This window comes from Coregonus lavaretus (genome assembly GCF_964263955.1).
Source record: "Coregonus lavaretus genome assembly, chromosome: 33".
NCBI classification, from domain to species: Eukaryota; Metazoa; Chordata; class Actinopteri; order Salmoniformes; family Salmonidae; genus Coregonus; species Coregonus lavaretus.
Window position 1 is genome coordinate 8922644 of NC_140020.1, and position 117500 is coordinate 9040143.

A 117500-nucleotide genomic window follows, 5' to 3' on the forward strand; every position below is an offset into this window, starting at 1 on the left:
GAGGAGAGAGAAGTGAGGAGAGGAGAAGAAAGGAGAGGAGAGAGAAGAGAGGAGAGGAGAGGAGAGAGAAGAGAGGAGAGGAGAGGGAATAGATGAGAGAGGAGAGGAGAGGAGAGAGAGGAGAGGAGAGGAGAGGAGAGGAGAGGAGAGGAGAGGAGAGGAGAGGAGAGGAGAGGATGAGAGGAGAGGAGAGAAGGAGAGGAGAGGAGAGGAGAGGAGAGGAGAGGAGAGGAGAGGAGAGGAGAGGAGAGGAGAGGAGAGGAGAGGAGAGGGAATAGAGGAGAGAGGAGAGATGAGAGAGGAGAGAGGAGCGGAGAGGGAATAGAGGAGAGATGAGAGGAGAGAGGTAGAGAAGAGAGGAGAGGAGAAGAGAGGAGAGGAGAGGAGAGATGAGAGGAGAGATGAGAGGAGAGAGGAGAGAGGAGAGGAGTGAAGAGAAGAGAAGAGAAGAGAAGAGAAGAGAAGAGAAGAGAAGAGAAGAGGAAGAGAAGAGAAGAGAAGAGAAGAGAAGAGAGATGAGAGGAGAGAGGAGAGAGGAGAGAGGAGAGAGAAGATAAGAGAGGAGAGACAAGAGAGGAGAGGGAATAGAGGAGAGAGATGAGAGGAGAGAGGTAGAGAAGAGAGGAGAGGAGAGATGAGAGGAGAGAGAAGAGAGGAGATGAGAGGGAATAGAGGAGAGAGGAGAGGAGAAGAGAGGAGATGAGAGGGAATAGAGGAGAGAGGAGAGGAGAAGAGAGGAGAGAGAGAAGAGAAGAGAGAGGAGAGAGGAGAGGAGAGGGAATAGATGATAGAGGAGAGGAGAAGAGAGGAGAGGAGAGAGAAGAGAGGGGAGAGGGGAGAGGGGAGAGGGGAGAGGGAGAGGAGAGGGAATAGAGGAGAGAGGGGGAGAGGAGAGGGAATAGAGAAGAGAGAAGAGAAGAGAAGTGAAGAGGAAGAGAAGAGAAGAGAAGAGAAGAGAAGAGAAGAGAAGAGAAGAGAAGAGAAGAGAAGAGAAGAGAAGAGAAGAGACGAGAAGATGAGAACAGTAGAGGAGGGACAAGGAGGAAAGGGGAATGCGGGATGCTCACACTTTAATCTTCTTTATTCACTCATGTGAGGTGGTGGAGATGGTCTCAGATCCCATGTAAAACCAACATGCTAATGCTAAAAGGCTGAGGAGGTTCTTTACAACAGAGTGAACAGACAAAGATCTGCATCCCTGCCTGGGTTTTCTGCGTCCCAAATGGCATCCTATTCCCCATATAGTGGACTACTTTAGACTCAGAGCCCTATCGGCCCTTGTCAAAAGTAGTGAACTAAATAGAGAATAGGGTGTCATTTGGGACGCAGCCAAACCCAGGCAGGGATGCAGATTCAGATCCACAGCCTTTGAACAGTGTGAAGTGGCATAATGCACTAACTCATCAATTATTAATTATTACTTCCAGGTGCAAAATAAACAGAGCAGATGGATGACATAATCAGTAGAGACATTTTAACATGGAGAATTGTTGTTGTAACTGATGGAGGGGAAATATGGTCTCCGTCCCAAATGACACCCTATTCCCTATGTAGTGCACAACTTTTGACCAGGGCTCTGTTACCATAGGTTAGCCTGTGAGATTTTATGGAGTCACTGAGGTTAAAGACTGTACACTTCTAGAGATCTGACATTTTGCTGACGTTCTCTATGGGCTAGAGTAATACTGAAGCCATACTGCAACACTCAATGGAAGATGAGGATTTATTGACGGAGAGCCTAATGGTCTTGTCCTGTTGACACGCTCCATGAACTGTGACATTATTCCCCTAATAATCACTGTTGTTCTTTTCATCATAGATGATTGATGGGTTGTTCCCTATAGAGGTTACAGGATTGTGTCAATGAGCTCAATAATGTTGACCATTATTACTGTGGGGAAAATAGGATGTTTTCACAGAGGCAACACACATCTAAAACAGTTAGGAAACATAAAGCAATTCATTTTCAAGTTGCCTTTATTACAGCATTGTTGCTTCCCTTGCTCTCTGCTTCCCTGCCTGTCTTCATGAGTTCCTCTACCTGCTTTTCCTCAGGAATCTTTGTGGTCAGAAAAGCTCCCTGGGGTATACACTAGGTGTACAAAACATTAAGAACACCTGCTCTTTCCATGACATAGACTGAAAGCTATGATCCCTTATTGATGTCACCTGTTAAATCTATTTCAATCAGTGTAGATGAAGGGGAGGAGACAGGTTAAAGAATGCTCTTTAAGCCTTGAGACAATTGAGACATGGATTGTATGTGTGCCATTCAGAGGGTGAATGGGCAAGACAAAATATTTAAGTGCCTTTGAATGGTGTATGGTAGCAGGTGCCAGGCGCGCCGGTTTGAGTGTGTCAAGAACTGCAACACTGCTGGGTTTTTCACTCTCAACAATTTCCAGTGTATATCAAGAATGGTCCACCACCCAAAGGAAATCCAGCCAACTTGACACAACTGTGGGAAGCATTGTTGTCAACGTGGGCCAGCATCCCCGTGGAACGCTTTTGACACCTTGTAGAATCCATGCTCCGACGAACTGAGGCTGTTCTGAGGTCAAAAGGGGGTGCAACTCAATATTAGGAAGGTATTCTTAATGTTTTGTACACTCAGTGTATATCCGTATAGATAGATCCCTTTGTTTAGGACACTGGATTCGTGATGCTCTAAGTCTGAGTGATTCAGAATTAAGGAGGGGCCGTTATGGAACTCTGAGGCAGTTTGCATGAGGAGGTTCCGATTCTAAACCACATGCCATCCCATGGCTAGAAGACTGGAGCCCCCACTGCCGTGGCTGATAGGTATGGACACACACACAGCAAAACGCACACACACACACACAGACACACACACAGACACACACACACAGACACACACACAGACACACACTGAGGAGGCCCAGGCTATGGGGTTTTGAAGTTACGGTGTCTCTCCACACCAGACCAGACTCAGGAGCAGCTGGTCAGTTAGCAGGCCACATCAGCGTCAGGCCGCTTGACTGGTAATGGGATTAGTTTAAGCCATGCAGTGGGGAAAGCAGAATCAGGGGGACAGGGAGGGGACAGGGAGGGGACGGGGGGGACGGGGAGGGGACAGGGAGGAGACGGGGACAGGGAGGGGACGGGGGACAGGGAGGGGACAGGGAGGGGACAGGTCGGGACAGTGGGGGACAGGGAGGGGACGGGGAGGGGACGGGGAGAGGACGGGGAGGGGACGGGGGGACAGGGAGGGAACAGGGAGGAGACAGGGCGGGACAGTGGGGGACAGGGAGGGGACGGGGAGGGGACGGGGAGAGGACGGGGAGGGGACGGGGGGGACAGAAGGGGACAGGGAGGGGACACAGGGGGGATGGGGGGGACAGGGAGGGGACAGGGGGGGAACAGGGGGGGACAGGGAGGGGACAGGGAGGGGACAGGGAGGGACAGGGAGAGGACAAGGAGGGGACAGGGAGGGGACAAGGGGGGGACAGGGAGGGGACAGGGAGGGACGGGGGGGACGGGGAGGGGACGGGGAGGGGACGGGACGGGGAGGGGACAGGGGGACGACAGGGAGGGGACAGGGAGGGGACGGGGGGACGGGGGGATGGGGGGGACAGGGAGGGGACAGGGGGGGGACAGGGAGGGGACAAGGAGGGGACAGGGAGGGGACAAGGGGGGGACAGGGAGGGGACAGGGGGGGGATGGGGGGGGACAAGGAGGGGACAGGGAGGGGACAGGTGGGGGACAGGTGGGGGACAGGGAGGGACAAGGAGGGGACAGGGAGGGGACAGGTGGGGGACAGGGAGGGGACAAGGAGGGGACAGGGAGGGGACAGGTGGGGAACGGGTGGGGGGACAGGTGGGGGACAAGGAGGGGTACTACAAGGCCTTCATCTACCCATCCCTTTCCCCTTCTCCCATCCCCTTTGGAAATCCATCCCATAACTATACCACCCTGGATCATCATAGAGGCTGCAGGTATGTCAATCATCACCAAGCCTTTAGAGGGGGTTCTGGGGTTCAGTCATGTAATGGTGTCAGCATTAGAAGGTGAACCAAAAGGAATTGGTCACGCAAGATCAGCTTAATGGCATTTTCACTCATCTCAGATTTTCTGGCTGAGAGCGGTGAATAGCCTCTCTTTCTTTCAGCCCCAGGCGCCATTTGAACTGCTTTTCTGCTTGTATTGTGATTTTAGAACTTTTTATGGATATGAAACCATGAATATCTTGACCATTTCTACTGTCTTGTTTCTGGTGTCTCCCTTGATTATTAACAAAGTCCCTATTTGACCATACGGTGGCCTATTTAGACACAAATTGATTGTTCTTGAGGTCTTAAAGTGCAAGGTTTGTGCTTATATGGTGAAAGGTCAGAGTCATCCCGAACAAAGAGGTCAGCAGACAGACCAGCACCTAACCTAACCGTTCCCCCCGACTGACTTCTGTTCTCCCTCTGATTACTACAGCACCTTCTACAGGTCAATCTGTTGCTTTCATAGTCAGGAAAGGGGTTCTTCTGCAACTCAATGAAGTTTCAACAGTGAGATTAGACTATTAACTTCTACCTCTGTGCACCAAATGGCATCCTATTCCCTATTTAGTGCACTAAAAGTATTGCATTATATAGGGAGTAGGGTGCCATTTGAGACGCAAGCTCAGTTCTACAGCAGGGAGGTGCTTGCTTGTCAGGCCCTCCCTCTTCCTGCTTGCACAGCATGTGGTGTCTCACTGCCGGCCCCACCAGGGAACTAGCCAGCTAACGAGATGCCTGGGCCTTGGCGTGTACAGACAGGGTCAGTGCTGAACAGACCAATCAAGACAAGGTATGCATACTAAATGGCACCCTATTCCCTTTATAGTGCACTACTTTTGACCAGGTTCCATAGGGCTCTGGTTAAAAGTAGTGCACTATTTAGGGAATATGGTGCTATTTGGGTCGCATTCTGGGTTTGGGTGATTTTGGTAGCTTGGGAGGAAAGGCTCATAATGATCTTTATTTTCTGTGGCTGTGGGCCTATTTCTCACCTAATTTTCATCCTTTGTCAATGCAATGCAATTATTTGGGGATATGATTACCAAAAATGGATTGTGTGGTGTATACACACTACAGAGGAATTACACTGATGAGGCAACTAGTACCGAAACTGATTTTCAGCAGTGATCAAGCCTTATCTCGGTTACAGCACCATCTTAATTCCCACATCCCAAAATGCATATGGAAATGTAATCAGCTCACTTACGTATTTTGGTAATGGCGATGAAATTGGATTATGCTTTTTGCTCTTCGCCTGGCTGTCTCCAGTACTCTCCATGGCGGCGAGTTGATGCAGGCTGTGCCTCGCTGCCCAAGTCCCTTTTAGCACCTTGTTAGTAGCCGGGAGCTGATGAGGTTAATTGGATGCTTCCCGCCTCCTTAATGACATTCAGTGGTTTCTCTCAGGAAGGGTTTGTGTGCTCCATGGCCGACTGTGTGCACCCCAAATGGCACCCTATTCTTTACATAGTACACTACTTTTGACCATGGGTCCATAGGGCTCTGGTTAAAAGTAGTGCACTATTTAGGGTATATAGGGTATAGGGTACAATTTGGGGCACACCCTGTGTCGGTGTGCCGTTAGCTAGCTACCGTCTCTGGCCCCTGTCTGCGATTGGCTGCACTTTTACAAGCCAATTATCCCTCTCGGTGAGGGTCGGCGTAGTCGTGTGCCTCTTGAGCACGTTGTGGGGAAGGTCAATGCGATTGACGGGGGTTAATTAACCAACCGTAGCTCAAGAGGCGGTCGAGTGTGAGCAGCCTCTGTCCTCGGCCGCAGTCCCAGCCCCAGCCCCACCGCCATCAGGGGAATTTCTAATTTCTGCCATTCAAGGACAGGACTGCCTCTTACAGAAATAAATGGTTTCCTTGGATCATGTTTGGCATTTTTGGTCAATCTTGGGTTTTTACCTGGTAGGAGTTGATTGAGGACAACCTTGAGATATAATAAGGTAGTGAGGGAATTTCCAGACATTTTCATGAAATAATAAAAAAATGAACAAGGATTAACCTCGAGGGCTTTCAAAACCTGAATACAAAATAAGTCACCTTGAGTGAACTGTGTGAGAACTGAGAATAAATCCCAGTAATTCTGTCTGTCTGTCTATCTGTCCTGATGCAGTCCACCCTCAGTGACTCCATTAGGCAATGAAAAGCTGTCGTCCCACTGTGGGGTTGAAGGGGGTTGAGCCATCAGCGTCTCTTTAAAAAGCATCAGCTGCCACCACCCCGGCCCTTTGACAACCTGTCAGTTTATGGAGATTCCAGACAACCCCCTCCCATGACCTTTATTGATTGTGGTCTGCACCAAACAGCCCCCTGCAGTCACCAAAGAGCCCTGCCCCTCCGGCTACAACACTGGGGTGCCGTAATGTTTCAATTACTGACCCCTCTCATTGTCTGGCTGTGACAGGGGAGGTCCATCTCTAATTGCTGAGTGGAACCTTTTGTGGTCCATCCGAAGTAAGATTTGACAGACAGCTAGGACATGGTGTCCTAGGACCAGAAGGCCAGAGGAGAGGAACCAGTGTTGATACATACAGAGTGATTTGATGTTTTTTTTATATTTCATCATATGTGACTTGAAAGACTGTCTGTCTGGGATCAATATTTGCCCAAGGGAGCATGATTAAAGTCTGATGGAGTCCTTCGTAGTCCAGGTAATGGACAGGCAGGCTGCTTGTCAAAGATAAGATCACAATTCTGTTGAGCTGAATCTTCCCTTTACATGATGAAGACTTACTTATAGCTTATAATATCAAATTGCAAATAATGAGCAACACAGTTCATTTTTAGAATGAAGTCCATTTCATTTCATCAGCAAATATTTAGCAGAATGAAACCTGCTGTTGTGATATGGCCCTGGTTGCCATGGCAGCTAAACCTGTGATGCTCCTCTGGTGTCCTAATTCATCCTGTGAAATCCAGAGTGGCCAGATTATGAGTCCACCTAGGACTGGACCCAACCCTGTACATAACCATCATGATAAAAAGCCTCTGTTGTTCAGTATTGCAACTTTGTGCTTTTTAAATCTCTCCTGTATTTCATATCATGATAGCTCAATACACTGTGCTTTAGGATTTCTCTATTGCTCTATCATCTGGATCAGTTATGTAAACAAAACTGTTTGTTTTTATCTTATTTACAGTACACAATGACAATTACTTCAAATGCAAAGTGTAGACTGTGCCGGGAACGGGTTTATCTCTCGGACGGTAGTATCATGCACCGGAGGGATTCTCTTGAACAGCAGGAGGGTCGTTCTGGAGGTGGACTGTGAAAGGCTTGTTCTCTAGTGGACCAGCTTGATCTGACAGACCACAGTGCCCCCTCTGTGGCCCCCTCTGTGGCCCCCTCTGTGGCGGTCCAGGCTCAGGTGCTCCTCGGCTCAGAGTTACAGCAACCTCTTTCAGCGATTTGTCATGCCTTGGACCAGGCCTGCTGCGCCGGCACGTGCCAGGCTTTAGCCCGGCTGCGCCTGTTTGCCAGACAGCCACTCAGGCCTGACAGCCTGCTGCTGTCACCCAGGGGCTGAGGAGGAATGAGGAGTCACACACAGGGACCACGGCAACCACACAGCCTGGCAGCCCCACCACCACCTCTACCTCCACCCCACCACCACCCAGCCCCAGCCCAAGGCAAGAACACACAGAGCCCCGAAGGGCATGGAGGGTTTAACTGTGGGGATTAACAGCCAGCTCTGTCAGAAAGGTCACAATTACATTCACAGGTCACTCTGCTGAGGTGATTAACACAGTCATCTGAATAGAACACTGAGGTGATTAACACAGCCATCTGAATAGAACACTGAGGTGATTAACACAGCCATCTGAATAGAACACTGAGGTGATTAACACAGCCATCTGAATAGAACACAGGTGATTAACACAGCCATCTGAATAGAACACTGAGGTGATTAACACAGCCATCTGAATAGAACACTGAGGTGATTAACACAGCCATCTGAATAGAACACTGAGGTGATTAACACAGCCATCTGAATAGAACACAGGTGATTAACACAGCCATCTGAATAGAACACTGAGGTGATTAACACAGCCATCTGAATAGAACACAGGTGATTAACACAGCCATCTGAATAGAACACAGGTGATTAACACAGCCATCTGAATAGAACACTGAGGTGATTAACACAGCCATCTGAATAGAACACTGGGGTGATTAACACAGCCATCTGAATAGAACACTGAGGTGATTAACACAGCCATCTGAATAGAACACAGGTGATTAACACATCCATCTGAATAGAACACAGGTGATTAACACAGCCATCTGAATAGAACAAAGGTGATTAACACAGCCATCTGAATAGAACACTGAGGTGATTAACACAGCCATCTGAATAGAACACAGGTGATTAACACAGCCATCTGAATAGAACACTGAGGTGATTAACACAGCCATCTGAATAGAACACTGAGGTGATTAACACAGCCATCTGAATAGAACACTGAGGTGATTAACACAGCCATCTGAATAGAACACAGGTGATTAACACAGCCATCTGAATAGAACACTGAGGTGATTAACACAGCCATCTGAATAGAACACAGGTGATTAACACAGCCATCTGAATAGAACACAGGTGATTAACACAGCCATCTGAATAGAACACTGAGGTGATTAACACAGCCATCTGAATAGAACACTGGGGTGATTAACACAGCCATCTGAATAGAACACTGAGGTGATTAACACAGCCATCTGAATAGAACACAGGTGATTAACACATCCATCTGAATAGAACACAGGTGATTAACACAGCCATCTGAATAGAACAAAGGTGATTAACACAGCCATCTGAATAGAACACTGAGGTGATTAACACAGCCATCTGAATAGAACACTGAGGTGATTAACACAGCCATCTGAATAGAACACTGAGGTGATTAGCATAGCCATCTGAATAGAACACTGAGGTGATTAACACAGCCATCTGAATAGAACACAGGTGATTAACACAGCCATCTGAATAGAACACTGAGGTGATTAACACAGCCATCTGAATAGAACACTGAGGTGATTAGCATAGCCATCTGAATAGAACACAGGTGATTAACACAGCCATTTGAATAGAACACTGAGGTGATTAACACAGCCATCTGAATAGAACACTGAGGTGATTAACACAGCCATCTGAATAGAACACTGAGGTGATTAACACAGCCATCTGAATAGAACACTGAGGTGATTAACACAGCCATCTGAATAGAACACTGAGGTGATTAACACAGCCATCTGAATAGAACACAGGTGATTAACACAGCCATCTGAATAGAACACTGAGGTGATTAACACAGCTATCTGAATAGAACACTGAGGTGATTAACACAGCCATCTGAATAGAACACAGGTGATTAACACAGCCATCTGAATAGAACACTGAGGTGATTAGCATAGCCATCTGAATAGAACACAGGTGATTAACACAGCCATTTGAATAGAACACTGAGGTGATTAACACAGCCATCTGAATAGAACAATGAGGTGATTAACACAGCCATCTGAATAGAACACAGGTGATTAACACAGCCATCTGAATAGAACACCGAGGTGATGTGGTCCTCTGTAGCTCAGCTGGTAAAGCACGGCGCTTGTAACGCTAAGGTAATGGGTTCGATCCCCGGGACCACCAATTCACACAAAAAAAAAATGTATGCACGCATTACTGTAAGTCGCTTTGGATAAAAGCGTCTGCTAAATGGCATATTATTATTATTATTATTAACACAGCCATCTGAATAGAACACTGAGGTGGATCGGATCAGAGTATCAGAGTCCTTCAAATCCTGTCTCTTATCATATCAATTGGATTAGAGCTTGTCTTGTGAAGGAGGAAATATACAGTGCCTTCAGAAAGTATTCATACGCCTTGACTTATTCCACATTTTCTTGTGGTACAGCCTGAATTCAAAATTGATTACATTGATTTTTTTTCTTACCCAGCTACACACAATACCCCATAATGACAAGTGAAAACATGTTTTTAGACATTTTTGCAAATTAATTGAAAATGAAATATAGAAATATCTAATTTACGTAAGTATTCACACCCCTGAGTCAATACATGGTAGAATCACATTTGGCAGCAATTACAGCTGTGAGTATTTCTGGGTAAGTCTCTAAGAGCTTTGAACACCTGGATTGTATAACATGTGCACATTATTTTTAAAATTCTTCAAGCTCTGTCAAGTCGATTTAAGTCAAAACTGTAACTAGACCGCTCAGGAACATTCAATGTCATCTTGGTAAGCAACTCCATTGTATATTTAGCCTTGTGTTTTAGGTTATTGTCCTGCTGAAAGGTGAATTTGTCTCCCAGTATCTGTTGGAAAGCAGACTGAACCAGGTTTTCCTCTACGATTTTGCCTGTGCTTAGCTCTATTCCATTTATTTTTATCCTAAAAAACTCCCTAGTCCTTGCCGATGACAAGCATACCGATAACATGATGCTTGATGCAAAGAAAATATGAAGAGTGGTACTCAGTGAAGTGTTGTGTTGGATTTGCCCCAAATATAACGATTTGTATTCAGGACATAAACTTCATTTCTTTGCCACATTTTTTGCAGTTTTACTTTTGTGCCTTATTGCAAACAGGATGAATGTTTTGGAATATTTTCTTTCTGTACAAGCTTCCTTCTTTTCACTCTGTCATTTAGGTTAGTTTTGTAGAGTAACTACAATGTTGTTGATCCATCCTCAGTTTTCTCCTATCACAGTCATTAAACTCCATAACTGTTTTAAAAGTCACCATTGGCCCCATGGTGAAATCCCTGAGCGGTTTCCTTCCTCTCAGGCAACTGAGTTATGAAGGACACCTGTATCTTTGTAGTGACTGGGTGTATTGATACACCGTCTAAAGTGTAATTAATAACATCACCATGCTCAAAGGGATATTCAATGGCTGCTTTTTTTTTTTTTTACCCATCTACCAATAGGTGACCTTCTTTGTGAGGCATTGGAAAACCTCCCTGGTCTTTGTGGTTGAATCTGTGTTTGAAATTCACTGCTCGACTGAGGGACCTTACAGATAATTGTGTATGGGGTACAGAGACAAGGTATTAAAAAATCATGTTAAACACTATTATTGCACACATATTAAGTCCATTCAGCTTATTATGTGAGTTGTTAAGCACATTTTTACCCCTGAACTTATTTAGACTTGACATAACAAAGGGGTTGAATACTTATTGACTCAAGACATTTCAGCTTTAAATTTTTTATTAATTAGTAAACATTTCTAAGAACATAATTACACTTTGACATTATGGGGTATTGTGTGTAGGCTAGTGACACAAAATCTCAATTTAATCCATTTTAAATGTAAACTTTCTGAACGCACTCTAAGGATTCTACTAGGTCTGTTTGTATTTGTGTATTGCATATTTTTTTCAAAATTGCAAATTCTAAACACAACCAACATCAACAATATAAAAAGGATTAAATGAACTAATGCATTTATTTACAGTTTATAGAGAGTTGTGATTTGACTCTTGGCTGAACTTGGTCTGGTGTCAGCCTGCGGCATGAGCTGGCATGAGGCCCAGCTGGTCTCCTCGTGGTGTACATGCCCGTCCCCCTGTCCGTCTGGCTATGTGCATAACATCATCACACCCTCCATCTCTGCGTCCCAAATGGCACCCTATTCGCTATATAGTGCACTACTTTTGATCAGGGGTTGGTCAAAACTAGTGCACTAAATAGGGAATAGGGTAACATTTGGTACGCATCCATGGTCTTTGTTCTGCTCTGGTCTAGTCCATTCCACACTGATGTCACCACCCTTACATAAAAAACACATGTCAAATGTACAGTTTAACATGTAAAAATCGAATTTTCACATGTTAAATAGCTGTTTTCGCATGTTGAGCTTAAATTTCACGTGAAACCATATTTTCACATGTATTAAATGTATAGTTCACATGTTAACACCACCTTTCCACATGTGAAAAGAAAACATGTTTTCACATCACGTGAATTACAGTTGCACATGTGAAATTTGAGGTTTCACATGTTGAAAACTTTCAATTGGATATGCAGTTTCACATGTGAACAAATTTCTCATGTGAAAAACTCACGTTCACATGTGGAATTGCAAGTTCATGTGAAAATCTATCACGTGAAAATCTAATTTGCAGTTTCACATGAAAGAAAACTCCATGTGAAAATCTCACTTTCACGTATGGAATTGCATTTTCACATGTAAAAAACATTCACATGTAAAAATTACATTTGCAGTCTCACATGTAAGAAATCTGCTGCAGGCGCACGCCTCTCAGTGTCTCATTATTTGTCCTGTTAACATGTTAAAATGAACTGAGTAAATCAGTTAACTCAAGTTAACATTATGTAATTTTAGTGCACTTTTTTTTTTAAACACATTGTCTGAAAGTACATTTTGTTTTGTTCAAAATATACTGAATACATCCAAAATACATAACCTATACAGGTAAAAACAACAATGCAATGTCAAAACAAGCTGACATTGAGGTTAAAGAAAGTGTGTTTATCAATTTACCAGATTTTGCTAACCGTTACTTTGGACAAAATCAAGACGTCAATATTCTTGTAATGCTTTTTGTATAAATCATCTTAGATTACAGCTCAATTTGAGCAAATTCTGAATTTGTGCTTAATTGTGATTAATCACAGCAAATCCTTTGATAAGCTCAATTACATTTTGGAATCGTTTGACAGCCCTAGTTAAAATTGACATTAAAATGTGAAAATGCACATGTGAAAGTGTAGTGGACATGAGTCGGTCATGGTCTATTTTTCACGTAATTTGTTCACATGCGAAAAATTCATGTGAAAAGTCACACGTGTCCAAATATCACGTGTCTGACTCGTAAAAATTTCACATGTGAAAAATAACTTATAATATGTCAATATTCTTGTTTTTCTTTTTACATGGTAAATGTTTCACATGTGATTCTTTCATGTGTTTTTTGTGTAAGGGCAACCTGACATTAGACATTGTCTGTCACCTGTTTACATTCCCCATGTACGCTCACATCACATGACCAAAAAACTGACATCAAAGCCATAAAAGCTATTAGATTTGTTATTGTTATTGAATTTACACAGATTCAATGAACCAATAATAAAATCAGTATTGGTACTGTTGGGTGTGTTGTCATAGTCCTCTGTAGCTCAGCTGGTAGAGCACAGTGCTTGTAACACCAAGGTAGTGGGTTTGATCCCCGGGACCACCCATACACAAAAAAAAAAAAAACATGTATGCACGCATGACTGTAGGTCGCTTTGGATAAAAGCGTCTGCTAAATGGCATATTATTATTATATGACATGTTTGTATTGGTAAGTGTGTGTGCAGGTGCAATGTCTGTGTGTGTGTATGAGTGTGTACTGTATAAGTGTGTTCTCTATGTGTGAGTGTGTACTGTACGTGCGCGTGTGTGTGTGTGCCTGCCAGTGTGTTTGTGTATGAATGTGTGTATGCGTGTCAATGGATCATCTTCACAGGCTCGCAGAGCAGAGGGCCGGCCAGACCAGCACACTGGCTGGAATAGAGGGGAGCCAGGGCTATTTGCATAATTATACTGCTACTTCCTGGAGAGGCATTGAGAAACCCTGTTCTAACCTCTATTGACCTTTCATGAACTGGAATACTAAACAGCACAGGGAGGGAGAGAAAGAGGGGTAACCAAAAACCTGTAGTATTGTGTAAAGTTGTGTGTGCGTGTGTGTGCATAGCTGCAGGAAGTAGGGGTGCTGAGGGTACTGCAGCATCCCCTGATAGATGAAAATAAAATAAGAATGTACATGAAAATATATTATTTTTTTCCCACAAACTGTCTAGGACTTTCTTACTCCTGTATGAATAGCGATATTTGCAGGACATTTTTTTTGCCGATATATCGGTTCCAAACATTTACATTTTAGTCGACGCTCTTATCCAGAGCGACTTACAGTTAGTGAGTGCATACATTTTCATACTGGCCCCCCGTGGGAAACGAACCCACAACCCTGGCGTTGCAAGCGCCATGCTCTACCAACTGAGCTACAGGGGACTGTTGTCTGCAACATAATCAGGTTCTAATGTGAGAGGTCTCTTTTGCCTTGCTTGGAAATTAATTCTGAACAGCTTGTTATTATCTTGGCCTCTGGATGTGTGAATACTTGATTTACAAGCATTCGCCGGTCCGGGGTATTGTGAGGGGCAGTGTCACGGTTTCGGCCGAGGCTGCCTCTCTCCCTTGTTCGGGCAGGCTTCGGCGTTCGTCGTCTCCGGAATTCTAGCTGCCACCGCTAGATGTTTCATGTTCGTTTGCTTTTGTCTGTTTGTTTCCACACCTGTTTCTGTTTTGACGTAATTAGTGTCCTATAAGTTTCTCGTTGTGTTTGTCTAGTGTTGTGTGTGATTGTTTCCGTCAGTGTTGTGTTTTGCTCGGTTGAGCGTATTTCTCCACTGTGCTGGAGCTTATTTTGCACTTGTGTGTGCACCGTTACATTTTGTCGCACCTGTTAGTGCGCATTTACCTTTCGCCTTCGTGCGGGTTTTGCTGTCGGGCTTAGTTGTCCTGTTGCCTGTGTTGGGCCAGTAATACAGCCTTTGGAACATTCAGTCTGCGTCCTGCGTTTGATTCCTACACTACACCTACAACACGCCCTGACAGAATCACACACCGACAATGGAATCAGCAGGAGCCGAAGCAGCCCAGACGAGACTGGAAGCCCAGGTTCGGGACCAGCAAGAGCAGCTCCTGCAGATGGGGACCGCCCTGCAGGAGGTGATTACCACACTCCGAGGCTGGGGTTCGCCTCCACCGCCGCCCGCCCTGCCAGCACCATCGGCCAGCCCGCCCATTCCAGCGCCGGAACCTCGAGGAGTCCGACTATCTCTCCCGAGGGCCTACGACGGGACCGCGGCTGGGTGTCAGGGATTCCTGCTCCAGGTAGAGCTATACCTGGCCACAGTGCACCCGGCACCTTCAGGGCATGAGAGCGTGTCCGCCCTGATCTCCTGCCTGGCCGGAAAAGCGTTGGAGTGGGCCAACGCGGAGTGGAGGAAGATCGACGCCACGACGATTACGTACACCGAGTTCTCCCGCCGCTTCAGGGCGGTGTTTGACCATCCCCCGGAGGGGAAAGCGGCGGGGGAGCGTCTGGTCTTCCTCCGGCAGGGGAGGAGAAGTGCCCAGGAATTCGCGCTCGAATTCCGTACTCTAGCGGCAGATGCAGGGTGGAATGATCGGGCCCTCATCGATCTATACCGATGCAGCCTACGAGAGGACGTCCGTCGGGAGCTGGCTTGTAGGGACACCAGCCTCACTTTCGACCAGCTGGTTGATATGTCCATCAGGCTGGATACCCTGCTGGCTACCCGCGGACGTCCTGCGGAGGGTCCGTCCATTCCACCCTCCAGCGTCTCCGAGCCTTGTCCTATGGAGCTCGGGGGCGCTGGCGCTAGAGAGAGGAGGAGTCGGCAGGCTAGGGGGTCCATCCACTGCACCAACTGTGGTCGGGGAGGACACACCGCGGCTAGGTGCTGGGGATGGCCTCCTAGGGGAGATGACGACAGGTCCCGCACTGGGGATTCCCTCCAGGTGAGTAGGCGCCCCACTCACCCAGAGCTCACTGTTGCCCATTTTTGTATGCCTGTACGTTTTCCACAGGTAGCACCTCATTCCCAGCATAAGGCGCTGGTAGATTCAGGCGCGGCTGGGAATTTTATTGATAAAGAGTTTTGTTTAGCGTTAGGGATTCCCCTCATTCCTGTTGATGTTCCTTTTCCCGTTCACGCCCTAGATAGTCGTCCGTTGGGTACGGGCTTAATCAGGGAGGTCACGGCGCCACTTAGGATGTGTGCGCAGGGGGATCATCAGGAGATGATTCAGCTGTTCCTGATTGACTCTCCTGCGTATCCGGTGGTGCTGGGCATGCCCTGGTTGAGTACCCATAACCCAGCGATTTCGTGGCAGGAGAGGGCTCTGATGGAGTGGTCTGCTCAGTGTGTGGGTAGATGTTTGGGCGTTTCCGTAGGGGCTACCTCGGTGGAGAGTCCAAACCAGGTGCCCGCATTGCACGTTCCACCTGAGTATGGGGATTTGGCTATTGCGTTTAGTAAGGCGAGGGCGACGCGGTTGCCACCCCATAGGCAGGGGGATTGTGCGATAAACCTCCAGGCAGGAGCTGCGCTCCCACGGAGCCATGTGTATCCTCTGTCTCAGGAGGAGAAGAAAGCTATGGAGATTTACATAGACGAATCGCTGAGACAAGGATACATACGGCCGTCCACTTCCCCCGCGTCCTCGAGTTTCTTTTTCGTGAAGAAAAAGGATGGTGGTTTGCGTCCGTGCATCGATTACCGTGGTCTCAATCAGATTACGGTGAAGTATAGTTATCCACTCCCGCTGATTGCGACCATGACTGAGTCGTTGCATGGGGCGCGTTTCTTCACGAAATTAGATCTCAGGAGCGCGTACAACTTGGTGCGCATCAGGGAGGGTGATGAATGGAAAACAGCCTTTAGTACCACCTCGGGCCATTACGAGTATCTGGTCATGCCATACGGGTTGATGAACGCTCCATCAGTTTTCCAATCATTTGTGGATGAGATCTTCAGGGACATGCAGGGGCAGGGGGTGGTGGTGTACATTGATGACATTCTCGTGTACTCACCTACCCGTGTCGAGCATGTGGCCCTGGTGCGCAGGGTGTTGCGGAGGCTGGTGGAGCACGACCTGTATGTGAAGGCAGAGAAGTGTCTGTTTTTCCAGGAGTCGGTCTCCTTTTTGGGTTATCAGTTGTCTGCGTCAGGGGTGAAGATGGAGGTAGACCGGGTGTCGGCCGTGCGTAATTGGCAAACACCAACCACTGTGAAGGAGGTGCAGCAGTTTTTGGGGTTTGCAAATTACTACAGGAGGTTTATCCGGGGTTTTGGACAGGTGGCAGCTCCCATCACGTCTCTGTTGAAGGGGGGTCCGGTGCGTCTGCAGTGGTCGGCCGAGGCGGACAGGGCGTTTGGGAGGCTGAAGGACCTGTTTACCTCGGTCCCGGTGCTGGCGCATCCGGATCCCTCTTTGCCGTTCCAAGTAGAGGTGGACGCGTCGGAGGCCGGTTTAGGAGCCGTGCTTTCACAACGGTCTGGCGCGCCACCTAAACTCCGCCCCTGTGCTTTTTATTCTAAGAAGCTCAGTCCGGCGGAGCGGAACTATGACGTAGGGGACAGGGAGCTGTTAGCCGTGGTACAGGCTCTAAAGGTGTGGAGGCACTGGCTTGAGGGGGCTCAACACCCTTTCCTCATTTTGACGGACCACCGTAACCTGGAGTACATCCGGGCGGCGAGGAGGCTGAACCCTCGCCAGGCAAGATGGAGTATGTTCTTGACCAGGTTTACTTTTAAGATCACGTACATCCCTGGGTCACAGAATGGCAAGGCAGATGCGCTGTCTCGGCGGTATGACGCGGAGGAGAGGTCCGTGGAGCCCACTCCCATACTGCCTGAGTCGTGTCTGGTGGCACCGGTAGTGTGGGAGGTCGATGCTGAACTCGAGCGGGCGTTACGCACCGACCCTAGTCCACCACAGTGCCCGGAGGGTCGGAAGTACGTTCCGCTCGAGGTTCGGGATCGATTGATCTATTGGGCTCACACGTCACCCTCCTCTGGACATCCGGGTATCGGCCGGACAGTGCACTGTCTTAGTGCCAAGTACTGGTGGCCCACGTTGGCAAGGGATGTGAGGGTTTATGTTTCCTCCTGCTCGGTGTGCGCCCAGTGTAAGGCGCCTAGACATCTACCTAGGGGTAAGTTGCTACCCCTGCCCGTTCCACAACGGCCATGGTCCCACCTATCAGTGGACTTTATAACAGACCTTCCCCTCTCCCAAGGGAATACTACCATCCTGGTCGTTGTGGACCGGTTCTCTAAGGCCTGTCGTTTGCTCCCCATGCCGGGTCTTCCTACGGCCCTGCAAACTGCCGAGGCACTGTTTACCCATGTGTTCCGGCACTACGGGGTACCCGAGGACATTGTGGCTGATCGGGGTCCCCAATTCACCTCCAGAGTCTGGAGAGCGTTTATGGAGCGGTTGGGGGTCTCGGTGAGCCTCACCTCGGGTTACCACCCGGAGAGCAATGGGCAGGTGGAACGCGTAAACCAGGATGTGGGTAGGTTTCTCAGAACATACTGCCAGGACCGGCCGGAGGAGTGGTCAAGGTACGTTCCCTGGGCCGAGATGGCCCAGAATTCCCTACGCCATTCCTCCACTAACCTAACTCCATTTCAATGTGTGTTAGGTTACCAGCCGGTTCTGGCACCCTGGCAGCAGAGCCAGATCGAGGCTCCTGCGGCGGATGAGTGGGCGCGGCGCTCGGAGGAGACTTGGAACGCTGCACACGTCCACCTGCAGCGGGCCCTCCGACGTCAGAAGGCGAGCGCTGATCTCCACCGCAGTGAGGCACCGGTGTACGCACCTGGTGATCGAGTCTGGCTCTCTACCAGAAACCTGCCCCTCCGCCTGCCCTGTCGGAAACTGGGTCGGCGGTTTGTAGGGCCATTTAAAGTCCTGAGAAGGTTGAACGAGGTATGTTATAGATTACAGCTACCTGTGGAGTATAAGTGTATTAACCCCTCGTTCCATGTGTCCCTTCTCAGGCCGGTGGTAGCGGGCCCACTCCAAGAAGATGAGATCTTGGAGACTCCTCCGCCCCCGTTGGACATCGAGGGGGCACCGGCGTACTCCGTGAGATCCATCTTGGATTCGAGACGTCGGATGGGGGGTCTCCAGTATCTAGTGGAGTGGGAGGGGTACGGTCCGGAGGAGCGGTGCTGGGTGCCGAGGAGAGACGTGTTGGACCCGTCGCTCCTGACGGAGTTCCATCGGAGGCATCCGACGCGCCCTGCGCCGCGTCCCCCTGGTCGTCCCCGAGGCCGGAGTCGGCGCACGTCTGGAGCCGCGCGTCAAGGGGGGGGTACTGTCACGGTTTCGGCCGAGGCTGCCTCTCTCCCTTGTTCGGGCAGGCTTCGGCGTTCGTCGTCTCCGGAATTCTAGCTGCCACCGCTAGATGTTTCATGTTCGTTTGCTTTTGTCTGTTTGTTTCCACACCTGTTTCTGTTTTGACGTAATTAGTGTCCTATAAGTTTCTCGTTGTGTTTGTCTAGTGTTGTGTGTGATTGTTTCCGTCAGTGTTGTGTTTTGCTCGGTTGAGCGTATTTCTCCACTGTGCTGGAGCTTATTTTGCACTTGTGTGTGCACCGTTACATTTTGTCGCACCTGTTAGTGCACATTTACCTTTCGCCTTCGTGCGGGTTTTGCTGTCGGGCTTAGTTGTCCTGTTGCCTGTGTTGGGCCAGTAATACAGCCTTTGGAACATTCAGTCTGCGTCCTGCGTTTGATTCCTACACTACACCTACAACACGCCCTGACAGGCAGCATTAGGGGCATGTGTGAAGGAGGTCCAGGGCTGTGGTTGGAATCAGCTGTCCCCTCCACAAAAGTCGTCTGGTTGGAAGAACACAACAGAGCAATGTGTTGCAGTGTTTTCAGGAATCACCAAATAGACATGAGCCAGCTTTAGACCATGGCTCTCTCTAAACAGGCAAGCTGTTAACATGTAGCCTACAGACTCACATACAGTATGTCATGTACATGCCGATAACACGCTTGAGATTGGAGGGTTCATATCTGTAGTGAATGGAGGTTGAAGGAGGATGTCATGGTTTCTACATTTATGGAAATATGAAAATATATGAAAAGTATGTACAAATGTTCATAAAACGCTACAGAAATGTGTTGATTAAGACAGTAGATACATTAAAATCACATAATGGCGGAGTGATGTCACTGAAATGTCCTGGAGGCATTTCTTGTCATTAGGTTCCTAACACATAATTGTCTCCTCTGGTCTGTTGATTGAAATAATTAGTCTTTCACTTTCAGAGTGTCAGGTCACCGAGTGATTAGAGCTTAGAGTTTTGAGCCGTGCTAATCACAGAGAGAGATGGATATTAGAGCCACCTGTATCCTGTATGCTGCGTAGGATCAGTAGCCATCTGCAGGACTAGACCCCAACACCCTGGAGATGTGTCAGGGATCTTTAGCTAGGCTGAAGAAGGGGAGAAGGGAGATGGGCATAGATATGGTCCTTGAAGTGGACTGAAATAGGTGTCAGTACTCATTTTGGGTGCTGGTACCGTTTGCATATAGGTGCTGGAACACCACAATATTGTTAAGCCAATATTCTACGATGTGCCGGTGCTCAGTAGGGTCAGAACGTGCTGCAGGCTGTTAGTGACACACTAAATACCAGCTCCAAAACAAACTACACTGTTTTACTCATAACAATGTTTCACTGTGTGGTGGTTTCTTCTTCTGCTTTTTTTCCAGTGTCCATCCTTGTTGACTCTCCGTGGTTGTCTGGCCCTGACACCAACACCTGCCATACTGGAAAATGCCTGGAGGCTTGTTTGTCTTGCCATGAGCAGTCCAGGGGGAGAGAGTCCAGGGGGAGAGAGCCCAGGGGGAGAGAGCCCAGGGGGAGTAGCCCAGGGGGAGAGAGTCCAGGGGGAGAGAGCCCAGGGGGAGAGAGTGCAGGGGGAGAGAGTTCAGGGGGAGAGAGCCCAGGGGGAGAGAGTCCAGGGGGAGAGAGTCCAGGGGGAGAGAGCCCAGGGGGAGAGAGCCCAGGGGGAGAGAGTCCAGGGGGAGAGTTTACTTTTCTTATTTTTTCTTTATCTCTGAGCGGTACAGATAAGAGAAGGCACGCGCTGTGCTGCACACTGCTGTGGACTAAGCTGAAAGACTGCCTGTTCACTTGTCCTTTTTTTTCAGGAGGGATGGATAGATGGATGGATGGCAGTTGATAAGTAGAGGGAGGATGTGAATACAAAAGAGAGGAGAGGAAATTGTGGGTGTGGGTGTGGCTGACAAGCAAAGGGCAGGTGTAATAGACCATCTTTGTGTGTGTGCACACGTGCGCCCTCACACAGAGAACAACACGTCCTACCATGTAACACTACTCCCCAGGTCTGGTTAACTGTATTAGACTCTGCTGGATGTCTGATTACATCAGGCAAATGTAATAACTCTGTGTTGCTTTAATGTGAGATATCAAGTCAGCTCACATGACAAAATGAAGGTGTGTTTGAACCGGACCAGAGAGGGGTAGAACTGCCTTCGGATACTGACTGGGAAGCATCTGTCATGAACACTTACAGACAACACACACACAATGTCATGGCAACCAGACTGAGGTATCAGCTCTTTAGCACTGAACCATTCCTAGTTAATTACAGAGTCAGTAGTGCCAAGTTACACTATATATACGAAAGTATGTGGACATCCCTTCAAAATAGTGGATTCGGCTATTTCAGCCACACCCATTGCAAACAGGTGTATACAATCGAGCACACCGCCATGCAATCTCCTTAGACAAACATTGGAAGTAGAATGGCCTTACTGAAGAGCTCAGTGACCTTCGACGTGGCACCGTCATAGGATGCCGCCTTTCCAACAAGTCAGTTCGTCAAATTTCTGCCCGGTCAACTGTAAGTGTTGTTATTGTGAAGTGGAAACGTCTAAGAACAACAACGGCTCAGCTGCAAAGTGGTGGTGGGCCACACAAGCTCACAGAATGGGACCGCCGAGTGCTGAAGCGTGTAGGGCAGGGTTCTTCAATTCCGGTCCTGGAGGGCCGAAACACCTCTGTTTTTCATCCTCTCCTTCTAATCAGTGGCTAATTCAGACCTGGGACACCAGGTGAATGCAATTAACTACCAGGTAGAAATAAAAAACAGAAGTGTTTCGGCCCTCCAGGACCGGAATTGAAGAACCCTGGTGTAGGGAGTAAAAATTGTCTGTCCTCGGTTGCAACACTCACTACCGAGTTCCAAACTGCCTCTAGAAGCAACGTCAGCACAATAACTGTTTGTCTGGAGCGTCATGAAATGGGTTTCCATGGCCGAGCAGCCGCACACAAGCCTAAGATCACCATGCACAATACCAAGCGTCGGCTGGAGTGGTGTAAAGCTCGCCGCCATTGGACGCCATTGGATTTCCAGTGGAAATGCGTTCTCTGGAGTGATGAATCACGCTTCACCATCTGGCAGTCCGATGGACAAATCTGGGTTTGGCGGATGCCAGGAGAACGCTACCTGCCCTAATGCACAGCGCCAACTGTAAAGTTTGGTGGAGGAGGAATAATGGTCTGGGGCTGTTTTTCATGGTTCGGGCTAGGCCCCTTAGTTCCAGTGAAGGGAAATTAAAACGCTACAGAATACAATGACATTCTAGACGATTCTGTGCTTCCAACTTTGTGGCAACAGTTTGGGGAATGCCCTTTCCTGTTTCAGCATGACAATGGCCCCCGTGCACAAAGCGAGGTCCATACAGAAATGGTTTGTCGAGATCGTTGTGGAAGAACTTGACTGGCCTGCACAGAGCCCTGACCTCAACCACATCGAACACCTTTGGGATTAATTGGAACGTCAACTGCGAGCCAGGCCTAATCGCCCAACATCAGTGCTCGACCTCACTAATGTTCTTGTGGCTGAATGGAAGCAATTCTCCGCAGCAATGTTCCAACATCTAGTGGAAAGCCATCGCAGAAGAGTGGAGGCTGTTATAGCAGCAAAGGGGGGACCAACTCCATTTGAATGCCCATGATTTTGGAATGAGATGTTCTAGGTGCAGTTGTCCACATACTTTTGGCAATGTAGTGTGTATACAGTATACTTCCTGTTATATTAACACAGACTCTCTGCTCTCTCCTTCGATGGAGTTCAGATTGGCTGTCATATTTGAATGGTACACTATTAAAGCTTATATCTATTTGCCAACGCTATGCGTTTTCCCTTTACCCCATTTTTCTTTATTCTTGTGGCGTAGAACTAGACTGCCACAGCTCCATTATACTGCAGCAGCCGGTACTGTTGGTGTGAAAGGCTTTATCTGGAGATCTTATCTTTGGCCCGCTCCCCAGCTGCCTGTCTGCCGTACACCTGTCTGGGATACCCACCGGGAGGAGGAGGTGTGTGTGTGTGTTTCAAGTTTTAATGTCACGTGCACAAGTACAGTGAAATGCCTTCCTTGCAAGCTCCAAACCCAACAATGCAGTAATCAATAACAAATTAATACTAAAAATAACAAGGTAGAACAGAAACACGAGAAATAAAAATAAGAAATAAGAAGAACAGGAGAAAGTAAGAATCTATATACAGGATCAGTTCCAATACTATATAAACAATGTGCAGGTATACTGGAGTGATAGAGGTAGATATGTATAGGGGTAAGGTGACTAGGCATCAGGATATATGATGAACATAGTAGAATCAGTGTATATGATGATTTTATGTGAGTGTGTGTGTGTGAAATGTGTGTGTGTGAGTGTGTGCGTGTGTGTGTGTGTGTCGAGTCAGTATAAATGTGTCTGCATGTTATGTGTGTGTTGGAGTGTCAGTGTGTGTGAGTTTGTAGATTTCTGTGAGTGTGCATAGAGACAGTGCAAATATAGCAGTCGTATGGCTTGGGGATAGAAGCTGTTCAGGAGCCAGTTGGTTTCAAACTTGATGCACCGTACTGCCTGCCGCGCGGAAGCGTGAGTGTGTGTGGTGGTGTGGGCTGGAGGTGCATCGGGACTGTTGGCCAGGCCATCACCGTGTGAGGTTCAGGGGAACTAAAGGAAAGTTTTGAGGTTAGTGAGGACATATTTTGTGGTCACCGCAGAGCGTTTGTGAAGTGCAGTTGAGGACATTTCCTCTTCAGTGTTTAAAAACAAAAGAGAGTCCAAGAGAGCCCAAGAATTTCCAACATGTTTTACCACAAACTTCCTGTCTCTAACCCTCAGAACATCAGTACAATTATTTTTGTAATTAGCAAAAGTAAATTGAAAATTATTAACGGCCCACCAACAAACGAGCTTACATCTACCCGTTCCAGGAGGAACCTTTTCAATTCTCAGTGGTATATCCATTGTCATTTCTTACTGTATCAATTTTTTGGGGGGGTTCTCATTATTTCCAAGCTGATATTGCCATGCCTTCAGTTCCTGACCATGCCTCTCTGAGTGACATTGACCATACTATGTGTGATTGACAGCTTGCAGTCCTCTACCACCAGCAGCAGTTACTGTGTAAGGGTGTGGCTGGCCCGGCTGTCACACCTTTCTACTCCTCCAGAGATCTGGTTGCCATGGAGAACCAGGTGCAGCCCAGGTGACTGTGAGACGTAGTGTGAGCTGTACAGACATGCTCAGCTATTGAGACATACTAAACCATGCAGGGGTATGCTTTCTGAATTGTTCTTACCCTTTAGTTGTAATAAAAATAAAAAAGTTTTTCCCTTTTTAAGCATTATACTCAGCATCATCACTAAGCCAGTTACAGTGTCATTACATCATTAATATTATGTGGATTTTAGTTGCATGGACTGAAGGATTATTACAACAAACGAAACGTCTGATAATATCTTAAACATGTATGTGACTTCTAATGAGCCCTAGAGTGACAGCAGCTAGCATACTATACTCTACCATGCTGCACTATGTGATGGGATGCAGTCAGTGGAGGCTGCTGAGGGGAGGACGGCTCATAATAACAGCTAGAGTGGAGTCTAATGGTTGGAATGGAGTGAATGGAATGCTATCCAAAACATGTGTTTGATACCATTCCATTGACTCCATTTCAGCCATTATTATGAGCCATCCTCCCCTCAGCAGCCTCCACTGGATGCAGTGAGAAAATAAACACCACTCTCTGGTGTACTAGTGCCATCTCTGCTTCCTGTTGGTCTGCTCTGTGCTGCTGGGCTATGGGATATCGCTAATGAAGGCTGCCTCCGGTGTGAGGATGATAGCCTGAGTCACAGAGTCAATGTGGTGAGGGGTAGCCTTTTAGGAAGACAGCCAAAACAAACTTCACCAAAGTGTGTCCACCTGCTGAACACCTGCACTGCCCTGTACTCCCTCACTGACTGACCATGCAGGGCCAAGACCAGGCCATGTCCAGTTACTTTCTGACAATAGTGAAATACACCATGACAATATGGTCTTAACACCACCACCATGGCTGCATGATCCTAAAGCTACAAGTTCAGGTCAGAAAACTGAATTTTTTTGGATCCAAGTTAGTCAAACAATATAGATTTTTTTGCTTTTATTATTTAGACATATAGCAAATACTGCAGAAACATACACACGCGGTAAGAGCTAATAGTTACAAAACAATCAGAGCAAAAAAACATGATTGCATTGAGGAGAATGTTTTAAAAGCTCAGGGTCCATCCTCAGTATCTATGTAAACTTGAAATAAATACGTGGAAAGGATAATTTGGCTATGGCATGAAAATATACATGAATAAGTCACACATAAATCACATAAAACAATAATTTACATAAGATCAATTCAATAAATAAATAAATAGAAAATATTCATGATGGTTTTATGTGTAGTATACTGGCAATACATTGTGTAAAATAACAATAATGATACAATATCTGGCCAATGATAAATAAGATATTAAAAACAATCATTATTCGACATATAAATTAAGGCAGTTTTACAGCAGGAGTGTACAAAAGCTCTAATCCAAAAGGCATTGATGGCTACACTAGGGCAAACCATTCAAACTGTATTATGTTCAGAGACAAAGCTAAAATTGAATGTCCACAGATTCACAAGCTAATAAAGTGATAGATACATTTACAGCCTGTGAATTAAAAGGCAATTTTATGACAACAGTACAGCTAGGATATCCCTTTCTTAGGTCTAGAAGCTAATGCAATAGCACTTGTGCAGAGATCCTAGAAAAATAAGTTAACAGTCTAATGCTTTACGTACTTTAGATAAACTAAGATGAGTCTGAAAAATATAGAATTCAAGCTCCAAACAGGATTTGAAATCCCCTATTATTAAATGCAGTGGTTGAGGTCGGAGTCAAACGTCAAGCATATGACGTCCACCCGTAAAGGCACAGGTATATTCTCAGTTTAACAGGCTGGTCGCACAGGCATCTGAAGGAGTATAACCTGCCTGTTTTCTGAGGGGTGACATTTGTTGATGTGCCGTGTAAGTCCCGGAGAACTGTAGAACATTGCAGGGCAATATTTGCATGGGTAGACCTGCGAGGAGTGGAGGAGACGGATGTGCCTCTCCTGGTTGACTCTGTTGGGAAAGTTCTCTCCACAAACAGGGCACAGGTGGCACCCTGAGGAACTCAGATTCAATGGTGCGTGGCTTGGAGTTTTGTCACTTGGCTTTCCTTCGTTTTGGGATAAGGGATAGGCATCGTGGACCTCACTGCTGGTATTGTGGGAAGCTGTGGCATGTTGAGATAGGATGTGCTTTCTTAGGTATGCCTGGCGTTTAAACTTTTTCCCACAGTGATGACAATCACAGAGACCCTCCTCTGATCCAACTGATCCCGACTCTGACAGCCCGGGGCTGGGTGTGTCTCTATCTCTCCGGCCCTTTATTTCATCAGAGACAGCCTTGTCGAGCGCGGGCATCTTATCACTCTCTGATTTAATATTTTGTGCACCAGATATTGACGCGGTATTCTGGGGTCTTGGTTTGTGCCAGCGCCTGTGGGAGGCTAGGTTTGCCGGGCAGCTGAAAACCTTATCACATTCAGGGCATTTGTACTCAACCCTCACTATCCTGGAACACTTATGCTGGGCCAGCGCGAACGGGTCGCCATATGCTTCTCTGCACAGTTGACAGACGAACTCACCGAGGGGCTTGTCACCTGCTGCCGGTTGTGGTCTGGGTTTTTGGTCGACGGGCGCCTCTTTAATTTTGAGCCCAAGCACGGGTGATGTGGTCATCTCGTCTTCGAAATGTAGTTTCTTGATAGCTTTGTTTTTTTTCGACGGAGGCTTGTTTTTACGCTCGGTGTCGCTTGAAGGCCTTTTGGTGCCATTCCCGGTGACAGCGGGTAGGATTGGGTTCGTGGTTGTCCCGGTCCGGTTGCTGTTACTGGTACCGATTTTTAGGTCCACCGGGGAAAAGAGGGGATCTAAAGTGGTAAGCGCTGCAGGTGTGGGAAAGGATTCAGCAAACACCGGTGAGCCGAGATTGAAATGTCTCTCACAATATCCCTGTTCATGGTCCTTACTGACTGGCCGGGTGGGGGTGTAAAGCGCCTGGTACACTGCCTCCGAGTTCCCAAACTGAACGGGTTTAGCATCTTGTCCGGTGGCTGCTGCTGTGGCTGATGCCTCGCAGAACCGGGATGCTGCAGCTGCGCGCTCAGTGAAGGATGCGAAAGCTTGTATATGTTGTCTCTGCTCCTTTTCATCAGAGCGGACCCTGTAAAACACAGGGTTTGGTTTCTTGTTCCTTTTCACTAAAAATCCTCTTGGCATTTTTGCGATGGACTGAACAGATTAAGGCCCTTTTAACGCACAGATTATGTTGAAATCAAATCCAGGTTCAGGTTATTATTACAGACACATCGGACACTGATTTTTCACCGTTCCCCTGGCTGCTATTGATTCGTTCTCTTCCCGAGATGCTTTCATCACGACATAGCTGCACTCGTTTTAAGGGGAAATTATGACATTGTTCTCGCCCCTTGTTGCCTCATCCCCAACCAATCAGATGGAACTAAGATCCCTATGGATTTGCTGAGTGGGTTTGGGAGGGTGGAGAGAGGGGCTTGGTTTCGGGTGGAAATGTAGGAGGATTTGCAGCTTGCTAAGCAGATGTACCTGAGTTTTTTTGTTATATTACTATGCGCGCATTGTCCCCGCCTCACCTCGTCCCATCGAAGGCACACGCCGGGAACGTCCTCCTTTTACGGTCTGATGAGTTTGCATAGAAATGCACACGTGCCTCGGCTTTGTGTGCCTCCTTCATGAGGAGGGGGGGGGGGGGGGGGGGGGGGGGGGGGGGGGCTGATTTAACGGACAATGACAAAGATGGTTGTGGTTGGTGTTATTTATTAGTTGGCCTACCCAAAATATTATCTTCTGTGCAGACACACACACATTGCTGAGTTGCATGTTTTAGTCTGCTTCAATTGCAGAATACTAAGGCTAAAGCAAATCGGCAAATTGTTAAACCTATACAAAGTTATAAATATAGCCTATTCCATTAAAACACCAAATTAAAAAAAACCAAACAAGCAAATATTTATATATAAAAAAAATAAAAAACATAAAACGACATGTGTTGGATACGACAGTTGAACTCTGGACATATGAATCAGTCATTTTACGCATACATAATTAATGAAACAGGGTTCCCTGCTTTGCATTACAATGGCCGTGCTTTTGCAAGCTGTATCCCGCTTGTGATTGAAAAGGAAATTGCACCGTAAAACGGGCAACAAAGCAATCTGGCCAAGAGATACTGTCGGCGCGTGCTGTGCGTAATCAGTGTGGTTTGGACAAAGCGGACAGTCTCCAAATGGGCCATACCATGATTTTCTCTCCGTTAAAAACAGTCAAACCCAATTCCTTCAGGGTCATATCCCATCTCTAAAATATAGCCTGTAGGCTATCCACCACCATGGCGAGGAATGAGAAGACTTGTCTAGTTTGGCTAATGCGTCAAGATTTCATTCCATAATAATGTGTGCAATAAACCACATGCCAGATGTCTAGCAAGTCTTTTTGTGTCTGTTGACAGAATTTCACCCAATACGATATTTCTTTATGCGATACTTGAATGGCATAGGCCTCTGGTTATTAATAGGCATATACATGTATATCACTATAAAGTTGCTCAAAATAATCTGAAATAGGGCTACGTTAAATTATTGATGATCAATTTGCCCTATTCTGAAAGTTTCCTTTTTTAATTCTCAATATACCTAATTCAAGAAACAGAAAATATGTCGAGGCAAAATCTCCTTTGAGGTTGAATAATAAATATCCCCAACATAATTAAGAATCAAAGCACACATAGTAGGCTACGAATTAAAACAATCACACAAATCTGGAAGATTTAATTTACAGTTAGGGAAAAAATAAATTAGCCAAGGCCCAAACAATGATGCAAATAATAATGTAAGATTGTTTTCAGTAGGTGAACTCTTAAAAAAGTGTTTGAAAATATGTTATTTTAACATGACCTATATGCCTATAATTAGGCGTATATTATAGGCCTATAGGTCATGTTAGAATACCATGTTTTCAAACACTTTTTAAAATGGCCTTCCTCTGGGAAATTGTTTGCATTAAAATGGCTAATTATTCAATAGCCAGGGGATGACACAAATCATTGGGTGTCATTGATCCATGTAATTTCATAGATTCATATATTCTCATTCTACCAATTAACGTTTATCTTACCGAGCTATTTGATAATCGCTTAAACGATCCCATACCTTGAGGCGCGTGTGCGGCTATTTGTTCATTGCTGTGTTCTGCGCATAGAGGCAGTGAAGATTTGAGCCTCATTACCATACAGCTGTAGAATATAGAACCCCTCCTCGCACTCACTAAATCCACTTTCATCTAGGCCTAGGTTGTTTCAGTCATCCCAATAACCTTTGCAGTTACAATTACAAGTAGGACTAGATGTTAACTTCTTATGCGAGAAAGCTGAATTTGACAATTCGTTGTCACTTTATTATAACACTTAATGATAATATTTCTTTGAGGATTGTTTTGTTTTCTCTGTTTTCTCAAGTCAGTCAACTTTACCTTCTCATAAAATTAAGACAACAAAAAGTTTGAGTTTGTGTTCGTGCTAAAAGTGTGTACATAGTCTAATATTATTGTCTATCTAAAATCACAAGTACATTTATTAAAAACATTGGCTATGGTATTTTCTGTTCAAATTAACTCAATTGAATGTAAATGTTTTTACTACAGTTGGATGATTCTACAACATTTTAGTTAAATAAAAAAACAATGGAATATTTCTATGTGATAAATATTGAATTGAAAATGTGGGTTGAGGTAAGATGACATGGAGGAGCAGTTACAGTAGTCCAGGCTGGGCATACATAGTCAGGTGGTACCTGTTGTACCTCAGGTAATTCAGAGTGCTGGTCTTGAGGGAAGCCAATCCCCCACTTGTTTCATACACCTTCTTGAGAAACACGTTTGGTTCCTCAATAATGTTCAGCTTCTCATCCATCATCCTCTGAACGAGCTCTGAAATGGACAGATCATTGTGGTCCTGGAGAAAGAGAGAAGGCCTTCGTTAAAATTGTCCTTTCTATTTGACCTCCCCCCTCGAAAAAGACCCTAACAATGACAAATAGTATTGGTAGACAAACAGTCATGCAAATGAAAAGCTCCACAAACACTAAAGCGTACAACACTTTATCTGTATGAATGTGAATCGAGAAAGATGAGAGAAATCCAACCTGCAATTTAGTTGATTCCATTATCTGGTGCATTTCCTGCTCAAAGTCTGCAAAGCGATCATGATATATCGCCAGGCACCATTTCTCCCTGAAATAACTACCCCCCCCCCCCCACACACACACACACACACACACGCACACACACACACGCACACACATTTAGTGTGTTCATCTAACAACCCCTGACAGAACAGCAACAGCATGGTCAATTCATTATTTTAACAGTTGATGATGTGTTCAGTCAGCTCCAATAATGATATTGAGAGTGGCCTCATTCGGAGCTATGACAAGGGCCAGTGATTAATCCAGATGTAGTCGGTGTTAGAGAGCCTTATGACCACGGCAGGGTAGCTAACCTCCTCCACAGAGCAGAAGAAGCAGATTGGGGACCTGCATAAACAGATTAGACCCAGGGACAATGGCTCCTATATCTGGGGGTCGCTCGTGTTGAAACATCAGAAACGAGGTCACTCAAACACAGATCTCCAAACGCTAACCTACCAGGAAACACTGACAGGGAACAGTGTCTTGAAGACATACTTCTTCTGTGAGCGCTGCCTACTCAGAATGCAGATTTACATTAAGACTTTACATTTTTTCTATACCATACTGGTATTGTCTATAAACATTTGAAATGTAACTGTACACTACATGGCCAGTATGTGGACACTTGCTCGTCAAACATCATTCCAAAATCATGGGCATTAATATAGAGTTGGTCCCCCCTTTGCTGCTATAACAGCCTCCACTCTTCTAGGAAGGCTTTCCACTAGATGTTGGAACATTGCTGCGGGGACTTGCTTCCATTCAGCCACAAGAGCATTAATGAGGTCGGGCACTGATGTTGGGCGATTAGGACTGGCTCGCAGTCGGCGTTCCAATTCCTCCTAAAGGTGTCTGATGGGGTTGAGGTCAAGGCTCTGTGCAGGCCAGTCAAGTTCTTCCACACTGATCTCGACAAACCATTTCTGTATGGACCTCACTTTGTGCATGGGGGCATTGTCATGCTGAAACAGGAAAGGGCCTTCCCCAAACTATTGCCAGAAAGTTGGAAGCACAGAATTGTCTAGAATGTCATTGTATGCTGTAGCGTTAAGATTTCCCTTCAGTGGAACTAAGGGGCCTAGCCCGAACCATGAAAAACAGCCCCAGACCATTATTCCTCCTCCACCAAACTTTACAGTTGGCACTATGCATTAGGACAGGTAGCGTTCTCCTGGCATCCGCCAAACCCACATTTGTCCGTTGGACTGCCAGATGGTGAAGCGTGATTCATCACTCCAGAGAACGTGTTTCCACTGCTCCAGAGTCCAATGGCGGCGAGCTTTGCACCACTCCAGCCGACACTTGGCATTGCGCATGGTGATCTTAGGCTTGTGTGAGGCTGCTCGGCCATGGAAACCCATTTCATGAAGCTCCAAACAAACTATTGTGCTGACGTTGCTTCCAGAGGCAGTTTGGAACTCAGTAGTGAGTGTTGCAATCGAGGACAGACAATTTTTATTCGCTACGTGCTTCAACACTCAGTGGTCCCGTTTTGTGAGCTTGTGTGGCCTACCACTTCGTGGCTGAGCCGTTGTTGCTCCTAGACATTTCCACTTCACAATAACAGCACTTACTGTTGACTGGGCAGCTCTAGCAGGGCAGAAATTTGACGAACTGACTTGTTGGAAAGGTGGCATCCTATGACGGTGCCATGTTGAAAGTCACTGAGCTCTTCAGTAAGGCCATTCTACTGCCAATGTTTGTCTATGGAGATTGCATGGTGGTGTGCTCGATTTTATACACCTGTCAGCAACGGGTGTGGCTGAAATAGCCGAATCCACTAATTTGAAGGAGTGTCCACATACTTTCCAGTGACCTGAATCTCCCCACTCCCTCCCACTCCTCTCTGTAGTGTGCTGTAATGTAAACAACCCCAGCAGCTAGCTACCTGTAGAGGTCATGAACCAGCCCTTCATCATAACGGGAACATAGGTGGTTGAGCAGCAGCTCATGTTTCCCATAGAGACACAGGTAGTTGGAGACCGGGAAGGGCTTCAGTGACAGACAGGTGATGGTCTCCACCATGTCGTACTGGTTCAGGTGCAGGTGGAAGTAGTTGCCAGTCTCAATGCGGCCAGTCAGGATCTCTCTGCCCTGGGGAGAATAGGACAAATCAGACTGAGATTTCAGTATTGTTGTTAACATCACAACTTGTATGAGAACTTGGAAAAATAATCCCCATCTTTTTCAGATCTTGCTTTGCAAAATGAGCAGTTAAATAAAGTCACAAAGACAAATGCATACTTATGTGACAAAATGAGAAGTTAAATAAAGTCACAAAGACAAATGCATACTTATGTGACAAAATAATCAAGCCATGCACCTTCTAGTGAGCATTTAAAATGGCACCTACTTCTACAGGGTGAACTGCAGATGGCCTTTGCTCTGGTTTGGTAGCATGGAGATAACAGTATCCTCCTGGCAGTCTCCCACCTTGGTACAAAACAGTGTGTACAGATGTTAAAAGCAGATAGAACAGCTAAACAGGGTTTTATGGGTTTACTGATGCCAATAAACAATGAAAACCCAGGCATGACTCCAAGTCACAGACATGTCTTGCTTACAGTGAGCTGAAAATAATGTTTCCAACTGTGGGATGCTCTGAAATACCTAATTAGTCTAATATTTATAAAAACACATGGTAACTTGATGAGCAATAAATACTTACAGTACTCTATGTATTTTCAAATGAACATACTTTTATATGTGTGGATAACTACCACAGTTTAAGAGACAATGCTGTAGAAAATGCAGTGAAATACCTGGTCATTGCTTAACTATAACACATGGATGAAGATCATTTCTCTGGTTATTTCTATGCATTTCTACCACTAGGAAAAAAAGTTCAAAGCTATTGAATTAGTTAGAAACGGACAAAGAGAAGTGGTTGTATTGTGAGCACACCTCTTGACATTACCTTGTTTACCCTGTGACTAAACAAATACAGAATCGGCCATTGTTACGGTTCATTGTTGTTTGATTATCAAACACAGTAAAATGAGAAACAATTGAGTAGCTCAGAGATTCCATTACCAGGGAACAATGTAGCATTACATACAAATGTGAGATGGAGTACATTCTCCTGAACAGACATTGCATAATAGGATATACAATGTGCTACCGTTTGGGTTTTGAATAAATCAACAGTGATAGAAAAAAAGACAAGAGAATTATGACTCAATCAGAATTATAAACTGGGTGGTTGGAGCCCTGAATGCTGAGTGGCTGAAAGTATGACAAAAATATAATTTTTACTGTTCTAATTACGTTGGTAACCAGTTTATAATAGCAATAAGGCACCTCTGGGGTTTGTGATATATGGTCAATATACCACGGCTAAGGGCTGTATCCAGGCACTCCGTGTTGCGTCGTGCTTAAGAACAATCCTACTGTCCATATTCCACATTCCCTCGGGCCTTATTGCTTAACTATAACACATGGATGAAGATCATTTCTCTGGCTATTTCTGTGTTGGATGGCAGCAGACCTTGGATCTTGGCCTGTGTGTAGATGGGGATGAGGCGGTCCAGGTCGGCTGGAGGGTTGATGGCCGGCTCCAGCGTGGGGTCGAAGAAGGGCAGCAGTGTAGCAGCCAGCTCCTGGCCCACCTCCCTAGAGTTGAAGCTGGAGTGGGACCACTGGTCTGCATGATAGCGCCGGGAAAATTTGGTGAGGGGCCCGGCGGCGCGGATGGTGGAGTCGTTGGTATGGAATGTGGTGTCTATGACCAGTCGGCCGTCGTACACCAGACAGGCGTCGTTGATGGTCTTAAAGGCATCATAGTCCACCCCTTTGGAGGAGAGGTTCATAAAGACCTACAGGGAGAAATCAAGGACGGTTAGGCAGTTTTACTACATTTCTACAAAAAATTATCCTGATACCAGCTATTATACTCTGCTCATACGAAAATGAAATCCACAATTAAAATGGACAGTAAGAGACCAAAAATGATTGACGCCCACAAGACCACTGATATACAATCCATTTTAGAGATCTGTTACACAATTCACTGAATCAAGTATGAGGTTACTGCACCCTAGTTAGAGCCCCTCTTTTCTCTCAGAGCTGGTGATTTGGACTTACAGAGCACTCCAGCCAGAGACGCTGACTGTCACTGGTGAAGGACAAGGAGGTGATTGGCTCAGAGTTCTGTCCGTCATTCATCTGGGCCAGCAAGCAGTTGTGGTGGACATGGACCCCACTCTTCTCCAAGGCCTTCTTCATGGCCTTCTCCACTGTGGGGTTGCTGAAGCAGGAGCTGGGGCTGGGGCTGCAGCTGGAGCCCTCCGTGGTGGGCAGATGGACCAGGTGGATGCGATAGCCTTGGACATCCAGGCATAACAGAGTCTCCACACAGGTGTACACATCAATGGTGTTGCCGTACACTATGGCATTACCTGTAGTGCCGCAATAAAAACAAGACATTCCAATAAAGAACAGATTGATGCAATTGACAATCACAAGAGGAGGATTGGTTGAAATGTATTACAGCCAGCCTTCTCAAATTACTCAGATGCTATGTGGATGGAGAAGGTCAGGTCACTTGGCAACAAGGGGGCAAGGCAACCACACAAAGACTGACTAATCTTCTCTTTGTCAGTGAAGAGCTGTGGAGGAGGGATGAGATGAGAGCATCTATTTGAGTGACCTCTGAATTCTTACAGCTTAGCCTCTCTATGACATGCTCTGATGACGCAAACTCACTGATGATGGTGATAGGAGGATTTACATTTGTTTAGCCTTCAGTGAATGTGTCCTTTGATGCACAGGTTATGGAAGTGGCCGCTTTCTCCTCGAGCTAGCCATCCCTAACCTTGGGCTTATTATCCTAAATGGGAATAACAACCATGGCTGCAGCATTCCAGTTGATTTGGGAGACAGTAATGTAGATATTGTGCATTTCTAAGGCCTATATATAAAAAAGAACTACTATTTTTTTGGGGAAAAAGGAGAAGAATTGTATAATAGTAAGCATTCAAGTTAGCAGCATTCTGGTTGAAAAAATACAATAGAGATCATCCCAAATTTTGTAATCATGTTTATAAGGACTGCAAGCGTGAAGTTGATGCATTTATGTAGAAGTAAAGCTGTTCATTGAAGCACACCACTGTTAGTCACGGCTTTGTTTTTCTGTCTCTGTCCATGGTGCTGAAGTGGACAGCACTGCCACTACTGAGGACCATGCTGCCAGTATATTTTCACATTTTACATTTTAGTAATTTAGCAGACGCTCTTATCCAGAGCGACTTATAGTTAGTGAGTGCATACATTTTTCATTATTCATATATTTCTATGAAGTATATCATTATTACTCCTGCTTTCCATAATTATCTTGCCAGAACTTAAAAGGAATAAGGAACAAATAAAACACATTTTCAAACAATTTTTCTTGTCTACATTAGATTCATAGTAGGAGTAATTTGCATCTAGTAATGATTTCCTACATAATGAACGGATCCCCTAATTAGTTAATATAATAGGCTTAATCTGAATCACTGCACATCTCATATTTCTTCAGAGGAAAATGATTAATTCTACTTAATGACATCAGTCTTTTCATCAGCCCCCTTGCCTATGTCTGCATTCCAAATGGCACTCTATTCCCTTTATAGTGCACTACTTTTGACCAGGGCCCTATATAGGGAATAGGGTACCATTAGGGATGCAAGCCTCTCAGAAATGAATATCACCCTGTAAATGGAGGGAGATGGAGGAGGCAGACCTGGTTGAGAGAGATGAAAGATTTCCCCCTCTCACTAATTAGACCCTAATAATTCATAGGCTTTTGAATAATGTCACATCCATGGAAATTAATGTAAGGGGGTTATCATGCCTTTAGCACTTCCTACATACAGTACATACACTGAGTATACCAAACATTAAGAACACCTTCCTAATATTGAGTTGCACCCCCTTTTGCCCTCAGAACAGCCTCAATGTTTAGCAGATGTTATTGCGGGTGTAGCGAAATGCTTGTGTTCAACCATGTTTTATCAGTTATTTCAATGTTAAGTGCCATTTCTGTTTAGTATAGTTTGTAGAGTGTTTCTTTTAGGATAGAATACCCAGGTAAAGATTTAAAATAGTTGTTTTGATACTCCCTAAGTTGTATGCGTTAGTAAATACTTAGATACATTTCTGAGGTGCTCCAGGGTCAATCACTTTAATTTATTTTAAAAAGTAGTGTCGAACCTGCAGGCACCTGTAAAAATTTTGTTTATCCAAGCCAAGTCCTGGAAGCTCTCTAGATCCCCATTCCTTCTAATTGTACAAAATGATGTGATGCCTCTCTGCGTCCACTGTTTAAGTTATGTGAAGCCAACTCAGCAGTTTGACCTCTGTCTAAATGAAGTTGCTTAACTATCCTAAACCGTGTCTTGAGAGAGAAATTAATCCACTGATTTTGTCTATTGTATATTTATTTTACCATGTCCTTATTACCGAAAACTGACTGGATGGGTATCTCTGTCAAAGTAGTCTCAATGTCTTTCCATTTAGATTCGTTTTCTGAATTGCACGAACACACCAGAGGTCTCAATTGGGCTGACACAAAATAATATTTTAGGCTTGGTAAGACCATACCCCCGTCTTTCGGTAATTGTAATGTTGTACATCTAATTCTTGGCCTCTTACTGTTCCAGATAAACCTTGATATCCGTTTGTCCCATTCCCTGAACTGGTTAGGTGGGATTTCTATGGGCAGTGATTGGAACGAATACAGTAACCTCGGCAGGATATTCATTTTGATTGTTTCAATTCTACTACTAAGATCCAAGTGAATTCCACCTGTCCAGGTCATCATATATTTTGTTGTTGATGGGAACGTAATTCATGTCATAAAGTTTGGGTGTATCTTTTGGTAGGTTTACTTCAATATATTTAATGGATGAAGAGGTCCACTGGAAGTTATACCAGCTCTTCAGTGCTTGCTGTGGGGTATGATTATATACTAGGGCTTAGGTCGGACATGAATAACGTTTTTTGATGCACTGTATCACTTATTTGTTGAAACCAAATCTATCCATAACTTGGAATAGATAATCCCATCCCACTGAATCAAATGCTTTTTCTGCATCTAGACTGATTAATATAGCACTTGTCTTCTCCTGAGTGATGTGTTCCATCACATGTAGTGTTCCCCTTATGTTGTCTGTCTATTTCATATGAAATCAATTTAATCCCCATCAATCAATTTTGGGATTATGTCCTCCATTCCTTTGGCTGTTATTGATGCATACAGTTCATAATCCATGTTAAGAATTAAGATAGGTCTATAGGAACTGCATTCCTTCTTATCTTTACCCTCTTTTGGAATTACAGATATTATGGCTTCTCTCCACGATGGTGGTAGAGCCCCCTCCTGCAGAGTCCAATTCAAACAGGCCTGAAGTAGAGGTGTTTGTTGTTCTCTGAAGGCTTTGAACCTTTCTGAAGGGAAGCCATCAGTGCCTGGAGATGTGTTTGCTTTTAGATTAGATATTGCATTATTAATTTCTTCAGTGGTTATTTCTGAAGTAAGTCTATCATTTTGCTCTGTCCCAATTGAGGGGAGATCAAGTGAGTTATCTGGTTGCTTGTACAGATTTGTATAGTATGATTAAAATGCATTCTGTATTTCATCAACAAATTCTGTATTTCATCCACAAATTGTATTCTGTGCTTGTTGTTTTCTGAGTCTCCATGCTAGTAATTGTGTTGCCTTTGAGCCTGCTTCATATATCGTTGTTTCAGGAACCTGAGCTTTTTCTCTACTTCTTCACTATATACAGTGAGGGAAAAAAGTATTTGATCCCCTGTTGATTTTGTACGTTTGCCCACTGACAAAGACATGATCAGTCTATAATTTTAATGGTAGGTTTATTTGAACAGTGAGTGACAGAATAACAACAAAAAAATCCAGAAAAACGCATGTCAAAAATGTTATAAATTGATTTGCATTTTAATGAGGGAAATAAGTATTTGACCCCTCTGCAAAACATGACTTAGTACTTGGTGGCAAAACCCTTGTTGGCAATCACAGAGGTCAGACGTTTCTTGTAGTTTGCCAGCAGGTTTGCACACATCTCAGGAAGGATTTTGTCCCACTCCTCTTTGCAGATCTTCTCCAAGTCATTAAGGTTTCGAGGCTGACATTTGGCAACTCAAACCTTCAGCTCCCTCCACAGATGTTCTATGGGATTAAGGTCTGGAGACTGGCTAGGCCACTCCAGGACCTTAATGTGCATCTTCTTGAGCCACTCCTTTGTTGCCTTGGCTGTGTGTTTTGGGTCATTGTCATGCTGGAATACCCATCCACGACCCATTTTCAATGCCCTCGCTGAGGGAAGGAGGTTCTCATCCAAGATTTGATGGTACATGGCCCCGTCCATCGTCCCTTTGATGTGGTGAAGTTGTCCTGTCCCCTTAGCAGAAAAACACCCCCAAAGCATAATGTTTCCACCTCCATGTTTGATGGTGGGGATGGTGTTCTTGGGGTCATAGGCAGCATTCCTCCTCCTCCAAACACGGCGAATTGAGTTGATGCCAAAGAGCTCGATTTTGGTCTCATCTGACCACAACACTTTCACCCAGTTCTCCTCTGAATCAATCAGATGTTCATTGGCAAACTTCAGACGGCCCTGTATATGTGCTTTCTTGAGCAGGGGGACCTTGCAGGCGCTGCAGGATTTCAGTCCTTCACGGCGTAGTGTGTTACCAATTGTTTTCTTGGTGACTATGGTCCCAGCTGCCTTGAGATCATTGACAAGATCCTCCCGTGTAGTTCTGGGCTGATTCCTCACCATTCTCATAATCATTGCAACTCCACGAGGTGAGATCTTGCATGGAGCCCCATGCCGAGGGAGATTGACAGTTATTTTGTGTTTCTTCCATTTGCGAATAATCGCACCAACTGTTGTCACCTTCTCACCATGCTACCTGCCGATGGTCTTGTAGCCCATTCCAGCCTTGTGTAGGTCTACAATCTTGTCCCTGACATCCTTGGAGAGCTCTTTGGTCTTGGCCATGGTGGAGAGTTTGGAATCTGATTGATTGATTGCTTCTGTGGACAGGTGTCTTTTATACAGGTAACAAACTGAGATTAGGAGCACTTCCTTTAAGAGTGTGCTCCTAATCTCAGCTCGTTACCTGTATAAAAGACACCTGGGAGCCAGAAATCTTTCTGATTGAGAGGGGGTCAAATACTTATTTCCCTCATTAAAATGCAAATCAATTTATAACATTTTTGACATGCGTTTTTTTGTTGTTATTCTGTCTCTCACTGTTCAAATCAACCTACCATTAAAATTATAGACTGATCATTTCTTTGTCAGTGGGCAAACGTACAAAATCAGCAGGGGATCAAATACTTTTTTCCCTCACTGTATCTGGTCAATTTCCTATTTTACCTAAAGAATCTCACGTAATATAAGAGGGTCTTTGAGATGACTATGAGATCGTTATAAGCTTCCTAATGTTTCCTGTAATTTCAGAAGTTTCTGTGCTTTAATCTTTTTCTTGAGAGATGATGAGGCTATGATCTTCCTTCTAATAACCGCCTTAGCAGGAGATACTTCCCCGCTATCATTATTCTCCAGATAGACGTTCAATTCTGTCTTTATTGATTCCTTGAATGCTGGCTCATTCAGCTTGCTTGTATTAAGCCTCCATATAGTATTTATTGGTTTGCTATCAAGGTGTAGAGTTAGGTAAACTCCATTATGATCCCTCTGCCCGATGCTTACAATCCTTAGGTCTGTACCTATCTGCACTGTACATGAAAAAGTAGTCTAACCTGGATTATTCAGTGTGGTGGGCTGAGTAAAAAGTAGTCTAACCTGGAGTATTCAGTGTGGTGGGCTGAGTAAAAAGTAGTCTAACCTGGAGTACTCAGTGTGGCGGGCTGAGTAAAAAGTAGTCTAACCTGGAGTACTTAGTGTGGCGGGCTGAGCAAAAAGTATATTCCCTTTCTGACATATGGAAGTCGCGCCATACATCAATCAGTCCTAAATTCCTGTAATATCGTTTTGATCTTTTTAGCAACCAGACTTATTTTCCTATTTTGATCTGTGCTGTCCAATTTTGAGTTTGAAATCATGTTAAAATCCCCTCCACAGATAAGAGTGCCAGAGGTTTCTGAGGCAATTAAATCAAACACCTTCTTAAAGAAGACCATTTCACTCCCCGGGGGCGTGTATACATTCAACAATGTAACTTCATTGTTATCCAGTTTACATTTAACAAGGATAAATCTCCCCTCCTTGTCTTTTATTTCTGATATAAACTCAAAATTAACTGAATTTGGGATAACAATTGCAACGCCCCTTCTACCCGTTTTATAATTAGAGAAAAAGCTATTCCTATAGCCCATTTTCTTAAGTTTCTCATGTTCAGGAGGGGATAAAAGAGTTTCCTGTCAGAATAATATGTCAACTCTCTCCCGTTTCATCTTTGCTATTACCTTACTTCTCTTGATGGCACTCCCCAGTCCTTTTACATTGAGACTGATGACCTTCAATTCCCGATGATGCATCAATATAGACCCAAAAACCTGTGTACCATAACAGCCGGCTTAACATGAACCAAAAATAAATAAATATATAAAAAAAGAAGAAGAATAGAAAAGTAAACCAAAGTGGGAAGAGCCTTTGCTATAAGGACTCCCATGTCAGAGGATTGTCCCTTGCCTCTGGAGTTTGAGGGGATGAGCCTGACCTCTGGAGGGGCCCCTTACTCAAGCATCAAAATGTGTGACAGTCGCAAACAAAACCTGTTGGAACCAAAAATAAAAAGGGCGCCTTTTTTGTCGCCTACTCACATCAGTTATTTACAAGAGAAAAAAAGCAGTATAATGTAACAGGGGATAAATAATGGAACAAAAACAGTCTGGTCTGTATCTTATACCCTAGAATAGCCTATATAAGCCATCAACCATATGCAGTCCATTCATTGAATCCTCCCCATGATACAGTATGTCCTTCTGTCACCACATTGTCAGTGTCATTCATCATTAGCTAATAGATCTGTTAATAACGTGACCATACGTAATGTATTCATGTAGGCCACATACTTTAGGCTTCTCACCTTTACAAAGCAGTAGGGAAAAATAGGGGAGCTGTTTTACCTCTTGCAATGTCAACCATAATGGTCCAATATGTCTAACAGCTCGCCGTGACTATTAAGTCCGTAAAATCCGATTCAGTATCTTCGATCTTCTCGTTGGAAATGCCGGAGTCTCTCTCGAATGTGAACGTCCTCTCCGCGACCTGCCGACCACGGTCCATGGGAGGAGCTGCTCGAGTGTCTCCTGGTGGTATACTCCACTGGGACGCCCCTCGACTTCAGGTCCTCAGCCGCCTCGTCTGCATGCACCTATGAAACCGGGTCGTTATCCAGAAATACCTGCATCTTTGCCAGGAATGGTGTTTGGAAGCGAATCCCTTTCTCTTTTAGTACCTTCTTAATAGGGCTGTATTAATTCCTTCTTTTCAGCATCTCTCCCTTGATCGCAGTGTTCCATGTGTCCATTTCCCCAATGCTCTGTTCTGCTTCCCCCATTCTTGTAAATATGCGGTGAAGTTCTTCTTTGTTTTCTTCAAGTTTCTGGTTAATGTCCTTCTTGAACTAATTTAGTTATTTTCTTCTCAGAGTTCCTCCCGAAAGCAGAATTCCTCCTTTATCACCTCACAGAATTAGGGTTATTTTGCTGCTGCTAGCTCGTTTGTGCTAGTATTAGCCATCTCTGTGTCGTTGATGATTTTAGTTTCTCCTACCTTATTACGGACTATCGTTGTCACTCCACAACCTTTTCCTGCTTTTCCCTTTTCTATTGTAGCGTAAGTTACTATAATACTCAGAGTAAATACTTGAATTTGTGGGGGAAATACCCAACCGATAAATCTTGCAGCCATTTCCTAAATTGCGTCACCGAAAGTCTGTGGTGGACCATTCTTGATACACACGGGAAACTGTTGAGCGTGAAAAACCCAGCAGAGTTGCAGTTCTTGACACAAACCGGTGTGCCTGGCACCTTCTACCATACCCTGTTCAAAGGCACTTAAATATTTTGTCTTGCCCATTCATGCTCTGAATGGTAAACATACACAATCCTTGTCTTAAGTGTCTCAAGGCTTAAAAATCCTTCTTTAACCTGTCAACTCCCCTTCATCTACACTGATTGAAGTGGATTTAACAGGTGACATCAATAAGGGATGATACCTTTCACCTGGATTCACCTGGTCAGTCTATGTCATGGAAAGAGCATAATGTTTTGTACAGTCAGTGTACATACTCACCTGGTTACCAGCCTGTATGTGTCACTCCTCACATTTTTCTTGGCATGACAAGGAGTGGCAAGGAGTGGCATGATGGCAGAAACAGATTGGTATCCAGGCCACATACATACCCTTCAGCTTCACAAAGTTGTTGAGCAGCCACTGGTAAGCGGTCACACAGTCGTGGTGGTCGTTGAGGGTGAAGAGGTTGGATGGGACAGGCCCGGTGTATCTACGACGGGGCTGGGCTGGGAGCTGGCTTTTGGGGGGAAGATGGCTGCTGTCCACACCAGTGGGACAGGGAACCTAGCAGGGACGAACCCAGAAATCCTCACAGAAATCATTCAGGTTTCAGAACATCAATACAGAATTATAATGTGATTATGAAATGATGACGATTGTAACAAAATAAAATCCATAGATGACACTACAGAAAGTGTGCTTTAATTTCCCCCAACACTATGACATAAAACATATTATATGTATATATATACTACTACTAATTATAATATTATATGCAGGATGTCCCTCTAACCTGGTACTGCTGGCCTGTACAGAGGATGAGATGATCATATGGCACCTTCCTGCCCCAAGATACCAGCACATGCTTGGCTGCCCTGTCGATGCCCACCATCTTGCCAGTCACCACGTTGATCCAGGAGCGCAGCGACATCTGGGCATGGTCCCTGTCGCTGGAGCCATGGCTGTGGGTAGTGGAGAGGGGGAGTGAAGTCAGTCTAAAATAGAGGTTAATTCTGTAGTATGCTAGCGCTATTATTGAGCCCATTGAAAGTCATAAGTCATCCTCGAACACCAAAGATGAAATAATGCCCAAGCGTTAATGAGATTTCCATTGACATTGATGACTACAGTCTACCATGTAGGCCTTAAAATGACAACAAGAGAAGCTGCAGGTGTCTCACCTTGTGGACAAGAATCTCATATTTTCATTGGTGTAGTAGCCTGGGAAGCCATGCGTGGAGATCAGAGTCATGTTATTGAACCTCAGGTGTGGGCTGGAGAAGGAAAGGCACATACTGATTACTGGGAAGAGAACCCTGAGTCGTGAGTGCAGCTACTGTGCAGTGCAGAATAGGATCATGTTTATTTTCTCAGAAATGATGACCTCATCCTACCTAAACACAGATGCTCTTGACCTGATGATCAAAATGCTGTATTTCGCCAATAATTATCTCTCAGCGTTCCTGTTCCATTTTGTAGTAGCGGGGAACATCTAATACCAAACATATAGTACATGGGTTCCAGGAAGAATAGAACACATCACAGAGAAATGAGCACAGGCTCTCTCTGTCTGCAGTGTTCTGTTATTCTCTGAGAGCTGAGTGAGTGGGCGCAGATGCAGCTGAATGCTTCCACCTAATTCCCCTATTGCATTTCATCTACATCGGTATGCATTAAAAATCCTTTATTTTCTAAGCCTCATAGTAAAAGCCCTTCCTTTTGTTTGGTCTGGTTTTGTCTCCGGCCTGTAGTGTTCCTCTTATGCGTTTACAATCAGGAGTGTAAAAGGTCTCTTGTGATGTAAATGTCCTCCTTTGTTCTGTGCCAAATGGACATTATCCCCATTGGTGATACAACAGAGAAAGCCTCAATGGTGTTGTGTGAAAAGGAGATGTACACTGGGCTGAGTCATGTCATGTCAAGCTTTAGATCGCCTGCAAGTCTGCTGCCTCTCTCTGGGAGGGAAAGTGATTGATCTTGGCTAATGAATGCACCATATCTAAGTTGCAAATGTATGTAGGAAGTGAACAAATACCTTTTCAGGCAACACAAACTGATGTGTCAACACACAATAGTTATTAAAACCCTTTAATGTTGATAGATTTTAACACTTGGCTTGCTGTATAGAGAAAAAGCTCAACTATAGTCTTTGTTCACAACGGCAGCCTAATCCAGTGTGTTTTCTGGTGAACAGAGTATAATCAGAGCTCATTTCAATCCAACTTTCCGTGTCAATCTGAGCCAGAAGGTGGGTTTAACGCCCAGCAGAGGCATTAAGGCCTGTTATTGGGCTCTGGACGTGACCAAAAAACCAGCTCCTGTCTGTCTGTTATCAGGCGCTGACAGACAACCGCTGTAACCCCGACACCCGACACCCCACTCCCCCCACCCCACTGACCACCAGGCAGAGAGGCCGAGCCACCCCACCACCTCTTTATCTGTCTGCCCTGCTCCCCCTGATCTGACCCTGTCCCACTGAGGAGTGGAGGGTGGGCTGGATGGAGGAGGATGGAAAGCTGGAGGCCAGCCGTTTGGGTTGGCCTGATAAGGGGGCCCAGCATGGCCCAAGCTGACCCATCACTCAGACGGCCCACTGCTAGCACCGCCTCACCATTAGTTTAGTGGACACTAACTGCCTCATTAGTCAAGTCATTAGTGACAGCAAACACAGATCGCTGCAGAAGATCCCTGACATGAGAACAGTGGAGTGGCTAATTAAAGGGCCAGCGCCGGGCCCTCCTGAATGCCAGCCCCAGGCAGCTGTGTGCCCATCGCCCAGCCGCCCTGCCTGCCAACCCCCTCCCTGAGTTATGCACGTTCCCTCCTTCCGCGCTGCTTTCACATCCACACACAATGACCTGGTTGCTTGGCAGTTATCGGCTGGCGGCGAATGACCAGACCTAGACCCCATATTGTCTGGAGGAACAGTTCATCTCAAAGATGGAATGAATGCAAACATGTAGCTCCTCTTTCTAGCCAACAAAAGGTCTGGCGACATTTCCAGAGATAGGATGCCTGGAATAAAAGACGAATTAAGGAGAAAACTCATTCTGAAAGTGAATGCTGTTGACATACACTTTAGACAAGTGTTTTTACTTGTGGTCATGGAGGGTTGTCGTGTGTGCAGGCTTTCATCCAAGCCTAGAACTATAATGCCTCATTCATCAAATCAACTAAACATCAAGACTTTGAGAAGCAAGAATCTGCATGTGTAGATAGTCATAAATAAGCTTTTCTTAACCTCAGCAAAACATACTGTAATAACAAAAGTTGTGGTATTGGTGTTTGTTTGAAGGTAACCATGAATTCAGGCCAATACTAAGCAGGCTGTACAGATTGCCTTGGTGGGAGAAGGGATGGTAGTGCATTAACACGTTGCTCTGGGTGGGTATGCCTTTTAGTCTCCTCCCTACTCATATTTCTACTAATCACTGCTGCTCTAATACCTACCAGTCACTCCCACTAACTACAATCATCTAGAGGAGGATGACATTGAGCTTCCTCTAAAACATACATTTCTAAATGCAATTTATGAATGCCATGTATACAATTTCTCAATACCAGAAAGCGAGCACCTCCAGAAATGCTAAGCCAGTGTCTGATGCCCCCACTACCACGATCCTGGCATTGATGGTAACTTTTGGTTCCATGGTTAGCTTTCGGTTGATGTGGTTGAGAGCATACGGGACCTGAGGAGAAGAGAGAGAGAGCGTGTGTAAAAGTCACAGATTCATCTGTTTGATTACCAGCAATCTAACCAATATAGACGACAAACACAATTATTGCGTTCCTAAAAGCTGTATTAATAATGTGCACACCATTTTCCCATTTGGGTTTCTTTGAATGACAATGGCCTAAAACCCAGAGATGGGCATTTATCACAGCACTTAACTACCTAAAAGAGAGTACCAGCTTTCAGACAAAAAATCATAATATTATTTTAGTAGCGTTTATACCAAAAATATGGACATTTCTTAATGTTTGATGGTTCCACTGGAAACGCTGAGTGAAACGTAATAAGTGGCAGCACTCCTACTTAAATATGAACTATTTTATTATGAGTACTGACCCTATTGAAAACACATTTCCAAATGTCAAAGCATTCAACGCAAGGTCAACATTCACAAGGCCGCAGGGCCAGACGGATTACCAGGACGTGTACTCCGAGCATGCGCTGACCTACTGGCAAGTGTCTTCACTGACATTTTCAACATGTCCCTGACTGAGTCTGTAATACCAACATGTTTCAAGCAGACCACCATAGTCCCTGTGCCCAAGAACACTAAGATAACCTGCCTAAATGACTACCGACCCGTAGCACTCACGTCTGTAGCCATGAAGTGCTTCGAAAGGCTGGTCATGGCTCACATCAACACCATTATCCCAGAAACCCTAGACCCACTCCAATTTGCATACCGCCCCAACAGATCCACAGATGATGCAATCTCTATTGCACTCCACACTGCCCTTTCCCACCTGGACAAGAGGAACACCTACGTGAGAATGCTATTCATTGACTACAGCTCAGCATTCAACACCATAGTGCCCTCAAAGCTCATCACTAAGCTAAGGACCCTGGGACTAAACACCTCCCTCTGCAACTGGATCCTGGACTTCCTGACGGGCCGCCCCCAGGTGGTAAGGGTAGGTAACAACACATCTGCCACGCTGTGCTCAGTCCCCTCCTGTACTCCGTTCACCCATGACTGCATGGCCAGGCACGACTCCAACACCATCATTAAGTTTGCCGACGACACAACAGTGGTAGGCCTGATCACCGACAACGATGAGACAGCCTATAGGGAGGAGGTCAGAGACCTGGCCGTGTGGTGCCAGGATAACAACCTCTCCCTCAACGTGCTCAAGACAAAGGAGATGATTGTGGACTACAGGAAAAAAAAGAGGACTGAGCACGCCCCCATTCTCATCGACGGGGCTGTAGTGGAACAGGTTGAGAGCTTCAAGTTCCTTGGTGTCCACATCACCAACAAACTATCATGGTCCAAACACACCAAGACAGTCGTGAAGAGGGCACGACAAAGCCTATTCCCCCTCAGGAGACTGAAAAGATTTGGCATGGGTCCTCAGATCCTCAAAGAGTTCTACAGCTGCACCATCGAGAGCATCCTGACTGGTTGCATCACGGCCTGGTATGGCAACTGCTCGGCCTCCGACCGCAAGGCACTACAGAGGGTAGTGCGTACGGCCCAGTACATCACTGGGGCCAAGCTTCCTGTCATCCAGGACCTCTATACCAGGCGGTGTCAGAGGAAGGCCCTAAAAATTATCAAAGACTCCAGCCACCCTAGTCATAGACTGTTCTCTCTGCTACCGCACGGCAAGCGGTACCGGAGCGCCAAGTCTAGGTCCAAAAGGCTTCTTAACAGCTTCTACCCCCAAGCCATAAGACTCCTGAATGGCTACCCAGACTATTTGCATTCTTAAACTGCATTGTTGGGCTTGTAAGTAAGCATTTCACTGTAATGTCTACACCCGTTGTATTCGGCGCATGTGGCAAATACAATTTGATTTGATTTGATTTGAAGGAGTCAGAATGAACGCAGAGAACATTGTGTTATCCACAGATAATAATTACACTGTGATCTTAGTGCGCTAATTGGTCCTAGAGCATTCATAATTAGCTACATTGGTTCCCCTACACACCTTGTTGGATGGAAAATGGCAGCACACCACAAAGGAAGGGGAAACCTGGGTGTGGAATTAACCTTCAAGTAATATTTATGTTATTCCCAGTAGTGCCTGCTCTGTTCTTAAAAGAACACATATAATATAAGTTCAAAATCTGACTTCAAGTGAAAATGACCAAATGTAATCAAACCTATGTAATTCAAGTGCAGGAACATTATCTGTTCTGCTTTGTAAAGAACCCCCTAAATAATAGTCACCTGAAATACACCAGCTAACCAAACAACACTGTGCAGGTCTGATTTGTGCTCTGTCATGTGTAGGTATGTTTAGGCTAGTGTGGGGCAGGTAGGTTTAGGCTAGTGTGGGGCAGGTAGGTTTAGGCTAGTGTGGGGCAGGTAGGTTTATGCTAGTGTGGGGCAGGTAGGTTTAGGCTAGTGTGGGGCAGGTAGGTTTAGACTAGTGTAGGGCAGGTAGGTTTAGGCTAGTGTGGGGCAGGTAGGTTTATGCTAGTGTGGGGCAGGTAGGTTTAGGCTAGTGTGGGGCAGGTAGGTTTAGGCTAGTGTGTGGCAGGTAGGCTAGTGTGGGGCAGGTAGGTTTAGGCTAGTGTGGGGCAGGTAGGTTTAGGCTAGTGTGGGGCAGGTAGGTTTAGGCTAGTGTGGGGCAGGTAGGTTTAGGCTAGTGTGGGGCAGGTAGGTTTAGGCTAGTGTGGGGCAGGTAGGTTTAGGCTAGTGTGTGGCAGGTAGGTTTAGGCTAGTGTGGGGCAGGTAGGTTTAGGCTAGTGTAGGGCAGGTAGGTTTAGGCTAGTGTGGGGCAGGTAGGTTTATGCTAGTGTGGGGCAGGTATGTTTAGGCTAGTGTGGGGCAGGTAGGTTTAGGCTAGTGTGGGGCAGGTAGGCTAGTGTGGGGCAGGTAGGTTTAGGCTAGTGTGTGGCAGGTAGGTTTAGGCTAGTGTGGGGCAGGTATGTTTAGGCTAGTGTGGGGCAGGTAGGTTTAGGCTAGTGTGTGGCAGGTATGTTTAGGCTAGTGTGTGGCAGGTAGGCTAGTGTGGGGCAGGTAGGTTTAGGCTAGTGTGGGGCAGGTAGGTTTAGGCTAGTGTGTGGCAGGTAGGCTAGTGTGGGGCAGGTAGGTTTAGGCTAGTGTGGGGCAGGTAGGTTTAGGCTAGTGTGTGGCAGGTAGGTTTAGGCTAGTGTGGGGCAGGTAGGTTTAGGCTAGTGTGGGGCAGGTAGGTTTATGCTAGTGTGGGGCAGGTATGTTTAGGCTAGTGTGGGGCAGGTAGGTTTAGGCTAGTGTGGGGCAGGTAGGCTAGTGTGGGGCAGGTAGGTTTAGGCTAGTGTGTGGCAGGTAGGTTTAGGCTAGTGTGGGGCAGGTATGTTTAGGCTAGTGTGGGGCAGGTAGGTTTAGGCTAGTGTGTGGCAGGTATGTTTAGGCTAGTGTGTGGCAGGTAGGCTAGTGTGGGGCAGGTAGGTTTAGGCTAGTGTGGGGCAGGTAGGTTTAGGCTAGTGTGTGGCAGGTAGGCTAGTGTGGGGCAGGTAGGTTTAGGCTAGTGTGGGGCAGGTAGGTTTAGGCTAGTGTGGGGCAGGTAGGTTTAGGCTAGTGTGGGGCAGGTAGGTTTAGGCTAGTGTGGGGCAGGTAGGTTTAGGCTAGTGTGGGGCAGGTAGGTTTAGGCTAGTGTGGGGCAGGTGCAGCCGTCCCTATTCCTTATCTTAACCTTTTCTCTAACATAATGGCTGGGTGCTGTGACCATGGCACTGTGTAACACGATCCTGTATTGACAGAGAGGGAACAGGTGCTTTAAATCTGATTTGGACACTGTGCTGGACACCAGGCTTAGATTACTTGGCTGAGGCTGTCTCACAAATGGCACCAATAGGGCTTTGGTCAAAAGTAATGCACTATATAAGGAATAGGGTGCTATTTTGGATGTAGACTGAGAGACAAAGCTGCGAGGCAGCGCTCTGCTATCCTCTTATCTACATGGCAGCCTGGATATGATGGTTGCCATGTTACTAAATGGGGGTTTTAAATTGGATGGCCTGGAATGGCGAATGCAGGTGTATCTGCTAATACACTGAGGGAGAAGGGAGTGCCACGCGGTACACGTGACACATATAGGAACTAGTACTGTCAGATTGATTATATGATCTAAGATTAAAAAGCACAGCAACATGTTGAATAACTGTGCTTCTATCTTATGGTTCAGAACATGCTGTGTACTACAGCTCTATGGATATTAGCTGCAATATGTCACTTTTTGGGTGACCCGACCAAATTCACATAGAAATGTGAGTTATAGAGCTGTCATTCTCATTGAAAGCAAGTCTAAGAAGCGGTAGATCTGTTCTATGTACGCAATTTCTTTGCTTCTTACATTTCGTTTTTGCCTCTTTTACTTTCGGCTTTGTACACCAGCTTTATTTTGGTTATGGAAATTATATTTCACATTGGTTTAGAGGGTACAATGAGTTTCTACACTATACTTGCTTGTTTTGTCACATAAACTGAAATTAGGTGAACTATTAGAATTTTAGCAACCAGGAAATGGCGGAGCAGTTTTCTGCATAGTGCATCTTTAAGAATATAGGCTGATATTTAAAAAAAAAAGGAATGTGCTGTGATTAGTGACATTCAAATGGTCAAATTCTAATAAAGTTCTGATTTAGTATAACATTACATTTGTTGCATATCCAACACAAGTGTTTGATTAAGTTTGAAATGCCTTCCTTTCCTTGTCTCCTTTTCTTTCATGACCTTTTAGGTGAACAGACTATTTCACTTCCACCTCTCCCATCACCCAGATCAGTGATCATGGAGGAAGAGGACACAAAGAGACCAAGCTAGTTACAACTATTGAGACACAGACTAGGTGCGGCAGACACTGGCTTATGACTGACTGTGTGGTAAGTGGACTGTGCTCCTTTACCTGTTTAACAGCAGAGGCAAACATTCCTAACCATCTGTCATAGCAACTATCTGCTGCCCTCATCTATATTAATATAAGCCCTTTAAAAATAGCCTGGGGAGGTGTGTGTGGAAAGACTACTAAAGAAAAGTTATATAAAATATATACATATACAATACCACTGAAAAAGCTTGACAACTAATTATAAGCAATGTTCAAGACTGCAATGCTGTTTGTCCATGGAGTGCCTTACCCTTGATGGAATAATCACCATTCACATAAAATAACTTTTGAATTTTATCCATCACAATACCATTCACATAAAATAACTTTAGAATTATATTCATCACAATATTTTACTGTTTGAAACAAATATCTAGGTTTTAAAAACTCCATGCTAAGTGGGGAATCCATCCACTTTAAAACAGCACCCTCTTGTGGGCATGTAAATTACACACTAAAGATACTTCCCTTCTTTCTCCTATCATCTCTCTCCCTCTCATTCTGTTAACCTGGAGACAGTGAGTACTTGCCCATCTGCATTCCCGGGCATGTTAAACCACCAACCAGCCTGTTCATCAGCTGCTGCTGTGCCCACCTGGTCCTTGGTGATCTGCTTGGATGGCGCGTTGATACCCAGCTCCTCCAGAGGGTAGACAATCTGGCGTCGCGGGCGCACCGGGACCATGAAGTTCAGGACAGAGGTCAGGTAATGGGCACACGAGTTCTGAGGGGAGTGGAAAAGGGGCAAGGGTCAGGTGAGGTGATATCTATGAGTTATACCATTGATGGAGGCAAAGGAGGGGGGTGACTAACAGGTGCCAAAATGGCACCCTATTCCCTATATAGTGTACTACTTTTGACCAGGGCCCATAAGAGCTCTGTAGGGGATGCCATTTGGGACGCAGACATAATTAGTTCTGATGAAGAGGTTGTTTTATCCGATTTACCCGACCATCAACGTGCTCCTGAATAGAAACCCCTTCTACTGAATAGAACTTCCACTGCCTCAGTCATGGCTGACCAACCCTATACTCCAGCATCCACTGCCCAAATGATGATTCCCTCTCCCATTAGATTTTCCATAATTCCATAATTCCATTATTCTATTTACACCTCACCATCTGGTGCATGTTTGTAGAAGTTAATTAGCAGAGGGGAAGGAGGAGGATGAGGAGAAGGCCTCTACACAGTGAGGAAATGTCTTCTAACAGTCCAGAGAGGTGGACCTGGCAGTCCTATATCAGCACCTGCTGCTCCAATCCCAGAGAGAGTTGGTGAAGAGTGGCTGGGCAGGCGCTGAGGAACACTGCACTTATGAATATCTGTTAGTGAACACAATGTGCACGCACACATGAACACATGCACACACACACACATGCACACACACACAGAGGTCCTCTGTAGCTCAATTGGAAGAGCATGGCGCTTGTAATGCCAGGGTAGTGGGTTTGATCCCCGGGACCACCCATACGTAAAAATGTATGCACACATGACTGTAAGTCGCTTTGGATAAAAGCGTCTGCTAAATGGCATATTATTATATTATTACAGTGGAATGGGTAAGGTGAGAAGTCAATACGAGCTTTACAGGCTGTTTCTCTCACCTTCTGGCTGTGGTAGGAGGGGTAGATTGGGTAGTAGAGGCAGGATTTGTGGGCCAGCCGCAGTGCCTCCTTTAGGAAGTGTTTGGCGTAGTGCTGGAAGATGGGGTTGAGGGCAAAGTGACACAGCTGGCCGTGCTCCTCATAGCGGTGGTGGCTGAAGTAGATGAAGTTCTCAATGTTGTAGTTGGCTCGGATGTAATCTATATCCTGAGAGAGAGAGAGGGAGGGGGAGAGAGAGAGAGAGAGAGAGAGAAATAGGGGGGGAGAGAGAGAGAGAGAGAGAGAGAGAGAGAGAGAGAGAGAGAGAGAGAGAGAGAGAGAGAGAGAGAGAGAGAGAGAGAGAGAGAGAGAGAGAGAGAGTTTAAGTAGTACTAAATCTATGAAAGCAAAATACCATTGAAGTCTGTCTAGGGAAGATAAACAAGAAAATTACCTCCTCATTTCTGATAATTACAATCCCAACTAGTTGGTTCTGAACTTGGGCTATAAACGCCTGCAAGGGTGTTCCATCCTGGAAGACAGACACAGAGAAAGAGAGATGAGATATTAGACTTAAGGATTACACATAAATATGGTTCCATTTTCATTTCCAAAGTAATTATCTGTGTTGGAGCTCTGTCATAGTCATGTTTGACAGCTGGGGTGTCAATCACCACTGGAAATGTGGTTTACATGGTAATTAGTTACTTCCTTGCAAAAACCATCAATCAATCAGTGATACTCCAAGTCTTCCAACGTAATAATTGTAATCACTCTGGAACAGTTTTTGTGTGATTGATTGATTGATTGATAAACTGAGACTAGCTATATAAGAACAAAGTAAATGGAACTAGTGGTTGTTGTACTATTCCTTGTCCTATTGGCAGTAGTATGCCCTGTGTGTGTCTGACCATGTCTCTATGGGCCTGGTAAAACATGTCCAGGTCCTCCAGCAGGCTATCATGCAGGCTGAGTCTCTTCACCATGTCACAGACAGCAGGCCTGTCCGCAGACACTGCCAGAGTCACGACAAATGTCCTGAGGAGACAACAAGACCATGATTGACATTACACAAGCAATTTCCATTGTATATACACATCCAGGGATTTCTCCCCCCAAAAGCATGTCTCTCTTCAATTCTCCAATAACATCCATCTCAATTTGATCTTTGTAAGATAAATAATGAGATACATGCATGCTAAAACCTTATATGTATGTCAATGGCTAAAACTATTGAAATGTTCTGTTGGGGACTATACTAATACCCACTTGAGCAGGCCAGAGCGGTGGAAGATGTAGAGCTCCTGGGGCAGACTGCTGGTGTGGTGTGGTACCACCCTGAGGAAGCTCTGGAGCAGGGGGAACTCAGGGGCCAACTTGGGCACAGAGATGATGCAGAAATCACGGTCCTGTTGAGGAAACAAGGAGATTGGCTTCATGCTTATCACATGCAGTAACCTCAGATTCAAAGAGCCTCCACAATGAGGAAATCAATGAGTATAGGATGTCCGTCAAAAATGGTTTAGTAATAAGACTTATTAGAGGGGTACTTACAGGGAAAAGTTTAAATATATTGGGCAGGAAGTCCACCGATCTGTAGGAGGAGATGAATGAGGGAAGTTAAATGAAACTGTGTCTCTGCCAAGGCTCTAATCAGAGCCAACATGGAGATCACAGCAGTGGAACAACTGGCCAAGCAATCTGGCCAAGCAATCCGCACATCTCAGTACTTCTCTCCTTCAAGTTGCTGTCACTTTAAGCACCATACTCATTAATTACATGCTCATTCTCGGTGGGGAGTAACTGGCTTCCATATTCCAGAACAGCTGGACAGTAAGGCGATAGAGAGAGAGACCCAGCGGGAGCCAGCTAACAATCACACAGCTAAAGACGGATACACACTGGAGGGCTGCCATGACTAGTGAAAGGTTGTTTCAACAGATTCATGAAGTGGAGAAAGCAAAACTACATTTGATCACCTTCGATTAATGGGAATTTATTTCCTCTTTATTTTTCCAAATACAAACCCTTTTTTCAAATGAGTTAGTTAAACTCTCATCCAAACAATGGCAGTATAATTACTAGGTAATTACTTAATCAATTAATTACTTAGTAATCAAATTATCGTCGCTGTTTGATCAAAACATCTTATCTCCAAAACAGAAACTTTTTAGAAAAGTGATTTCTTTAAAACACATTTTCCCATTAACGAACCAACTATATTGAAACTTCAGAACCTATTTTGAATACATTTTATTGGTCCTAGAGTAATGAAATGTTCCGAGTACATTGAGGGGAGTTCCTGCTTTCAATAAATAAATACAAATATTGAGTTATGACTTTCTCCTGAACTTACCTCATTTCAAATGTCTTGTTGATTACAAATAACTGAATACAGAATGCATTGGGTGTTAGTGAGACTCTTGGTTCCAGAGTCATTTCTGAATCCTGAGGCTCTGCAGCACAAGCCTGGCTGTCCCCTGGCTGCAATGAGAACAATACAATGTTAATATATCAATAGGCGATGAAGGAGCGCCTATAGCTAGGTGGATATAAAGGAAATACCATAAGGAATTCATAATTGGTTTACCTCTGATACTTCACTGGGTATTGCTGTAACGCCACCTTGATCCAAATCTTTTGTCTGGTCCACGTCCTGTGATGATACCTTGCAATTCATGTAATCACACCAATATGTCACATTGTGCCTAACAATGGCATATCTGTTATACCCTTACAGTATCGTTAATCTTGGACACATGGGTCCTTCTGGGTCAGATTCATCTCATACTGTACCTCTCCAGTGGTACCCTGTGGGCTGATGGTGTTGGTGTCCCCTGGAGGCCCCTCTCCCTCTGGCTCAGGGGCAGTCTCAGTCAGGCCCTCTGGACTGGACTTATACAGACCGTTGAAGGGCCCAAGCTCAAAGCACTCGTTGAGCAGCTTCAAGTTGATGTCACCACTCACACTGATGAAACCCACAGCAGTTCCCTCATTCTGTGAAGACAGAACACAGACAGACAGTCACAGTCATTTTACTGTAAAGCCATTTGTAATTAAAATAAAGTGTATCAACACTAGTAATATACATGTGCATACTATCAAACTTGACCAATTACAGTATTTTGTTCTAGGCAATAAGTAAATAATTGACAAAGCTCTTAAGAAGAAGAGAGGCCTGAATAGCACAACCCTCTTGGGAAGTGTTGTGCTGTTTGTTCTCTGAATGGAGAACACATCCAGGCAAAACCCCCAAAATGCTACAGATGTCTGGACACAATATGTTCAGTGAGAGCCTGTTTTGGCAGTGTCAACTCTCATCTACCATATGCTGCCATGAACACGTGTCAGCTTGAGTTGCAGGGAGGGGAGGAAAGATCTGTCATCTTCTAAGTCCCGGGGGAATGACCCCAACGGGATTTCTGTGAACCAGGCAAAAGCATCTGCACCGATGTTATTATATTTTAAATGGCCTTAACTCTCTGATAGTGGATCAGAGACAAAGACAACATCAGAAAGAACAAAATGGCTGACTTGATCCATAGCTTAATAATCATAAGGGCTAACGTTTTTTCCTCTCCTGTGGTTTTGGCTGAAGTTGGAATGTATTAAGGAGAAATAAATATATTCTCATGACAACAAAGAAATAAAACTGTAAACATAGCTGACCTCACAAACAGCTGCATGATTTTCGTCATCCTGAGCCTCGATGAGTTCAACCAGAAAGTAAGGCCCATAGCATTCTGTGAGGGCCTTTGTCTGCTCCGCAAAGATGTGTGTGAGGTCGTCATGATCCTCCACCCTGTAACAGAAGCTTCAATCATTTGATGAAAGCGATGAGCAACCCAAGGATCATCAGAATAGAAATACGTGTGAAGGTTTTGAAATAACAGCCTGGTCTCATAGACTTGACGTAACATAGTAAATGTAAATCCGGGACACTGAAATTAGTATATGTTACGTTTGGTATGGTTACATAACACAGATGGTTACTTAAGGCAAAAATGAAAGTAGGGTGGTTGGTCGGGGTGGATGGGTGGGCGTATAACGCCCCTAAAGGTTGTTCGAATCTGATCATGGACAATTTCAGCATTTTAGCTAATTAGCAACTTTCAACTACTTTCTACTTTTTAACTACTTTGCAACTATTTAGCATGTTAGCTAACCCTTCCCCTAACCCTTTTAGCTAACCCTTCTCCTAACCCAAACCTTAACCATTTAACCTAACTCCTAAACAACCCTAACCTTAACCCAGCTAGCTAACGTTAGCCACCTAGACACCTAGCTAGAATTCATAACATATCATACATTTAGCAAATTCGTAACATATTGTACCTTTTGCTAATTCGTAACATATTATACGTTTTGCAAATTCATAACATAGCATAACATAGCATAACATAACATAACTCAGCAAAAAAAGAAACTGCCCTTTTTCAGGACCCTGTCTTTCAAAGATAATTCGTAAAAATCCAAATCACTTCACAGATCTTTATTGTAAAGGGTTTAAACACTGTTTCCCATGCTTGTTCAATGAACCATAAAAAAATAATGAACATGCACCTGTGGAACGGTCGTTAAGACACTAACAGCTTACAGACAGTACGCAATTAAGGTCACAGTTGAAAACTTAGGACACTAAAAAGAGGCCTTTCTACTGACTCTGAAAAACACCAAAAGAAAGATGCCCAGGGTCCCTGCTCATCTGTGTGAACATGCCTTAGGCATGCTGCAAGGAGGCATGAGGCCTGCAGATGTAGCCAGGGCAATAAATAGCAATGTCCGTACTGTGAGACGCCTAAGACAGCGCTACAGGGAGACAGGACGGACAGCTGATCGTCCTCGCAGTGGCAGACCACATGTAACAACACCTGCACAGGATCAGAACATCCGAACATCACACCTGCAGGACAGGTACAGGATGGCAACAACAACTGCACGAGTTACACCAGGAATGCACAATCCCTCCATCAGTGCTCAGACAGTCCACAATAGCCTGAGAAAGGCTGGACTGAGGGCTTGTAGGCCTGTTGTAAGGCAGGTCCTCACCAGACATCAATTCCAAAAAGTAAGTTATCATACTGTGAACTGCAAAATCAAATTTGAGAGTATAAAGCAAAAGTGCTATGGGTACAGAACGCAGGTGTGTTAAAATGACTATGAGGACCTGGCTCGGCGGACATGCAGCCTTGGGCAATAGTTGTGTCTGTGGCACACAAACGCTGAACACTGGGGCCCTGGATCCTTCAGACTCTTCATGGGCTCAAATATCTTTACCAGGGCACGCTCTGAAAACACACAGTGGGAGTGGGCATACTGTGAATCCTTTAGAATCATATATTTTGTAATACATGACGATGAAGGTTTACTAATACGATTACACATTTTGTATTTAATATTCTATAATAAAAGGACTACACACTTACCTAGACATCGACTAGTTGGGGTGACCAAGCAGATGTATTGCAGCTCTGTGATAGCATTGAACACAGTTCTGTAAGAAGAAGATGTTTACTGTTCTTATTGCACAATCCATCACCCTGTCAAGAACATACAGTGCATGCAATATCACATCATGAGAATCTAATTTCTCATGCTGAAATTTGATGGAATGGCTGTGGAATCAAATTGGAAAAGCATATGTGGTATAGGAATGGCAGACTGCTGTATCACTAGTTGCCACAAACAGGATTCAAACCTGGTCTTATTATATTATGGAAAAGTTGAACATGTAATATTTTTGAGCCTGCGTTATGAAAGGGGTTGTTACATGATTATGAGCAATGCCATGCCATCACTTGTTAGTGCTGCTCACTTTGCCACTCAGTTTTTTGCTGATTGCATACATTGAAAACATTAATAAACTCCTTACCACAGGTGGCTGGTGGCACCTTAATTGGGGAGGACATGCTCATTGTAATGGTTGGAATGGAATAAATGGAATGGTGTCAAACACATCAAACACATGGTTTCCATGTGTTTGATACCATTCCCTTCACTCCATTCCAGCCATTATTGGGAGCCATACTCCCCTCACCAACCTCTTGTGCTCCCTACCTTACAATCTCGTTGGCACTCCCGATGGAGAAGATCGGCTGTGCCACGAAGAGGTGCAGGAAGAGTGTGTTCAGAGGCTGTGGTAACAAGAAAACACAGTTAAACCCACAGAGGAAAGAAAACAAGAACAAGTATAGTCTCTCTTTTAGTTGATACAAACCGTGTATTTTTCAGTGCTGTAATTGTCATGCAGGAATGCTTCCCAACAAGCTTGATCCACAATGTCTCCAATGGGGTGATCAGAGAAGGCAGCATGGGCCAAGACCTCATTCTTTGCATTGCTCAGGGTCACTGCCAGATTGGCCTTCTCTCTGAGGATACCAACATACTGACAGTGAGGCCAGGATAAATGGTTGTGGTCCAGTTCTCATTTACAACCGCGACCTAGCCAATATAAAGCAAAGCAGTGCGATAAAAACAACAACACAGAGTTACATATGGGGTAAAACAAAACATAAAGTCAAAAAATACAACAGAAAATATATATACAGTGTGTGCAAATGTAGCAAGTTATGGAGGTAAGGCAATAAATAGGCTATAGTGCAAAATAATTACAATTAGTATTAACATTGGAATGATAGATGTGCAAGAGATGATGTGCAAATAGAGATACTGGGGTGCAAAAGAGCAAAATAAATAACAATATAGGGATGAGGTAGTTGGGTGGGCTAATTTCAGATGGGCTGTGTACAGGTGCAGTGATCGGTAAGGTGCTCTGACAACTGATGCTTAAAGTTAGTGAGGGAGATAAGAGTCTCCAGCTTCAGAGATTTTTGCAATTCGTTCCAGTCATTGGCAGCAGAGAACTGGAAGGAATGGCGGCCAAAGGAGGTGTTGGCTTTGGGGATGACCAGTGAGATATACCTGCTGGAGCGCAGACCACGGGTGGGTGCTGCTATGGTGACCAATGAGCTAAGATAAGGCGGGGATTTGCCTAGCAGTGATTTATAGATGGCCTGGAGCCAGTGGGTTTGACGACGAACATGTAGTGAGGACCAGCCAACAAGAGCGTACAGGTCACAGTGGTGGGTAGTGTATGGGGCTTTGGAGACTAAACGGATGGCACTGTGATAGACTACATCCAATTTGCTGAGTAGAGTGTTGGAGGCTATTTTGTAAATGACATCGCCGAAGTCAAGGATCGGTAGGATAGTCAGTTTTACGAGGGCATGTTTGGCAGCATGAGTGAAGGAGGCTTTGTTGCGAAATAGGAAGCCGATTCTAGATTTAACTTTGGATTGGAGATTCTTAATGTGAGTCTGGAAGGAGAGTTTACAGTCTAACCAGACACCTAGGTATTTGTAGTTGTCCACATACTCTAGGTCAGACCCGTCGAGAGTAGTGATTCTAGTCGGGTGGGCGGGTGCCAGCAGCGTTCGATTGAAGAGCATGCATTTAGTTTTACTAGTGTTTAAGAGCAGTTGGAGGCTACTGAAGGAGTGTTGTATGGCATTGAAGCTCGTTTGGAGGTTTGTTAACACAGTGTCCAATGAAGGGCCAGATGTATACAAAATGGTGTCGTCTGCGTAGAGGTGGATCTGAGAGTCACCAGCAGCAAGAGCGACATCATTGATATACACGGAGAAAAGAGTCGGCCCAAGAATTGAACCCTGTGGCACCCCCATAGAGACTGCCATAGGTCCAGACAACAGGCCCTCCGATTTGACACATTGAACTCTATCTGAGAAGAAGTTGGTGAACCAGGCGAGGCAGTCATCTGAGAAACCAAGGCTATTTAGTCTGCCAATAAGAATGCGGTGGTTGACAGAGTCGAAAGCCTTGGCCAGGTCGATGAAGACGGCTGCACAGTACTGTCTATTATCGATCGTGGTTATAATATCGTTTAGGACCTTGAGCGTGGCTGAAGTGCACCCATGACCAGCTAGGAAACCGGATTGCATAGCGGAGAAGGTACGGTGGGATTCGAAATGGTCGGTGATCTGTTTGTTAACTTGGCTTTCAAATACTTTCGAAAGGCAGGGCAGGATGGATATGGGTCTGTACAAGTGCATGTTTATGCATTCTGCATTCTGATATGATAAAACTAAACTAATGATGTAACAACAAATATTTTCCACCTTGAGTGTGAATATCTGTTGCATGCATTTGGCAGACATGATTAAGGCTATGCATACTCACAGTAGATGAATGACATTTACTCTTCCAAATACTGCTACTGTGGCAGGACTGATCAGGCTATTGATCTCATGTGCATCTGATGACTCTGTTCTCCTCACAGACACAGTCTCAACTTTGCCACCCGAGGAAGTTATGGTCCTCATCTTTCTCTGATTTTGGGAGAGAAAAGGTAACGAGAAAATAATCTACTTAAATAGCTTGACAATACAAAATTTGCCAAAACACAACAAATGCATTCCTGTAATAATTCAATTACTAGCTATAGGGTATCATATCAAGTATTTACACATTGGAGTCCACTCCTGTAGTATTCTTGTCAAATTATCCTAACATCAACGCTAACTCACCTGGTGGAAGCAATAATTTTTCAAGTTCTCGTATATATTCTTCCAAATTTGCAACAACGATGCAAATCAGGGTTTCTCTTTCATGCTTAGCTAGCTCATTATTGAAACATAAAGTGTCAATAACTGTTTGTTCTCCTGTATTCAACTAAAACTAAGAAATAAAGTAAAACTAACGCTAGCTCCAGCTAATGGGGATGTGTAACCATAGAAACACAACGCTCGGTGACGTGTTGGGGTGAAGGGTTGCAGTTCATAGGTTACGTTTGACCCGCGCATGTTTGAAAGTGTCATGGCGGAGCGCTGTGAAAATATTCAAAACTGATCGAATCGTCGTGTATTAATGATTCAGTTGTAATAGTTATTTCTCATTGACTCTACCATACAACCAAGCAAAATGGCATCCACTGCGGCAGGGAAACAGAGGATACCGAAAGTGGCGAAGGTAGCGAAAATTTCAAAACAGCTAACGAACTTGTATGGCCTAGCCAGGTAGCTAACCATAACAAGACTTGTCCTTTGTTTTGGTACGAATGTAGATTACTTCTAGCTACTTTAAACTAACGAACGGGTAGCATGCTATGTAAGAACTGCAATTTTTTATTTGTTTAACTAATGTAGATGATTCTATCGAGAAATCTGACCCAACTGTAGCTACATACTTAGCTATTTAAAGTTTATACATTTTAGTCATTTAGCAGACGCTCTTATCCAGAGCGACTTACAGTTATTGAGTGCATACATTTTTTATTTTATTTTTCATACTGGCCCCCCGTGGGAATCGAACCCACAACTCTGGCGTTACAAACACCATGCTCTACCAACTGAGCTACATCCCTGCCAGCCATTCCCTCCCCTACCCTGGACGACACTGGGCCAATTGTGCGCCGCTCCATGGGTCTCCAGGTCGGCTATGACAGAGCCTGGATTCGAACCAGGATCTCTAGTGGCACAGCTAGCACTGCGATGCAGTGCCTTAGACGAACTGTTTCCATTTGGAACATGTACTAGCTATGTAGCTAACTAGTATGGTCTTCAATCAACTAGTTTCCTCCATTTCCAAAATAATGTCTTAATTTGTGCTGTAAAGGTGAAAAACAAAGCTCCAGCAGAGGTACAAATCACAGCTGAGCAGTTGCTCAGGGAGGCAAAGGAGAGGGAGCTCGAGCTTCTTCCACCGCCACCCAAGCAGAAGATCACTGATGAAGAGGAGTTGAACGATTACAAGTTGAAGAAGAGGAAGGTAAGACTCCACGTGACACATGCATTACACTTCAGACTTCAGTCTTGCTGTTGATATTCTGTTGGTCTGCCAACCTGCCAGTTTCAACATGCCCAATTGTCTGCAAATCTTGTGAAGTAATGTTACACAGTAGTAAATACATACTGGACTCGACTCCATACTCATAGGGATTTGAAGACAACATCAGAAAGAATCGTACTGTTATCAGCAACTGGATAAAATACGCACAATGGGAGGAGAGCCTGAAAGAAGTCCAGAGGTAAGTTAATGCATGTCAATGTCTCTGTGAAGCTGATGATTGTGATTCATACATATATGGAGTCTAATGTGAATGTAGCTGGATTTTGACAGGGATACTTGTTGTACATGGAATCTGATGGGAATGTTATAGATGGATTTTGACTGGGATACTTGTTGTCTGACCTTTTTCTCACACTTTTCCCCATAGGGCTCGCTCTATTTACGAGCGTGCTCTGGATGTAGACCACCGAAACATAGCTCTGTGGCTGAAGTATGCAGAGATGGAGATGAAGAACCGGCAGGTGAACCACGCCCGTAACATCTGGGACAGAGCCATCACCATCTTGCCCCGTGTCAACCAGTTCTGGTACTGAACAACTTTACCTCTCCTAAACTGAGCATATCTGGCTAAAAAAATCATCAGATTGATGTGCTCACACTTGTTTTGATCATCAATGAATCAGACATTTGCAGAATAATGACTAAAGCAATGCTAAGTCTACCATCAATATGCAAAATGTTGTCGCTTATCTGTTCTTTTGCTGTTTTCCCTCTTTCAGGTACAAGTACAGTTACATGGAGGAGATGCTGGGCAACATCGCTGGCTGCAGACAGGTGTTTGAGCGCTGGACAGAGTGGGAACCAGAGGAACAAGCCTGGCACTCCTACATCAACTTTGAGCTGCGCTACAAGGAGGTCGACAAGGCCCGCTCCATCTATGAGAGATATATCCTTTTGATGGGAAGTGCTTAGAGCAGGGGTGTCAAACGTCCGGCCCGCGGGCCGGATCATGCCCGCAAACTGGTTTAATCCGGCCCGCGAGATGATTTTGTAAAGTATAAAAATGCGCTGCAATTTTTCAATAAAATAAACTGCTGTTCCAATTGTGTCCAATGGATGGCGCAATAGCAATTGTGTTAAGCAAGCAAACTGTTTATACCGGGGCAGAGCAAGTAGGTCAAGCAAGTGCAGCCAGTCCGGATGAGCTACTTTGTTTTGCCTGCGATATTTATTACGGCTTCTACTTTTAACATTATGTGCTTTGGCACCCTCATTGCCCCAATATGTCTCTGTCAAAAAAAAGAAAAGTGGACGCAGAGTGTTCCAAGAAAAATGGTAATCCTCCTATTTATTCACATAATTGAATGGGAAAGCTGTATGTTTGGTGTGTTCACAGCATGTTGCAGTGCTGAAAGAATATAACCTTTGTCGCCACTATGTGAGTCTTCATGCCGACAAATTTGACAACTTTCAAGGACAGCGGAGAAGAGAAAAGGTGAATGAACTGTTGGCGGGTCTGAAGAAACAGCAGTCTGTGTTTACTCACAGCCGAGACATCAGTGATGCTGCAGTGAAAGCTAGCTACCTCATTGCTAATGAAATCGCAGTGGCTTCAAAACCATTTAGTGAGGGTGAATTTGTAAAAACATGCATGATGAAGGCAGCGGAGATTGTGTGCCCTGAAAGCGCCAGGCTTTTGCAAATATCAGCCTGACAAGAAACACAGTTGCAGACAGGATTTCCGATCTTTCAGTGGATTTGGACAGCCAGTTGAAGCAAAAAGTAAAGTAATTTATTGCGTTTTCGGTTGCAATTGATGAAAGCACGGACATTACAGATGTTGCACAACTGGCCATTTTCATCCGCGGAGTTGATGACACATTGACCGTCACCGAGGAGTTCGTGGAGTTGGTGCCGATGACAGATACAACGACAGCAGCTGATATTTTCACCGCACTCGTCGGCGCGTTGGACAGGGTCGGAGTGGACTGGTCCCGCGCTGTCAGCCTGGCTACAGATGGTGCGCCCTCAATGATCGGGAAAAAAGCAGGCGTTGTGACAAAGTTCAGAGAGAAAGTGCAATCTGCAAATGGAGGATTTGATTTTTGGACTTTTCACTGTATTTTGCACCAGGAGGCTTTGTGTTGCAAGTCATTAAAGATGGATAACGTCCTGAAGGTGGTCATCCAAACTGTTAATTTCATCCGATCCAGAAGCCTGAATCACCGTCAGTTTGACAGCCTTCTCAGAGAGAAAGACCACATCTATGGCCTGCCATACCACACTGAGGTAAGATGGTTAAGCCGAGGTGCTGTGCTGAGGCGTTTCTTTGATTTACGAGAAGAAATTGAACAGTTCATGGAAGAAAAGGGCAAACCAGTGTTAGAATTTCATTCTGCAGAATGGATGCAGGACCTTGCATTTATGGTGGATGTTACAAAGCACCTGAATAACTTGAACAAACAGCTGCAAGGGCGCAACAAAGTTGTCACGCAGTATTATGACAGCATACGTTCTTTCAAGTTGAAGCTGTCATTGTGGGAGACGCAACTCGCCGGTGGTGATGCAGCTCACTTCCCCTGTCTGAAAAATGTGTGCGTGACCCAACATGTGGCAGACATGAAGCGGTTCAAAGATAAAATAACGGGACTGTTACGGGAGTTTGAGCAACGCTTTCAGATTTTTGGTGAACTGGAGAAAGACTTCAAAGTTTTTTGCTCGCCATTCACCGTGAATCCCTCTGATCTGCCCGTCAGCATCCAACTTGAAATAATAGACTTGCAGTGTGACTCGGATTTGAAGGGCAAATTTGCCGCAGCTGGCTTGGACACATTTTATCAGAATCTCTTGCCAGGTTACCCCAACTTGACAGCCCTCGCTGCAAAACTGTTGTGCATGTTTGGAACCACATATCTTTGTGAGCAAGATTTCTCTGTAATGAGCATAAATAAAACAAAGCTGCGCTCAAGGCTCACGCACAAGCAATTGAATCACATCCTGAAGTTGGCTGCCACTCAGGATGTGACGCCTGATATTGATGCACTGGTGAAAGCTAAAAGATGCCAGGTATCAGGAGTCAAATAAACTATGCAACCCCACTTAAAGTGCTGCATGAGACACCCTGATATAGTTCTGTGATATACTTCTGTGAATCACTAAGGCTTTGTGTGTTTGTCCTCAGAATTTTCAAATAACTTGGTGTTTTGTGATTAATAGTGATGATGTGCTTTTGGACACACTGTCCTCAGGCTCCAGCTTTATGTTTATATGTTTTTATGTTGATGTGCTATTGTTTTTAATTGTTTTTATTTTATTTGTATATTTAACCTATTCTTGACTCTGTGGTTCTTGCACTTGTTTGGGGAACAGGATTTCATTATTTTTATCTACATTTCTGCCTGAGAAATGACACCCTGATATAGTTCTGTGATCTGTGAAACAGTTCTGTGAATCACTGAGGCATTATGTGTTTGTGTTCTTTTTCTTTAGAATTTTCAAATAAACTTGAGGTGTTTTATGATTAATAGTGATGTTGTGCTTGTACTATTTTGGACACACTGTCCTCAGGCTCCAGCTTTATGTTTTATTTTGATCGTATTAAAACAAAGAAAACAATCTGAAGTTGTTGTTTTAAAGTTATATATACCATGATTTTACCGGTCCGGCCCACTTGGGAATAGATTTTCCTCCATGTGGCCCCTGAGCTAAAATGAGTTTGACACCCCTGGCTTAGAGCAATGGCTTACTACAATGTATTGGCAAATGAGTTGTGGTTGCTGACTGTATATATGCATTATTCATTAACAGGTGTTTTATTCTAACAGATTACATTTGTAATAATGCATTGCAACCTATGGTAGTGATATTACCTTCATATTGTCATCATGCCTGTAGAGTGCATCCCTCTCTTTTAAAGCTCCTTAACTCCAGTGCACTTGTGATTGTCCACCCTGACGTGAAGAATTGGATCAAGTACGCCCGTTTCGAAGAGAAGCACGGCTACATCGCCCATGGGAGGAAGGTGTTTGAAAGATCAGTGGAGTTCTTTGGCGAGGAGCATGTTGATGAGAAGCTCTTTGTGGCCTTCGCCAGATTTGAAGAGAAACAGAAAGAGGTTTGTAAATCTGACACTTTGAACCATGTCAGTTTTATTCCCACACATCTATACTGTTCTCCAACTGTGGTCAACAGAACAACACAACTTTGTCTCTTAGTTTGAGCGGGTTCGAGTCATCTACAAATACGCCCTGGACAGAATCCCCAAGCAGCAGGCTCAGGAGCTCTTCAAGTTCTACACCGTGTTTGAGAAGAAGTTTGGAGACCGGAGGGGAATTGAGGACGTCATCGTCAGCAAGAGGAGATTTCAGTATGAAGAGGAAGTCAAGGTAAATTCAATTAAACCTGTGAAGTTTCGCAAAGATTTCACCCAAAAATAAACCATTAAAACACAATATTCTATCCACTAATAGCTTTCTATTTGATTGTGTTTTGCTTCTTGTATAGGCAAGCCCACACAATTATGACGCATGGTTTGATTACCTACGCCTGGTGGAGAGCGATGCGGATCCTGACACTGCCAGGGAGGTCTATGAGAGAGCCATCGCCAACATCCCTCCTATACAGGAGAAAAGGCACTGGAGAAGATACATTTACCTGTGGATAAACTACGCTCTATATGAAGAACTGGAGGTCCAGGTAGGCCTGCATTGCACCTCTGTGTGTTTATATAATGGCTATTAGGGATGTAACGATTCACCGGTACGCATCGGTCCCCGATTCAAATGTTTAAGATACGACTGCATCGGTACACGGACCCCAAACCGATCCAATTGTAGCATGCATCGGTCAGAAAATCGATTCAAACGTTACGAATCGCTGATTCACTAACATTTTTTTTCTCATATTACTTTCTCTCTACTTTCCGAAAATACACAACATGACCAAAAGTATGTGGACACCTGCTCGTCGAACATCTCATTCCAAAATCATGGGCATTAATATGGAGTGGTCCCCCCTTTGCTGCTATAACAGCCTCCACTCTTCTGGGAAGGCTTCCCACTAGATGTTGGAACATTGCTGCTGGGATTTGCTTCCATTCAGCCACGAGCATTAGTGAGGTCGGACACTGATGTTGGGCGATTAGGACTGGCTCGCAGTCGGCGTTCCAATTCATCCCGAAGGTGTTCGATAAGGTTGAGGTCAGGGCTCTGTGCTGGCCAGTCAAGTTCTTCCACACCGATCTCGACATACCATTTCTGTATGGACCTCGCTTTGTGCACGGGGGCATTGTCATGCTGAAACAGGAAAGGGCCTTCCCCAAACTGTTGCCACAACATTGGAAGCACAGAATCGTCTAGAATGTCATTGTATTCTGTAGCGTTTCAATTTCCCTTCACTGGAACTAAGGGGCCTAGCCCAAACCATGAAAAACAGCCCCAGACCATTATTCCTCCTCCACCAATATTTAGTTGGCACTATGCATTTGGGCAGATAGCGTTCTCCTAGCATCCACCAAACCCAGATTCGTCCGTCGGACTGCCAGATGGTGAAGCGTGATTCATCACTCCAGAGAGCGCATTTCCACTGCTTCAGAGTCCAATGGCGGCGAGATTTACACCCTCCAGCCGACGCTTGGCATTGCTCATGGTGATCTTTGGCTTGTGTACGGCTGCTCGGCCATGGAAACCCCTTTCATGAAGCTCCCGACAAACAGTTCTTGTGCTGACGTTGTTTCCAGAGGCAGTTTGGAACTTGGTAGTGAGTGTTGCAACCGATGACAGACGATTTTTACATGCTACACGCTTCAGCACTCGGCGGTCCCGTTCTGTGAGCTTGTGTGGCCTACCACTTCGCGGCTGAGCCGTTGTTGCTCCTAGACGTTTCCACTTCACAATAACAGCACTTACAGTTGACCGGGGCAGCTCTACCAGGGCAGAAATTTTATGAACTGACTTGTTGGAAAGGTGGCATCCTATGATGGTGCCACGTTGAAAGTCAGTGAGCTCTTCAGTAAGGCCATTCTAATGCCAATGTTTGTCTATGGAGATTGCATGGCTGTGTGCTCGATTTTATACACCTGTCAGCAATGGGTGTGGCTGACATAGCCAAATCCACTATTTTGAAGGGGTGTCCACATACTTTTGTATATATAGTGTACCTCATATTTTGTGACAACTGATGTATCCTCTCCTTCAGTGGCTATGTCATAGCTAATTTGTAAATGGTAATTATTGATACATTACAAGCTCAAACACTTAATCTGCAAAAATTAGTGGGTGATGGTGATTTCAGAACCAAAGTGGGGGGACAAAAAACACAGGCTACGTTGCTGATAGTGGTAGTGGGGTGGTAGATGCTTAGTCTCCCTTATGGCTCAGATCAGGTGCCTACATACTAGTATACACCATAGACATACATCATTTACACACACAGAGACACGCAGACAGAGAAGTCAGCTCAGACAGGCCCAGCTCATGAGCTCCATCAGCAGCAGATATGAATTTAGAATGGAAAATGAATGTGTTTATGCAACAAATGTTAGTGCATCGAACCGAATCACATCAATTCGTTCTCTAATCAAACCAAATAGCACCGAATCGTTTCAAACTAAAACGTATCGTATTGGAGCCCATGTATCTAGATACGTATCGAATCGTCTTGAAAGGGAAAGATGCACATCCCTATTGGCTATGATTCTCACATTGCTAAGTGTGACATTGTGCATATGCCTGTGGATTTCAGTGCTTATTGTGTTGATTGGCAGGACCCAGAGAGAACAAGGCAGGTGTACCAGGCATGTCTGGATCTCATCCCTCACAAAAAGGTATTGGCAGTTTACAGTCAATGGCACCTCTCTTTCTGAAATGGGGCTTAATAATACATTTGATATGCAACAAAAAAAACATTAATCAACAAATCATCATACTTATTACTTTATTTCCTTCCTCATAGTTCACGTTTGCCAAGATGTGGCTACTCTACGGCCAATTTGAAATACGCCAGAAGAACCTCCAAGCTGCCAGACGAGGCTTGGTAAGGTCCCTACTTATGGCTGTTGATAATTTGTTTTTCATTGTGATACTTCAAACTTGACATATTTTCTGTAATGTGGCCTTCTCCCTCTCCCCAGGGCACAGCCATTGGTAAATGTCCAAAGAACAAGCTGTTCAAGGGCTACATTGAACTGGAGCTGCAGCTCAGAGAGTTTGACCGATGCAGGAAGCTCTATGAGAAGTACCTGGAGTTTGCCCCAGAGAACTGCACCACCTGGATCAAGTTCTCTGAGCTGGAGACCATCCTGGGAGACACAGAGAGGGCCCGGGCCATCTTCGAGCTGGCCATCGGACAGCCACGACTGGACATGCCAGAGGTCGGGCTCAAAAACACTCACCCAGGGCATTTATTTACTCACTGTATTGGCTTTCCACTTTTAGCATGTCTGAAGACACTCTTCACGTGAAAAGTATTGTTGTGGAAACGAATGAAAACAACTAAAAGTATTTTACTTTCAAATGTTATATTTTTAAATCTTAGGTGTTGTGGAAGTCCTACATGGACTTTGAAATGGAGCAGGAAGAGTGTGACAACACCAGAGGCCTCTACCAGAGACTGTTGCAGCGCACACAGCACGTCAAGGTGAGAACTGTCCCTTTAACCTTGACCTGACTGTCCCATGCTACATTACTCACCTGCCTAACACTCACTGTAGCTCAACAACTCATCAAACAATACTTGATCATTGTGTAATTTTGCTAAATGTGTTACCTGCAGGTCTGGATCAGCTATGCCCAGTATGAGCTGTCCATCGATACCTCTGACCGGCTGCAGAGGTGTAGGGGGATATTTGAGGAGGCCAACAAGGGCCTGAGGAGTTGTGAGGAGAAGGAGGAGCGTCTGATGCTGCTGGAGTCTTGGAAGGAGTTTGAGCAGGAGTTTGGCTCAGACACGACCAGGGAGAGGGTGAAGAAACTGCTGCCGGAAAAGGTGAAGAAGAGGAGAAAGCTCACGGCAGAGGATGGGGTAAGTAGTGTTTCTCTTGGCCTTATCATACCAATCCAACATCAATTCATTACCCTTGTTTATGTCACGTGGTTCGGTTGATCGCTAATTGGCTTTTCATTTTGATGCATCAGTCGGATGCAGGGTGGGAGGAGTACTACGACTACATCTTCCCTGAGGATGCAGCCAACCAGCCCAACCTCAAGCTGCTCGCCATGGCCAAGATGTGGAAGAGGCAGCAACAAGAAGACGAAGAGGAGGAGGAGCAGGAAGAGGATGAGGAAGAACACAATGGAGGAGTGGATAGAGGTAGAGTGGAGAAAGTTAGGGGCAAAGAAATGGTGGAAGAAGAAGACGGAAGAGGGGAGAGAGGTATAGACAAAGAAATGACAGAAGACTCAGCATCACCATCATCAGAAAAGCCTATGGTCAGTGATCCTGTGCCTGAAAAAGACCCAGAGAGCACATACGATGACAGAGATGATTCTGATGAAAGCAGTAGTGGAAGCAGCAGCAGCAGTAGTGACAGTGACAATGATGGTGGTGAGAAACAGCCCAAGAAGAGCAATAAGGACTCAGCGAAAGATTAGCTTGTCTGGGATTCTTTTTTTTTTACTAATGAAAAATTGGGACAAGTTGGGGACTTCATTGGGTAATTTCTATTGCTTAAAAAAAGTATTTGTTTCATTCATTTACTGTGGTGCAATGACAGTGTAAATAAAAAAACACAGATATCCTTATTTTTATTTATTGGGACATTTTTCAACCATAGAACTGACTGTAACAAAGTGGCAGATACAGTATCATTACCTGGGTGAGTCATGTAAGTAGATATCATTTATTGAATTTGGATGAAAGTCCATATAGCATTTCAAACCAAACAGTGACTGACTCGTCATCAAAAAGGACAATTTATTAGATCTGTCAATATTATGTACAATGATATTCTCTAAGCTTTCACACATCAAACCCTAAAAATAAAACTAGTCCTAATAACACTTCATTTTCTAATGCAGACTGGGGAAATACGGTCGTTACCACAACCACAGTCGTAAACCCTACTGATTTTTACAATTTATTAACCCTCACACTGCCCTTATGCCTAACCATAACCTTAAATTAAGACCAATTTGTTTTCGTTAATTTTTGCCAATTTTGACTTTGTGGCTGTGGTAACTAGTGACAACCGAGAAATAAATGTATTTGTTTTCAAAAGTGTCAGAGCCACCATCTACTGTTATTCTATATCTTCTGGTCTGACAGGATGTGGTATAGGAATGATGGACTTCCTCTCTGCGTCTCTCGACAAGGCTTTCCTCATATCTGCAGAGAAGGACAAAGAGTGAGTACATATCCACATAATGATTGTCTGAGTTACAGTAATGTTTACATTGATTTGAAGGGGTTCATATTACCATAGGCGTCTTCATCCGGTTCTCCATTGCTAGCAGAATAGTACTCTATCACGGTCCTGTAAACGCTGTAGCCTAGCTGTTTGTACATGTTCACCGCCACTTGATTGGAGACTCGCACAAACAGATCAACAAAGAACCCGCCCTTCCTAAACAACAGTGAAACCGACAATAGTGAGGCAAAGAAGTAGATCTAGCAGAGCTGGGATGACAAACAGAAAATTATCGACACCGATCCCTTATCACAAGCATTTTGTTGATATCGTTCATTACGATAAGTAGTCTATACTAGAGAAATGTGAAGTTTGAAATGAACTAAGTTTGCTAATATGGGTGATTGTTAATGGGACAATTGATGGCTACAACCATCAAACTAGTAGTAGTTTAAAGGATCATTTAAAAAAAGCGGTGCACATTAGTGTTATAAACATATCCTTATATTTATCACCAAGGCATCTCAGCTCTACTCTAATGTGGTTATTGTTCAGTAGGGTACAAAAAAACGGAAAACTCCCGAGTTTCTTATTGGACCAGGTAGTCCAGCGTTTCCCAACTCTGTCCTGGGGACCCCAAGGGGTGCACGTTTTGTTTTTTGACCTAGGACGACACAGCTGATTCAAATAACCAACTCATCATCAAGCTTTGATTTGTGGAATCAGCTGTGTAGTGCTAGTGCAAAAACCAAAACGTGCACCCAGGAGGGGCCCCAAGACCGAGTTTGGGAAAAGCTGAGGTAGTCACTCCCTGTTTCAGTAAAAAAAAAAAAAAAATATGTGATGCCAAATTAACACCACCCTGATCTTAGTAACCTGAAGCATTAGAAGTCAGCCCCACCTTTCTGAGATCTCCTCCAGCATCTCCATAAGCTTGGCTGCCAGTCCCAGTCGTCTGAACTCTGGGGCCACAGAGAGAGCTGTGACGTGGCCATGCCACTCTTCTCGCGCCACTGATCCCTCTGCCTTTCCCATGACTGAGGATAGTCAGAAGTGTCATTTTGATGGAGGCTATACAGAATGTATGCCTTTGTTATTGCATTTTCTCTAAAGCAATCATCATATTGCTAGGTGTGTATGACATGCAGGCCTACTTACTGTAACCCATCAATTCACCACCAGGGGCCTCTGCAACAATGAAGTACTCTGGCCAGTGGGCCAGGTACTGTAGGTAAAATGGGATTCCATACTGTGAAAGAAAGTTAAGGACAGCTTGTCTTCTCCTGATAAAAAGACAAAGACTATCTGGGGTTTCTGTGCATGATGGTGGTATGTTATTACAATGCTGGGGAACAATTTGTACTGAACAGCAGCATGTGAAAGGATACAGTCTCTGTCAATGGATCCAAGTTGCTGTGAAGAGACAAACAAATACTGAGATGTTTTGTGCATTCAATGCAATGCACCGATGATGAGGGGCAGCAGACTTCACAGTTTACTCAACTGTCGTTATGCTCAACGTTACCTATCTAACTGTTAGCTAGCTGGCTCTACCTAGCCAGCTAATCTTGGAAAGCTTGCTTAGTTAGCTAGTTAGATAGCTAGTGAGCTATTATTGTCCATACAATATCAAATAATGTATCTTATATCAACATAGTTGACTAGTCTAAGCTTGGTAGCAGATAGTCTAAAGATATGCATCGCACTGTATGATAATTAGCTTCTGGCTAGCTAGCTATACTTGCAACTAGCCAACAAGCAATTGCTATTGTTCATTAAAACATAATGACGATGTAGCTAGATGGGTAACCTATTCAACATTATTAGGAAAAAAAATCGAAATTAACTCACATGTTATTGAATTTGAACAAATCATCGCATGTGAAAGCTCGTAATGTTGTCATTTTGGCTGTACAGGTGCCGCGTTCAATGCTAGTCGGAACTCGGATACTCGGAAATGTTCTACTTGCTGATTCGTTGAACGCGGCACAAATGTATGTGACCCTTCAACTTTAGCATCAACAAAAACGTCGATGCCCTCCTTCGTCAGGGAGGTGTCATTGTCTGTTGATTTACTGCCATCTGCTGTTGGACTGAGAAATAGCAGACAAACTTTAGTAGAACCCAAGATGAGAACATGTAATGATGATGAGCCATGCCTAGAATGATTTTTCGAGGATTTGTACAAATGAGCCATCTAATACATTTTGTCTGGTAAATTTAATTAAATATTAATGAATTACTTTGCGATAATGAAATCACAACCAAATAGATAGCTTAATCAATGCTTGATACTCGTGTCCAATTAAAAATGCATTCATTAGCTAATTGAAAAACCATTAGCTACATTGAAAAACCATACCTGGCTAAGTAGCCTATGACAAAAAAAGTTGCAGAAATTGAACTACAATTTTCCCAACACAAAAATATTGATTGAACAAGAACATGTTTTTGAACAGGAACATATATTTTTTTAAGAGAGGTGTTTTTTTTCTTAGAAATTCCCTTTGGTATGGTTGATGGAGAGCATAACATATATTCCCTGGTGACAGAGTAGGTGGAGTTACTTTAGCACAGGTATGAAGACTGTCCCTGAAACAACTTGGTTCCATTGATCAATGAAGCACTTTGCTGTGTGGTTCAGGCAAATGGAGTGGTTTCAAGCGTTTGGATTTCTTGGATTATTTGTCATTTTCACCCCAAGTTATGGCTAAATATAGTACTTCAAAAGTATTCTAGACAAATGTACTTATAATCCTATACTTTTTCCATTATAGAAGATACTTATTTGTCGTTATAGGCGATTTAAAATGGTTGAATTGCCTCCCCTATTTTCTAACTTCGCCATCCTCTTATCTCTTTCAGCCCCGCCCCCAGGCCTCCAGCCCGGCCCCCGGCCCCCAGCCCGGCCCCCAGCCCCCGGCCCCCAGCCCGGCCCCCGGCCCCCAGTCCGGCCCCCGGCCTCCAGCCCGGCCCCCGGCCCCCAGCCCTTCATACCCGACTTCTGTTCCGAGGGTGCTACGGCCTGGTGCCCCCATCACACTATCAGTCACTATCTTCACCATCGCTGTGGAAGTCCAAGTTGTTACTGAGATTGTTAACGGCAACAATACTGTAGTCTCAGACGCAACCATAATTCAAGGAGGTGTATTATTTTCAACTCAACATTTCATATTTCTATAAATGTTTTTAAATGTTTGCTTGACTTTGTTTCACACACCAAGCAGCAACCTTGCCTTTTCTGCTATAATGATTTTGTATGACTATCAGTGCTGTAACTAAATTGATGATAAACTTCCCTTTGTCTTTATCCAACTTTATAAAGGTTATACTGAGCTGCTAGTTCTTTCACCAGTAAGTATTACTTTTTCTGATATTTATAATGTGCATGCCAATACAATATGAAAAATATTCATTTCATAAAAGTAGCAATTAGATGTCACTGGCATTGTTATTGCATTGATACAACTTAGTCAAAGCTATCATATACACTACTGGTCAAAAGTTTTAGAACACCTACTCATTCAAGGATTTGTCTTTATTGTTTTACTATTTTCTACATTGTAGAATAATAGTGAAGACATCAAAACTAATGAATAACACATGGAATCATGTAGTAACCAAAAAAGGTGTTCAACAAATCCAAATATATTTTATATTTCAGATTCTTCAAATAGCCACCCTTTGCCTTGATGACAGCTTTGCACACTCTTGGCATTCTCTCAACCAGCTTCACCTGGAATGCTTTTCCAACAGTCTTGAAGGAGTTCCCACATATGCTGTGCACTTGTTGGCTGCTTTTCCTTCACTCTGCGGTCCGACTCATCCCAAACCATCTCAATTTGGTTGAGGTCGGGGGATTGTGGAGGCCAAGTCATCTGATGCAGCACTCCATCACTCTCCTTCTTGGTAAAATAGCCCTTACACAGCCTGGAGGTGTGTTGGGTCATTGTCCTGTTGAAAAACAAATTATTGTCCCACTTAGCCCAAACCAGATGGGATGGCGTATCGCTGCAGAATGCTGTGGTAGCCATGCTGGTTAAGTGTGCCTTGAATTCTAAATAAATCACAGACAGTGTCACCAGCAAAGCACCCCTACACCATAACACCTCCTCCTCCATGCTTTACGGTGGGAAATACACATGCAGAGATCATCCGTTCACCCACACCGCGTCTCACAAAGACATGGCGGTTGGAACCAAAAATCTCAAATTTGGACTCCAGACCAAAGGACACATTTCCACCGGTCTAATGTCCATTGCTCGTGTTTCTTGGCCCAAGTAAGTCTCTTCTTATTATTGGTGTCCTTTAGTAGTGGTTTCTTTGCAGCAATTCGACCATGAAAGCCTGATTCACACAGTCTCCTCTGAACAGTTGATGCTGAGATGTGTCTGTTACTTGAACTCTGTGAAGCATTTATTTGGGCTGCAATTTCTGAGGCTGGTAACTCTAATGAACTTCTCCTCTGCAGCAGAGGTAACTGAGAGACAGTTTCATCATAGGGCTTGATGGTTTTTGCAACTGCACTTGAAGACGCTTTCAAAGTTCTTGACATTTTCTGTATTGACTGACCTTCATGTCTTAAAGTAATGATGGACTGTCATTTCTCTTTGCTTATTTGAGCTGTTCTTGACATAATATGGACTTGGTCTTTTACCAAATAGGGCTTTCAACCCCAAAAGCTTGTCCACGTTTATTCAGACAGACAAGGCCAACTACGACAGGTCATGGAAAGTCGGGCAGTGTCCATTCACCCAGCCATATAAGAGCAAGATCGATATTATCATTAAGGTGTGTGTTACTAGGTAACATACCAAGGGGGTATTGTATGAACATTCTGTGTGGAAGTGATAGCAGATAGATGATTGGACCTTAGGATATGGAACTGTGATGGACAGTTGATAATTCTAATTTCCTTTTATAAATGCCGTGAGCCAGGATCCCAAGGCAAACATGATCCGGCAGTGGTTGTCATTGGACAGTGTTTTGGGGGTTGTGTCCAAAGAGTTTCAGCTGTCTGAGAATCCACCCCTTGGCAAGTTGACCATTTTGACTTCCATCAATGTGACTCCTATTAAATTTGAAAGGACCATGCCAACATATTGCTTCTCAAAACCACTTTGAGTTGCTATTAAAACTTCATTAAAGCTTTTCAGGATGACTCCGGCTACATTTCATCTTGACAAGGCTGCATTTCATTCAGGAAACCATTGTTCACAGATAGCCTTGGGGCTTTAATGTGTTTTTTGTCCGCAAATGTTTTCATCATTAGGAAGAATTGACACTAAATACTCACAATGAATTAGTGTTATTTAAAAACGTCTTCTGTGAAATGTGTCTTCTGTGAACTATAACACAAAGACAGCCCACCGTATGTTGTTTTAATCAATATAGAGTAGATAACTGAAACCAAACTCAAAATGTCCAGCAGTTTTAAGTCTTACTGTCGAAGGGGCAGAAAAAAAACAATAACCAGAGTTAATTTGTCAGTGTGCTGAAATGTGGTTATCCCTCGCATTGTCTCCCTGTGTTGCAGGAAATTGTGAGTGAAAATAAATTCAATGTGGATCATCATGGTAAAGGTGCTTTCATCAACGTTAAATTGTAGTTAAGATAAGTTAAGCGCCTTGACCTTTTCCATAAGTTCTGGTTCCTCCCTCTATTGTTCATAAGATAGTTAAATGACCCACCAGAGGAAACTCACTGACTTCCCTGCCATGGACCTGGTTGTTATTTGGCCTCATTTTGAACAGGACTAAAGCTGAACTATTTCCCCTGACATTTTGTTCATTTATTTATTTACATAAACCAAACACAGTCAATATGGTACATTTTAGACTGTAACTAAATATGCTGTGATTGAACTGTATAGCCTATACAGATTGTGTACTTCCATATACCTTGAATGAAAATACACATTTTGAAATCTTTGCTGAGGTAGTGTGTGATTGTAATCCATTGACATTCATGTCCTGTGTGTTTGTTTCAGTGCTGCCCAGGTTTGAAGTGCTGAGGGCTGGTGCTGATAGAGGCCCTCAGTGTCCTCCATCATGACGATAGTCTCCATTATGACAATAGTCTCCATCATGACGATAGTCTCTATCATGACGATAATCTCCATCATGACAATAGTCTCTATCATGACGATAATCTCCATCATGACGATTGTCTCCATCATGACGATAGTCTCTATCATGACGATAATATCCATCATGATGATAGTCTCTATCATGACGATAGTCTATCATGACGATAGTCTCCATCATGACGATAGTCTCCATCATGACGATAATCAAATGCCCCACTGCTGCTACTCACTGTTTATTATCTATGCATAGTCACTTTACCCCTACCTACATGTACAAACTACCTGGACTAACCTGTACCCCCTCACATGGCCTCGGTACGGTACTCCTGTACACAGCCTCATTATTGTTATTTTATTGTCTTACTTGTTTTTTGTTGTTGTTCTTTTTACTTTAGTTTATTTTGTAAATATTTTCTTAACTCTATTTTCTTAACTGCATTGTTGGTTAAGGGCTTGTAAGTAAGCATTTCATGGTAATCTACACCTGTTGTATTTGGCACATGTGACAAATACAAATTTGATTTGATATGGGGCACGGTCACTGCTAAGCATGGACGGCTTGTTCAATAGGGCGATATGGGCGACGCACTGCCAAACGGGAAAAGGAAGGGATTTTTTTTCTAATCAATTATATCACGGCAACAGCAGTTATCAGTGTTGACGTCTGATCTGCCAGCCACTAAATGTCAAATCAGGCTAAAGTCGTGCTTCAAATGGCCCCGCCCGTTTTTTGGGCGATTTCAGTCAGGTTGAAAATCGCCCAGAAGTCTCTCATAGCCTGTCATGTAAAATCTATTTTTTTCACATTTCAAAGCTTTCAATACATTCTCTATGGGTGTCTGTGTGCATGCACTTACGCGCTTTCGTCATACGTGACGTAACTTTGAACGTAACTAAGACAATGGCGGCTACCAGCGTCTATGTTGCGACCTGCAGTGTGGCGTTATTTTATGTTTTTAATTTGTAGACTTAGTTTACAAACATTCTGCAAACATTCTGCTTTGGACTGATCTTCGGTTTTGGACTGATCTTGTTGATCGTGTACATACCCGCTACGAACGGACTAAATAATGAAAACGCTGCTGGCAGCAAAATCCCAATACAGCTGGGAGACTTGACTGGATGACAGAGTCCCGGACAGAGAGGTGGAGCCGGCCAACTTCACCCTGGTCAGAGCGGACCGCGATCCTGGTAAGAGAGCGACTCTGTACCCCGACATTGAACTGCTTTCTGTGTCATTGAACCTTACTATTGTTGATAAAACAAGTTTACTGGAGAATGGAGAAAAAGTAGAGACTTTTGGACAAGGTGGATAATTGTATAATATAAGGCAGTTTATTCAGAGGTAAAGATATCTGGAATCGCGTGCACGGACCCGTTCGTCAAACTCGTAGGGAGTTTATCAGAAGAGCCCCTAAACATTGTGTGCTGACATTTTATACAATAAAATGAAGTAGGTTGAATCTAGTAGTTCTGATCTTCTGATTGGTCCTGATGAGTTGGGCGATGTCACCTCCAGGCTAGTGTCACTGTTGCATTGGCTCTGAGTCGGGTTCTCTGTCTTCAGATGTTCAGCCTAAGAGAAGAGGATTTGTGTGTGTGTGTGTGTGTTTGTTATCAGTGTGTGTGTGTGTGTGTGTGTTTGTTATCAGTGATGATGTGTGTGTGTGTGTGTGTGTGTGTGTTTATCAGTGATGATGTGTGTGTGTGTGTGTGTGTGGGTGTGTGTGTGTGTTATCAGGGCAAGAACTCGTGAGTTGGAAGAACTGAGAGACCTATGGCGTGGGTGTTATCCTTAGCCACCTGCTGACAAGGCTGACAAGATAGGACTCTTGTTCATTGTATTGAATACAAAGGCCCAACACAAAATGGGTCATGCACAAGATTTTAGTCAGACCAAGCTATAACATTATATATTTACTACGACAGTACATTCAACCAAAAGCTAATATAACAAAGGCATCAGAGATTATTTATAATCTGTCACAGAAACTGGAATCCATCTCCCCAGATCAGTCAATAAATGCTTCTGGTATTGATTTATATGCTGCCCCTGTCTTCATGTTGTTGCTGGACATATCTTTTTTTAAATGTGTGTAGGTCACCTAAATCATCAGAAAAATTGCCCCTCCTGAGAATTTTTTCAGGAGCCGCCACTGCTGCTAAGTAAATCTGTTTGATCATGATTTACCTTATGGTTTAAACAAGGCTATGTGTTTTGTACACACATACTTGAAGAAATAGTATGTTATACGCCCATATGGGCTGTGCACCAAATGGTACGATACTGAAATAAAATAAATAAATAGAAACGATTTGGTTCTGATCATTTAAATGGCCCACTGCAGCAAGAGTATTGTAATCTACTCTCTATCACACAGATACATGTATAGGAAGCCTGTGCAAGGTCACATGAACATAACATCCTTGCAAAATGTTCATGGTAGCGATGTGATTTATGATGAACACAAAGAGGTAAGTTTGTCCCCACAAAACACCCAAAGCGATGCTTTTGTACAGATCTCTGACAGATGATTCAATGTTCATCTCATTTAATTAATACGTTTTTGATACAGATTGACGGCTCCACGGATTCCTCTTTTGATGTGGGTCGGCAGGTACGGTTAAGAGCATTGGGCCAGTAACCGAAAGGTCACTGGTTCGAATCCTCAAGCCGACTAGGTGAAAAATCTGTCTATGTGCCCTTGAGCAAGGCACTTAACCCTAATTGCTCATGTAAGTCGCTCTGGATAAGAGTGTCTGCTAAATGACTAAATTGTAAATGTAATGTGCCTGACTACCGGGACATGTATAAACGATCTGCAGACTACATGTAAGAGGATTATGAGTACAATGAGTTTCTCACCATCATGGTCTATGTCCCTGACAGGTAATCATACAGTTATTTGAAATAATTTAAGTTAGATTCTGTACACTCATCTTTCTTATTGAGAATGAAGAGTAAGTCTCTCATTCAGAGTGTACTGTTACTGATTTATTGGGTCTATTGTTTATAGATTTTTAAGGACTGACCTATCACAGCACTATGGAAGTGGCTGTGATTAAATATAGATATAACCTTGCCTTCTGTGGATATCCCAGCTACAGTGCATGCGGAAAGTATTCAGACCCCTTGACTTTTTCCACATTTTGTTAAGTTACAGCCTTATTCTCAAATGGATAAAAAAAAAAATATATATATATATCTCATCAATCTACGTACAATACCCCATAATGAAAAAGCGAAAACAGGTTCTTAGAAACATTCACATAAGTATTCAGACCCTTGGCTATTAGACTAAGAATTGAGCTCAGATGCATCCTGTTTCCATTGATCATCCTTGAGATGTTACAGTGGGGGAAAAAAGTATTTAGTCAGCCACCAATTGTGCAAGTTCTCCCACTTAAAAAGATGAGAGAGGCCTGTAATTTTCATCATAGGTACACATCAACTATGACAGACAAATTGAAAAAAAAAAATCCAGAAAATCACATTGTAGGATTTTTTATGAATTTATTTGCAAATTATGGTGGAAAATAAGTATTTGGTCACCTACAAACAAGCAAGGTTTCTGGCTCTCACAGACCTGTAACTTCTTCTTTAAGAGGCTCCTCTGTCCTCCACTCGTTACCTGTATTAATGGCACCTGTTTGAACTTGTTATCAGTATAAAAGACACCTGTCCACAACCTCAAACAGTCACACTCCAAACTACACTATGGCCAAGACCAAAGAGCTGTCAAAGGTCACCAGAAACAAAATGTAGACCTGCACCAGTCTGGGAAGGCTGAATCTGCAATAGGTAAGCAGCTTGGTTTGAAGAAATCAACTGTGGGAGCAATTATTAGGAAATGGAAGACATACAAGACCACTGATAATCTCCCTCGATCTGGGGCTCCACGCAAGATCTCACCCCGTGGGGTCAAAATGATCACAAGAACGGTGAGCAAAAATCCCAGAACCACACGGGGGGACCTAGTGAATGACCTGCAGAGAGCTGGGACCAAAGTAACAAAGCCTACCATCAGTAACACACTACGCCGCCAGGGACTCAAATCCTGCAGTGCGAGACGTGTCCCCCTGCTTAAGCCAGTACATGTCCAGGCCCGTCTGAAGTTTGCTAGAGTGCATTTGGATGATCCAGAAGAGGATTGGGAGAATGTCAGATGGTCAGATGAAACCAAAATAGAACTTTTTGGTAAAAACTCAACTCGTCGTGTTTGGAGGACAAAGAATGCTGAGTTGCATCCAAAGAACACCATACCTACTGTGAAGCATGGGGATGGAAACATCATGCTTTGGGGCTGTTTTTCTGCAAAGGGACCAGGACGACTGATCCGTGTAAAGGAAAGAATGAATGGGGCCATGTATCATGAGATTTTAAGTGAAAACCTCCTTCCATCAGCAAGGGCATTGAAGATGAAACATGTTTGGGTCTTTCAGCATGACAATGATCCCAAACACACCGCCCGGGCAACGAAGGAGTGGCTTCGTAAGAAGCATTTCAAGGTCCTGGAGTGGCCTAGCCAGTCTCCAGATCTCAACCCCATAGAAAATCTTTGGAGGGAGTTGAAAGTCTGTGTTGCCCAGCGACAGCCCCAAAACATCACTGCTCTAGAGGAGATCTGCATGGAGGAATGGGCCAAAATACCAGCAACAGTGTGTGAAAACCTTGTGAAGACTTACAGAAAACGTTTGACCTGTGTCATTGCCAACAAAGGGTATATAACAAAGTATTGAGAAACTTTTGTTATTGACCAAATACTTATTTTCCACCATAATTTGCAAATAAATTCATTAAAAATCCTACAATGTGATTTTCTGGATTTTTTTTTCTCATTTTGTCTGTCATAGTTGACGTGTACCTATGATGAAAATTACAGGCCTCTCTCATCTTTTTAAGTGGGAGAACTTGCACAATTGGTGGCTGACTAAATACTTTTTTTCCCCACTGTATATACAACTTGATTGGAGTCCACCTGTGTTAAATTCAATTGATTGGACATGATTTGGAAAGGCACACACCTGTCTATATAAGGTCTCACAGTTGACAATGCATGTCAGAGCAAAAACCAAGCCAAGAGGTCGAAGGAATTGTCCGTAGAGCTCCGAGACAGGATTGCGTCGAGGCACAGATCTGGGGAAGGGTACCAAAACATTTCTGCAGCATTGAAGGTCCCCAAGAACACAGTGGCCTCCATCATTCTTAAATGGAAGAAGTTTGGAACCACCAAGACTCTTCCTAGAGCTGGCCGCCCGGGCCAAACTGAGCAATCGGGGGAGAAGGGCCTTAGTCAGAGAGGTGACCAAGAGCCCGATGGTCACTCTGACAGAGCTCCCGAGTTCCTCTGTGGAGATGGGAGAACCTTCCAGAAGGACAAGCATTTCTGCAGCACTCCACCAATCAGGCCTTTATGGTAGAGTGGCCAGAAGGAAGCCACTCCTCAGTAAAAGGCACATGACAGCTCGCTTGGAGTTTGCCAAAGGCACCTAAAGGACTCTCAGACCATGAGAAACAAGATTCTCTGGTCTGATGAAACCAGATTAAACTCTTTGGCCTGAATGCCAAGCGTCACGTCTGGAGGAAACCTGGCACCATCCCTACGGTGAAGCATGGTGGTGGCAGCATCATGCTGTGGGGATGTTTTTCAGTGGCAGGGACTGGGATACTAGTCAGGATCGACGGAAAGATGAATGGAGCAAAGTACAGAGAGATCCTTGATGAAAACCTGCTCCAGAGTGCTAAGGACCTCAGACTGGGGCGAAGGTTCACCTTCAAACAGGACAACGACCCTAAGCACATAGCCAAGACAACGCAGGAGTGGCTTCGGGACAAGTTTCTGAATGTCCTTGAGTGGCCCAGCCAGAGCCCGGACTTGAACCCGATCGAACATCTCTGGAGAGACCTGAAAATAGCTGTGCAGCAACGCTCCCCATCCAACCTGACAGAGCTTGAGAGGATCTGCAGAGAAGAATGGGAGAACCTCCCCAAATACAGGCGTGCAAAGATTATAGCGTCATACCCAAGAATACTCAAGGCTGTAATCACTGTCAAAGGTGCTTCACCAAAGTACTGAGTAAAGGGTCTGAATACTTATGTAAATGTGATATTTCAGTTTTATATTTTTAATAAATTAGCAAAAATGTCTAAAAGCCTGTTTTGCTTTGACATTATGGGGTATTGTGTGTAGATTGATGAGGGAAAAAACCAATTCAATCCATTTTAGAATAAGGCTGTAACGTAACAAAATGTGGAAAAGGTCAAGGGGTCTGAATACTTTCCGAATGCACTGCTGAGGTAAGGGAAACAATGACGAGTCTATATTGTTTAGATATTGTGTGGGAATAATGCAAAACTTTATGCATAATATAATGTATATTATAATGCATAATCTTTACATTTTTTGTATTTGATTCCGGATCCCCATTAGCTGCTGATACAGTAGGTTAAGTCACCTGTTCTATTACGACTCTTGTTTTCATGCAGTGTGATCAGAGATACATGAGTAGGGCATATCACGGTTTCAGACTACCTCATATCAATGCCACGGTAACAAGGGTACAACTATAAGTGTCTGAAAGTGTTGTTGAAGTCTCCCGAGCCATAACCAAGTGTCTTCGAACTCTGTGCCCTACTACTCCAATTTTCAACACAAGAGACAATAGTAGTCATTACTGCATGATTACTGATGTATGGATTTCGTCACGTAGACGTTTAGTTACAAACATCGTGTTTGTGCAGCTGAAAATATCCACGTACAACAAGCGGCCCCTGACTCAAGAGGATCAGGGGAAGACTGTTACAATCTCCAAAACACAAGACAGACAGTCCATGTAGCTGGAAGTTGGATGACTCAGGGTTAATGCTGCCTCGTGTGCAGCTGAACTCTTCTGGTTCTGAACTCCCTCCAATGCCAGACGAGATACCTGTCCAGACAATGGTTTTACATTTGCCTGCAGGCAGGGTCCTCCCCATTCACATACAGCTCTCAGACGAGGTGGCAACACTCATTCTAGATCTAAGAGGCCTTTCAAAATGACTGTTTCAAAATCACTGCCAACGTCAAACAATGTAGCTCTCTTTGTATTGAAATGGAGCTTTGAGTGACACAGCAGTAGGCCTACAGATTCCACCTGTTTGGGATGAAATTTCATTTGTTTTTAGGCATCCTTCGAGGACAGCTATAAGTGGCTTCGGGACAAGTGTCTGAATGTCCTTGGGTGGCCCAGCCAGAGCCCAGACTTGAACCCGATCGAACATCTCTGGAGAGACCTGAAAATAGCAGCGACGCTCCCCATCCAACCTGACTACTCTACTCTACTCTACTCTCTGTACTCTTTTGTGTTTTCAGCTCAAAGTGTTCCAGGACTTCTTCCTGTCCTTGAATCTACCTGCTTTCATAATCCGAGGCGAGCTGCTGCTTGTGGAGGTCACTCTCTTCAAATACCTGGAAGAGGACCTTGAGGTGAGCTGCCTTCACTGTAGTCAATGCAGCTCTCAGATGTCTCTCTGGCATAGCCACTTTGATATTATTTACTGTGTTGAAAATCTTTCACTACAGTACAGTCCCTATTTTACACATTCACTGTAACATATTCACAAATGTTATCCTCCTTTAATGGAGAAGCAGTCAGAACTAGAATGAACCAGTTTGGGTCAGTTTGTATTATCTTTCATTAAAATGATCACCAGCACCAAACACCTCTAGGGTCATGCTAGAGGTATCAAAGCATTGAGCCCATTAATCCAACATGGACAATCACCACTACGTGGAGCAGGACATGAGACAGTCCTTGTATCATAGTTCTAATCTGTAATATTGTTACGACACAATGGCGACCCATCACGTTGTTTTGTCTGTCCAGACATTCCATGTCTTTTGATCTGGGTGACTTCCCGCTCGTCTCGTTGTTTTTCTCTCTGCTTTTTCTTATTATGTTCTGCTTGGTCATGGTGACTGTTGCTCAGAGTCACTCATTTGAGTTTGTCTTCCCGGACAATGAGGAGCTCTCTAAAGCCAGTACACGCACAGTGTCTGTGTGGAGTCAGAACGGAACCTCTGTCCTATTTCCCATCAGGCCACTGGCCCTGGTGGAGATCCCCGTCTCGGCTGTTGCCTCAGACGCCGTCAGCAAGATGGTTCTGGTCAAGTTACAGAACAGATAAAAAGTTTCACTTTACTTCAATAAACTTAGCGGTCAGTGAAAGCAATTTCTCTTTTCTCCTAATTGGAGTATCAAATTAAGTTGTTAGTTATTTCAGCTGATACATCTGTGACTAAACACACAAATCTTGTTCTTGTTAAACTTCTTCAAAGGACCTCTCTCTCCATCTCGCCCAGGTTGTATTACACGTCAATGTTTGTTTGTGTAATAATTTGTTTTGATAGGTTAAAGGACTTGAGCAGTCACTTTCAAAGACGATGTTTCTGGAGCCAGTGAGGTCAGTGAAAAGCCTCACCAGTGAAATGGCATTCAGCTTCCCTGCAGATGTTGTTGAGGGCAGTCAGAGAGCTCAAGTGACTGCAGTCGGTTTGTAAACACATCCAGCTTGACCTCTTCCACTCCACTCACAAGCTGGTGAACCCAAACTACATTCCTATGGTCTTATAACAAGCATATTTGACTTTTTATGAGCATTTTATCAATACTTTCCCTCCCATAGTATGGCTAAAAGTGAACACTCATTGGAAAAACTGACAGAGAATGACAAGCAAAGCCCAATGCCTCAAACAAGTTGAATTATAGATTTCAGTGAAAATAATGACGTTTGGAAATGCTTCTTTGTCTTTTTATGGTCAGCAGCTGTGTGGTTGTTTTCTTACCCTTCTAGAAATGGAACCCTAAAGAGTGGTGCATCTGTCATGCTAGTCAACCTATCAAACTAGCAGGCTACTCTGGTTGCTTGTATTTGCTGTCCTCATCGGTAAACATGATTGTTGTTTAAGTGGCAGCTCTTGTAAATATTAAAAGAAAACCATATCTGTTTGTTACTTGTAAGGCTGTGTTATCTCTCTCTCTCTCTCTCTCTCTCTCTCTCAATTCAATTTCAATTCAATTTAAGGGCTTTATTGGCATGGGAAACGTGTGTTAACATTGCCAAAGCAAGTGAAGTAGATAGTAAACAAAAGTGAAATAAACAATAAATATTAACAGTAAACATTACACTCAGAAGTTTCAAAAGAATAAAGACATTTCAAATGTCATATTATGTATATATACAGTGTTGTAACAATGTGCAAATAGTTAAAGTACAAATGGGAAAATAAATAAACATAAATATGGGTTGTATTTACAAATCTCTCTCTCTCTCTCTCTCTCTCTCTCTTTCTCTCTCTCTCCTTCTCTCTCTCTCTCTCTCCTTCTCTCTCTCTGTCGTTCTTTCTCTATTCTGTCTTAATTTTTTTCTGTATAAAAGGTGACATCCTTGGACCATCCATCACTGGCCTGGAGTCCCTCATCCATATGCCTTATGTAGGTGGGGAGCAGAACTTTTCCCCAACATCTATGTCATTGTATCTGACTGTGTCTGGACAAGTCGACCATGACATCTTGATTACAGTTTTTCTCGATTGCTAAGACACATTTCTTGAAAGCTGCTCTCCTTTTCTCTTAACTGTGAACACAAAACCCAATTTTCAAGCTACATTCACAAAACCTCAGACTCTTCTTGCAAAACCAAACTTTCACCTCAAAACAGTTCAATCTGTGCTCAAAACTGAACAATGTTGTCATATCGTGCCCCGAGTCAATCAAAATAAAAAACACTACTGAACAGTCACTAAACACTACGTAGAAAAATAGAAAACACAATGCTCAGGACATGAAGCTGGAGAAATAAATGTTTATTGTTCACTGTAGGCTAAATGCATGTTGCAAAACAAAACAAAAACTGTGCATTTAGCACTTGTACAAAAAGACAAAACAGAAATCTTGTGCATTCACATGTAGCACTTGTAAAAACAAACAGAAATCTTATGCGTTTGCCACTTGTGTACAGTAAGCCCATGTAAAAATAAAGTACAAAAATATACAAATAAGTGCATTACTCAGCCACAGCATCATGTCTCCGTACTGGGTCAGGCTACAGGACTTCATCCACATCACAGGCCACATTTTGTCTGGCCAGGCACCGGGGGAAAAAACCCCTGGCATGCCGTATCCAGGCTTGGCATGCCTCCACACCTATGTCACCACAGGCAAGTCCCATGGCTTGCAGGAGATTTACCCTGGTGTAAGGTTGGCGTTCATATACCTTCCACCGCCATGAGGAGAAGAATTCCTCAATGGGGTTTAGGAAAGGGGAGTACGGTGGAAGGCAAAGATTGATAAAACCTTGGTTCATATTGTACCACTCTCTAACCTGGAGGGCTCTGTGAAAACTCACATTGTCCCAAACAACAACATAGATGGGATGCTCATCCTGCTGCCCTAACAAAGCATCTCGCATGTGATTGAGGAAAATGAGGAGCTGGTGAGTGTTGTAGGGCCCCAGGTTGGCATGATGGTGGACAACCCCATGATTGCTGATGGCAGCACATAATGTGACATTGCCACCACGCTGCCCAGGAACACCAACAATGGCCCGATGGCCAATCACATTACGGCCTCTCCTTCTCCTTTTGGTGAGATTAAACCCAGCTTCATCCATGTAGATGTATTGATGGGGTCTTTCCATTGCATCCAGTTGAAAAACCCTCTGTAGAAATAGATATAGTTTTGTAAGTGATACGGAAAAAGTGATTTAGGCCACTACAGTAAATCACTACTTAGAGTAATCAACATTGAATGTGTCTGGATATATGCCAACCTGTACATACTGGAATCTTTGCTCTTTGACTCTGTCTGAGTTGCGATCAAAGGGCACTCTGTATAGCTGTTTCATGCGCAGTCTGTTGCGCTTGAGGACACGATCAACAGTAGAGAGGCTGACACTGTTGATACCCTCAAAATTTAAATGGTCCTCAATGATCTTCTGCTGAATTTCGCTCAGTTTAATGGCATTGTTCTCACGGACCATATCAACAATTAGGGTCTCCATGTGGCAGTCTTTCAATTCTACAAAAAGAGAACATGGAGTTACAAAAAATATACATGAAATACTAGGCCTACAAACAGTTAGACCAACCCTCCATTACAATACTACAGTACATTGGTACAGTGATGTACTGAAACATATATTTACTTACAGTATACTGTGGTACAGTATATAGTATGTCATACAGTAATTGCTGTCAACATTGACATACTGTACTATAATGTCAAAAAAAGGTAATTACCTGTTCTCTTCTCTAAATCTTCGGATTATGGTGGACACAGTGAATCTACTGATGTTTGGTTGTACCCTTTGTCCAGCCTCCCTCATGCTCATACCATGGACAAGAACATGGTCAATCACAGTAGCTCTGATTTAATCAGATATTACTGTTCTTTGTCTTCGCTGACCACCTCGACCACCTCGACCTCCTCTCACACAAACTCTTCCTCTCAGATTTCTATCCATTGTAGGGCCTCACAAACCAGTGCTCTCTGAACTGGCTTACTGTATATGTTCCCTCACATCATTAGCCACAAGTGTGATCAATTTTGAGTTGTTGTGTTCAAGTGGTGACACCTGTGCTCTAACTGTGTTTGACTTTTGTCACCTGTGCTCACCATTATGCAGCACGGGTGCATCACAATGAAAATGTGTTGGCAAGTTATGTCTAAACAGGTGAAAAGTGCTTATGGTTTTGCCAAAAGAGTGATTGATTCAATCAGTGGGTTCAGGAAACTGAGCATTTGGTTCAGACAATAGGGTTTAGTGTTTTAGCAATTGAGAAAAACTGTAAAGCCACGTTTTACATGATGAAAGGTGTGTTGCTAATATTCATACATTTACATTACATTTTAGTCATTTAGCAGACGCTCTTACCAACTTAGCTGAAATTCTATATTATATTGCCTAATAGTTCATAAAATGTAAATACAATTATACATATTACATAGACTAATACATACAATAAAATATATGTATGATATAGCCTAATAGTTAACCCTTTGGTTTCTTGCCCATGTAGGTTATGAGAGTGAACTGTCCTACCAGAGAGATGATGGTTCCTTCAGTGCCTCTGGAGATAGTCACTCCTCTGGAAGCACATGGTGAGTAACTCAGCCTGTTTGTGTGTATCTGTAACCCTTTATCCATATCTCCTCTCTGAAAGGCTCTCTGCGTTCGTACTGAAGTGCTTCCTGCAGGCGAGTCCCTTCATCTCCATCGACAGCAGAGTGCTCTCCAGTACTGCAACCTGGTTGGGGGCCCAGCAGGGGGATGACGGGGCCTTCATGGAGCCTGGCCGGGTCATCCACACTGAGCTTCAGCAAGGCCTGGATGGCCCCATATCTCTCACAACCTACTTGTGTACATGTTTATCTTAAAATGATAACTTTTTAAATGTCTAACAATTAAAATGTTCATGAAGCTATTCATGGAGCTATTGGAGGATGACAATTACAAGGTGGGAGTAATGCTACAATAAGACTCTGTGCTACATACAGTATGTGCTTTGGCCTTTGGTTTTCCAAGTCTGTTAAATCTCTTTGGTTGACCTTTTCTTTGTTTCTATTATTCAGAACATGTACGCAAGCCAGGTTTCCATTACTACAGCCTGTGTCTGGCCACTTACGCTCTGGCCAACAGTGAGAGCGCAGACCGAGCGCTGACACAGCTGATGGGATGAGCAGAGATTAGGGGTAAACACTTGGGGAGTTGGATGGAGGTGGGGATGGATGAGACTCCTCTGTTCTAAGGTGCTGCATATCTAAAAGCCAGTGGCGGTCAGTGCCGTTTAAGATGAGGGAGGCCGATTTTTTATTTTCACGAGCATGGCCTTATTTCTATTACAGCATATTGGATGACTCTCATTCATATTCCATACACCCAGTTCAATGTAACAGCGATAGATTTAGGCTACTACATGATACTAAAATGTTCCCTATACCCATCATGAGGTTGCTACAACCTAGCCTATGAATGAAAGTTTACAACGTAGGTGCACACAGGTCGACAGAAGAAATTTGAGGTGACAGACAGTGACACTTGGACAGACAGTGACATTCAACACCGCCTTGCACAAACTCCAGCTAGATGCACTCTTGACTGCATATAGCTGATATAGGGTGTAATCATTAGTCCAACAGTTGCAAACAAGAGTTTCTATTGGAAAAATTCACGTATATGTTTATCCCCATTTTGTTTTCCGTTTGCTTCCGTTTAAGATTTTTTTTCAACAGATTCAGCAGAATTAATACACCCCTGATCACGCGTAAACACAGTTCACTTTCATAGCAGCCACGTTGTATTCCTTCTCACATCTATCTATGCGCTCTCCTCCTCTCACCTCTTCCCTTCGCTTGTGGACTTCAATGCACAACATATCAGCTGTATGTGACCAGGCAAAAAAACCTTTCCAAGCCAAACAACTGCACACAGCCTACATCGTTGTCACCATATTAGCTAAAGTAACGTCATAGTCAGCATAGCTAATAGAACTAACGTGTTAGTAAACCCGCTACAATCATGCAGTAACATTACAGTGTACAGTCAGTAAGCAGTTACACCGGCGGGCCCTGTGGCAATAAATTAGTAATGCCAAAAGCTTACCTTGACTTGGAAGAGTTTCAGTGTTGTGTTGGAAAGTCATAGCCAGCTAGCTAACATAACATCCCTCTGAGCAGGGTGTTTCAGTAGGTTGAACTAGCTAGCTGCATTTGCTAGCTAAGTAAGTTAAATTTACTTATCCTTCATTTTGGAATAAATTAATTTGTTCAAAACTGTTCAACTATTGTCTTTCTCTCTCTTTGAGTCAACTACTCAACACATTTTATACACTGCAGTGCTAGCTAGCTGTAGTTTATGCTTTCAGTGCTAGATTAATTATCTGATACTTTGATTGGGTGGACATCATGTCAGTTCATGCTGCAAGTGCTCTGATAGGCTGGAGGACGTCCTCCGGAAGTTGTCATAATTACTGTGTAAGTCTATGGAAGGGGGTGAGAACAATGAGCCTCCTAGGTTTTGTATTGAAGTCAATGTACCCAGAGGAGGACGGAAGCCAGCTGTCCTCCGGCTACACCATGGTGCTACCCTACAGAGTGCTGTTGAGGCTACTGTAGACCTTCTTTGCAAAATAGTGTGTTTTAATCAGTTATTTGGTGACATGTGATTATATTTAGTATAGTTTATCTTAAAATGATAACTTTTTAAATGTCTTACAATTTAAATGTGTATGAAATTCACTGGGGAGGATGGTCCTCCCCTTCCTCCTCTGAGGAGGCTCCACTGCTAAAAGCATTTAAAGAGGACTCACTAGAAACTTTTCGATATACAGTGCAAGCCTCCCAGATGTTGTTGTTGATGTAGCTCAACTTTGTTTTGCTCCACCATTTCCTTTTTGTCCAGACGGTCTTCCATCCTGGTCCTCGTCAGATGTAGGGCTGTCTGAGTCGTGCTAGCTGTGCTCCGCAGACATACAGATGGCTACCTACCTGCTGCTCTCCCTGCGCATGCTGTCCCGGGTGGTGGAAGGCTTCGGCCTCATGAAGTGGCTCAGCCAGAAGAGGAACCACCTGGGAGGATACGGCTCCACACAGGTAAGGAAGGGTCGTCTCTGATCCCTGATCAGCAAGGCTGGGTCAGAACATATGCATTTCAAGGGTCAGTGTGGGTCAGTGTCTGAACCCAGATCAGTTAGGCTGGGTCAGAATAGAAGCATTTCAAGGGTCGGTGTGAGTCAGTGTCTGAACCCAGATCAGTTAGGGTGGCTCAGAATAGAAGCATTTAAAGGGTCAATCTCTGAGTTCAGATCAGATAGGTTGGCTCAGAACATACTGTATTCCAGTTTCAATTAATAGAATCAAAAGGAACATTCACAAAACCCAAAAGAACAAGCCTATAGTCTAGAGTCTATGGAGCCTGTTCTGTGTCAGTAACACAGATTGAAATTAAGTCCATCAAGTACTGTGAGGCAAATTGTGATAAAATGTACAGATTAACCTGAAATCCCACTACGGATAGAATTAGGGTATAAACAAATATTAGGGGCCCAAGAGTTTACAAGAGAGGCTCAGTGAAGATAGGATTTAGGATCAACAGGCTGTATTGAGCTGGAGAGGGTGATATAACCAATGGGGAGGAGGAACAGTTGCTTTGTCTGTGTCACATTTTGAAATGGAGTCTAGCTCCTTTATCCTTTATCTCCTCAGGACACAGTGATGGCTCTGCAGGCCTTGTCTGTATGCAGTCTACAGTGGGTCTCACCTCATACATCTCCACATTACAGTCAACAGAGCACCTTCAACCACAGTGGCCAACTTCCACATCAACTACACCAACTATCTGCTATACCAGAGCCAAGAGGTAAAATGAAAAGATCCCCATTCAAATAAAAATGATCTAGCGATAAAGAACAAAGCAGTGCCTGATTCTCCAGGTTGGCGCCATCTTAGTGATGATGTTGCAACTGATTGTTGTGGTTAACGTTTCAGATCGAGACGTGCAGAGCAGAACGCTTACAGGTTCTTCTGTCCAGGGCCAAGGATTCGATCAGTTTCAGATTCCAGTAATGTGTTGACTGACTTAAATCACAGTCCTCATGTCTGTCTGCCAACGATTTCCATCAATCTCAATAATGAAAACATGACATCACAGACTAAGGCTAAGCTTCCCGTGTTGCTGGGCTGTTCTAGTATTCACATGAGCCCCATTACATAGTGGTTGCGAGTGCCTAGGACATTGCTATTATCAAGGTACAACACATTTAAACAAAACGTTCTACAGCTGTTCTAACCTAGCCCCTTGCGTCATACCAATGACTAACCTGCATCATACCAATGACTAACCTTATATCAAAAGGATGAGAAATCACCATAATAGTAAAAATGGTGGCTTTGCAGTGTTGTTTAAGTACTCCTATTTCATCATTAACACTGTCTGATTGTGTCCCAGGGAGTTAATGGTGGAGCCTCCTGCTGGAAAGCGTTAATCGGCCTGTCTCAGTCTCACTCTTTGATGAAACCTTCACATCTTGAGTAGTTTTCATTCCTGTAAATGGGCTGCAACAAATCAGCTGTTAGTCCCTTTGAAGAAAGCATGCTGTCTGTCAGTTAAACATTGGAAATTAAACTTGCCAGTAATTTTTTTTTATTTTTCTCCTTTATTTGTATTGCTCAATTTCTCTCTGTCTCTCTCTCTCTCTCTGTCTCTCTCTCTGTGTGTGTGTGGATGAATGTGTTTTACAATGCAGAGGGTTGTCACAGAGAGACACTACACAGGAGGCTTTTGATTTGCACGTATAGTTGTTTGGCACTGACATGTATTACGTCCACCTCTATATCTGCATCAGGTCTGGCTTGGTAACACACATTTACAACTTCAAAATGAAAAACAAAAAACAACTTGTTTTTTCAATGGTCTGCTGTTAAATAAGACAGATATTGGAAACGCCACAAGGTCTGGCATGTCAGGATGCTACAAAAGGTTTAGTACCTACTGCATTTGATATAGCTATTCCTATATTGCTCTCTAGCAGTCTGTTGGAGGGCCAGGCCATTAACCAGACTGGCATGGCCATTCTGGAGGTGGGCCTTCTCAATGGCTTCATCCTGGCTCAGGCTGGGATCGAGACCAACGACGTGGTTAGGAGAGTGGAGACACCTCCGGAGAATGTCATCCTCTACCTGGACTCTGTAAGTGTTACTATACAGAGATATGATCTTAATTTGATCACTCTGTTATCGCTGATAATGTTCCTGCATCGCATGAAATGCAAAAATTCACAATAAAAACCACACTAACACACGGTTATATTAACAATATTACACTTTTCCTCTGTGTGGTACTATATGTCTCTGTGTGGTACTCTGTGTGGTACTATATGTCTCTGTGTGGTACTGTATGTCTCAGGGTGGTACTGTATGTCTCTGTGTGGTACTGTATGTCTCTGTGTGGTACTGAATGTCTCTGTGTGGTACTATATGTCTGTGTGGTACTGTATATCTCTGTGTGGTACTATATGTCTCTGTGTGGTACTATATGTCTCTGTGTGGTACTATGTGTGGTACTATATGTCTCTGTGTGGTACTATATGTCTCTGTGTGGTACTATATGTCTTTGTGTGGTACTATGTGTGGTACTGTATGTCTCTGTGTGGGACTGTATGTCTCTGTGTGGTACTATATGTCTCTGTGTGGTACTATATGTCTGTGTGTGGTACTGTATGTCTCTGTGTGGTACTATATGTCTCTGTGTGGTACTATATGTCTCTGTGTGGTACTATATGTCTCTGTGGTACTATATGTCTCTGTGTGGTACTATATGTCTCTGTGTGGTACTATATGTCTCTGTGTGGTACTATATGTGGTACTGTATGTCTCTGTGTGGAACTATATGTCTCTGTGTGGTACTATATGTCTCTGTGTGGTACTATGTGTGGTACTGTATATATCTGTGTGGTACTATATGTCTCTCTGTGGTACTGTATGTCTCTGTGTGGTACTGTATGTCTCTGTGTGGTACTATATGTCTCTGTGTGGTACTGTATGTCTCTGTGTGGTACTGTATGTCTCTGTGTGGTACTATATGTCTCTGTGTGGTACTATATGTCTCTGTGTGGTACTATATGTCTCTGTGTGGTACTATATGTGTAAAATGAAATATGTCTCTGTGTGGTACTATATGTCTCTGTGTGGTACTGTATGTCTCTGTGTGGTACTGTATGTCTCTGTGTGGTACTGTATGTCTCTGTGTGGTACTATATGTCTCTGTGTGGTACTGTATGTCTCTGTGTGGTGTCTGGAATCCTCTGCATGTAACGTAAGACCGTCAACAAATCAAATCAAATCAAATTGTATGTGTCACATGCGCCGAATAGAACAGGTGTAAAAAAAATAGATAAATAAAAATAAGAAAAATAACAAATAATTAAGGAGCATAAGTAATATAACAGTAGTGAGGCTATATACAGGGGTACCGGTACAGAGTCAATGTGTGGGGGCACAGGTTAGTTGAGGTAATATGTACATGTAGGTAGAGGTAAAGTGACTATGTGTAACAGTGTTGCTTCCGTCCCTCTCCTCGCCCCTACCTGGGCTCGAACCAGAGACCCTCTGCACACATCGACAACAGTCACCCTCGAAGCACCGTTACCCATCGCTCCACAAAAGCCGCGGCCCTTGCAGAGCAAGGGAAACAACTACTTCAAGGTCTCAGAGCGAGTGACGTCACCGATTGAAATTCTACTAGCGCGCACCGCTAACTAGCTAGCCATTTCACACCGGTTACACTCACCCCCCTTTTGACCTCCTCCTTTTCCGCAGCAACCAGTGATCCGGGTCAACAGCATCAATGTAACAGTGTTGCTTCCGTCCCTCTCCTCGCCCCTACCTGGGCTCGAACCAGGGACCCTCTGCACACATCGACAACAGTCACCCTCGAAGCACCGTTACCCATCGCTCCACAAAAGCCGCGGCCCTTGCAGAGCAAGGGAAACAACTACTTCAAGGTCTCCGAGCGAGTGACATCACCGATTGAAATGCTACTAGCGTGCACCGCTAACTAGCTAGCCATTTCATACCGGTTACATATGCATAGATAATAAACAGAGAGTAGCGGCAAACAGTCTGGGTAGTGTTGTTTATAAAGAATAATGCTAATCTTTGCTGCGAGACCAAGGAGTCCGCTTACACTGTACTTTGATTATAAAGGTTTATTTATATCACAAGATTTCAGCATAAGTTTACAGACGTCTGCAGGCATCTGGAGAACAGCGACCCAAAATAATATGTTTGTTCTGACCTCCTTTGTCTCAACCAAGTATTTATAATCTTTACCATGATATGGGTGGTTTCCCATACAGACCAATCCCATGAGACTTCCTCTGTTTTATGGGGTGCCCCTATAAAACTGCTCCCCAGATGCTTCCCTAAGCTGAATCAACATCCTCCAAGATACCATTTGAAAACATTAGCAAAGTCATAAATTCCTCAGATACCACATATTCCCCCCTTCGAGACAAATTAAGTCTCGAAAACAAAAAGAATAGGATTATGACAAATAACAATTTATCTTATTGAGTATCTTTAACAATAAACCAAAAACACATTTTTCTATGGAGTGTAAATACATTTCTATGAAATATGAACAAATCTTTATGGAGTATGAGAGCGAAAAACCTGTCTGGCAGCCTTCTTTCCAAATATCCATCAATCAATCAAGACAGTAAAATTCTCTCACGGCCCCTCTGCCCCAGGCAACCACCTAAGCACTCCAGATCAATTCATAAATCTTTATCAATGCATTTGAAACTATGATGCAATTTGAATACACATGAAAGCCTCAGCAAACAAAATACAATCAAAAATGTCCACATTCAGGCTGGTCAACCCATCGGACCCTCCTGTGGATTCTCTCTATCCCTGCCTAGACCCAATATCCCTAAGCATCCACGAAATAAACAAAAACATCTGAGATCCCCACATGTACTCAATAATAGCAAATATCATTCGACAAAAATTAATACAGAAAGAATATGACACAAATTATGTATTACACATGCAAATATGTCTATATATCATTGCAGACACTGGAATGTAGTCCACTACACTTCATCTCCTCAGCAGTGTCGACTTCCAATGCATCGTTGATGATTGAATCTGAACATTTCCACACCTTCCTTGTTCCAGTTCCTCCAGTCCATTCATATTGTCCTTTCATATTGTCCATGTTTGAGTATTTGAATCCCCTCTACATATTCCCCCATATGCTTCTGGAAGACCAAACAGTATATTCTGCAAAACAACACATTCAAATTAAAACATCAATATCAACTAAAAATATAAAAATGATATATAAAATGAATCACATACCATTTCCCCCCTTTGATTCATAACAAAATACTAAAATCACACTAATATTTAAAACATTTGAAAAATAATCGGATATTCAAAATGGATATCTATCCATCAATACTCCATCCAGTCCCACTTGTTCATCTTCATCTAGATCAGTAACAGTTAACAACGGCATCTGAGTGTTTTCTCCAGGCATCACAACTCCAACCCATCTCAATATCATAGCCTTCGCAAAGGTCAGTAACAAAGTACAAAAGCAAAACATCACACACAGCGCTATCAGAGCTGCTACTAAAATCTGAACTATCACTGCTCCCACTGGGCCTAACTGATCTTGCAACCAAGCCTTCGCTGACCATCCAGCTCCTTCAGATCTACCAAACGCATCCCTTATATTCTTCAATGCATCTATAACACTAGTGATATTATCGGAACTATCTGGGATCAAAGTATAACAATCATCCCCCGTCAAATTCATAGCCAAACATAAGCCACCTTGTTTTGCTAAAATATAGTCAAGAGCCATGTCATGTTTCAACAGCGTCAGTCTGTGACTTCTTTGAGTATTTGACAGAAGGTTAAACCCTCTTATCGTTTCATTTGCAAAACCCTGCAAAGTATAGGTAATATTATCAATGTGATCTGCCAAAAATGTTACACCATACCATGGAAAAAGTCCCAGTCCCCACTTCTCTCCTAGACTTTTCCTCCAATGGTAGGCTTCCAGACTATGAAATTCCTCTCTTCCCTAACGAGCGGTATTGATCAGATATATCTTCTTGTCTTAATTCATTAAAATCAAAGAACTCATCCTGTACCTCCATGATAGTATTCTGCACTATTTCAGATGAATCTGCATCATTCTCTACTACCATCTGCTCTCCTATCTCAACACTATCCTTACTACCATTGACAGCACTCTCCATCCGTATCATAAACTCCTGAGTCACTCTTGCTACATCCTTTAGTTTCAGAAAAGTTGTTGTTGGTGTCTGTGTCATATTTCCTACATTTGTTATTGCCGTCGTACCATTAATCTCTTTCAAAGTTGCTATTAAAATAGTTGCTTTAGTTGATGTATTAACACTCTTAACTATTTCCAGTGGGAAAGTTACAGATATCCTCTGTGTATTATTTACTGTTGGAGTGGCTACTGTAATATAATTCTCCTGAACTCCTTTGGTGACTGTGGAAGCTTCAACAGACTTCAAATATTCCATCATAAGCGTCACCTTACGAGTTACATAGCCTTTTAACCAATAATTCTTAGCCGGAACAAACTTTAATGCTTGCACTAAATAAGTACACATATATTCTCCCTGATCTTTCCATGTAACATTACGCAAAATAAGTGAGCAATCACTCATAAACCTCTTCCACTTCATATCGTTGTGCAAAATATACTTCCTTTGACTAGGGGGCACAGCTTCTACTTCTGGTCCTGATAACAACACTTCTTCTCCATAATTATCTCTCCATGTGGGAGGAACGTCACCACCCCCACTCCATCTCTCACATCTACAAGGAAGATGAGCTGTACCACCAATCCTAACCCTGATGACAGTCTTTTCCTCTTAAATTGGTGCTGGAGCGATTGGCTCCCTTGTAATCAAATGTGATACATTTATAGCTTTAATAACTGTCAATGTTGAAAGAGTTGAATTGCTTCTCACTGTTGTTATAATAGGCTGAAGTGTTGATGTCATTGTTGTTGATTCATCCATTCTCCCTAAAGCTTTGAACTCTTTACTTGTATTTCCATCTATCACCACTAGTGTCACTACATCAACTCTCAGTCCCAACTCTAATCCCTCACTTTCAAACTGTTGATTATAAACAATACATTTATAATCACCTTGATCTTCCTGCTGGGAATTGTAAATATAGATACTGCAATCACCCTCAATCTTCATTCTTCTCTTATCATTCAGCAACGCATACTTTCTCAATGCAACTGCTCCTAACAGATCTAAACTCCTGCCATATCTATCTTCCCACTGAACTCTAAATTTCCCTTCACCACTGTTCTCTCTCGTGCACTTACATGGGAGCTGAGCTGACTGTCCCAGAGTTACTTCAACCTTAGTTTTCGTAACGTTTTGGTCTGACTTTTCTCCTAACTGGTCTGGGCCTACTTTGTCTAACCGAATCACCAGCTTCTCCTGTAACAGAGTTGCCCTTGGTGATCTCCGCTGCTTCACATTCCACTGAAATATTCCCTGTTGTTTCTGGGACGTATTGAAAATCAATTTCCCCAAATCTCCTTTCCTTTCCCTCCATTGCAGAGTCATCTCTGGCATCATCAGAAGTGTAAACATTATCATCCATACTATCCATAACATTGACAATCTCTCCTTCTTCCTGTTCTCCCCTATCTCCCTCCTGCTCTCTTGAGCCTTCAACATCCTCTCTCTCTGCTCGTGGCACCTCTTCTCCAGGCGCTTTAACACAATGTGACAAATGATACCACGTTGGAGATCCTTTAACCTGTTCCAGTACTACGAACAACTTCAAATGGTCCTTCACGACGTTCGTTATACCACTTCCTTCTAAATACCTTCACGAACACCTTGTCCCCAGGTTGCACTGTACTCCTTTTTTTTCTCATCAAGCTCCTCCTGCACCTCTTATTTTCTTTGCCTGTCAGAAACATATGTGGACAACTTTTTATGAAAATTGGCCATATATGTAACGTACGCTCTCATTTCATCTTCCAAAAGAGCCAAGCTTGGACCCTTTCCACTTGTTCGCAAACAAGGCGTAGGCATCCTTCTTCCTGTTACCAATTCATGGGGTGTCATACGTAGATCACGCAACTCACTTGAGCGACACACCATTAATGCTAAAGGAAGCGCCGCTATCCAGTTTAGACCTGTATGCTGACAAATTTTTACAATGCGATTTTTCAACACACCGTTCATTTTTTCACAAATCCCTTGACTTTGTGGGTGATAAACTGCTCCAAGACGTTGCTTAATTCCCAATTTTTGCAACATCAATTTAACTGATTTATCCACAAATTCCTTCCCATTATCTGAGGATATTTGATCGGGTAATCCCCACCTGCTTATGACTTCTTTACACAAGAACTTGGCAACCGATTGAGCATCCTTTCGCTTGGTTGGACAGGCCTCCGGCCATCGTGAAAATCTATCTACAACCACCAACATGTATCTTTTCCCATCAACTGGTTTTATCATATCAACAAAGTCGATAACCAACTCATGCATAGGACCTCTCGGTGTAGGAATGTAACCAGGAAGAACAGTCACACCCCTGCGAACATTATTTTTCAGACAGATTGTGCACCTTCCTATTATATAGTCAATCTGTTCAAGCAAATATGGTGCCCAAAAACCCTACTCCTTTATAATCTTTCTCCTAACCTTAGCCTTCTTTAAATAATCTTCACTGAGATTTCCAATCCAGAATACTGAAGACAAATCCATCTCTGTCATCATCAACAATTGGTAAACCTTTTCCTTTGGCACTTCTACCAGACAGCCGTCTGGTGTACATCTTATTGTACAGTTCAACTTACACAATGCATCTCTTCCCAACAATGCAATAGGTGTATGTTCTGATACCAGTATGGGTATTGTAATTTTCTCATTTTCATAGCAGAGCTCAATTGGTTCCTTAAGAGTAATCAACTGTTTTACTCCCTCAAATCCCTATCCTAATTAGTTGATTTGACATAGTGAGATGTGTAGCATCTTCAGGCTGAACACAGATAAAAGCCTTTCCGCTATCCATCATCACTTCCCATGGTCCGTTGTTTATTTTTACCTCAATTGTTGGATCTTTTTCCGGTCCTGATGCTACCAGCTGACACCCCCCTTTCGGATCTTCTGGGCACCCCTAGAATCCTTGCTCCGGGCCCCTATAGGGGTTCACCGGTCCTCCAGATGATCTTGACTTGCTCCTGTATCTTCCTCTGAAATTCCCTCTGATGTTTCCTCCTGGCCCATTGCACTCACAGCAAAGTCACCAACCTGTCCACAACTATAACACACTTCTGGAGATTGCTGGAAGTATGGCTTAAATCTTCCTCCTCTTCCTCTTTCTAAGCCTTCTCGTCCTCTTCCTCTCCAATTCTTTCTCAGTCCAGAAACTATCTATGGATATGAAACAACTTGTACCACTTGTTGTGGCTGGTACAATTGCATTTGACCTTGTTCAGTTGAAGCTGTGGCAGTGATTGTTGATTTGGTGCACACTGATTCTTCATAACCAAAGCTTTTCTTCTCCTTCTTATTCTCCCCCCAGTTGTATTTGATTGAGTTTTCTGAGAGTTTCTTGGTCCTGTTCTTTCTGGTTATGTTCCTTTTTCCTGTACAGATCCACTTGATGGGCTATATGATCTGTATAGACGCCTTTTGTCATGCTTCCAAGTCCAACCACCTCTGCCAGTTTGCTCCTTACTGGTGAGGGCAACCCATCTGCAGTTTAGCTCTCAAAATTGACTGCTCAATTTGACTCACATCTGGATCATTTCCGGTAATATTTCTCCACACTTGATGGACTCTTGACACATAGGCTCTCGGATTTTCTTGTTGTCCTAGTGGATCAATCAGAATGTTGTCAGGATGCACATTTGTTGGAAACGTATCTTTCAGTGCTCTCCACAGCCGATTCCTACTTGCAGCCAACAATTCAGGATCATTCACTGCAGTCCCCACATATCTATTGAGTCCAGCTCTCTGAAATATTTCTTCCATATCTGGAATCCCAAGGAGATTAGCCAAAAGTCTCTTAATGTCTCCTATGGCTGACTGTGTTCCCACCGTAATTTCTTCCAATTTTGAAATCCAAGGATAGGCTCCATCTTGAAGAGTAGGCAGCTTCTCAAGTATATCTGACATATCGGTATTTTGCAAAGGCTTATATTCTAGGTTTTGTCCTCGAATGATCACTGGCATCATCTTCTTACTGGTGCCCTCTTTCCTTGGCCTCAATGTATACTTTTTCTCCAATTCTTGGGATCCTTTTCTCAGCAGTTTTTTCTTCTGTATCTTCAGCTTCTTGAGTTGTTGTTCCAGTTCTCTTACTTCTTCTAAATTATTCGCTTTATCCAGGCATGATACGCATCGGTCTATATCTCTTTCTATTTCTTCTGTGCTAATCATTGTAGGATAAAATCCTCTTGAACATGAAGCACCTTTAATCTCCAAGTCTTTATCGCTGTCTTCATCTTCGCTTTCATCAGAACTGGAATATCTTGTATTCTTCTTCTTCAAACATCCATCACCCCTTCTTTCCGCTCTGGCCAACCTCCGTCTGATCACAGGGTCATATCCACCCATGATCTCTTCTGAATCACTCTGATCATCATCATCATCATCATCATCTTCAAGTTCCATCCTCCTGAACCTCACTCCACCCTTAGTTTCCAGACATCTCGTTTTCTTCCTACTTTTGGAGTTTGGATTCATTTTTATGGTCGTTTCTGCTTGTCCTCTCTCTATTATTCGTTCATCTTCATCTCTGATGCAATAATCACCCTCCTGAATGATCACTGGAAGCTGAGTATAGACGTCCTTAAACTCTACTTCTTTCTCATAAGGTGGGGGTCTTTTTGCTGAATCCGTATGTGAGAAAGGTGTACTGACTTCTGTCATTAGTTTTTCTGTCACCTTCACTGCTTTTACAATTTTCTCTATATCTTTGTTTCTTTTATCGTTGGTATCTTTTATCAGTTTTTGTCCTTCATTTTCAAACAGCTTAAGAACACCCAGCTCTCTTTGTCTCTTTTCTTTACGTTGTTCTCTTTTTTTCCCTTTCTTTTGATCTGCCTTATGAATTGACAGAAGCACTTTCATTATGTTGATGACGTCAGGGTTAAGAGTCCCTTCCACTGGCCATGGTTGTTCAATGTCAGGCCAACGTTTATTCAATTTTCCAGATAACCTTACATAATATAATAATAATATGCCATTTAGCAGACGCTTTTATCCAAAGCGACTTACAGTCATGCGTGCATACATTTTTGTGTATGGGTGGTCCCGGGGATCGAACCCACTACCTTGGCGTTACAAGCGCCGTGCTCTACCAGCTGAGCTACAGAGGACCACCCATACACCACCTTACAATACCATTAACTAGAGGATTACTATTTTGCACTACATCAACAGGAGTAATTACTTTCATAGTTTTTATGTCCTTTTCCCCCATTGTAACAACTCTTTTATATTCCTTTATTGTGAATTATTTTATTATTTTAGACTATATAGCTTATCCTCCCTTTTTAATATATATATATATTTTTTTCTCAAATTTATTTATTTTACCAATTTATTAATTAGTGGTAATCTTACCACATCCGATCAGGAAAAGTAAAGGAAAGTTGTCAACTTCAGAGCAATCCAAAAAAATAAATACCTATAATCCTGCAACACTACAGTACTCACAAACCAATTGCTTAATAAGCACCCAATGACCTTAATTTTACAGAATAATGTCAGTACTCGATTCCCAACAGAACTCTAATCAAACCAACTTATTCACAAAAACTCCAATATGCAATTACATCAATTGATCAGTCTGTTGCCAAGTCCCTGTCAAATTGTCACAACATCAAATATGCTAGGCACACAAAATATCCTGTATGGGAAGGTAAGTTTTGTAAATAGAACAGTACTGGCCTTAGTTTGACTGGATCCGTTGCAGCACACCCTGTCGCAGCACACCCTGTTGCGTGATGTACACGTCAGCACTTCCTCTCTCTCTCTGTCTCCTTCCTCTCGTCTCTCATATGACAGAATAACAAAGGACAGACAAGAATTTAGTATTTTATGCACACACTGAGTTATTTCAACCATTCAATACTCCTCCGTTCACATTCGCGCTAAGAAATAAGCAAACAACTTAACTCAGGAATAGTATAAATAGCTCAATAACATTTTATTTTATTTATTTTTAATCCATCAACATATCTCTAGTTTATCAATTCGATAGGTCTCAAGAAAACAGTTTCATCTTCAAACAACAGCCGATTTAACAACCAGAATACACTATTAGTGTCTAAATCTTCTCTCTCTTTGTCTGCGTCTCCCAGCAGCTCAGTGCAGGCAGGGGAGTGGCATATTTGCCCTACGTAACTCTAAAGTCATAAAATCACGCGCATGCGTAGTACATTCACCAATACGATTTCAGAGTGGATGGAGCTCTCGCCCAGCTCTCTCCAAGCCAAACAGAAAGTAGACAGTCCCGCTGTACTTTCTCTCTTTTACCCCCCATAGAAAAACGATAACACTTAACAGAGCTCACAAACCACAGAACACAAATCCTACTCTATTCTACACACATATACACAGTTTAAGAGGCTTATTCCATTCCTATGGACCCCTAAGGTAGCATGTAGCATGTAGCATGTTACCTCCATTGCGCCGTAAAATTCCTTTGTCTCTAAATTTCTGCTACCACGAGTTCCGCGGACATCCAATGAGCAGTCACATCAATCATATAATTCGTCAACCACATGTTGAGAGGTAACTTGCAACCGAATATATATACCACAGTCTCAAGTCCCCTGGACTCACCTAAATACACCTAACGTGCTTTTAGGATTTTCGGCCCATCCTAATGATCTACTCCTTAGAGGGCTTCCATAGATTCGCAATGGTCTAATTTGTATACATTTACCCTGGCTTTATTCCTTCATTATATTATTCAATAGTTATAGACACTCCCCCCCCTGTTTGCGTTGTTACCAGCGCAAACAAATTTAGAATTTTAGAACGGACTCCTATCCCACAGCAAATAACAGCAAAATCTGCACACATAATGTCACGATCGTCAGGGAGAGACCAATGCGCAGCGTTGAAGGTGAACATATTTCTATTTATTAGGGTATGATCACACGATCAAAATAACAGACGATAACGTGATGTCTACAGTTTAACACAAACCAAATAAGAACAAGAAACCACAAACACAAAGTGAAAGACAGACTGTTAAATATGGCTCCCAATCAGAGACAACCAGCTGACACTCGTTGCCTCTGATTGGGAGTCACTCAGGCCAACATAGAAATACAAACATAGAATTACACACCCTGGCTCAACATAACAGTGTCCCCAGAGCCAGGGCGTGACAGTACACTCCCCTAAAGGCGCGGACTCTGACCGCGCCAACTAAATACCACAGGGGAGGGACCGGGTGGGCACTCCGCCTTGGCGGCGGATCCGGCTCCGGGCCTGATCCCCACTCCCTCTCCAACCCCCCAAAGTACCCCTGGTCCGGTCCCGCTGGCCGGAGCTGGACTGCACACTGATGGAGCGGATTGCTCTAGCTCCGGCGTAACGCATCTGACCGGTGCCGGACCAGGCACCAGTGGAACAGGCACGGGCCGTGCCGGACCGACGACGCACACCACTGGCTTGGTGTGGGGAGCAGGAGCGGACCGAGCCGGGCTGACGAAACGCACCACTGACTTGGTGCGGGGAGCAGGAGCGGGCCGGACCGAGCTGACGAAGCGCACCACTGACTTGGTGCGGGGAGCTTGGATGGGCCGGACTGGGCTGGCGACGCGCACCACAGACTTGGTGCGGAGAGCAGGAACGGGCCGGACAGGGCTGACGAAACGCACCACAGACTTGGTGCGGGTAGCAGGAATGGGCCGGACTGGGCTGGCGACGCGCACCACAGACTTGGTGCGGAGAGCAGGAACGGGCCGGACAGGGCTGACGAAACGCACCACAGACTTCGTGCGGGGAGCAGGAATGGGCCGGACTGGGCTGGCGACGCGCACCACAGACTTGGTGCGGAGAGCAGGACCGGACCGGATAGGGCTGACGAAACGCACCACTGACTTGGTGCGGGGAGCAGGAATGGACCGGACCGTACTGGGGACACACACCACTGGCCCTACACCGGGATCTGGAACGGGCCGGACCGGACTGGCAACACACGCCAGTACCTCTCGCCGTGCCTCTACATCCTCCATCCCCTCTTCGACCAGTGGCCCCCGTAACCTGGCGGCCTCCTCTGGCAACCCGCTGGACCGCTCTATCGCGGCCTCCTGCTGGTCCGACGTCGTGAGCCCCCCCTAAAAAATTTCTGGGAGTCTCTCTTCCCCGTGGGCCAGGCCTCGATAATTCTCGCCCAACTCTCGCTCTTCTGCTTCCAATCTCCGCCATTCAGCTCCTCATTCGGCTTGACCCAGTCGAAGCTCTGCCTCCACTGTTGCCAAGTCCACCCACTCTGCTCCTCACTAGGCTGCTTGGTCCAGTTCTGGTGGTTTCTTCTGTCACGATCGTCAGGGAGAGACCAATGCGCAGCGTTGAAGGTGAACATATTTCTATTTATTAGGGTATGATCACACGATCAAAATAACAGACGATAACGTGATGTCTACGGTTTAACACAAACCAAATAAGAACAAGAAACCACAAACACAAAGTGAAAGACAGACAGTTAAATATGGCTCCCAATCAGAGACAACCAGCTGACACTCGTTGCCTCTGATTGGGAGTCACTCAGGCCAACATAGAAATACAAACATAGAATTACACACCCTGGCTCAACATAACAGTGTCCCCAGAGCCAGGGCGTGACACATAAGTCTTTTAAACGGTACATTTCTCCAGCGCACACACCCATAAGCAAGCGAATCAACCCGCGCACAAAATTGTGAGAAATCTCACCTTATGAGCCGGCGTCTTGAGCGGGAGTCACTTCGCAGCACATGAATGGAACACTGGAGAGACGCATCACGTCCCAAACGTTCCTCGCCGCCATTTCTGTTGTTTATAAAGAATAATGCTAATCTTTGCTGTGAGACCAAGGAGTCCGCTTACACTGTACTTTGATTATAAAGGTTTATTTATATCACAAGATTTCAGCATAAGTTTACAGACGTCTGCAGGCATCTGGAGAACAGCGACCCAAAATAATATGTTTGTTCTGACCTCCTTTGTCTCAACCAAGTATTTATAATCTTTACCATGACATGGGTGGTTTCCCATACAGACCAATCCCATGAGACTTCCTTTGTTTTATGGGGTGCCCCTATAAAACTGCTCCCCAGATGCTTCCCTAAGCTGAATCAACATCCTCCAAGATACCATTTGAAAACGTTAGCAAAGTCATAAATTCCTCAGATACCACAGTAGCCAGTTGATTAGCTGTTCAGGAGTCTTATGGCTTGGGGGTAGAAGCTGTTAAGAAGTGCGGTAGCAGCTTGCCGTGCGGTAGCAGAGAGAACTGTAAGTCGCTCTGGATAAGAGCGTCTGCTAAATGACTAAAATGTAAATGTAAATGTAGAACAGTCTATGACTAGGGTGGCTGGAGTCTTTGGCAATTTTAAGGGCCTTCCTCTGACACCGCCTGGTGTAGAGGTCCTGGATGGCAGGAAGCTTGGCCCCAGTGATGTACTGAGCCATACAGACTACCCTCTGTAGTGCCTTGCGGTCGGAGGCCGAGCAGTTGCCATACCAGGCGTTGATGCAACCAGTCAGGATGCTCTCGATGGTGCAGCTGTATAACTTTTTGAGGATCTGAGGACCCATGCCAAATCTTTTCAGTCTCCTGAGGGGGAATACGCTTTGTCGTGCCCTCTTCACGACTGTCTTGGTCTATTTGGACCGTGATAGTTTGTTGGTGATGTGGACACCAAGGAACTTGAAGCTCTCAACAAGATATACCCTGTGGCATCTCTCTTTCAGACAATGGTGAGGAGGAAACATATCCCATCTGAGATAGATTTTGAAACACATTGCTCAATTATTGTTAGGTTTGGAGGCGTTGCTCAGAAGTCAAAACTTGTGTTATATGACCTCAAGTTCAATGTTTAGCAGGGAAATCACCTCTCGTTTTATTCTCATGTTGACTCCCTCCATGAGGTGACGACAGAGGAGATGTGTTTAGAAATCCCTTCAGTCATAGCCTTCAAAGTTGCCAACATCAAGGATGCAACGCTTCTCCTCTATGGCTACTACTAGCCCTGTAAAACAACACTTACGTTTTAACACACATTCAAAAAGAGGCATGAAATGACTTGGTGGACTTGAGTCGGTAAACTAATTGTTTACTTTCTTGTCTCATACCCAGGGAGGAAGACGGTGAGGACATACCAGTCCTATTGGAGGCATGGCATGGATGCCTGCTCATTCTGAGGGGAAGACTGCCGCCAGTGTGGGGGTCAGGGGGCCTATATGTCTGGCAGTGTGTCAGTCTCCCACCATCATCACCATGTGGCCACTCTCGCCTGTGCTCTCTTGGTCCTCCTGGCCTGCAGCTTTTAAAATAGATCTGTATAGACTTGTTGTGCCATTCTGCTGTGTAATAATAAGGAAGTGCAAACTGTGATTTTACTGAATAGGTTGGGGAAGTGTGGGGTATTGAATAGGTTGAGGAAGTGTGGGGTATTGAATAGGTTGGGGAAGTGTGGGGTATTGAATAGGTTGGAGAAGTGTGGGGTATTGAAAAGGTTGGGGAAGTGTGGGGTATTGAATAGGTTGGGGAAGTGTGGGGTATTGAATAGGTTGGGGAAGTGTGGGGTATTGAATAGGTTGGGGAAGTGTGGGGTATTGAATAGGTTGGGGAAGTGTGGGGTATTGAATAGGTTGGGGAAGTGTGTGTTTTATTCAATATTGCTCTGCCGTGTGTTTTGTCTTCGACATTTCACAGTCATGCACTGAAATGTTTATATATTAAAAATTTTAAGTGAAATATAAATAGAGGTTTACCAGAGGGCAGAATATTAAAGGGATATTATGTTCAATTCTGATTTGCTGCTTATATTTAGATTCTTCTTGTCATCACTTTTAAGTCATTAATGAGAAGTACAATATACTGTATCACAATCAATATAATGACTCAATCTGATATGTCTTCATATGTTGGGTATGAAAGTGTACAATGTAGTGTAAAGTCTGTTGAATAAAGAGAAAGACACCCTTCTATGAGAGCAGACTAACTGACCTGAGAGGAGTCGAGAACACAGTAGGAACACATACTTTGGCAACTGGCAAATGGCAACGGCATAACACACCAGACAACACATAGTTCACAACCCCTCTGGGCTCTAATGCAGACCTTTTTGAAGACAATGACATTGCTCATCCATATATTTATATATTCTTATTCCATTCCTTTACTTAGATTTGTGTGCATTAGATATTTGTTGTGGAACTGTTAGATATTCCTTGCTAGTGTCACGGTTTCGGCCGAGGCTGCCTCTCTTCCTTGCTCGGGCAGGCTTCGGCGTTCGTCGTCTCCGGAATACTAGCTGCCACCGTTGTATGTTTCTATGTTCGTTTGGTCTTGTCTGGAATTGTACACCTGTTGTCGTTTAGTGTCATTAGTGTCCTATAAGTTCTCGTTGTGTTTGTCAGGTGTTGTGAGTGATTGTTTCCTATGTCGTGTTGGTGCGCTACCCTTTTCGGTGCACTATTTGTAGCTTGCCTCCTTTGTATTTAGGAGAGGATTTTCGCACATGTTTAGTGCGCCCTTTTGTTTACGCCTGTGTGCGCATTTTCTCGCCTCCGGGCTGTTGGATTGTGTTTTTGTGTGTGCTCTACTAAAAGTCTTTGTTGGACTTATCTTCTGCGTCCTGCGCCTGATTCCACACCACACCCACCTACAGCACCTACTGACAGCTAGATATTACTGCACTGTCGGAACTAGAAGCACAAGCATTTCGCTACACTCGCAATAACATCTGCTAACCATGTGTTTGTGACCAATACATTTGATTTGATTTGACAGTATGCAGTAGGGCAGTAAATAAACCAATAGGAGATTTACTCTCCGGGCTCTTGACCTGACTCCTTGAATTAATCATTTTAATGTCCAGCATGTTTTAATTCAGAGTGATGAATGTGTTTTGTTGCAGCTCACAGCTCAGCCTGAGTAAAAAGAGGCTGTGTCTAGAGTAGTGCACTATAAAGGGAATAGGGTGCCATTTGGGTTGCATCCAGAGAGCGATCCAACAGCAGGCAGCAGCATGAGCGGCTCTTTTAAGGATCCTTCATAAATCTAGGCACTTAAGCAGGTATTCTCTTTTGGTCCTCCTGTACGTGGAACTGCAGAAAATCTATACTAGCTACACTCAAAGTGATTGAGACATGAGAGAGAAACTCATAACTTCAAAGCATCTCTATGATGAGAAGAAGCTTGAACTTTTAAAATCCTCTCCATGTTAACTGCCTGAATGAAAGGGTAGTAGCCCTGCAGTCAGATGGCTGATGTCGAAAACGTTTTCCCATATGTTGGGGTGACTGAGGTAGAACTCCTATCCTATTTTACAGGTGTGGTGCATAGATATCACAGAAATGCCTGGATCCTCCATTACAGAAGGTGTTACATTATGTAGTGTTCAATATCGTTTTATGTTGAAATTAATTATATTTAGAGTGTTCACTAAGATATAATTACTGAGACTCATTGTTGTTCACCAAGTCTCAAATGGTGAGACACTGGAGATCAGAGGTCATGTCTCATATTTACAGAGTGGAGTTTTAATACAAACAAGCTGTCTCCATGACAATGAAATATATTAATTACACCAGCCCTTACTAGACACAGAATGAGGAGAAGAGACAGTTACAAGTGAATGAAGTGATAATTGAAAACATTTCAATCGGCACAAAAATATGAGTGATCTTGGAGATCAGGCCCTGACTGAGCAGAGTCAAATAACTAATGATTGTATCTGCCATGTAAGTGCACTACCGGCTAAGGAGTAATATGTTGTGTTGGAAGTGTTTCCCTTCCCCAGCTGTCAGAAGGAACGCCAATAAATAAAAACAGCAGTGTGAAACAGCATGCCAAGGACCAGAGGGCATCCATCAACCAAACAAAACCTCAAAGCAAATAAGAATATTACAATGGATGCAGAACATGGGGTCAAAATGACCTAACAGACTAATGTCATGTACGACATAGTCTAGTTATGGAACACACTTCCATCACAACATATTACTCCTTAGCTGGTAGTGTACTTACATGACAGATATTGATACAATCATTTTGTTATGATTCTTCAGCATATTACTTTCTACAAGCATCGTAACATATGGTGAATCAGTCGTTTAGAATAGTAATGGTAATTGATTATCTACCAAGCTTCTACTTAGCTCTATCTAGCTCTATTCTGATTGGTCAGATGTTGATTAATTGTTGGGAGAGAGATGCTGTCAAGGTGACGTGTATGTGGTAAACGAAGTCAAACGCAGGACACCGAGCCACTGGCAGACGTACTTTACTGTACACAGTAATCAAAGTACAAAAACCCAAAAACCTCCTAACAGGGAGGAAACAAATACTCGCACAACACAGCTACTGCCGACCCCTCGAATCCAAGATGGACCGGACTGAGTACGTCGGAGCCCCCTCGATGTCCAGTGGGGGCGGAGGAGCCTCTCGTACCTCACTCTCCTGGAGTGGACCAGCTACTACCGGCCTGAGGAGAGACACATGGAACGAGGGGTTAATGCGGTAATTAATGGGCAGTTGTAACCTATAACATACCTCGTTCAATCTCCTCAGGACTTTAAATGGCCCCACAAACCGCCGACCCAGCTTCCGGCAGGGCAGGCGAAGGGGCAGGTTTTGGGTCGAGAGCCAGACCCGATCTCCCGGTGCATACACCGGAGCCTCACTGCGGTGGCGATCGGCACTCGCCTTTTGCCGCCTGATAGCCCGCTGCAGATTGACATGGGCAGCGTTCCAGGTTTCTTCCGAGCGCCGAAACCACTTGTCCACCGCAGGGGCCTCGATCTGGCTCTGATGCCAAGGTGCTAGGACCGGCTGATAACCTAGCACACACTGAAAAGGCGTAAGGTTAGTGGAGGAGTGGCAGAGTGAGTTTTGGGCTATCTCTGCCCAGGGGATATATCCCGACCACTCCCCCTGCCAGTCCTGGCAATAGGACCTCAGAAACCTACCCACATCCTGGTTCACTCTCTCCACCTGCCCATTACTCTCGGGGTGAAAACCTGAGGTAAGGCTAATCGAGACCCCCAGACATTCCATAAACGCCCTCCAGACTCTAGAGGTGAACTGGGGACCCTGATCAGACACTATATCCTCAGGTACCCCGTAGTGCCGGAAGACGTGTGTAAACAGGGCGTCAGCAGTTTGTAGGGCTGTAGGGAGACCTGGCATGGGAATGAGATGGCAGGCCTTCAAAAACCAATCCACAACGACCAAGATCGTCGTGTTCCCCTGGGAGGGGGGAAGGTCCGTGACAAAATCCACCGATAGGTGAGACCACGGCCATTGTGGAACCGGTAGGGGTTGTAACTTCCCTCTGGGCAGGTGTCTAGGCGCCTTACACTGGGCGCACACCGAGCAGGAGGAAACAAAAATCCTCACGTCCTTAGCTAAAGTGGGCCACCAGTACTTCCCACTAAGGCAGTGCACTGTCCGACCAATACCAGGATGCCCAGAGGAGGGTGACATGTGAGCCCAATATATCAATCGATCAAGAACCTCGAGCGGCACGTACTTTCGACCCTCTGGACACTGTGGGGGAGTAGGATCAGTACGCAACGCCCGCTCGATGTCCGCATCAACCTCCCACACCACCGGTGCCACCAGACAAGACTCCGGAAGTATGGGAGTGGGCTCAATGGACCTCTCCTCTGTGTCATATAGTCGGGACAGGGCGTCTGCCTTAGCGTTCTGTGACCCTGGTCTATAGGTGAGCTTAAATACAAATCGGGTAAAAAACATAGCCCACCTTGCCTGGCGAGGGTTCAGCCTCCTCGCTGCCCGGATGTACTCCAGGTTACGATGGTCAGTCAAAATGAGAAAAGGGTGTTTAGCCCCCTCAAGCCAATGCCTCCACACCTTCAGGGCTTGAACCACAGCTAACAGCTCCCTGTCCCCCACGTCATAATTGCGCTCCGCCGGACTGAGCTTCTTAGAAAAGAAAGCACAGGGGCGGAGTTTTGGTGGCGTACCCGAGTGCTGAGACAGTACAGCACCGATCCCAGCCTCGGATGCATCCACTTCAACTTGGAATGACAAAGAGGGATCCGGATGTGCCAGCACTGGAGCCGAGGTAAACAGGTCCTTCAGATGTCTAAAAGCCCTGTCTGCCTCAGCCGACCACTGCAGACGCACCGGACCCCCCTTTAGCAGGGAGGTAATGGGAGCTGCTACCTGTCCAAAGCCCCGGATAAACCTCCGGTAGTAATTGGCAAAACCCAAGAACCGCTGCACTTCCTTCACCGTGGTGAGAGTCTGCCAATTGCGCACGGCTGAAACGCGGTCAATCTACATCTCCACCCCTGACGCGGACAACCGGTGTCCCAGGAAGGAGATGGACTCCTGGAAGAACAGACATTTCTCCGCCTTCACATACAGGTCATGCTCCAACAGTCTACCAAGCACCCGATGAACCAGGGACATGCTCGGCTCGTGTAGCGGAGTATATTAGAATGTCATCAATATACACCACCACACCCTGTCCATGCAAGTCCCGGAAAATCTCGTCCACAAACGATTGGAAGACTGAAGGAGCATTCATTAAACCGTATGGCATGACAAGGTACTCATAGTGACCCGAAGTGGTACTGAATGCTGTCTTCCACTCATCTCCCTCCCTAATGCGCACCAGGTTGTACGCGCTCCTGAGATCCAATTTTGTGAAGAATCGCGCCCCGTGTAATGACTCCGTCATAATAGCAATCAGAGGGAGAGGATAGCTGTATTTGATTGTGATCTGATTGAGACCACGATAGTCAATACACGGGCGTAAACCCCCATCCTTCTTCTTCACAAAAAAGAAACTTGATGACGCGGGGGAAGTGGACGGCCGTATGTATCCCTGTCTCAGAGATTCGGTGACATATGTCTCCATAGCCGCCCTCTCCTCCTGAGACAGAGGATACACATGGCTACGAGGAAGCGCAGCGCCCACTTGGAGGTCTATCGCACAATCCCCCTGTCGATGGGGTGGTAATAGAGTCGCCTTCTTTTTACAGAAGGCGAGTGACAAATCGGCATATTCAGGTGGAATGTGCATGGTGGGAACTTGGTTCGGACTTTCCACCGTCGTTGCCCCTACGGAAACACCTACACACCGCCGGAAACACTGATCAGACCATCCCTTAAGAGCCCTCTGTTGCCATGAAATGTTGGGGTCATGAGATATTAACCAGGGAAGCCCCAACACCATGGGAAACGCAGGAGAATCAATCAAATACAAACAAATTATCTCCTCATGGCCCTCCTGCGTTTTCATCCTGAGAGGCGCTGTGACCTCCCTAATCAATCCTGACCCCAAAGGGCGGCTATCTAGGGCATGGATAGGGAAGGGCACATCAACTGGTACAATGGGAATCCCTAACTTATAGGTGAACTGGCGATCGATACAATTCCCAGCTGCGCCTGAATCTACTAGCGCCTTATGCTGTGAATGAGGAGAAACACAACTTTAATATACATATGCGCAACAGGGAGCTCTGGGTGAGTTGGGTGCCTACTCACCTGGAATGACTCATCAGTGCGCTGCCTACTGCCTCGATTCCTAGGAGACCCTCCCCAGCACCGACCAGCAGTGTGTCCTCTGCGGCCACAGTTGGTGCAGGGGAAGGCCTCTCTCCTGGTCTCTCTCCAGGTCTCCCTAGTACCAGCACCTCCAAGCTCCATAGGGGTCGGCTCGGAAGTGCTGGGGGATCGAATGGACGGCCCTGAATCCGGACGTCCGCGGGTAGCCAACAGGGTAACCAGGCGAATTGACATGTCCACCAGTTGGTCGAAGCTGAGGTTGGTGTCCCTGCAGGCCAATTCCCGACGCACGTCCTCCCTCAGGCTACATCTGTAGTGGTCGATGAGGGCCCTCTCATTCCATCCTGTGTTGGCAGCCAGCGTCCGGAAGTCCAGTGCGAACTCCTGTGCGTTCCTCCTCCCCTGTCTGAGGTGGAATAGACGCTCACCTGCCGCTTTACCCTCTGGTGGATGATCGAATACTGCCCTGAAGCGGCGGGTGAACTCCGCATAGTTGACAGTAGCGGCGTCTATTCCCCCCCACTCGGCGTTGGCCCACTCCAGCGCCTTGCCGGACAGACAGGAGATGAGGGCGGACACGCAGTCGTATCCCGAGGGCACCGGGTGGATGGTTGCCAGGTAGAGTTCAACCCGGCAGCAGTGCCATCATAAGCCCTCGGGAGCGAGAGCCGAATTCCACTGGACCCCGGAGGTGAAGCGATGGGCATCGCCGATGGTGGTGGTATCGTCGGAGGAGGTGTAGGCAGACCCCCTCTTTCCCATCGCTCCATTGTGCTCACCACCATGGCGGTGCCGAGAGCCTGGATCATAGCCGCTTGTTGTTCGACGCGTTCTTCCATTGATCCAGCTGGCACCGCCACTCCTGCTGACTCCATGTAGGGTGTGTGATTCTGTCAAGGTGACGTGTATGCGGTAAATGAAGTCAAACGCAGGACATCGAGCCACTGGCAGACTTACTTTACTGTACACAGTAATCAAAGTACAAAAACCCAAAAACCTCCTAACAGGGAGGAAACAAATACTCGCACAAGACAGCTACTGCCGACCTCACGAAAAACAATCACACACAATAACCAATGAGAGACAGGGGGTTATAAAGGGAATACAATGTAACATAATGGGAAACAGGTGTAAACAATAAAGACCAAACAAGACAAACACTGAAACATAGATCGGTAGCAGCTAGTACTCCGGGGACGACGAACGCCGAAGCCTGCCCGAGCAAGGAGGAGGAGCAGCCTCGGCTGAATCCGTGACAGATGCTTTGTAACGCTTCGACTCTTTGGTTGCATTTACGCAGGCATCCCAATTCTGATCCTATTTTTCACTAGTTGGTCTTTTTGACCAATCAGATCAGCTCTTTTGCTAATAATTGGGCAAAAGATCAGAATTGGGCTGCCTGTGTAATCGCAGCCTTTTCTGCTTTTACCCGGAAAACCGGATGCTTCTGGTTTCTTCCTACCCTGCTGAGGGTGGGAGAGAACTTGCCTGGCTACCCATCCATATCACTCAGGCCAATCTGAATGTTTCTTCTCCAACACAAGTCTGGATTTGCCTCTCTCCCCTACGATTTCTAAAACGCTAACACATTCTGTCCATTCTGATTAGTCCCAGAGACCCGTGGGTTGGGCCAGAGCCAGTCTGCATGATGACATTATCAACTTTGATACTCTGATTGGTTAGAGATGATCCAATCACTGATAAAAATGTATTGTACAATGCTCCTCATTTTGAGGTCACACAAATGACTGCTAGGATGGCAGTTTCAGACTGAATGTATGTAGCAATCGATAGAGCAGCGGAATTATATTCAGAGTGAGTCGTCAGGCAAGGAGAGAACTGGAAGTATTTTAGTTGATGGCTGTGAATGTGGTCAGCACGAAACTGTCTCCATCCAGTGTTTGCCTACATAGAGAGTCATCTATCCACCATCTAAAGAACCCTCAAACTTCAAAAAATGCCCATGAGCCAAAATGTTATTTCTTCCAGAGGAGGGGAATCCTGTCTTTGCTTTCCCATAACTGAGGCCTTGCAGGTCTGGGTCTGGACAGGACACATCCTGTGCTCTGCTCAGCAGCATATGGCACTGACAGGGCTGAGTATCAAGTAGCACCCTATTATTCCCTACATAGTGCAACTACTTGGTGAAAGTAGTGCATAGGGAATTGGGTTCCATTTGGGACGTCACAATGGCTTTACGCTGTTGCTCTCCATTCTCTGGGTCCGCCCAACATCCACTTCCTGACCGTCAGCCTGTCTCTGGTCTGTCTCTGATCTCAGTTGGTAGATGTTAGGAGGTGCTTCAGGGTTTACTAACAGTAGGTAATGGGTCTGCATGTCGTCTTCCACTGGTAACAGAACAACATTAGTCTTGGTCGGAGATACTAGAGATGGAGGTCATGCTCAGGAGCGATGACTTCTGAGATTACC

The 117500-nt window shown here is 44.4% G+C and overlaps 4 protein-coding genes and 1 pseudogene across 5 annotated transcripts; 2 read left to right on the forward strand and 3 right to left on the reverse strand.

Moving 5' to 3' along the window:
* Positions 1 to 25980: 25980 nt before the first annotated feature.
* On the reverse strand, positions 25981 to 27357 carry LOC311108256 (insulinoma-associated protein 1a-like; the record flags this gene model as incomplete). Its single annotated transcript, XM_084150877.1, has 1 exon — positions 25981 to 27357. One exon carries the CDS (start codon positions 27355 to 27357, stop codon positions 25981 to 25983), a length of 1377 nt encoding a protein of 458 aa, XP_084007003.1.
* A 2566-nt stretch (positions 27358 to 29923) lies between these two features.
* On the reverse strand, positions 29924 to 60824 carry cfap61 (cilia and flagella associated protein 61; the record flags this gene model as incomplete). Its single annotated transcript, XM_084150875.1, has 25 exons — positions 29924 to 30124; positions 30315 to 30411; positions 32248 to 32453; positions 32713 to 32792; positions 33847 to 34174; positions 34443 to 34756; positions 42742 to 42916; positions 43146 to 43314; positions 43534 to 43626; positions 45914 to 46041; positions 51498 to 51626; positions 52507 to 52713; positions 52940 to 53017; positions 53397 to 53523; positions 53755 to 53894; positions 54040 to 54079; positions 54842 to 54969; positions 55076 to 55153; positions 55282 to 55482; positions 56155 to 56287; positions 57653 to 57773; positions 57912 to 57979; positions 58543 to 58619; positions 58703 to 58853; positions 60682 to 60824. 25 exons carry the CDS (start codon positions 60822 to 60824, stop codon positions 29924 to 29926), a joined length of 3612 nt encoding a protein of 1203 aa, XP_084007001.1.
* Positions 60825 to 61310: 486 nt separating this feature from the next.
* Positions 61311 to 70949, forward strand: LOC311108255 (crooked neck-like protein 1). The gene is made up of 14 exons (XM_084150876.1): positions 61311 to 61470; positions 62116 to 62268; positions 62436 to 62527; positions 62717 to 62875; positions 63069 to 63235; positions 66225 to 66403; positions 66504 to 66674; positions 66793 to 66984; positions 69053 to 69112; positions 69241 to 69321; positions 69419 to 69658; positions 69823 to 69924; positions 70060 to 70308; positions 70422 to 70949. The coding sequence occupies exons 1-14, from the start codon at positions 61423 to 61425 to the stop codon at positions 70875 to 70877; spliced, it is 2349 nt and encodes a 782-aa protein (XP_084007002.1). The 5' UTR covers positions 61311 to 61422; the 3' UTR covers positions 70878 to 70949.
* Positions 70950 to 71019: 70 nt separating this feature from the next.
* On the reverse strand, positions 71020 to 73624 carry naa20 (N-alpha-acetyltransferase 20, NatB catalytic subunit). Its single transcript, XM_084150878.1, has 6 exons — positions 73484 to 73624; positions 73021 to 73045; positions 72791 to 72881; positions 72534 to 72669; positions 71703 to 71848; positions 71020 to 71610 (listed from the first exon to the last, which is right to left on the reverse strand). The coding sequence occupies exons 1-6, from the start codon at positions 73534 to 73536 to the stop codon at positions 71525 to 71527; spliced, it is 537 nt and encodes a 178-aa protein (XP_084007004.1). The 5' UTR covers positions 73537 to 73624; the 3' UTR covers positions 71020 to 71524.
* Positions 73625 to 74144: 520 nt separating this feature from the next.
* LOC311108130 (CD109 antigen-like) lies at positions 74145 to 108853 on the forward strand (annotated as a pseudogene). The gene is made up of 17 exons: positions 74145 to 74177; positions 74498 to 74746; positions 76571 to 76696; positions 85073 to 85186; positions 85669 to 85866; positions 86111 to 86252; positions 87139 to 87281; positions 89752 to 89861; positions 89924 to 90120; positions 90351 to 90452; positions 92161 to 92351; positions 92964 to 93117; positions 93246 to 93319; positions 94004 to 94102; positions 94289 to 94445; positions 108452 to 108554; positions 108660 to 108853. The product of its transcript is annotated as a CD109 antigen-like (transcript).
* Positions 108854 to 117500: the final 8647 nt, after the last annotated feature.

Excerpts from the sequence above, each read along its gene's own strand:
- LOC311108255 (XM_084150876.1), top strand. The coding sequence starts at position 61,423 with ATGGCATCCACTGCGGCAGGGAAACAGAGGATACCGAAAGTGGCGAAG. Across the intron at positions 61,471-62,115 it reads GGATACCGAAAGTGGCGAAG|GTGAAAAACAAAGCTCCAGC; the intron begins GTAGCGAAAATT and ends TGTGCTGTAAAG. Across the intron at positions 70,309-70,421 it reads AGCTCACGGCAGAGGATGGG|TCGGATGCAGGGTGGGAGGA; the intron begins GTAAGTAGTGTT and ends TTGATGCATCAG.
- naa20 (XM_084150878.1), bottom strand. The coding sequence starts at position 73,536 with ATGACAACATTACGAGCTTTCACATGCGATGATTTGTTCAAATTCAAT. Across the intron at positions 73,046-73,483 it reads TTGTTCAAATTCAATAACAT|CAACTTGGATCCATTGACAG; the intron begins GTGAGTTAATTT and ends GTCTCTTCACAG. Across the intron at positions 71,849-72,533 it reads CTGGAGGAGATCTCAGAAAG|GAAGGGCGGGTTCTTTGTTG; the intron begins GTGGGGCTGACT and ends ACTGTTGTTTAG.